We start from the raw sequence: 144,179 nt of genomic DNA on the forward strand, positions 1-144,179 counted from the left end.
GCCCTGGAATTTTATTTCATGTGACCAAAAGAACGCTGAGTCTGTCCTGAACAAACCTCCCTAAGAATGGCAGGTATGAGGAGGAGAGGGGAAGAGAGCCAGAGGCAAACTGAGTTGAGGAGGATTTGGATGAATAGGGGAGGGGAGAAGGAGAGGGATGCTATGGGAACATGGGCATTGAAATCAAGTACCTTGGACAACTAAAGTGAGGGCCCTGGACCTCTGCAGGAAGAGGGCAAAGAGAAGAGAGTAGGCTAGGATATAGAAGCACTGCAGAAGTATGATCTTTTTGGGGGGGCAGGAGATGGTATAGTTTAGACATACAGTTATGTGGCTTATGAAGCTTAATTTCCCCAACTGTGAAATGATCATAATCACAGTACTTAACCCACAGGGTAAAAAGTAAATGCAGGGGCACCTGGGTGACTTTCGTTTAGGTCATGATCCCGCAGTTCATGGGTTCGAGCCCCACGTTGGGGTCTGTGCTGACTGCCAGCTCAGAGGCTGGAGCCTGTTTCAGTCTGTGACTCCCTCCCTCTCTGACCCTCCCCTGCTCACGCTGTCTCTCTCTCTCCTAGAAATAAATAAAACATTTAAAAAAAATTAAAAAAAATAAATAAATGCAACATGTAAAAGTGTATGTCAAGTATTTAGAGCAGTGCAAGACATATAGTTGGTGCTCCACGCATGTTAGCTATTATTATTGTTGTTATTATTGTTATAAGGCTTGCCCTGCCCCTTCCTCCCCTACATGAGATGGACCAAGTGCTCTAGATTCTCTTGCCCATGGCTGGTTGGGTAAGGTATAGAAGATGTCCAGCAGCCCGAGAACTACTGAAGAGATGAACTGGGCCAGTAGGAGTCTCTCTCTCTCTCAGTGTTTAAACTAGGTTTTTGAAAAGCATTCAGGAAATTGCAGGAGGACAGAAAGAAGCAGACACGTAGAGCATGCAGACTTACGTGGACAAGGGGCTCTACAGGAGAGATTCCTAGCTACGCTGTTTGGCTCTCAGATATTCTCAGAATCCAAAGCCACTCCCCACTCCAGCCCTATCATGGACCCATGCAGAGACAGTGTCCTGCTCTGAGATTCCCACAAGAATCCCTGTGAATCCACGTGGCTTTCCACCACCAAGCCTCTTGGCTTGAGACACTTCGAGACTCCTTTCCCTTGCAAACCAAAAACCCAAGTCGAAAAAGTGAATTGTCTCTGGTAGAGTCCATACATGGTTTCTGTTTTCTCTGTTTTTCTCTCTATTCTATATGTTCTCCAATGGGCCTAAACAATCAACTTACAGTATTTAAAATAAAAGAACTAGCCCACTTATGTGCAGTAAGTGGAAAGGGTGTATGAGGAAAACTAAGTCTAAGTCAGATCTATGTTCAGTGGTTTTCTTATTATCCAGTCACATCCCCTAAAATGAGAAAGTGGGCTAAGGAATCTCTAGGTTCCATTTTGACTCTAAACACTATTGTTAATCTACTTACTATCCAGCTTAGCAGAATCTGTAAGTCCAAACCCTGCATCTAGTCTACCAGCTCCCGAGTTATGAAAGTGGTGACCCTTCAGAATGAGGGTGGGCATGGTAGCACAGTGTTGCTGAAATGCCCTGTTCCTGTCTTCATTCATTCTCTTACTCGGATCAGCATTTATTAAGCACATGACCTATACTGGGCATTGTGTTAGATCCTGGCACTATAAAGACAAAACGGATTACAGACAGGTGAGCCAATAATTTCAACACTGCAATAAATGCCGTGTTGGGGGATGTCTGTCAGAGCCCTATAACAGCAGAGAGGAAGCACTTAACTCTGGCTGGACAGGTCAGGGTGGGGGTGGGGGTGCTTCCCAAAGAAGAAGCCATTGGAGAGATAAGTATTAGTTTTCCAGGAAGACCAGAAGGGCAATGCCTTCCCAGAAGAAACAGAGCCAGTAAAACTACAGAGGCAAGAAGGAACTTGAAGCTGGAGGTAGTCATGGAGTTGCAAGCAGTTGAGCAGGGAGATGAAAGATAATAAGGACCAAAAAAAAATGAGGGGGATCAGATCCTGAAGGAGCGTATATATCATACGAAGGAGATTTCATCCTTCAACAACGGAGAGCCAGTGTCAGCAGGACATTTTAGAAAGACCATTCTCTCTGCAGCAAGAGGAGAGGTGAGAAGGAGCAGAGCCTGTTTTCAGGAGTCTGAGAGAGAACTGCAGAGGGCTTGAACCACAGCAGCAGTAGTGGAATGGAGGTGATGGTGGATGCATGAAGTAACAGACTTCTGTGACTTTGAAGTGGGGCAGATGAAGTGGGGCTCCAGGGTTTGGATGAGATGAATGGGAGGAGGCTATTAGAAAACCGTGGAGAGAGAAAAAAGACACGCCACTTAAGACCATATTGAATCAAAACTCCTGTTGAGATAGCCAGGAACAGAGCTCTACCAGGCAATCAGAAGTAGAGGTCTGGGGTGCAGGAGACAGGTCTGGGAGACTGCCCCACAGTGGTCGCTGTAGCATGAGGGGAGGCAGGGAAGGCTGTGTGGAGAGTGTCTTGTTCTCACTCAGAAATGGCAGTGCCACTGTTGATCATGTGCACAGGGAGCCGAGCACTTAATGGTGATGCTCAAGGTCGTCAGTTCAGAGGAGATAATGCACACAGGTTAATAAAAAAGGATCAGGTTTGGGGACAGATACTGGAAGACAGGACACCTGAAGACTTGAGAACAAGAAAAAGAAGAGCAGGAGGCAAACTCTGGAGCCAGGACATTGGTGCTTGCCTGTGCATGAGGTTGGGGAGATGGAGGTGGGGGTCCCCCTGTCCCCAAAATCTAGAGCAGCCTTGCCTGGCTGCAGGATCCCTCCTTTGGGCTGTCCTTACAGCTCCTGGATCCCAGCACGGGCACCAGTCTCGTTCCCCTGGGAGTGGCCACCCCCTTGACCCAGCTGCCCAGTCCCAGAGTCCGAGACCTTTTTAATTCTTCCTTCTCCTCACTTTCCTGGGAGTAGAACCCCAGTTTGTACAGCTGCCCAAACTCGGAAGGATAGTCATTGTGTGCCTTTTTCTCACCATCTGTCCTCTTGACTGACCCAGTCACCAAGTCATTCAATCCTGTTGTTCTCTGTTCTCATAACTGGGTCTCCCTGACTTTTGAAACTCCAATCTCTGATTATTAGCCCCAGATCCACTATCCCGCAGACCATTTCCTCGTACTGCCCTCTGCTCAAAGCTCCCCACTGCCCTACAGAATGGCACACCTGCCAGCTTCTGGTTTTCTGCCCATGGGCAACTTGTTTAACTTCTGTGACCTTAATTTTCTCGTCTGTGAAGTGAGGTGGTTGGATCAGCTGGTCTCCCAAGGACTTTTTGTGATTTCTCTGCTGTACTTTAAAGACTCTCCTCACCTCAGACCTGTTAGGATGTCTTATTATAAATAGACAAGAGATGACAAACACGAACGAGGATGTGAAGAAAAGGGAACCCTCGTTCCCTATTGGTGGGAATATAAACTGATGCAGCCACTATAGAAAACAGTATGGAAGTTCTTCAAGAAATTAAAAGTAAAAATACCATAGGATCCAGGAAGCCCACTTCTAGGTGTTTATCCAAAAGAAAAAAAAAAAAAGGAAATCTTGTCTTTTGCAATAACATGGGTGGACCTGGAGAGCATTATGCTAAGTGAAATCAAACAGAGAAAGACAAATACTTCACAGTATCAATTATATGTGAAATCTAAAAAAATAGTCAAACTCCTAGAAATAGAGAAGAGAGCAGTGGTTGTCAGGAGCTGGGGGTGGGGAAAATAGGGAAAACTTGGTAAAAGGATACAAACTTTCAGTTATAAGGTCTGAGGATCTAATGTACAACATGGTAATGACAGTGGACGATGCTGTCTTGTATAATTGAAATTTGATGAGTAGAACTTAAATGTTCTCACTTAAAGAAAGGTGGGGTGGGGGAAGACTCTCCTTATGGGTCTCCACCCCAATTCACATAAACCCTCCGGCTTACAGGTCTCCTTTCTAGCCTAGGAGTGCACAGAGCTAGTCTCATTGAAGACCTTCTGCTCATGTGGTTTTCACCTGAGGCACCTCCTCAGTGTGGCAGGTGTATGAACCGAGGTAGAACAAGTCCAGGCATGTTGCTGTTTGGTGGAAGGTGTAGGATACAGCCTAGGTCTCTCTGTCAGCTTGCTCTACTATGAACTTGACTAAGACGAGGGCCAGTGATGGGAGACAGGTCATGTTATTGTATCATAAAGCATCACCTAATTCTAAATGTTTTTATGACTTTTGTGAATACCAGAGTCTCTCTCACTGAGAACATCCCCTAATTTGGTTTGTGTCCCCATCCAACACACATCGTGAAGTCCTGATCCCTAGTGTGGTAGTACTTGGAGATCGGACCTTTGGAGGTAATAAGGTCATGAGGGTAAAACCTTGGTGAATGGAGTCATGCTCTTATAAAAAGAAACTCAAAGAGGGATGATTGGTATTTCCATGATGTGAGGACACAGGTAATTGGCTGTTTATAAACCAGGCAGAGAGCCCTCAGCAAGACTCCCACTGTCCCCGCTATGTCAGCACCCCTATGCTTGGGCTTCCAGCCTCCAGATGCACAAGAAATAAATGTCTGCCGTTTAAGCCTCAGGCCCGTGGTATCCTGTTGTGGCTGCCTGAGCTAAGATCCTCTGATGGTGAATTTCGGTTTGTATTGACAGTTAAAAAATTATTTTTAGAGAGAGAAAGAGAGACAGAGAGAGCATGAGTGGGGAAGAGGGACATAAGGAGAGAGAGAATCTTAAGCAGGCTCCATGCGTGACGCAGGGCTCGATCCCACGATCCTGGGATCATGACTTGAGCAGAAATCAAGAGTTGGGCTCTCAACAGACTGAGCCACCCATGCGCCCCTGTACTGACATATTTAAATGGAACCATTGTGGACCATTCCTGTGTGCCCTCTCTTCCCGAAGCTCTTTTAATGGGACCTGCCTGCCTCTCACCACATTCCCACTATTTGCCTGTGCTCAACCACCTGCTCCTTCCCCTTCGTGACTTGTTTCTTGCTCTTGCTTTCCCAACCAGCATAGGTCAGCTCCCAACATCTGATCAGGCCCTCTTTTGGGGAAGACACTTGGGGCTCACTTTTCCAGTTGACCAACCCACCTGCTCCTTCAACTCTGCCCTGAGTACTGTCCTTCACTATTCTGACCTTCGGCAGCCATAGCAGTTTCTCATCACCTGCTCTACTCTACACAGCTCCTTCCATGCTCCCCACCCCATCCCCCAGCCTGCTTAAACACAGACACAAGAGGGATACTGAAGAAGTCCTGTACAAAGAGGTGTTTAAAAAAGCTGAGCAGTTCAACAAGAACTAATCCAAACCATCATGGGGATGCATTTGTGCAGCAGCCAGATCAGAGCCAACACTAACATCCTTGGCTCCCACAGATTCTGTCTGCGGAATGTGCTTACCAGGCTGGAAGACATGGGCCCAGCTCAGATCACGAGCTGGCATGCCCTGGTTGCCCATAGCAACCCAGCTGCGCTGAAGCGTTAGCATTCGTCAATGTGTGTGGGCTCAAAATTATATTATTGATTCTGTCTGGAAGATGATAGTCTGATTTGTATATAGCTCTGAATAAATTACTCATTATCCTTTACAGCCATCAGAATGTGAGTCTCTTTCTCCTTTAAAAAAAAATTAGAGAGGCAGCAAATCATGTCAGCAGATGTGAAATGGAATGTTTCCCATAACAACCATACTAGAGGAACTCACATCCAGGGCACCAGCCTGGGAAGTTGTCTGGGCATTCCTGAATAGATACCTAATGGAATGGCTCTGGGAGGGATGGATACTACAGTAGATACCGTATTCTAAAGGGACTGTAAGGTGTAGTTTGAATTACAGTGACAAGCAGATAGGAACAGAGGAAATGCAGCCGTACCTTAGGCTTGATCAGTTCAAGCTGAACCTAAGATCTCTCTTCTGTTTTCTTTGATATGTAGTACACACTCGGGCGGATTGAAATATCACTCTGATTCACCACCCCTCCCCCATATCCATGCTACTTGCCCTGTAACTCAGTAGATCTTGCCACAAATGGCATCACATACTGCTCTTGGTCTTGTCACTTGCTTTGACTGGTTGGCCGAAGTGGCAGCTTTGAGTGGCAGTTCTGAGCTTACGATTTAAGAGGTTTCAAATGCTTCCGTTTGCCCTCTTGTGCCTTTATTGCCATCACCCTGAAAAGGACTTCCTTTGTGAAGCTGCTGCCCCTTCGGTTGGGACCCAGAATGAATACAAGTGGAACAAAGCCATCCCTGTCAAACCCAGCTAGATGGACAGCATCAAGAACCACTCCAGCAATGCCCAGCCTAGATGAGCCACTTCAGCCAAGCTGAAGATGCATAGTAACTAGATGCTCAAGATGTCATAGGTGCTTGTTATGTAGCAGTAGCTGACTGGTATAATTCTCCATCTTTCCAACATCATGGTTTATCAGCATCATTAATGATGGAAAAGACAAGAATAACATCCCTCAGTTTTCCATTTCATTAGTCACTGACCACAAGCCTTCTTGAGAGAAAATGCAGGTCATTCATAACAACTTCAATTCACATTGGGCCCTCATTGTGCACTGCACTATCAAACATGGCTTTGCTACCAGGAGCACTATGGAGGCCAAAGCTTCTGAGAGAAATCCAAGTAAATTATAAGATTCCATCTCCACCACTCCTTTAGTGCTCATGGAAGTCCTGTCAAAAACATCAGTGGAGGGCACCTGCCTGGCTCAGTCAGTCAAGTGCCCAACTCCTGATTTCAGCTCAGGTCGTGATCAGTTCATGAGTTTGAGCCCCACATCTCTGCTTGGGATTCTCTGTCACCCTCTCTCTCTCTCTGCACCTTCCCTGCTTGCTCTCTATCTCTCTCTCTCAAAATAAATAAATAAACATACAAAAAAGATTGGTGGGGTTATGTTGAATTGGGGAGGAAGATGGCATTATACCTCTCAGAAAGCACTGTGAATGTTTCTCTCAATTTATCCCAGAATGAACATCTTTTATCAGGATGCCACCCATTATTACCCTCACCCTTCACATTTCCATTCTCCAATCAAGGTATTTACCACATTAATACATTCAATCAATTTTCAACAAATATTTCTTGAGCGCCCACTCTGGACCCTTGGAGTGACACAAAAGAAAAGTCATCATGATGAGTAGTCAGGGAAAGTGAGGGTCAAGACTGACTCCCGGGCATCCATTCTGAAACACTGGGCAGATGGAGATGCTGTTTTCTAGGATGTGAAGTCCTGCAGAGGGGCTGGTTGGGGGAAAATTAAAAGTTCAGTTTTGGACGTGCATGTCTGAGATGCTTCTGAGACACAGAAGTAGAACTGTCGAGTGGGTAGTTGTATGCCAAATGTGGAGCTCAGAGGAGAGGTATGGGCTGAGGATAGCAATTTGGAGGGCTGCCAGCATGTAAACGGCAATTAAAACCACAGGACTGGATGAGATTGTCTAAGCAGAGAGTACACACAGAGAAGGGAGGAGGGCCCAGGCTGAGTCCTAAGGAATCCCGATATTTCAAGGACAGCCAGAGGAAGAGAAGTAAAAGGCCTACAAATAAGCAGCTAAAAAGATGGGAAGAGGGGCGCCTGGGTGGCTTAGTCGGTTAAGCGTCCGACTTTCGCTTAGGTCATGATCTCGCGGTTCGCGGGTTCGAGCCCCGCGTCGGGCTCTGTGCTGACTGCCAGCTCAGAGCCTGGAGCCTGTTTCAGAGTCTGTGACTCCCTCTCTCTGACCCTCCCCTGCTCACGCTGTCGCTGTCTCTCTCTCTCTCTCTCCTAGAAATAAATAAAACATTTAAAAAAAAATAAATAAAAAAAAATAAAAAGATGGGAAGAAACCCAGAGGGACCATGTATTTCCCAGCAGCCCTCTGTCCCCACCCTTTCTCTGACCACAGAACTCAGCCTTTTCGTAGATGGGGGAAGGGCAGGGGAGTGCAAGCATGCCCTTCATGAGAGGCGGGACTCCTCCTTGGTCCCAGGGGGCGAATCATGAGATCTAAGACAGCAAAGATAACCTGTTCTCCTGGACGGTTTGGGCTTAGTCAAATGTAGGTGACAAAACTTGTCCCATCAGATGTGAGTGGAAGAGCACTGGGTGGCTTTTGGGAAAGGTTTCATGCTTTTAGAAAGTGAAGAGTGGCTCAGTTGGTTAAGCATCCAACTCTTGATTTTGGCTTAGGTTATGATCTCACAGTTGGTGAGTTCGAGCCCCACATCAGGCTCTTTGCTTGGTGTGGAGCCTGCTTGAGATTCTTTCTCTCGCTCTCCCTCTTACCCTCCCCCACTTATGTGCATGGGCTCTCTCTCTCCTTAAAAATAAATTTAAAAATAGAAGAAGAAATTTAAAAAGTGAAGAAAAGGGGACACCAAGTTCTTCCTTTGCCTCAGATGTGTGGACTCTCATTAGAGATGCGGTAACCACATGCAACCCAGATGAATGTGAGGCCCAAAGCCTGAGCAAGGATAGAAAGGATATTTGTTTTAAATGACACTTTTGAGCTGTTGATTTAACCAACTTTGGAGCACTCCCTACCAGCAACTGTATGTTGTAAGTAATCAGTTTTCTAAATATCTAGGCAACGTGGGTCTCCTACGAGCTATAGTACTGAGCCTCCTAGGTGGTGCATGTGGCAACGATTTTTAAGTGTATTTTTTGTCAATATGGATTCTAACATAATAATACGTTTACAGTTTGTTTCTGTCACATTCTCTGCCAAGTTAAAGCACATTGTATCTTAGCCACCTCAGAAAAAATGGATCATTTTTTAAAATGTTTACTTTTTTTTATTTTGAGAGAGAGAGAAAGAGGCAGAGAGAGAAGGGGAGAGAAAATCCCAAGCAGGCTCCACAACTATCAGCACAGAGCTCAACGCAAGGCCTGATCTCACAAACTGCGAGATCATGACCTGAGCAGAAAGCAAGAGTCCGTTGCTTAACTGGCTGAGCCATCTAGGCACCCGGAAATGGATCACTTTTTAATTACGATTCTTCATCAACACTTGGCCAGTAAGAAGGATGGGTTGAAAGACTGAGTTGAAAATACTTTAAGGTTTCTTTTCCTGCTAACATGACTGGGAAGTGTGAGAAAAGAAAAGAAAAAAAAAAAAGAACACATACCTAATGGTCAGGACAACAAGAAAATTAGATAGAAACAAATATAAATAAAGTACCCCGAAGTCAAAATGTTTGATGACACTTAGTACTTTAATTAACCAGATTTTAAGATAATGACGGTAGAGTTTGTTATCTTCAAATGGTTTGGGATGTCCTTAGAGCTCTTTGAATAGTGTTCTTTTTACTCAATTAATGCTTCTGAAAGAGCTTTAATTTTGCATTAATCAAAAGCCCTCTCGTGATATTCTCAGGATTTACACAAATTCAAGGGTTTTTTTTTTTAAGTGCAATTAAATTATCAAAGCAGAGGCTCTGATTCCAGAGACAAAATTCCATAGCAACAGCCAGTTAAGGACACTGAGCCCAAAAGCCACTGTAGCCCGCAAATGTTCAGGACAGGCCAAGGGGGTGTGGTTGGCCTCCACACTGCATGTGACAAACTTCCCTTTACCTTCCTCCCGAGGAGCAAAACCTGCTTCCTTGACAACATAAACAGTTACCTCATAATACTCACTGTTACAGCAAACAACTGTCTGGACCCAGGCGGAATTCTAGAAAATTCCATGAGATTAAAAAAAAACAGCAAAGAATGAAGATAACTTTTCTTACCTGTTAACATGAGATGTTTCTAACCTTCCCAAAGCAGAGCTTGCTCTTCTCACTCTCCAGTTCACGGTATCAGCCAGCAAAACCCGCCAGGTACTCCTTTACTGATGAGCACGGTGTCCACTCTGTCCCCTAGAGCAATTACTAATGATCAGAGAGATGCTAGCTGAAGAAAATCTTGCTGCTTTCTCGCTGGGAACAGTCAGTGCTGATGAGCTCTGCTCACAGTGGTGGCTTGCCTCTTACTGCCAGGGTCTGTAACTGGAGTACCAGGGTAGGTACTTCCTCTCTCTGCTCCTCCCTCATTCATCTACATTAAGGTATGTTAATCCCATCATTGGAGAAGGTAACTGATGCTAACATGAAGTTGGTGGTGGAGTGAGGAGGAAATGCCAGGGAGGAAAATAACTCTGGTCTTAAAAGTACTGTCTTGGGGCATCTGGGTGGCTCAGTCAGTTGAGTGTCTGACTCGATTTCAGCTCAGACCAGGATACCAGGGTTATGGGATTGAGTCCTGCGTCAGGCTCCACACTGAGCATGGAGCCTGCTTTTAAGATTCTCTCTCTTTATCTCCCTCTGCCCCTCTCCTCCACTCACTCACTCTCTCTAAAAAAAATAAAAATAAAAATAAAAGTACGTTCTCATCACTTTGCCCTGACAGGGTGCAATTAATAATTATATTTGAATGCCACCCACTGTCCAAAACTGAACTCTTGATTACCCAACCCCACTCTCTCATCTTCCCTGACTCAGATAGCAGCTCCATTTTTCCAATTGCTTGTGGAAAAATCCTTGAAGCTATCTCCTTCTCTTTCCTTCGCAAACACACATTCCACCAACAAATTCTACAGGTTCTACCTTTGAAATCTCTTCAGAGTCCAACCATTCCTCACTTTCTCCACCAACAACACTAAGGCCAAGCTACCCGCATCACTTGCCTGGCCATTGCCACTAGCCTCAGGTCGGTCTCCCTGTTTTAACTTCTGCCTCCCTACTCCATATGCTGTGTAGAGTGCCATCATTTAAAAACAGAAGTTGGGTCATGTCAATCCTCTACTCAAATCCCTTCCATGGGTTCATCTCATTCAAGCAAAATGCAATGCAAAACCCGTACCATCAGAGGCTCCTGTGATCTTCCTGCCCTCCTACCTTCCTGACCTTATCTCCTACCGTTCTCTTCGGGGTTATCTAGGACCACACTGACCTTCTCTTAGTGCATGTAGGGCTTCTGCCACTGTCCCCTTACCTGGAAGGCCCTTCCTCTAAATATCCATAAGATTCTCCCCTCCTCCATGGCTTCCGTCAGGAATGAGCTCAACGCCACCTTATAGAAGCCTTCCTGACCACCCCCACCAAAAATAGCAACCCCTCATGTCTCTCTGTGGTTAGCCTGCTGTATTTTCCTTCAGACTCCCAAATTCAACACTGTAGAATATATTTACATGGTGTATCACATGTGAAATACATATTTATATTATATGTATGTTTTTCTTCACACTACTGGGACTGTCACTGTATTATGCATTTATTAGTTATCAGTTTTCTACTTTCAGACCATAAGCTCCATGGATATACATTGATCTCTTTTCCAGCAGAAATTCCAGAGATTAGAAATATGCCTAAAATAGGAGAAGCATGAATGAATGGCACTTCTCAGTTTGCCAGTCTATCCCAAAACTTCATGTACTTATTCTTTGGGTCAACTTCCTGAAGTGCTGTGATCCTCATTTACACATGAAGCAAGCAGCCCAGCTAGGATGGGACCCATCTGAGATTTCTGCTTTGAGATGTACCAGCTTGGCTCTTTGTCGTCAAGTGTGGGGTCCTCTGGACCTCACCAACAGCTGCCATCTGCCATCTGGTAAAACTCTGATATCCATTCCTCAAGATAAAGTATACTGTGGTGGACATCAGTGTATTGTTTTATATTAATGGGAAATTGTGCAATTTTATTTATTTTTTAATGTTTTACTTATTTCTGAGAGAGAGAGAGAGAGAGAGAGACAGAGTGAGCAGGGNATTTTATAGAAATGACATCACATCACTTTTTTTACTTAGCAAGACATCTAGACTGCGTTTCTGTCAATAAACAGAGACCTAGGGGTGCCTGGGTGGCTCAGTCAGTTAAGCATCTGACTTCTGCTCAGGTCTCAATCTCACAGTTCGTGGGTTCGAGCCCTGTGTCATGCTCTGTGCTGACAGCTCAGAGCCTGGAGCCTGCCTCAGATTTTGTGTCTCCCTCTCTCTCAACCCCTCCCCTCTTTGTGCTCTGTGTGTCTCTCTCTCAAAAATAAACATTAAAAAAATAGAGCCCTAACTGTGTGCATGGTGTTACATTCTGAATTTACTTAATGTTCCCCTGTTAATGGGCATAATAGTCATTGACATTTTTCTCCAGTTTTATAGATCTTTGATTTAAAAAATAAACTGGGCATGTAACTTCTCCCATTTGTGGTAAATTCGTGAAAGGGGGACGGAAACATGTTGTCAAACTGAGATTATACTGGATTAGGGCGGGCCCTTGTCTGCTATGATGAATGTCCTTATGAGAAGAGGGTAATGTGGACAGAGACACAGAGGTAAGATGGTCGTGTAGACATACAAAGACACAGAAAGAATGCCTGTTAGGAGCCATTCTGAGCCCACTAGTCGAGAAAACTCCTGGTGAGGTTAAAGCAAGTTTGCACGGTCTCTTGCCAAGCAGATGACGACTGATATCCACCCCCACTCAATTATTTCTCCTTGAGCACTGACCCTTAAGGTACCTTGTTTCTCAATATCGGGAGTGACTTGTCCCCTTATTCTGGCCCTGGTATGATGATTGCACCTTGTGAAGGAATTTATTGTGGGAACTTCTTCTTTTGATTATGGGAACAGGCATTGTGTCTCCAGAAGGTCCTGTTTCCCTCCATACTTTCCCTTGAGCTATAAACAGGCTAATGACCCTTACTCATAAAAGATTGACTTTTACATGTACAATTCTGTTTCTACCATTGCGTTAGTTCAGGATGTTCGTATAGCTCAACATGTAAATCAACTAACCAAAAATGTCTCTCATGCCCTAGCTATTCAAGAAATCATAAAAGTAGACACAAAGGTAAATGCACTCAAAGAGGCTATTCTATGTATGGGAAATGAGCTAAACTCTTTAAAGGTATGGTTGGCTCTCTGGTGCAATAAAGAATATAACAGGAAAATCAAGTCTCGCGCGGAGACAAAGAGCCTAACTTAGAAGGAACAGATAAGGGCAGAAGATAAGTTACTACATGCACCTTTGCTAACTGATGGTGTATAGCAGCCCCTTCCCTAAGGCCTACTTTCCACAAACACCTTCCCTTACCCTGGCAGCTGTGATGAGGATGGATAAGAGTATCTACAAACCTATGACTTAATCTTAGTGTTATTAAAATGTGAACACCTTGTCATTTTCTTAGTTACTCAACCTCACTATAATTGGGGCAGTTCTGCAAGAAGACTTCTGTAAAACCTGTTTCTGTACATTTTCCAAAAACATCTTATCACAAAGAGCTATCCATTGTAAAAATTCCATTTCCTGATGCCATGTTAACTTTTGACCTGTAAATAAAGACACCAAAACCGACAGGACGAACATGCCTGCCTGGTGATCAGAAAGAATCTCGGGGCTCTCTCACTCACTCTCTCGCCGACACCGTCCATCCTTCAGGGACCCCTGGACCTGCCGGTGCCGGCCTCCGACAAATGCCATGTGCCACTGGAGGCAGAGGTTGAATTGATGCTTCTACAAATCCAGAAACACTGAGGTTTACCAGAAGCTGAAAGAATCATAGAAGAATTCTTCCCTAGAGGTTGTGGAGGGAGCACAGCCCTGCCAACACCTTGATTTCCAATTTCTAGCTTCCCAAACTGTGAGACAATAATTTTTGTTGTTTCAGGCCACCCAGTTCCTGGTTGTTTGTTACAAACTCATACTCACTGCCACCACCCATGAGGGCAGCCTTTATCACCCTGTCAACAGTGTTCGGTTCATCTTAGCCAATATGGCAAGCCTTTGCCCATTTTTCCATTAAGGCATGTGTTAATTTCTGGTTTACTTATAAAAACTATTTGAATAGACTATTGCCGCTTTGTCATAGGCGATGCTAATCCTTTTCCAGTTGTCTCTCATTTTTATGCCAAGGTTATTTGGGAGGGGGAAGGGGCTTGTTTAGGTGCACAGATTTAATAGTCTCTTTATTTAAGAATCTGTGTTTTTTACCCTCGCTAGGAAAAAAAAATTTCTAGTTTCTTCATGTTTTTAAACATTTTACATTTATTTATTTAATCCATTCTGCAATTTACGGAGGGAATGATGTACAGGTACATCTTTTGTCCCCATGGTTGGGTTTCAATGACATTTATTTGGGAAACTATTTCCCCCCACAGNTCCAGTTGTCTCTCATTTTTATGCCAAGGTTGTTTGGGAGGGGGAAGGGGCTTGTTTAGGTGCACAGATTTAATAGTCTCTTTATTTAAGAATCTGTGTTTTTTACCCTCGCTAGGAAAAAAAAATTTCTAGTTTCTTCATGTTTTTAAACATTTTACATTTATTTATTTAATCCATTCTGCAATTTACGGAGGGAATGATGTACAGGTACATCTTTTGTCCCCATGGTTGGGTTTCAATGACATTTATTTGGGAAACTATTTCCCCCCACAGTTTTGTGCTGGCACATACCACATTCCCACATATATTGTAGTCTTTTCCTGGCCTATTTTCTGTCATTAATCTGTCCATTTTCCCTGCTCCTGCGACAGAGTGTAGTAGTATGCTAACTTTCTGACACATTTAAATATTTATGAGGGAAATTGTCTCCTAACTATTTTCTCCAATTATCTTCAGGATTAAACATTTCCTGGATGTTCTTGACATTTCTTCTTTCCAAATGAGCTTTGGAATTTTTTGCCAAGTTACATACACAGCTATATAGACTCATGAAGCTACTGTTAAAAATTATATTGGTATTACATTTAGAAGTCAATTTAGGAGAAAGTGACATTTGGCCAATATTGAATCTTCTGTATGAAACGGCACTGCCTCTTTATTTACTCAAGAACTTACTTCATGTTCCATAGAGAATTTTATGAGTTTTCTTCATATTGGTCCTGTTTCTAATTAAATGTTACCCAAAGTGTTTTATAGGTGTTTATAATTACTATAAAAATAAGAAAAATTAAACTAATGGAATAAAAGTTAAAAACTATTAAAATTTGTTAATAATGACTACAGACTAATTATATCCATCCATTAACAACACTATGATTTTTTAGTGAGATATCATTAACATGCCAAAAAAGTCACATTTTTTTAGTTCTATTGAGATACAATCGACATATAACACTGGATCAATTTAAGGGATACAATCTAATGACTTGATACATGTTGATATTGTGAAATGATCACCACAATAAGTTTAATTAATATCCATCACTTTATATAGCTACAAATTTTTTTCTTGTGGTGAGAACGTTTAAGATCTATTGTCTCAGCAGCTTTCAGATACACAATATAGCACTGCAAATTCCAATCATCATGCCATACTTGCGTTCTCAGGACTTATTTATAACTGGAAATTGGAAACTGTTAAAAGACAGAAAACGTCAACTAAAAACCCTATTTCTGACTTTCAGTTTCTGCTCGGGGCTCTGGAGAGGTGGAAAAGGTGTAATTCCCACCCTTATCAGGACAACAATGACAGAAACCTGGACAAACTGCATGTTTGCACCTTTTTGTGCCAATCACAGAACTGAGGTCACAGGTCAACCATCTAGCCCCAAATCGAAGGAGACCCAGGCACCTGTAGGGTGAGATGGGTACTAATATTTGCTTACCTAGGACAGAACAGCTGGACACCAGAAAAAGTTCTGCAAGAACAGTTAGTGATTTGATAGAGACTATGGGCTGGCAGTAGAGTGTGGAGCCCAGTGAGGCTGCAGAACTTAGGGGATGTCCCACCCCCTTCCAGCCTTCTCCATGGACTCCCCACCCCCACCCCAAGAGTTCATGGAAGAGACTGGTGACTCTCCAGGGAAAATATGGTGCAGGGCTTAGGGACAGTAGCTACCACAGGAGGAGTAGGAAACCCAGACTCCTTTCTCTATCTCCCCTATGGAATAAAAGCTTTAATCTATGGGGAAAAAAAATAATACTGCCCCTAGGATACAGGGGAAACCCCACTGCTGCTGAAGGAAGGGAAATGAAAATTTCCTCTATTCATTGGAAAGGGACAGACACAAGCACTGGGCTCAGAACTATAGGTAGGGCTGAGGCAGGAATCCTCAGAAGGCCACATCCCAAGACCTGGGAACCTAGTATCAGACTAAGAATAGGCTTAAGCAGTGCACCAGAGAACATCCCCACCATGATGCTAACAAACTGAGTAACAAGTAACAGTAGAATAGTGCCGGGAGCATTGCAAGTGTGGAGACATGCCCATACTGAGGTGCATTGTACAGGACAGATCTAAAGCTGGGGAAGGAGCAGGAATTGAAAACACCCTCTGGAAAACCAGCTGCTATGCTACAAAGTACTGTTACACGACAAGGTATTGTTAGAGGAATCTGAGGCCTGTGGTGCACCCAGGGTAACCATAGCAACAACAAACCTAACTGTATGAACACTAACTCCCACACAAAAGGCCTACTAGAAGAAAAAGCATGCCAGTTCCCTGTCATGAAAACTATTTACTCCAGCTTCTGTCGTGATACACAAGATGTTCAACTTCCAGCAAAAAGTTACAAGGCACATGTAAGGACAATTTTAAAAAATCAGTACACTGCCAAGAGACAAAGCAATCAACAGAAAAAGACTCAACTATAGTACAGATGTTGGAACTATATAATGGGAAATTTTAAACAACTATGATTAATATATCAAAGTCGTACATAACACCAAGTAGGTAATGGCAGCACAGAGATGGAAACCACAAGAAAGAATCAAATGGAAATGCTAGAAATGAAAAATGTAGAAATAGAGATGAAGAACCCCCTTTGATGGGTTGATCAGTAAACCTGACACAGTCCAGAAAAGAATCAGTGAACTTGATGGCTGGCCAATAGAAATTAGCCAAGCTGAAACACACAAAGAAAAAATAGAGCAGGAAAAAAAAAAAAGAACAGAACAGAATATTTCAGAGCTGTGTGACAATGCCAAATCATATATGTGTACTTAGCATCATAGAGGCAAAAAACAAGAGAATAGGGCAGAAGAAATATTTAACAGAATAATGGCTAAGAATTTCCCAAAATCAATGACAGACACCAGACCATAGATTTAAGAAGCTCAGAGAACAAAAGTACAAAAACTTAATATACTCAAACTCCTTGAAAAAAAAAGAAAGAAAAATTTTAAAGCAGTCACAGAAGAAAGACATATTACAGAGGAATAAAGATAAGAATTAGGGTGCCCCTTGTCAGAAATGAGGCAAGCAATAAGGCAAAGGAAGAACACCTTTAAAATGTTGAAAGAAAAAAATGTGTCAAGCAAAAATTCCAGAGCTCAAAAAATATCTTCCATAACTGAAAGAAACAGAGATATTCTCAAACAAAAACTGAGAACAATTTGAAGGTTTTGTTATACTGAGGGTAATCCTAGCAACAACTAACCTAAAACTCAGTCCAGCTAATGAAAAGATGGACCTTAACCCTCATGCGAAAATCTACCAGAAGGAAAAGCTTTAGAAATGTTAAAGAATATGGAATTAGACAGAAACTCAGACCTACACAAAGAAATGGAGAGTGCTGGAGATACAATAAATAAAGACAATATCAAATTCGATTTTTCTAAAAGAAAGCTATCTAAAAAAGAATAGTAATGTGTTATATATTTATAGCATAGGTAAAAATAAAATGTATAATAACAATAGCACAAAGGAAAGAAGGGGGTAATTAGGCATATAAAATTATAAGGTTTTTAAGCTAATAGGAGGTAGTAAAATATTTGATGGCAGATGTATATTACTTCAAGATGTATATTGGAGAAACTAAGGAAAGCACTAGAAAATATTTGGGAAAGCAGCATGAATAATAACAGTGGAGACAAAGATGGAATAATAAAAATATGCTGACTCAATCCAATTGATCCAAAAAATATGCTGATATCAATCCAAGAGGAATTAGAAAAAGAAGGAAAAAAGAAAATATGAAATCAAATGGAAAACAGATATCAAAATGAAAATTTTTAACCCAATCATATCAATAATCACATTAAATGTGAATGGCATGAGTGCATCAATTGAAAGAGATTATCAGATTGAATAAAAAAGTAAGTCTAATTATTTTCTATCTACAAGAAACCCACTTTATTTTTTTTAGTTTTTTTTTAAGTTTTTTTAAGATTTGTTTATTTATTTATTTTGAAAGAAAGGGAGAGCACATGCGAGGGAGTGAGGAAGGGGCAGAGAGAGAATTCCAAGCAGGCTTCACACTGTCAGCACAGAGCCCAATGCAGGGCTCGAATCCGCAAACCTTGATATCATGACCTGAGCCAAAATCAAGAGGCAGCTGCTCAACCCACCGAGCTACCCAGGCACCCCCATTATTTAGGTTTTTATTTAAATCCCAGTCAATTAACATACAGTGTACATATAGCAATTCAACACTTCCATACAACACCCTGTGCCCAACACAAGGGCACTCCTTAATCATCACCTATTTAACCCATCCTGCCACCCACAAATACTAATTCAAAGGGATACATGCACCCTGATATTTCAGCATTATCTACAATAGCCAAATTATGGAAACAGCCCAAGTGCACATTGACTGATGAATAGAAATAGAAGATGTGGTACATATACACACAAAGAAACCCACTTTAAATGAAGACAGGTGCACCTGGGTGGCTCAGTTGGTTGAGTGCCTGACTCTTAATTTCAGCTCAGGTCATGATTTCATGGTTCATGAGATCGAGCCCTGCATCAGGCTCTATGCTGAGCAAGGGGCCTGCTTAGGATTCTCTCTCTCTCTCTCTCTCTCTCTCTCTTTCTCTCTCTCCCTGCTTCCTCCTCCTCCTCTTCTCTCTTTCCCTCTCAAACAAAGAAAAATTAAATTAAAAATTGAGAAGACAGTTGTAAAAGGATGGAAAAATACATACCACAGAGAAATTAATCAAAACAAAGCTGAAAGAGCTACCTTAATAATAGACAAAATCAACTCAGAATGTGTAATATCATCAGGGTTAAAGAGGGCCTATATATAATGAAAAAAGGGTCAGTTCTTTAGGAAAACCCAGGTGTGTTTGCTCCTAACAATGCAGCTTCAAAACACATGAGGAGGAACATAAAGACCAATGAACTTGAAATGATAAATAGACAAATTCACAATTATAGTTGGAGATTTGAACACTTCTCAAAGAGGAAATCAGTAAAGACACAGAAGATTGGGACCACAGACGACATAACAGACATTGATAGAATACTCCACCCAGAGGCCCATACCTGTGGTTTTCAGTGTCTTTGATTTCTGTAGCTAGCAGGGGACGGTGTCTGGCACAAAAGACTTTAAAAACTTATTTTTTTAATAAATGTTGAATGATAAAGTTTAAACTGTTGTAATCACATACCTTAGGTCTTCTGAAACAATCCCAATTTCATTAAATGTGATTTTTTTTAATTTTTAGTATTTTGTTTTATTTTTTGAGAGAGACAGAGAGACAGAGCATGAGCAGGGGTGGAGCAGGGAGAGAGGGAGACACAGAATCTGAAGCAGCTCCAGGCTCTGAGCTGTCAGCACAGAGCCCGACGCAGGGCTCTAATTCATGAACTGTGAGATCATGACCTGAGCCGAAGTTGGACACGTAACTGACTGAGCCACCCAGGTGCCCCTGAGGTGTGATTATTTTTGAAGATGATTCCGCAAATGAATAATTTCACTTTGTCTTGTACAGCATTTTATAAAATTACATTTAGAAATCATATTCAGTACTGGGCCCCACACACTGCTTTTGGCTTTGGTTCAGAAAGGCGAGATGGCTATGTTGGTTATACTCAGTTTGACCCCAAAATCCCTTCTCTAATGTCCTTCTCTAGCCCACTCTGTGCCACTGGAGGTTGACCCTTTGGACTGTATCTTCCTCAATAGCTTTCTGGTGGGAGTCCACTAGGCTTGGTCAATGGGAGCCATNACTTCTCAAAGAGGAAATCAGTAAAGACACAGAAGATTGGGACCACAGACGACATAACAGACATTGATAGAATACTCCACCCAGAGGCCCATACCTGTGGTTTTCAGTGTCTTTGATTTCTGTAGCTAGCAGGGGACAGTGTCTGGCACAAAAGACTTTAAAAACTTTTTTTTTTTAATAAATGTTGAATGATAAAGTTTAAACTGTTGTAATCACATACCTTAGGTCTTCTGAAACAATCCCAATTTCATTAAATGTGATTTTTTTTAATTTTTAGTATTTTGTTTTATTTTTTGAGAGAGACAGAGAGACAGAGCATGAGCAGGGGTGGAGCAGGGAGAGAGGGAGACACAGAATCTGAAGCAGCTCCAGGCTCTGAGCTGTCAGCACAGAGCCCGACGCAGGGCTCTAATTCATGAACTGTGAGATCATGACCTGAGCCGAAGTTGGACAGGTAACTGACTGAGCCACCCAGGTGCCCCTGAGGTGTGATTATTTTTGAAGATGATTCCGCAAATGAATAATTTCACTTTGTCTTGTACAGCATTTTATAAAATTACATTTAGAAATCATATTCAGTACTGGGCCCCACACACTGCTTTTGGCTTTGGTTCAGAAAGGCGAGATGGCTATGTTGGTTATACTCAGTTTGACCCCAAAATCCCTTCTCTAATGTCCTTCTCTAGCCCACTCTGTGCCACTGGAGGTTGACCCTTTGGACTGTATCTTCCTCAATAGCTTTCTGGTGGGAGTCCACTAGGCTTGGTCAATGGGAGCCATGGACAGGGGGTCAGATTCCATCAAGGGGAAGGAGAAAGTGAGAGTGGAGTATTTCTTCCCCCATCCCTCCAGGATGCACGTCTCTGGCAGTGACTCTATCCCTCCGTAACTACAACTCCCATGAGACAGGGGCTTGCTTCTCCATGCATCTAGGTCTCACTGGGCTCCAATGATATTGTCCACCAAGCCTAGAGATGGTAACGGCTTCCTTCCATTGCTAACTTCTGCAAGCCTCACCCTCAGAAGTACTCCATTTAAGCCTCATCCTGTGAAACAAAGGGGGTGGATTCTCTTTACTGCCAGACCTTAACTAAACTAGCAACTTGCCCTTAACAGGTGTACCTTGCCAGCTAGGTCACTTCTTCAGGGCAATGGCTCTCTTCATCTTTGCTGAACAGTAGAATCACCTGGGGAAATTTAGAATTGACCACTGCTGACTTCCATCCCCAGAATTTCTGGTGTCATTGTCCCGGGAATGGTCGGGGCATCAGGATTTTTAAAATCTCTCTAGGCCATTCTGCTGTGCAGCCAAGGTTGACAAGCACTACTCTGACTCACATACTTGCTGTGCAGAAAGACTCTTAGCACATAATGAAAATTCAATATGCCCCACTGTGATGTTTCTGTTTCTTCTATTTTTTTAAAATAAATTACTGCACTCTTTAATTTCAAGTGATGTTACTTTTCTACTCTTCCGTTCGTGAAAGTGTTTTTTTAAACAGAATAGAATAAATTTAAACATATTTATATCACAGTTTCCTCAAGAGGTTAAAAACAAAGAACAGATGTTTCTGGAAAGCATAAAAATCTGTTATGTGTATTTTTTTTTATTGGGTGTGCATGTGGGGGTGAGTTTTGCAAGAGAGTGGAAAGTGAATTAAAAAAAAAAAAATCAGGGGATTGCAGAAGAGAAAGAATTTCAGAATCATTATCTGTGTTGAAATGCTACTCTCTTTTAAAGAGAATAATAGAGATACTAGTATTACATAATTAATTCACATCGGATGCATTGACTGATCTGGTCTTGACAATCTGCTCTGAAAAGGAAACATAGTAAAGCAATCCTTCACATCCTTTGGCACGTTAAAATAACTAGTGGCTACTGGCCTCCAGAGAACCTTTGAAGTTTTCAATGTTTAAAATGCCTTCACCATTTGGCAGCCTTTAAAATACAAAGGAACCACAGCCACCCTCTCCTGTGTTAAAAGACAACCACTTTTTAAACACTACCCAGAGTTTTTAGTGGTGTTCAGACTTAATAGTTTTAAGGAGAACTGATTGTACCATGCCCTTCATTTCATTCTGAGGTTTCTCCGAAATGCCTCATCTAAATAAATATTGTGCATGAATCACTTAGCTACGGTTACATTAATCTCAGTGGCATGCAACAAAAAGCATTTGTTTTCACTCACAATTTGTGGGTCAGTAAGGCAGGTCAGTTGGGGTAGGTGTATGAGTCTATTTGGGCTACTATAACAAAATATCATACACTAAGTAGATGTTCAATAAATATTGACTGAAGTGGCTACTCATTGCTTAGTATTTGGCCCAAGATCCCAATGGAGTGTGGAACATGCCTTGGAGTGAGTATTGTGACGATAGTCATGAAGTCCCACCTACACACACTAAACCAAAAGTGAATCCATGTGAAATTACTGGCTGGCCACAGCTAAATCCCTGGAACTTCAAGGAAGACATCAACAGCATCTTGATGTTCAAGTGCTGGCCCAAGTGGGGCAAACACCAGTCTAGAGGTAGAAAATTACCCATCTTAAAGAGACACCATTGGGATATTACTGCTTTCATACAAAATGGAAGTGGAAAGTAGGACAGGGCAAACATGAGATTCATAAAAAACTGAGTGGTCAGGCTGCATCCCCATGCAAATCTTACCGGTAATTGTTATTCAGGGCAGGGAGCAGGGGAGAGATGTCCCCACAGAACTTCTGGGGAAGTGGAGAAAGTGAGGCTGAGAAGCCTTATCTTTAAAGAGTTTCACATGCACTCTGAATGCCTCACCACCACCAAACTGCACATTACTGAGCGGGGCCTGGGCCAGGTATGAAGTCACAAATTCTTCAGACATGGGGAGGAGGTACAAATCTTTATTCTACTTGAACTTTTGTGCCGGTAGAGCAGTAGGTGCCGAACCATGGGAGAAGGCTCTGTGCTGGAGCCCAGAGCACGGGTCTCAGATTCAAGGTTCTCTGATAGGCTCCAATGGGCAGATATGGAATATGCCTTCCAGAAGTGCTACACCTGGTCCCTTGTTGCTTGTGGTTCCCAGACAACCTATCCAAGCCTGATGGCCATAAAACTCGGAAAAGTTTTCAGTAGGGGGATAAACTTGTCCCAGTCTGTGCAGCTGGGCACAAGTTGTTCTTCCCCTTCTTGGAGGAGTCCAGAAAGAGCATGGGACTGTCCTCTGCCCTTCAGCAGCAAGTGGACCCTTTCTCCATTAGCCACGCCCCTTCACTGCTCATCCAAAACCAAATACTGACCCACTTCCCCTAAGGCTCATTTTTCTTGGCTCAGAGACTCCAGTGGACTGGCCTACCCTGAGGGCTGACAACCCGTGATATCCTTTATGAATACTCTGTATGTTGAGGGAAAAGACCACACTCAATAATTAGAAAAGGTGGCTCCAAAGGTGGCAGAGTCAATGAAGCAGGTAAGGACAAGTTTAACAAAAGAGAAGTAAACCCTCAAGGAGACTCAATCATAGAAGGGAAAAAAAAGACTTTCTAAAACTAAAGGTAGAATAAAATTTGATGCCTGGATTTTAAAGTGTGGTAAACAGAACAGTCATTGCTAAGAACCAAAATGATGCTTTGAGTGAGCAAAAGAAAGAAATATACAACAGAAGTTAAAAGCATTTTTTAAAATGACAAGCATAAACAAAAAGGCAAAAGGCAAAAAGGACAGACCCAGGAGGCGTCTGCTGCAAATAATATTACATTCAGAAGGAGGAAAGGTATCATAGTTACATAGAGCATAGAGAAAGGCCATAATAACAAAAGGTGAAATAAAAGAAATTACCTAAAGTTAAAGAAAAATTCCAAATGACACAGAACATAGCCTCAAAAAGTTACTGAACTACTCTAAAGAGACAATCTTATAAACTTCCAGGAAGTGCACGCGCACAAACACACACCCAGATCACATATAGTAGTCACTGAACCAGACCAGCATCTGACTTATAAATTGTACTCTCAACCAAGACAATGGAGTAACTGTGGGCAACTGAGAAAATCAGTTAGTTCCAAGAATTCTACACCCAGACAAGATACCATTTAATTACGACAAACGGTCAAAAGAATGACAAGATTCAGTGTGTTACCATCCTGGTAACCCATCTGTGAAAACACATACATATTCTGGCCAAATAAAAGAAAGTCAGAGCAGGGAACTCATCTTTAGGAAAAAGAAAGAATGCATGAATGGGTGATAGTTAAATATAAATGGATGGTACTGATGATGGGGCTGAAACTTAGATTTCTTAAGGTTTTTTTTAATTTTTTTTATTTATTTGAGAGAGAGAGAGCGTGAGAGAATGAGTAGGGGCGGGTCAGAGAGACAGGGAGACACAGAATCTGAAGCAGGCTCCAGGCTCTGAGCTGTCAGCACAGAGCCCGATGCGGGGCTCGAACCCACAAACCATGAGATCATGACCTGAGCCGAAGTCGGACGCTTAACCGGCTGAGCCACCCAGGAGCCCCTTAAGTTTTCTTTAAATAGGGAAGGATATTGTGAGGAAGAAAAGCTTGAAGCCAAAATTCCAAACTCCATCAGCAGTGAAGTGTATGTGAGCATGTGTGTGCATGTGCATGTGGGGATGGAGTAAGAAGTGCGGTACGAGATGGGCTCAAACCCACGAAAAAATTTTTAGGGGCTCCTGGGTGGCTCAGTCAGTTAAGCGTCTGACTTCAGCTCGGGTCATGATCTCACAGTTCATGGGTTTGAGCCCCGTGTTGGGCTCTGTGCTGACAGCTCAGAGCCTGGAGCCTGTTTCAGATTTGTGTCTCCCTTTCTCTCTCTGACCCTCCCCTGCTCACACTGTCTCTCTCTCTCTCTCTCTCAGAAATAAATAAAAAAACATTAAAATAATAATAATAATAATTAATAGCTTAAGAAAAGAATAAAGAAAATGTTTAAAAGGAAACCTAAAAAGAAGAGTAAAGAATAACAAAAACTAACATGTAAATCATAAAAGCAAGTATGTCAAGCATCGTAATTACTGACTAAATTCTTCTAGCAAAAGACAAAGACTTGTATTAGTTATAATATAAATCCCAGACATAAGGTATTTCTAGAAGCATACTGAAACAAAGTTACAAAGAAAGATTGGAAATTAAGGGAAGGAAAAAATATACCAAGAAAAGGTTAAGAAAAACAAGCCCAATATGAATGGCAACACTAATATCAGCTAAAATGTAATTCATGGCCAAAATTATTAATGAGGTCAAAGAGGAATAGTATGTAATGGGTAAAAAACTAATTACTGAAAAACTCTATTATATAGAGTCATGAATATTGATAATCAACATAGCAGCTATATATACAAAACCCTAGAAATATAAGAAGACATTAATGAACATATTTTTAGTGTGGGATGTCTTTTTGTTTTTAATTTTTTTAATGTTTATTTTTGAGAGAGAGACAGAGTGCGAGAGGGGAAGGGGCAGAGAGAGAGAGATGGAGACCCAGAATCCAAAGCAGGCTCCCGGCTCTGAGCTGTCAGCACAGTGCCCAATGCAGGGCTCGAACCCACGAACCACGAGATCATGACCTGAGCTGAAATCAGGCACTCAACCAACTAAGCCACCCAGGTGCCCTTAGTGTAGGATGTTTTTAAATGTGTTTTTTTTTTTTTTTAATTTCTAGGAGAGAGAGAGACAGCGTGAGCAGGGGAGGGTCAGAGAGGGAGGGAGTCACAGACTCCGAAACAGGCTCCAGGCTCCGAGCTGGCAGTCAGCACAGAGCCCGACGCGGGGCTCGAACCCACGAACCGCGAGATCATGACCTAAGCGAAAGTCGGATGCTTAACCGACTAAGCCACCCAGACGCCCCAGTGTGGGATGTTTTTAATATTCTTTCAGAATTTGACAGTTCAAGTATACAATTAAAGCAAAGATAGATAGGATGTGAGAAATACAATAAACTATACTTTTTTTTCCTCTTCTTTTATTCATGTAATTTACAAATTAATCATATGCATAATGTAAGAAAACTTTGCTATATTTCCCAAAGCAAAGATTTTTTTTTACTTTCAAACAGGCAATCAACAATAAAAAGGTTTTCTAAATCCTCTAATTATTGGAAAATTAAGAAACCTGTTTGGCATAATTTCTGGGTCAAAGAGAATATCAAAACTGAAACCACAAATTAAGTATCCAAAAGATAATAGCAAAATCTATTGGATACACTTAAAGCTATGCTGGTGGGAAAGGATTTATAGCCTTCAATCATTTTATTGTTTAAAAAACAAAATAAAACAAAATTACACAGAGCCATGAAAATTATTTAGAACAATTTGGATCTTTTTTTTTTCATTATTGAAAACAATGACTCAGTAGGTAGGCCCTTTGACCCAGTGCTTTCATTGATTTTCAATTTTCTTCATTTGAACTGTTTCCTTTATTTTTCTGTCCCATTGTCATCACCATAGTAAGAGTGAATAAAGCGATCAAGAATTTGTCTGTCTGAAAATTATGAAGAAAAACAGGATGAAATCTTCCATTTAATTATTTAAGCACTAAATAGAGAAATTCTAGAAAGGGGAGAAAATACCTGATAATAGTGCTCTAGGTACAAATTTGATGGAACCAAAATATCAAAGGGCATATGCCTAATACCTAGCAAGGTACAATTGTATAATTATTGATTAAAAAGAGTAAAACATCATATTCGAATGATCACCAAGTCTTCCTGGAAAGAACATGGAGCCTGGAATGAAACTAAGCTTAGGTTTCTGTTTTGCACTCACAATTTCTGGCAAGTCACATGTCCTCTCCATTCCTTCATTTCCTGGTCTTTGAATATATATAATAGTACTTACCTTGCTCCGTTGCTGGACTGGATTAGGAATGCTATGTAAAGCGCCTGGTCCATAAAAGACAATAAATAGGAGAGCCTTACCCTTTACTACTGAGGATACAGTAATAAATAGTGATGACCAAAAAACTATATAGGCTATTGTTCCAAAAGCTCGTTAAAGCTGGGGCTATTTTTCTGCCAACAAACCTTGGTATGCTTTGCTATCTTTGAGTAACAACTGACCATGAGAGGGCCCTTCAACCTCCTGGCCTCCATTTCCTCATCTGGAAAGTAAAGGAGCCTTGTCTGGTTCTGAACATTCATGGTTCCCTAATCCTCATTACATAGATATAGATATAGATATAGATATAGATATAGATATAGATATAGATATAGATATAGATATATTCTTTTAATATTACAGAGCAGAGCTATAAAATTTTTCTTACTCCTAGCAATTGTCATCTACATAGCAAAAACCAAAAGAAAGGAAGAATGCAAAGGGTACCATGTTATCAAGTTCAATGCCCATGTTACCATGCGCTGAAGTCTAAAGATCAGGAGTGTGTGTGTGTGTGTGTGTGTGTTTCAGGTTTAGTCTCCAATTCTTTGTGGTTCTTTGTTTTTATGACCTAATATTTAATTGTAAACCATCCCCACCCCACTCCATATCTTTTCTGATCTCAGCATTTTTAAATTTTGGTATACTTTTCATGAAGTTAAACACACTGATCTTTCATGTGCAGTTTGATGGGTTGACACTTGCATGTATTAACCCCTATATGCATATAATAGAGATCATTGCCACCACTCCACTCCAGAAAGACTTGTCATGCTCCTTCCCAGTCAACACCTTCTCCCTCAAGACACTCACTGTTCTGATTTCCTTCATCACAGATAAGTGCTGCCTGTTGTAGCCCTTTGAATAAATGCAAACATACAAAATGTGTGATTTTGTGTCTGGCTTCTTTCACTCAGCATAATGTTGTTGAATACATCAGTAACTGGTGTTTCTTAATATCTAGTAGTATTTCATTTTGTGAATATACCCAGTTTGTTTACATTCTGCTATTGGTGGTGATTTGGGTTGTATCCAGTCTGGGACTATTGAGAATAAAATGGATATGAACATTTTTGTACATGTCCTTCTATGACATGTGTTTTCTTTTCGCTTCGGTGAATACTCAGAAGTAGATCTTCTGGGTCATGGAGTAGATGTAGGTTTAACTTTGCGGGAAACTGGCAAATCTGTAACAAGTGTTACAGTGATCCTACTATTTGACATACCTACCAGCAACTTTTTGCTCCATAATTCTCAACATTTGCTAGTTTTAGTAGTCATTTTGAGTCCCAAATGTCTCCATTTTAAATCTTACAGCTAAGAGTTAATTTTAAGTAAGCAAGCAAATGAACAAAAAATCATTCTCCTACCAAAGATAAGCATCGAAGGTGAATCAAGTTTGGCATGAATGAATAAAAAAGATGAGATTGTAGCAAATTTAATAGCAATTTAAATAACTTAATGTCAAAAAGGTTACCAGTTGTCATTCTAATGCTACCTGTATTTATTATGTACGGATGCAGATTCGTGTCCCCATGAATTCATTTATGCTCCTCCTTCTGCTCCTCTGAAAGGCCCTGCTTCTTATCAGGGTGATTCATCCTTAACCTTTAAAGAAAGCCCCCCAGAAGCAGCCTTCCTTAACACCCTGTCAGTCCACAGGGTTGTAATATACCCAAAGATTACTTTGATTACAGAGCTTATAACATTATAACTGTGTGCCTGTCTCCCACACCTGAAAATGAGTTCCTTGAAAAAGAAGGATTTGTTTTCTATTTATCTTGGTATCAAGTAAGCATGATAGATACTCAATCAGTGAGGTTTCTTGAGTCAGTGAATATATTCTTAACAGTATTGAATCACACCCTAGGAAGGGCTATTCGTGGGAGTTTTCATTGGAAGAGATGGAGAGGGAGTAATGGCTGAAAGATTCTGAAGCCAGATTTCAGATAATTTTGTCTTTCAAGAGGGGAATACGTAGGGAGATGACAGTCTTTACCAATAGATAACAGTGGCCTCAAGAATAAACCATGGGGTGATCTGAATCACTCAGAGATTAACACAATTTTGAAAACAGAATGGCTATTAAAGACATCTAGTTCAAATCCTTCAAGTTCTAATAGAGAAACTCAATACCAAATAGTGATCTTCAGCATTGTTGGAAATAAAAGATTTGCCTTCAGCTGCTCCTCCTTTCTTCTTCTTCAGCTTCATTTTGTGTCTTCCCAGAGTCTTCTCTATCCTACCTCACCCCGCCACCTCTGTAGCCCCTGCTTTAGGCCATGACGTTCATCCCTCCCCTTCCCCTCTCTCTTTCAAAATGTACCTGCTCTGGGCTCCGATAGTGTCTAAGAGGGATAATTCAGTAAAATACTTTAAGCTGAGATGGTAATCATTCATTCAGTCTAATATATCTGTCAATATTTTTGTTCTTTGCATACTGGCTCAGCCCTACCACAAACGAGCTCTGCTGAGACACTCACCATCCAAAAAGCAAAAGCGTCATCCAAGGCACTAGAAAATGACATGAGTTTTTGGGCACAAAAATTCAAAGGGAACCTCCTACTTGCTTGTCAGCCTCTAGCTAGCTGGCTGATGGTGGGTCATTCTAAAGCAAAACTAGGAAAGAGAAACCAACACCAGCAAGCAGATCCTACAAGCCACCAAGTCACTGCAAAATGGCAAGGCTCTGGGACATGAGTATCTGTGTGCCTGCCCCCAGCACCCTCCTGAGGGCACCAGGAAAGGAGGAGATCTGAAAAGCTACCACAGCCTAGATTGGCCCCAATGCTACTTTGTTAATAGACCGTGTCTCACTTGTCTGGAGAGAAAAGCCCAACTGGGAAAGTCCAACAGAATCAGCTGAGGCTAGGAATCTTGGAGAAGGTAGATCTGAGTGAGGCAGAGGCTGTCTAAGCATCTAAAGAGTCCTTAGTTCACCCTTGGGCGGAGGGGGGTACCACTAAGGCCCAATTACAAATCACACACACAGACAACCAAGGACAGAAGTGCCAGCAGCCACCGTGGGTTTTCCTTGCAGACAGAGACGTGACAGCTCCATCTATATTTCAAGTCCCTGGGCATGTGGGAACATCTGCTTTGGGAGCACTCTTTAGGGTCAAACAGATGTGGCACCAAGGTGAAAAGAGCACCCCACAGAATGCTGACTATGAACTTGAGCAGGGCACAGAAACAGAAGGCAGGCCAGCAGACCTGAAAGAGCCTCTTGGTTTCCTTCTGACACATCAAACCAGCCCAGAGGCATCTGTTGAAAGGAATGAGGCTCCCAGTGGAAAATGCAGAATTCTGGTTCTGCCTTCGAGTGAGGCAAAACACCTATGTCTTGTACTTCTTGAAACCCAACATTCAAGCTCTTTTCAGGAACTTTGGCCCATCAGCCCTCAGTCTGCAATCATGGGAAGTATCCTCTTTTCCCTCTGTCTTGCCTACAGTAGGGTTTCCGTTTTCTGGGGCATAGGTGATCTCAGTATAAAAGGGTTTCAGTGAGGATTTCAGGGGATCAAGCTCTTCTGATCATAGGTAGGGACAGGCAAAGGACAGAGACTGGGGACCCAAGCCAGGTGGGCAACAGGGAGTAGTTGGAGGATTACTGAGTAGCCAGTGGAATCCCAAGCTTAAGCTTGACCTCAGGGCACAAAACAAGGCAGTGACCCACACAGAGTCTGAACCGTGCAGAGGACGGTCCATTGAGGGTAGGAAGAACTATCAGGACCTTTATTTATATTCTATATATTTGTATTCTATGACATTATATTGTATCACTTTTCACTTCTTCCTTTAGCATTTAGCGTGTTTTATAACTTACCTAACACATTCATTTAGCAGTATATGAATATGCTTTATAAAAATAAATGTGTCTGAACTGAGGCACGTGCACAAAAATGAGGAGTGATAGGGCATATGGTCGCTCGCAGCGGATGCTGAGCACAGCTGTTAGAAGAGTCTAGTTTCCTCCTCTACAGCTTCTCTGCGTTGATGTTCTACACATGCACAGAATGACCAGTTGCCCCTAAGAGGCTCCCAAGCAGATACCAGTCCCAAGGTCCTGAGCTGGGACAGGTCTTTGTTAAGCAGAATGAACTAATGCTGTCCTGAGCATGCCTTCACTCTTTTTGAGGACATTATACACAGAGATTCTCATGTACCCTAAAAAACCTGTCATACAAAGTACCACCGAACAGGAAATAAAGATTACAGAAGATAAGACAAAATTGTGAGACAGTATAACACCCACAGAAGAAATTACTTAACTGTAATAAAAACAGAAGTCATCTGGGAGTAATTCAACCGCGGGTTAAATGAGTGAAATGAGTGAGATCAGAAATGAGTGAAAAGCTAGATGTTTCTTTTATAATATGTGGGGCTACAGTCACTGGGACCTCTTTTAAGAAAACTTTAGTTTCAGGGCATCTGGGTGGCTCAGTTGGTTAAGCATCCGACTTCGGCTCAGGTCATGATCTCACATTTCATGAGTTGGAACCCCATATTGGGCTCTGTGCTGACAGCTCAGAGCCTGGAACTGCTTCAGATTCTCTGTCTCCCTCTCTCTCTGCCCCTCTCTTGCTCACACTCTATCTTTCTCAAAAATAAAAATAAACATTAAAAATATTAAAAAAGAAATAAAACTTTTTTCCAGTGGGTTCAGGTCTACACAAAACTATGGGATTTCTATGAGGCAATATCTATCTTTTTGTGAACATTTAACTCCAGTGGCTAAAAGTTGGAACAATTTCTATTTGCATAAAGCAATGTATTATGATCTGTAAATCCATTAAATAGTAACTCAAGACCTCCTCTTACCTTTGCAGGAAACACTCTGAAGGTACTCTGTAATTTGAGACGGAGTAAATGAGTTTAAAATCATTAAGTAATCCAGGGAGGTTTTCCCATAATCGCTTTGGTACACAGTCTGGTTCTTTATAAGCTCTTGACTCCTCAGGGGGCTGTACAGCACGGAAGGGACTAAGGGGACACACAGGAGGAAAAGACATGGAGGCCATCACTGAACAAAGAATTCCTGTCCTTCTGTGTCTAGTAAGCTCCCAACAGCCCTGCACCCAACTTGGAGCTTACTCAGCACCCTTAAAGTCCTGGAAAGCGAGGTGCTGTATATGAGTGGCTCCTCCCAGGACTCGGGCTGAGCAGAGCTGCTTGGACTCAGGACTGTTGCTATTGGCAGTGGGGGTGATTGGGGCTGGTGGTCAAGTTTGACCACAATTTTTAGAAAAATTCTCCCTGAAATCGACTCTTCCTGTCACTCAGCGTGTTGGGATGGTAGCGTTCACTGCCTCCTTAGTAAACCAATGCCTTCACAGAAGCTTCTTTCCCTTTTGTACCATCTCCTGTGCAGACGTGGGCTGACATACTAAGAGGAGTCCCTCAGAGACCCAGGTATGTTCAGGTGAGCAGTGATGACATCTCCAGCTGGCACTTATTACATATTTTAAACTAATAAAGGCATCAGGTGCAAGCCAAGCCAAAATCACTTACATGTGATTCTGAATATTGCTCATTTAATGTGGGTTCTGAAAGTCATGGAATTATCATGAAAAAAAAAAGCATGATGTGAGAATCGAATTTCTACAGCATGCCCAATCTTTGAACCTTAAGGACACCTTAAATACTGCTTTCAGTTCCCTGTAAAGGGACCACCGGCCAGAGGGAGGAAGCAGGCTGGTGAGGGCACTTTTATGCTACATCGTAAGAAAAGCATTTGTAGGATCTGGAAATGCTTTAAGTAGAGAGTGTGGAGGGTATAAAAGGTGGTTTTCATAGAATAATTTATACTAGTTAACCTCTGTGGGAAGAAGTAGAACCAAAACCAAAGTTTAGCAAGGGAGTTTCCAGCTATTGAGAACTTCCCAATAGTTGGACTACCTAAGAATGAAAGAGTTGTGTGGGGGGTGGGGTATCCTCCAAAGAGTTACAACATCGCCCCTTGGCAAGGATGGGATACAGGGGATTTCCACATGGTGTGAGGATCTAGACAAGGTAACTTTTATGCTGTCTTCTAACCCGGAGATACTAAGCTTCTATCCTGTGATTTTTGTCTATAGTGCTACCCGATATCAACTCCACCTGAGGAATATATCACTATCTCAGACTGACACCAAATTATTCTCTTCACCAGTGGCTTGGTCATGGAACTTTTAAAGCTTTTTTGTTGAAAACAATAGGAATCAGGATCATAAAAGAACACTTGAATGGAATGGTTGCCAAATCTGAAGATACTTGATGGACTTACCATATGGTTAGGCTTCCAGTGGATAATTGACAAATCTAATTTGAGTCCCATCCAGTCTCTTTTTTAGTCATTTTATAGTAACTACATTCTTCCTTTTGTTTTATAAGGAGGAAGCGTCCCCCAATCTCAACCACTGCCCCCAGGCGGAGGATGCACTCATTTCATAGCATAAGGACTCAGTTATTTTCTGGGGCTTACTCACTCCCTGGGTTTGAAGCTAGGCATAGTTTTGACTCCATGTAGGGATGCAGGGGTCACTGGCATTCTTTATGACAGTTACCAAGATTACCTGCCCATGTGCTGAAGAATCTTGGAACAAGGACAGAGTCTATAAAGTTGCTTTAAAAGCTATGGTGTACTTACCTTGACCCTGAGAAGCAACTGGTAGGCTTGAGTAGCACCCACATTTGAAATTAAAGTCCTGCAATTCAGGAATTTTAGCTGGAACTTGGTAATTCTGTCGAAATTCAGTGTCTGCAGGTCGAGGAAGTAACTTTTTCCAGTCCTGAGACGTCTGAGAACTTTCCTTAATCTCTGGAACTGGGGTGGAGGTACAAATGCAAGGCAATAACTGCTTGAAAACTATTCAAAATAGCATTGTATTTTCATTCCATTTTTGCTTCCGGCAGTAGCTTCCAATTTATCACACTAAACCCACTCTTCTTTTATTTAGAAGTACAATCAATGTAGTTTTTATAGATATTTCAACCAAGAAATAATTTTCTGCTTATCAGGCATGGGAAGTATATGCTCCAATGATTAGAAGTAGCTTTTAATGAATATATTGTATGTCAGTTAGGAGTGCTCTTCTGTTCTGCTCAATGGACACAGAAGACATCCCTCATTCCAGTAGGCCTGCCTCGTCCCTGGGGCAGGGTGGGTTGCGGAGAGAGAGATCTCAGGTAAGGCTACTGCTGACATGTAAAACATAGGATTCCAGTTAACTTTGAATTTCGGATAAATGACGAATAATTTTTATAAAATACTCATTTATCTAGTATACATTGTTATTCTAATTTAACAGGGCATCCTGTATTTTTTATTTGTTAAATCTGACAACCCTAGACAGGGCAGTGCATTGTCAGCCTCATTATCTTGAAAAGAACCACTTGAAGCTCATCCCTTACTGATGGAAGGTTAGGTAGCATTGTCACTGGTGGACAATAGCACTATTAATTCATTGCAATAACTCTGCTAATGAATGTTCATTAAACACCAATGATATGATTATAAATAATCATTAAATATCTAAGAAGCACTGATGAAATGCCAGCTTCTACAAGCACTACCAAATTACAGAGGAGGCACAAACTATCTCACTTAGAGGGTGTTCGTCCCTAATTATTGCTACCAAGTGTTGGTTCAGAGGCACACGATACGATACCAATTGTATTCAGGACAAGAATGTTAACATGGATATCATGAAGAATATCCAAACTTGGCATCCAAAGTGCCAAGCACTATTGAAACTAAACTCGAATCTTGTTCTGAATTCATTTTTCAGTAGGTCTTTTCAAAATAAATTCAAACGTACATCAAACAATGTGTGATGTCACCTACTGGCACCAAGAGCGTTTTAATGATTTTTTTAAGAAATGATTTCTGTCTAGACCAGCACAGTGAGAGAAAGTGTCACTATATGCTGCCTTTTCATTTAGATGACTCAGGAAAAGAGCACATGGATACTCAATGGCCCTCATTATGATCTCATAATACTGTCCAAGGAGAAGACAAGGTTGTAGAGAAGAGGCAACTCTAGGGCTTAAAAATCAGGATATCCCTTAAGATATTTTGGAAAATATAGGTATGGTTCCTAGTAAACACCATCTATAACTTGGTTTTTGTATATTACTAATAGCTTTGTATGAGAAAAACAAATTTTTGTTGAAGTACTTGAAGTGCTCTGTGCCAAACTTAAAAACAATTTACTCATTGTTCTACCTTCAGAAAACCTCCACCTAGTGTGATTAGAAGATATACGCACGACAAACAGATATGGGATGTGATATCTTGTAACCATAATCCTTGGAACTGTGGTTCTCACAGGCAGATAATACATCAGACTTACCTGGGAAGGTTTTTCCAAAGCATATTTGCAGAACCTCATCCCAGACTTTGAGAATCTCTAGGAGTGGGGCCCCAGGCACTTATATTGTGAACAAGCTTCCCCTATACTCAAGAATCACTAACTCAGAGCCTTCAACAGGGGCTATAGAAGCCCAGAGGGAGTGAGTATAATGAACTCTGTTAGGGGAAGGGAAGAAAGACAAGAGTTAAATGGCAGATAGAGCAAAGGATGTGCTTTGATGATGGGTCAACACTTCAGCAAAAGTTGTGCACTATGTTCGTGAAGTATGACCTGGCCTGCAGGAGTGTGAGGTATGCAGGGCAGAGTAGTAGCTGAGGGTGAAGCAGGAAGGGTAAGTTAGAAACTGGGTTGTGAAGGGTCTTGAGGGTCTGGTCCATGTAGACCAGGAGCAACCAGCATACTGAAACAACTGGGCACAAAGACCCAGAAAAGACAAAAATTAGAGCCTAGATTTACACTGAGTTCCTTTGAAGATAAAGATTAAGTCTTACTCTTCATTGATCCTTAGCAGTTATCACAGTAATCGACCTCCTTAAATGTTAATGACTGAATAAAAGAAAAAAATCAGAAACAATTAATTTGAACCACACCTTAGTGACTATGTGTTAGATGCTTACGGTAGCCTTTAGTTCTTCTTAACTACTGCTTTTATTGTCTTCACAAAATTTCACGTTAATAAGTTCCTTCAGTACTTATTAAGAAGAGAAGTTCTTGATACAAAGGGACCCAACTGATACCTGAAGTCCCCATAGTGGAACTGAAGTTTGCCATGACTCAGAGCTAACCTGACCCAATGCTAACCACACTTCCAAGGCCTGGACTCCTCTCCGGGAGCCCTCTCTGCTTCTCAGGAGCTCAGCTCCTAAGTGTTTCTTTTCTCTTGAGAACAGTGATACCGCACTAGCCTAGCTAAAGCCCAAAGAGAGAAACTGGCCCATTTACGATTAGCATGGTGCTTGCAGAAAGGCCCAAGTCAAAAGTACATCTACAGCAAGGACTATTCAAAACCACTGGGACCATGCACATAATCTATAGCCCAGCAAGAACTAGTTCTACTGTCTCTGTCTGCTGTTCTAGTTCATCAAAGCCAAGTTCTCCAAGCCTCAATGGGAAAACAAGCACTGTTACTGCTTCTCAGTCATTTGCCTTAATACAATGAAGATACGAAGATAATATATGGTCCCTGTGCTTTAGAAGCTTAAAGTATTAGAGAAACAGACACAAAAATGGAGAATTACATATTAGGTGATAAATGATGTGAAAGAGATAAAAATAAGATCTATAAAAACATATGCAAGAGTCACCAATCCAAACGTGGGGGATCAGAGAAGACTCCCGGGAGAGAAATGAAGCCTGTATTTAGACTTAAGTTATGAATAGACATAGGCTAAAAGAAGGGAGGGGCAGGTGGCCCACGGAAGGAAATGGTGTGCACAGGGCACAAGGCTGCCAGAGGCATGGTGGTGGGTCTGGAGCAAGGAAGGCAGTCAGTCTCATGGAGAGTGCGGGGCTGCTGAGGGAGGTTGCTGGTGCGGCAGGCAGGCAGGGACCAAATTGTACAGACTCACATTAAGGCATTTAGCTTTTAGGGACACCTGGCTGGCTCAGTCAGTAGAGCATGTGACTCTTGATCTCGGGGTCATGAGTTCAAACCCCATGCTGGGTGGAGAGATTACTTAAAATAAATTAAGGCATTTAGCTTTTATCCTGAGGACAATGGGGAGTTACCAAAGGGTTTTCAGCTGGAAGGTGACATCAATTTGCACATCTGGAAACTATGGTTTATAGTACGGGTGGTGGATTGTAAGCGGCAAAACTGGAAAAGAGAGCTGGATTAGAGATCATCCAAGGGGGAGACACGGGGAGCTTTGGGGAGGGAGAGGAGCAGATGGAGCTAAGAGATTTAGGAGAGACTCTTGGAAGGTCCTGGGTATTTATCTACACACAGGGAAATGGTAATTTGTACATGCTGAAAGGGCTCTGATTAGAAGCTTGAAGATATCTTTTAAGAACGCTGACATTTCAAATCTTTTCCCGTCACCCTTAATATTTACCTTAAGTATGGAGGCCTTTTGATTCTGTACTCATCTAACTTCAAAAATGTACTTCCCATATATTTTTTCCATCATTCCGCAAATATCTACAGAGCACCTCCTATACACCCAGAGTAGACCGTATAGACTGTGCTAGATTCTGAGTGAATTAGAGAGGCCTTTGGGGCACCTGCTGAATAGTGGAAGAAATAATAAAATAAAAACAACAAAAAGCAAGAATCAGTAAACAAATGACTGCAAAATGCCAGGTGCTAGAAAGTAACAAATGAGGTGGTGGCACACTTCTTTGGATACAACAGTAAGGAAAGGTCTCACAGGCAAGGTGACACTCTGGAGTCTACAGAATGACAGTAAAATCACAGAAAGAGCTGGGAGAAGAACAATGCAGGCATAAAGGATAGCCTGCACACTGGTCGAAGGTGGGGTTATGGGGGGAATGGTATCTTACAGGAATTTTAAAAACGCCCATGTGGCTGGAGCCTGATGAATGAGGGGACGGAGGGAGAAGGAACAACTAAGGAGGTAAGCAAGGGCCAGGCCAGCCTCGCTTGACCTTATGAACAAAGAGAAGGAACTAAAACTTGGATTTCATTCAAAGTGCAATGCAGAAAGTCTGGGTGGCTCAGTCAGTTAAGCATCTGATTTCGGCTCAGGTCATGATCTCACAGTTCATGAGTTCAAGTCCCACATCAGGTGAGCTCATGCCCCACTTCTGGTGAGCTCCAGGCCCACTTCAGGTGAACACGAGCCCCATTTTTTATGAACATGAGCCCCACTTCAGGAACCCCACTTCTCTCTTTCTCTTCCCTCACCCACCCCTGCCCCTCGCTCACTGGTACCCTCTTCTCTCTCTCTCTCAAAAACAAAATCAAAACAAAGTGCAATGCAAAGCCAGTGAAACAAAGCAGTAGAATAACATGATCCAACTTAGATTCATAAAAGATCATCATATATCATATTTGACTCCTCCCTCCCCAAACTTCACCAAAATGATAGTAAATTAGAGGTTAACACATTTTTAGAAGATGGAAAACCAAATACAGATGTGCCAACTGAATTAGCAAAGTAGAGGAAGCTAAAACTAAGTGACCCCTGAAAGGGAAAACAAAACAGTGAGCTAATCCACACTATAGACCCCCAAGAGGCTTCTGTGACAGGAACAGGGTAAGGCCAGCATGAAGCTCAGGCTAAAAACAAGAGGCTTGAGTGAAAGCTTGTATACAGAGTGGTTAGAGTTCCTGCACCATCTTCTTAACTGCATGCAGTCATTTGACTATCCTTTCCTCAGATATTTATTAGGTGCAAAACTGAAAGGAGGAAACCCTGGAGATTCCAGAACACCAGGCACAGTGCAAGGTGAGGTAGTGAGATGAACGAGAAAAAGAAGGGTTCAGTGAACGTCTGCACAGCAAGCAGGAAGATCCCAGTTTCCTCCCCAGTCCTGTTCTCAGAAGGCCAACATCCAAGGGTTCCTCTCTCTGGAGAAACTGGCCTATAAATACAGGGCAGGTTCCCAACAGAAAGAGAGCTTGTCACCTAACCACCTAAATCAAGCACCAGCTAACAAGCTCCATCTCTGTATGTAGTCTCCAATCAGATTTGAGTATCTCCCCTGTAGGTCTTGTGAACCTTAGAGATTAATATTTTGCATATTCACTTAAAAAAAAAAGAGTCCAAGGAATTAAAACAAGTTTTATTAGCATCATAGTAAATTTGCCTCTGCCCTCTTGTAAATATGAACAGAAAACCAAATTTTCATTAGACCATTAAAACACTCAGAAAATAGAGACAATGCAAAGAATAGATGAAAACGTTGAAAATTAAGTGTATCATAAGCAACCTAAAATTTATAAGAGAATTACTACATATATAAAACAAGAACAATGCTGTTTTTTAAAAAATAATCATAATAATAATCAGACCATAATAGACCATAATAATCAGAGGTCTATATATTGTAGTAAATAAAACTTATTAATTTTACTATTCAAACAAAAAGTCAGGGAAAGGAAGAAAGCTTGTAAATTAAAAACCAATAGAAGAGCTAGATTAAAAAATAGATCAATTTTCAAGTTAGCAGAGCAAAAATACAAAGAGAAAGATACTAGGAGAGAAAAGATAAGAAAGTTGGAGGATCAGTCCAACAAATAGGAATCCCAGAAGAGAAGAGAGGAAAGATATGGGAGAAATGTAGACATGCAGGAAACAATGTCCAGAATTGAAGGACATGACTCTGGCTTCTAGAGCCCCTGATTGTCCAGTATAGTCAATGACAAAAGATTCTCACTAATGCATACAGTTGTGAAATTCAGAATGTCAAAAATAAGGGAAAAAAATAAGAGTTTCTAGGGAAAAAAAATATACATAAGAGGGTCAGGAATCAAAATGGCACCAGTCTTCTACAAAGAAATTCTGGATGCTAGAAGATATTTGAAGGAATGCATTCTGAGAGAAAGTGATTATCATCCCAGAATTTTATATCCAGCCAAACTATCACACAAGGTTAAGGAAGAAGAAAGGACATTTCCAAATAGAGCAGAACACACTCAAAAAACTTCCTCCCATGCATTCTTTCTTAGGAACCTACTGAAAGATGTGCTTCAGCAAAACTAGAGAAAAGGGATAAGAAAGAGGAAGAGGAAACAAGACTCAATGCAGGCAGAAGCCAAAGCCATTCCTAGAATGATGAGAAAGGAAGTCCCAGTGCACAGTGGGGCATCAAAACTACAGAACAACCCAGTCTGGATTAGAGAGAAATAATAAAGGGTGTCAAGCAGAAGATCTTTGGGAAAAATACTAGAAGGGGTAGAATATTTGAAACTGTGTTTGGAAAAAACATCTTGATAAGTGTGTGACAAAGAATTTGGCAAAAATCAGTGACAGGCCCATAGAAAACTAAGCATATGGAAAAAAAGTCAATTATTAACTCTGGGGAAAAAAAAGGAAAAAGAAACTATTCTAAAATACCACCTTGCTCAGCAATGAATGTTTACATAACCATAATATATCATATCAGGATCACAATATAAACATTAGCAGTTGAATCAAACAAGTATTTGTAATACAATTATAGAGAGAATGGATGGAAGAGGCATGAGAAAGAGCTACCGGACAGCCAAATCCTCAACCACCATAACAGGAAATTAATAACAATGTCTAAAATTGAACCAAAAAAAGCAGTGTATACATATTATTTTAAAATATGGAGTATTACATAAAAACCACTGGAGAGATTGAATTGATTACCAATTGGGAGTGGAGTCAAAGAGCTACTATTATTTTGTAATAAGCCATTAGGTTACTATTTGATTTAGGTGTATGCATGCATTAGTTTCATAAAAGTTTCAATTTTTCAAAAACACAATAATTGGAAATGGCATGTTCAACGTGACCTCTTCATCTTTGCTGGGCTCTTTTATCCTTGTTTTTCAGGTCCAGGAAGCCTTTCCTGGGGCCCCCTCCCCAACTTTGGGCTAAATGTCCCACTGTGTGCACCCATGGCACCCTGCCTTTCCCATATGCTACACCTTTTCATATGTGACTTTTTGTTTGCTAAATTGCCTTTTTCTGTGTCTGTACTGTGAGTTCCTTGAGGAAAGAAACTGCATCTGTGCTGTTCACCACTGCCAACTCCGGGGCACAACATATGACCAGGGAAAGGAGAAAAATGAACAAGTTTACCTTTTGATCTGTCCACAAAGTCTCTTCTAGTAGTGGAAATAAACTGATTTGATACTGCCTTCCTAAAGGCTTCCTCTGAAGCAGCGATTTTCCAACGGAGGTGGCTCCTTATTGATGCCATTGATTGTCCCTGAGGTAATGTCCAGAGGAAGAAACCCTATAAATGCAAACACAATGTTCAAGAAAATCCATATAGGTTCACCTAATAGAATGAAGATTACGTGTGCTTGTGTGTACATATTCTTCTGGGTCCTCCACACCCAGCTACCCCACTGCAATGTATGCAGAAGCCTGTCACCAGGAGCCATCAGTTCACCCAGATGTAACACAGGTACTTGGTCATTTCTTTGACTTTTCCTATTGATGACAGGAAAATATGATTGCAAGGCCCAAAGACTGTGCCTCCAACCAGAAATCTCCAGCTGAGACCAAAGGAGAAGACCCACATGAATGCTCAATCTGGCTTTAAATGCCCAAGGAGCAGACAGCCTAGGCTTCGAGAGACACCCTGCCTCCGATGCCTCACCTCCTCCTCAGCAGCAGCCTATAAGAGGGGGAGGGCAAGCGCTCTCTCCTCTTGGCCTCCAAAGAGATTTTATGATTATGAAACTTGACACCTCCAGCACCTCTTTCCATCTATCCATTCTCTCATGACCTTGCTTCCTATTTTCCTGAACAAACTGAAGCCATCTGATGAGAACCTTGACACACAGCCCAGCACAACCACCGACCAGACACATCTGCACTCACTCTGTGATGAGAGAGCAGGGGCAGGGGCACCAGCAGAGCCCCCTGCACGAGTGCACAGCAGCCCATTGTGTTTGTCCTACTCTGGCACAGGACCCCCCAAATTCCTGCTTGTCTCTTGCAACTTCCATTTCTTACTCTCTTTGGGGACATGGCTGTCAATAGCCAAGCCTGCCTTCATTTCTCTTATCTTAAAAAGAAAACACCCTTTTCGCTCTACTTTCCCCTTCTAGTTACTTAGATTTTTCTCAGTTTCCCTTCACATGAAACTCCCCCACATAGTTACATATATTCACTGTCCCCAGAATTTGTCTTTTACTTGTCTTAATCTTCAGGGTCCTTCTCCATTCCCTTCTTTCCCTTATAATCTATTGAAGAAACCAAGACATTTGATGTGGAGAGGTTCCCACACTCTGGATTTTGTCAAATGCATACTCATTGTGTAAGTTAACAAGTTCCTCTGTTCCCTGTATTTCCTACAATTGGCAGAGGCTGGCTTACACTCAAGATAGGTCCCTCTGACAAGACTGTAAGTGGTATTTGGTGAGGAGGATTAGAACATACAGTTGTTTCTCTTTATGTGAGGTTAACAGTTATTGATGCTTAATGCCTGGATTAATGGATGAAAAGGGGTAATAGTCTATCATTTCTTTTTCATTTATTAGCTAGAATATGTTTATAAAGAGACATTTTCCCTCATCTACATTTAGTTTACCAGTGGCATAGTTCATATAGGTAAGGTAGGGGGAAAACAAGTGTGATCTTTTCCTTTCGTTGGTTTCTAAGATAACGAATTGGTTTCTTATCATCCTCTAGAAGTGTCCCCATTTTTATTTTAACAGAACTGACAGATTTAAGCATATTTGATGTGTTTCAAACTATTGTATATGTTATCCTTATTGAAGCTCAAATTATCTTTGGCCTGTGGGCACCTCTTTAACTTTAATATAACTCTAGCCATTTTGGGGTGGGGTTGTGTTTTTGGTTTTTTGGTTTTTTAATTTTGTTTTGTTTTGTTTTTTGCTATGTAGCATAACAAGACGTTCCAGACTCATCTTGCACATTTCCTGCTCCAGATCTGGACTCGGCCAGCTCTCCCAGAAGCCCTCCATCTCACACTAATTAAGAATTCTTCTACCACAACTGCGCCTGTCAAGGCAACCCATGAACTCCATTCTGTGAAAGCCAACAGCCAAGTCTATCCTCATCTTCCTTGACATGCCAGCAGCATTTCACACAGCGATCCTTTTTCCTTTATTTTCCTCACTTGGCTTTCAGCACAACAACCCTCTGTTGGGCTTTCTCCTTCACGGCTGTCTGCCCCTTCTCAGTCCATTTTGCTGCCTCTTCCACTGACCTCTTATTATTGAAATGCCCCAAGGCTCAGTCCTTGAACCTCTTGTCTTTTCTAGCTTGATAATCTCATCCAGTCTCATTTTATTCCAAATACAAGGGATGACTCCAATTTATCTCTGGCTTCAGCCTCTCCCTCAACTCAGATCCCTATAGCTCAACATCCTTCTGTAGATTTCCAGTGGAAGCTTACTAAAACACTTCTAATTTCACATTCTCACAACTGAACCCCTGAGTGTCCCCCGAAGTCTTGAATAGTCTACCTTTCAGTTAGTGGCCATTCTATCCTTGCCACTGTTCAGATCTAAATCCCTGGAATCATTTTTGGCCCATCTCTGTGCTTCACATCCCACATTCTTTACATCAGGAAATCTTATTTATCTATGAAATATATTTAGAATCTGACCATTTCTTCCAACACACTTAACACCCTAGTCTGAGACATCATCGTTTTTCTCCTGGATTATTGCCAATAGCCTCTTAACCAGTATCTTGGCTTCTACCTTTACTCTCTTATAGTCTACTCTTGGCCAGGTGACCCATTAGAGCATAATCATATAACCGTCTCTTCTCAAAACCCTGCAGTGGCTCCTTATTTCAGATTAATAGTCATAGTCTGCAATGGCCTATAATGCTCTACACAATTTAATCCCCAGACCTCGGCACACATCTACCCCTCACCCCCTCCCAATGCTCCTCCCCTTTGTTTTCCGTCCTTACTTCCTCCTTCTTCTCTCCAGCCTCCTGAATTGCCTTTCAATTCCATAAACCTCAGACACGCCCCTCCCTCAAGGCTCTGCCTTTGAAAGCATGAGAAGTTCTCATCCCAGATATCAGAGGTGACTTTTTCTCTCACCTCACTCAAATCTTAATTTGAATGTCACCATCTAAATGACACCTCCCCTAAATTATCACACGTAAAATTGCAAACCTTTTCCCACCCACTCCACTCTGGACCCCCCCTTACCCTGATCAGTTTTTTTTTTTCCATAGAACTATCACTTTCTAAACTTTTATGGTGCATTACAGCTTGCCTGAGTGTTATATTTGTCATCAGTTATCCGTCTCCCCCTACTAAAGTTTAAGTTCCACAAAGATAGGGTTTTTTTCTTGTTTCGGTCAGTTACATCCCCAGGCCCAGAAGAGTGCCTGACACATACTAGGCCCTCCAGAAATACTGGTTGCTTAAATGAATGAATAAAAGATAGCCCGCATGACCATCCACTGCCTGAGGGCTTTGCCCTGAGGTCATTGCTAAACCCAGGTAAATGGTTTTTTTCCAATACCCTGAATGGGAACTGCAGTCACAAGTGACCTCTGGTGGGACACTCCATAGATAGCAGAGATCATTTACAGGGTGATGGCTCTCTCTTGTATCTCTTTGCCAGGCATTTAAGATATCACATCTTTCAGGCTTTCCTCTGGGGCTGCTCCTTTGTCTCCATTTATGGCTTCTTTCTTTGACCTGCACCTCAAACCTGAGGATTCCCCAGGGCTTCATCAGTGTACATATCTTTAGGCTCCACTTGTTCATCGGGTAATGCTGGTCCATCACTGTGCCCCTCTACCCACGCAAGCCCTGCCAACAAGAGGGGCCAGCCAACAGGATCAGCTGCAGGGTCCTGTGGTTACTAGACAAACCCTGACCCACCTCCAGCCCATTTTCTGCCTCATTGCCCACACCTGGATGTATCATAATTGCTGCCAATATATCGTCAGGCCCTTGTTTCCCACCACCCTTTCCTTGAAGGAGCTCCAATCCACCCATCTGCATTCTAACTCCCAGAGTAATTGCTTTTGGCGGCAGATCCTCTCTGTGAGCAGAGAGGGATCACCTTGCTAGTCTCATCCTAGTTTAGGTCCTGAGCCACAGTCACAACTGTTCAACAGAAACAAATAAGTAGCAGACTGATCGGATCGAGAGGTCTCAGCATAGTAAATAATGCAGCACACCCTCAATCAGGTCAATTGTAAGAGGACTGACAGCTGGGGGTGGGAGATTACACTGGGTGTGAAACGCTCACTGGTTGAAAGCACACAGGGCAGTCTGCCCCATTACTGCTTATTGGTTAAGAGTGCCCAGGACAACCTACCACTCTAACTCTCATTGGCTGGGAACCATCAATAACACCTAAAAAAAATAAATGCTTTGTGTGTATATGTATACATACACAGTATAATATTGTAACTGCCTGCTTTATATTAATTTTAAAATCTTAAGGCAAATATTTGAGAGGTTAATTCATTACAATGAATGGGTTCCAGGAGGAAATGGGGTGTGTGTTAAATGGGGTATGTGTGTATGTTCTAATGACTCCCAAATCTACCTCTTTAGCTCACCTCTTCCACAAGAACTCCAGACCTAAATATTCAACTGCCTGTTGGACATAGTTTCAACCAACATGTATTCAACTGAATTCACATTTCCTCTATGCCCTTTTCCACCAAACCTGATCCTCACCCGTGCCAGCTCCGTAAACAGCAGAAGTGTCCACCCAGCCTTCCAACTCAAAACCAGAAACATCATTCTTTCCTCTTCCTTGTCATTTATATTCTTCAGTCATCAAAATCCTGCCCATTCCGCCACCTTATAACCTATTGAATGCACCCTGGTGGGCCCCATTCCAGGGGGCAGCCAAATAAATGAAACCCTTTACTACAATTGAGCATTGCCTTTTATGGTGACAGAAGAGAAGACAGTGCCAAGAAGACAGAGGGAGGGCCAGTCATTTCCATCTATAGGAGAAGGGAATGAGAGATAGCTCTCTCTAAGCTGAGTCTTAGTGAATGAATGTCCTTGGTGGACAGAAGAAGGGATTCTAGATGGAGTAAACAAAATGACAAAAGATCTGTTAGTTTGGGGACACATAATACTTAACACAAATATTTATGAGTGTAAACAACCCAAATGTCCACCAATGGCTAAATGAATGAACAAACTGTGATACACTCATACAATATAATACTATTCAACCATAAAAGGGAACCATTAAAAGGAATGAAGTATTGATAGATGCTACAGTGTGGATGAACATTGAAAGGCTTCACACTAAGTGAAGAAGGCAGACACAAAACATCACACACTGTATGATTCTCAATAAAAAGTATCCAGAATATGCCATCCACAGAGATAGAAAGTAGATTGTTAATTACCAGAGGATAGGGAAGAGGGAAACAGGAAGTAATTTTGTTTATTTTAAATGTTTATGTATTTTAACCAACTTGACAATAAACTATTTAAAAAAATAAATAAATGTTTATGTATTTTAAGAGAGAGAGAGAGAAAGAACACAAGCAGGGGAGGGGCAGGGGTCGGGGGAGAGAATCTCAAGCAGGCTCCAGTCTGTCAGCGCAGAGCCTGACAGGGGCTTAATCTCAGGAACCATAAGATCATGACCTGAGCCAAAATCAAGAATCAGATGCTTAACTGATCTAGCCACCCAAGCGCCCCAGGAATTAATTTCTTAATGGGTAGGGGGTTTCCTTTTGAGATGATGAAAATGTTTTGGAATGAGATAAAGGTGGTAGTTGCAAAACATTATGAATGTATTGACGATGAATTGTTCATTTTTAAATGGTTAATGTTATACCCTGTGAATTCATTTCCATTTTTTTAAGAAAACCTTTTAATTAAAAAACAATTTTTTCAACATTTATTCATTTTTGAGAGACAGAGAGAGACAGAGTGCAAGTGGGAGAGGGGAAGAGAGAGAGGGAGACACAGAACCCAAAGCAGGCTCCAGGCTCTGAGCTGTCAGCACAGAGCCCGACATGGGGCTTGAATTCACAAACCATGAGATCATGGCCTGAGCTGAAGCCAGATGCTCAACCAACTAAGCCATCCAGGTGCCGCTAAATTAAAAAAAAAAATATTTGCTGGGAGCCGCACTGGCCTCACTGGATGACAGTCACAAGAAGGAAATGGCAGTGTTTGCACAGCTCCTGCCATGAGAAATGAAAACTGATATCTCTTTCTGCTACCACTGGCTCATGTTGGAAATAAGCCTGCTGGTATTGACCAGGCCTCACAATATGCCATATCAGACCAGTATTCTGAACACAGATACCTCATAAGGAAAAGCATATTCCTGCTTTTAGATGAAAGCACTGTGGATGATGGTCAAAAGGCTCTTCCTATGGTCCTTGCAGATCCAAGACTTAGATAATAAAGGGGGTTAAGAACACAAGAGTTACCATTGAGCCTGGCCCTGAGACAAAGAGCCTAATTTAGAGTTAAGGAACAGGTAAGGGCAGAACTTAAGTTAATACTTACACCTTTTCTAACTGGTGATGTATGACAGTCCCTTCCCCAAGGCCTACTTTCTGCAAACATCCTCCCTTGCACTGGCGGCTGGGATGAGGATAGATAAGAGGAGCTAAAACATAACCCAAAGACAAAGGCTGACACTTTAGGGCCTTCATCGTATTCACACATTCAGCATCAAGTCAAAAAGGTTTCCAGAAACAACTTATTAACCAGTTCAAAAGCATTCATCCTCTTGAGAGCCAGACAGAATGACTCCTAGCCTATCTATATACAATTTAACCTATATCCTAATCCTAGCGTTATTAACTTAGAACAAATATGTATGTCATCCTGTTTTTCACTAAGAACATCCTGTTATTTCCTTAGTTGTAAGATTTACTCAACCTCACTATGATTGGGGTAATTCTGCAAGAATATTTCTGAAAAACTTGTTCTTGTACACTTTTCAAAGTATCTTATCACAAAGAGCTTCCCATTGTAAAAATTCTCTTTTCTGATCTCATGTTGTTGTTGAACCTTTAAATAAAGACACCAAAACCGACAGGACAGAGATGCCTGCCTGGTGATCAGAAAGAATCTCAGGGCTCTCTCACTCTCCCTCTTGCCGATACCGTCCATCCTTCAGGTACCCCTGGACCTGCTGGAGCCGGCCTCCAGCAAAAATTTTTTTAAACTTGGAGGGATAAGGGAGAAGTAGTTATAAATGTAAGAAGGTAGGGGGGAAATAGTATAAAAAAGACCATAACTGTAGATGAAGGACCTTTGGAAATATTCAAACTCTTGTCCTTATGGATTACTGATACAGCATGAAATTCAACAGATATGTAGATATTATCTTACTTGACTGGGGTGATAGTTTTGGCTCCTGATTCCTCTTGCAGTCCTAGTTTTGATCCAATCTTCTTTAGAACATGATTTCCAAACATACTCATCATTGTACTGTGTCTGATTAAGCAGAGGGTCACTAAGTGAATAGGTATATCCCAGTCTTCTGATACTCTTTTGACTACAAGAAAAGACAGTGGAAATCAGAATAAGGGATTAAATGCCAACTTTCACAGCAATGCACAGGTCAAATAATTTTCCTTATTACATGTTTTTTTTTTTTTTTTAAAGATTGGCTGGCTCAAGCAAGACGATGCCAGAAATAATTTTATTTCCAGATTCCCCTGAAAAGAAACAATCCCATATCTTAGGATGGCTCTTCACAATAGTACTGGAGGCTTAAAATGGGATTTAGAAGAGCAACAATCTGAAATTGATAAATTTTTTTAATTAAAAATTTTTTAAAGAGCTGGGGACTCTCCTATATGAACAGTACTTCAGTGTAATCAAATACTTGCTAAAGAAATGTTTCTCTCTATGGAAGTACTCCTTCTGGTTAATAAAAGGAAGATATGTAAGAACTGAGAATTCCCTGGTTTGCAAGGCTGTAATGAAACCATGCATCCAGGCAATGGTCAGCAGTTTGTCCTCATAGTTCAAGAAGAGGGTTCACCAGCTATCATGTTTCCTAGATGGATATACACGACACCTACTCAATATTTTTGTCAAAATACCCAGCTTGAATGAGATGAAGTCTTTGGTATATTAGATTATAGGAAATGCATAAAAAGAGGAGTATTTTAAATAACACAGTGGAGATGAAATCAGGAAAATCCAGAGCCGTTTCTTCAACAATGAAATTCTCAGGGAAAAAAAGGAACCTATATAGATTAAACGAGGTTGAAAAACATAATAACCAAGTGCAATGGCTTATAAATAAATAACTTAATTTCTAACCAACTTGTTATTTTTTTAATTATGAGACATTAGGGGGAAATTTGATTGCTGATTGGCCATTTGATATTAAGGAATTACTTTTTAGCTGAGACAATGGTATTGTAGCGTATTTTTAAAGAGTCCTTATCTTTTAGATACATAAAAATAATACTCAGAAGTAAAATAATAGAATGCTGGGATTTGTTTCAACATCATCCAGTGGGAAGGCTGGGTGGAAGGTACACATAATAAGTGTCCATTTGTCTGGGGCACCTGGGTAGTTCAATTAGTTAAGTGTCCATCTTCGGCTCAGGTGATGATCTCACAATTCGTGGGTTCGAGCCCTGCATCAGGCTCTGTGCTGACAGCTCAGAGCCTGGAGCCTGCTTCTGATTCTGTGTCTCCCTCTCTCTCTGCCCCTCCCCCGCTCATGTGTCTTCTCTCTCTCTCTCAAAAATAAACAAACATTTAATGGGGCGCCTGGGTGGCTTAGTCGGTTAAGCGTCCGACTTTCGCTTAGGTCATGATCTCACGGTTCGTGAGTTCGGGCCCCGCGTCGGGCTCTGTGCTGACTGCCAGCTCAGAGCCTGGAGCCTGTTTCAGTCTGTGACTCCCTCTCTCTCTGACCCTCCCCTGCTCACGCTGTCTCTCTCTCTCTTCTAGAAATAAATAAGAACCTTAAAAAAAAAATAAAAAAAAATAAACAAACATTTAAAAAAAGTTTTTAAAGAAGTGTCCGTGTGTTGATTCTTATAGCTAGATAATGGCTGGGGATTCATTGTTTGTTCTTTTGGGTATGTCTAAAATGTTTCATATTGGCCTTTTAAAAAAAGAAGATTGGGATCAATTCAAGTATTATCAATAAGAAACCACCAACATCTAGAAAGTGGGACACATCTGGATGATAAACTAGTTTACTTGTTATTCAGATGTTCAGACTCATGGAGGACTTAAATCATGGAGGGCCTAAATCAAACTGAAGGAACCAAAGATACATGAAGATTTTCCAAAGGCAACACGGCACAAATGGCTTTAAAGGAGGTGATTTTCAGATCTCCATCTCCCAGTATACTCTTCCTTAACAAGTCTCTGCCTGAAAGCAAACCTGCATATCTACCCAAGTGCTCCTGTCCCACACCTTTCTAGCTTCCCGGTGTCATGGCAGGATTTTAGGAAGGTGCAATACGCCTCTGGGTATAAGCCTCCAGCAGTGAGAGCGGTGTGTCATCAAGAGAAACTTAGTTTACACTGGTTCCAAGGAAGCCACCTTGTACTCCAAATTCCACGCCCTTACTTTGGGCTCACGAGTATTTCTGAAAGGGTGGGGGGGTGCTCTAACCAAGGCAAATGTCCTGTGTGTAGGTCTTCTGGATTTAGGTACATGGCACACGGCTCTGACTGAGAGCCGTGTCTAGTTTCTCATTTCCTAATAGTTACAAAACCTTTGTCCTTTAGGGAGAAGCCTCTGAGGAGAGAGCAGAGACTATAGAGTGCTTTGAATGGTTCTTTTCCCCCACATATTTAAACATTTTTTCAGGTTTTAAAAAAAATCCCAAAGACATGTCATTAGCTAGAAAGAAAAGCATCTCGGAGCAGGTGAAGCAGTACAGGAGGGGCCAATTGTGATTCATTTAAACACAACTGGAATCTTTTCTGAGACGAACAAATTCTTAAGGATTCACTGGATAATGCTGGTACATAAGAATTTTGTTATCTTTTCCTTCAGATTTCCATCATTCAACAGGTACTTAAGTCTTATGTTTTTTTAATCCAAACATATAATGAAATATTTAATCCGAAACAGCCAGCCTTCATTTTATTCTACATTGTAAAATATTTAACAATACATGGAAATATAGGCTGCCTGGCCAGACCAGTTAATTTTCAGCATATAGAAGTTTCTCTTTCATTAAATGCATAGTAAATGTTTGATTTGTGTCTATAAGAGAAGATGGATGTTAACTGAATCTGTTGTGGTAATCATTTCACAATGTATGGAAGCCAAACCATCACCCCATGGCACGCCGTGCGGCTTAAAGTTATACAGTGATGCATGTTAATTACTCCTCAATAAAACTGGGGGAAAAATAGCCATTTGTTAAGACGTAGCTTTTCAGGATACTTCTCAAAACATGAGATAGGGAAAAACTCAGTAACTGAATGAAATATCATCTAATTATATGCTCTCAATAAAAAAAATTCAAGGACTTCCCAACCATGTCGTCAGCTGCTCAGTCATTAAAATATCACCTTGTAAGTTTCGGCATGTAACTGAGAAAGAGCTCAAAGTCTCAAATGTCAATGCTACACTCAACTCCTTTCATTCACAGCTACATACTCATGTGAACAAGACTGCCATTAGCATATCTAAATAGAGAAATAAACACCAGAAGCAGAAAAAAAAATTGGTGCTGAACACAGTCTACTCCAAAAATAGTAACACTTCAAACAGGATACATAAACTAATTGCAAACAGAACAGTCACTTTCATCTCATTAAGATACAATTCCAAAAAAGTTGCTTTCTGTGTTTAGTGACTATTAACATTGGTAATGTATTCATTGCTTTGAGCAATTGTTTACTAAAAATAATAGCTATAACTCAATACCTAGGGTCATATAATATGTTTAAAAATTAATTTCAATTAATATACTAAAATAGTTTCAAAGAAGTATAATGGAGTGATCAATAAATTGTTTTCAAACATAAAACATAGCAGGGTAAAATTCTATGGAGGAAGTGGAGAGGGATAAAAGTTCAAGAAACAAAAGGAATGAAATAAATTGTCTACTGTCTTGTGGATTTTTAAAAATTTTTTTTAATGTTTTATTTATTTCTAGGAGAGAGAGAGAGAGACAGTGCGAGCAGGGGAGGGTCAGAGAGAGAGGGAGTTACAGACTGAAACAGGCTCCAGGCTCCGAGCTGGCAGTCAGCACAGAGCCCGACGAGGGGCTCGAACCCACGAACCGCGAGATCATGACCTAAGCGAAAGTCGGATGCTTAACCGACTAAGCCACCCAGGTGCCCCTTTAAAAAGATCATAGCAAATATCAATTTGCTAAGGTGTTTAGATTACTCATTGGCTATATTTTTTAATGACTTAATAGTTTCAGTATAAAATGTCAATGTCTAGGATGGGCTATACATTTTATCTTTTGCAATTATTTTAATTTATGATGAAAACTTTTCTGTGAACTTTAAAAATATGCGAATTTGAAGACCACTGACCTAGACTCCATTAGTACCCATTTGTTTTTGGCTCTTATCCCGAATGTTTCTTCTTCAGACAACTGTTACTGTCGGGGAAGCTAGCAAGATAATTACCATCAGATGATAAATCTCCCAGTTAGGGGACATAATGGAACTCAGTGGGATAGCCAGTAACTCATATTATCAGGAGTTTTGCAACCCTATAGTTTGTGAAAGTCTATCAGATATTATGCTGGGGTGGCAGGGGGGGGGGGGGGGAAATTAAAGAAAAATTTNAAAAATTTTGAGTAGCTTCTCCATGCTGGTCACTGTACTAGTGCTTCATTCTGTCATCAGAAAAACCACCTGAGGCAGGGATCACCATTCCCACTTCGCCAACCATAAAGCTGAGTCACAAACAGCTTGTTACCTGGCAAAGAGAGGAGAGATAGAAAGGGGTAGAGCAGGGAGGGGAGGTGGGAGCCCATATCTGCCTGACTTTAGCCCACAGTCCGCTTGACTCTAGCCCATAGTCCATTTGACTTCTCAGCAACTTGAACTTTTAAGGTGAAAGGATCCTCTTTATTGGAAACAATTCATAGTCAACACAGGGAAGTGAAGTTTCTCCATGCTGGTTGCCCCCCCACCCCTGAGGCAATGAATGATAACAAGGCTTTCCTTGTTGGAGACCGGCTCCGGCTGGGTCCAGGGGTCCCTGAAGGATGGACGGTGTCCGCAAGGGAGGGATAAGAGAGCCCTGAGATTCTTTCTGGTCACCAAGCAGGCATCTCCGCTCTGACTGGGGCTCAACTTTATTTTATAATTGTTTAGGAGATGGCACAGAAGTGGCATTTGCCTTAGACAATGATTTCTGATGACAAACTTCTTTGATAAGTAAGAATTTCCCAGAACATAGATTTGTAGAAGATTCCTGCATAACCTTTATCAATAGTGATTGAGGTAGGTGATTTAGATGCTTATCCTATGGGGAAGGAAGGTATCGTTAGCACATCAGACAACGTTTTTAACATAAAAAGGGTGAAGTTACTTCTTTGTGGGCAGGGGTCAATAGCTTGTTTGTTTAAGGTGGAAGTATCAAGAAAAACAGGTCTTTCAGGAAACACCTTTGCTCCCATAATCACAAAAGAAGAAGTTCCTCAATAGGTTCCTTCACAGGGAGCAATCAGCATATTCAAGGCCAGAAAATGCTCCAAGCAGAAACAAGTGGCTGGGGGTGGATATCTGTCCTTAACTCTAAATTAGGCTCTTTGTCTCAGGGCCAGACTCAATTGTAACTCGTATTCTTAGCCCCCTTTATTATGTAAGTCTTGGATCTGCAAGGCCCATAGGAAGAGTCTTTCAACAATCATCCACAATATTTTCATCTGAAATCTCTTTGGAAAAGGCAGGAATACGCTTTTCCTTATGAACAATTTGTGTGGGGAATATCAGTCTGATCTGGAATATTGTGAGGCCTGGTCAATACCAGCAGCCTCATTTCCAGCATGAGCCAGCATAGCAGAAGGAGATAACAGTTTTCGTTTCTCACGGCAGGAGCTGTGCAAACGCTACCATTTCCTCGCTGTGACTGTCATCCAGCGAGGGCAGTGCGGCTCCCAGCATTTCCTGATCCCGCTCTCACCCACCCACCAATGAGTTTAAAGAGGCTGCTGATAGACAGAAATCCCCACCACCCTCAATTCAGGTGGAAATGGAGATGCTGAAAGCCAATTTATGAAGCAGTAAGTGGAGGAGCAAAGGTAAGGGTAAGTGGGTTATGGCCTTCCAGCTTCCAAGACTAGTGTTGGTGATAGAAGTGCTAACAATTCCTCATTCATCCAGTTATTGAATTGTCATGGTCTGCCTACTCTATACCAGGTAATGAATTCAATGCATGCTCCATGTCTAAGTAGCACAGTTCTGTTAACCTATATACTGGCTCTATTGTGAAGCATGACCCACAGTGAGTTAATGAAGGATCCATGTGTTCCTTTCCTTAGTCTTCCTGAAGGAGGTTTGGATAGGTCTGAAGGGGGTTGGTCTGTCTGGTGCCTGGAGGAGCACTGGGCATGCAAATGGTTCTACCTGAGTGCACTTCTCTAAGCCTTCTCTGATTACTCTTTCTATTGGTCTTGGACTCAGAAGAATAGGATGTAGGTGAACAGATGAAGGTGTGTACATCACATCAGCCTGACACTAATCGGGACCTACCGAATTAAAACCGGCACCGATCCCTTCTTGGGCATGAATGCAGTCCTCATGGTGGTGGCATAGGGATCCCAGGTGACCTCGCCTGGCAAAAGGATGACAAAACAGTTAGAATATTCCCATCATATGTTGTATTAATGATTAAAATAATTTTTCAGGAGAAAAATTGGGGATAGTAATTTAAAGTCTAAAGGAATAAAGGCCAACTTGTAGCCTCTTTTAGGAAAGAAGGGAAGCTCAGTTGAATTATTTGAGTTCTTCCCTAAATAAAAGTAGGTCCATTGTTTTTCTTGAGGATTCGTACATGCTATTTTAAAGAGGTCGAGCAATGCATAAAAATATAAAACAGAAAGTTCGACTGAGGTTCTATCACCTCAAGATGCTCCCTTTGACTGTAGTGACCAACTTCTCACGCATCCTATTGGAGAAACCTATGTGCACATGAAATGATTTTGCACAAAGGGGCTCATAGTTTAACATGTCTGGTTTTATCCTGAGCACCTTCTCCTTCCTCCCTCCTCTCTCTACTCGTTGTCACCCTTCTCAGCCCTCCTCCCAGCCGATGTTAACAATTACGCTGGTTCCTTTCCATGCTTTTACATCTGCTGGTACAATGATACAGAGATTTATATATACATATATAAGGACGCTGACATACTGGGTTTTAGTTTCCACCATCTTGTTTTACAAAAATGGACTCATAATTCACAAAGTGACCTTTTCTTCTGTCTGTCACTGAACAGGGTCATCTGGGGCAGCTCTGATGCATTCTCTGCCACAACTGTGGAGGATTCTGCCCCATAGATGTTATTTAAATCTGCAAGAGCAGGTGGAATCAAAGAAAGAGGGAGTATTGATGGAGGAGACCAGCTCAAAGGCTGAAGCCTGGGACACCCCAACATCAAAAGGTTGGGGGAGAGACGAGAAGAGCAGTTAGTGAGGACGGAGGAAGGGGCCACAGGAAGGAGGAAAGCCCTCCTGCCAGAAAGCAGGCTGGAAAAAACTGCTATATTTTTCTCAAATATGTCTTAAGTTTCCAAATAGCCTTCCCATCTATATGCACTGCCCAGCCTATACGGCCCCGAGGGAACTTTTAATTTCTGCTGCCTCTGTACTTCTCCCCCTTCATCTCCCATCTCCCAAGCAGGTCTTGTTTCTAATTTAACAGGCCCTTTGGGGGCAGCCAGGCAGCTGAACCTACTCCTCCGTGACTGTTTCTCCACTTCCCTGCCACGGCTTGAGACCCCCCTGTACTTAACAAAAGCCTGAGCCCCTCCCACCCCCACCGGCTGCACTTCATGCCTCTGTTTACACAGGTTCTGAGAAATGACATCATTCTCTGATACCGCCGCTTTAGTGGGAGTCACTTCGTGCTTCAAAGCATTTTGTTCCAACTGCAGAATTAAATGTTCTTTGTTCAGGGAGTTCCAAGTATGGACAAGTAAGTGGGAAGAAATTGGTAGGCAGTGCTGCTCTTAAAAGAAACTCCGTGTAACCTGATTTGAACCTCGGAGTGTGACTCTTGCGGCGCTCAGGAAGGACCCTCTGCACAGAGACCACACACCATTTCCCCCTTTTGCCTAAAGCAACAACACTGACCCAGGCCAGACCAATTTCCTGTTAAACCCAAATATGCCTCAACAACCCTGGCCACACTGCGCCAGGGTAACCTCTCCCAATCGGTTACATGGGCAAATCAGGAACGTCTCTGGGTGTCGCTGTCTGTGGCCTTTTCTCCTTCTGGGGACAGTGGGTACTGGCAGCTTCTGTCGCTAAGATCCTATTCCAGAAAGCATTGGGCGCAGGAGAGGCCATGCCTGGCTGCCTCTAGGACCTGAAACAGAGCGGACCCCCCTCTCCCTAATTCTAACCCGCCTGGATGACCAGAATGATGAGATGTGCATTCAATTTCCAGGACATCTTTCTTCAATTCTTTGTGTTTAACAATTTTTCTTACTAAAAGTCTTTATCTCAGGTCTGTGTCTATGCTTTTTATTTCCACTGACAAAGCTCCTGGAAGTAAAATGTTACTAGAATTAATCCTCTTCATTAACAGCAGCAGTAACTTAAAAATCTATCAGCCAGATATTCTAAAAACCAGTTTCCAAGCGCAGGTTTGGAAGCCATTGCTTTCTTTTATGCTTGTTCTTGGTAAGTATCTCAGTGTCTTTCCCTCTAACTCCGTGTCTACCTCTCCCAGGATTCTGTCTTCCTGTTTCTACCATCTCTCATTTTCTGTTCATTCTACGGTCAAGTCTTGAATTCCTTCCATGGACCATGGAGACCATAGGCCCTAGGCCTTAGAGACCCTGTCCTGGGCTTGGGGACCTCACAGGTGAATAGAGGAGAGAACAAAATCCAACGAGCACTTGTAAGTGCAGTGCCGTGTTGCGTGTCAGGAGAGCCCCGGGGAAGGTGCAAGTCTTTCTGGTTGGATGACAGAAGGGGCATCAAGGGTGGATCCCGGAGGGACTTCCTAGAATAGGTGGCATCTGAGCCGGGACTTAAAGTAGGAGTTTGACAGGGATTATAGGAGGACACGGAGTGAAGCGTTCTTCAGGGGAAGCAGCATGAGGTGTGAAAAGGCTGAGACACGGCAAGTGGCCCGATGTGAGTATAGCAGGGGAAGAAGTGGCCAATGACAGGCCAGTGAAGCCTTGTTTGCCTTGCTGTCCCCTTGAACCAACTGCTCCCGGAAGAATTCACAATTAGGAAAATTGATTATGAGGTTTTGAAAATATTATAAAATAGTAACGAACATGTGCATATTATATTACACTTCACAAACTATGCAATCTTGTTTTATCCTCACAATAACCTACTAGATGGGCAAGTATGGATGGTACCTGGTAATTCAAAGTGTGTCCTGTTGTCAGGAGGATGAAAGGCACCAGTGAATTCTAGCATTTAAAATAGGCTGAACTGGGACCCAAAAGATTTGTCCACATCAGACAATCCCCAGAACCCATGAATGGTAAACACATAAGGATAAAGGGCCTGTGCAGATGCAGTTAAGGATCCTGAGATGAGGAGATTGTGCTGGATTATCAGTGGGCCCTAAATGCAATTTCATCATCCTTATGGGAGGGAAACTCAACACAGAAGAGGAGGCGATGTGACCGTGGAGGCACACACTGCAATGAGGAGGCCACCAGTCAAGAATGCCAACAAGAAGAGGCCCCAGAAAATATAAGAGGCAAGGAAGGATTCTGCCCCAGAGGTACCAGGGCAGTTTGATTTGGGGCTTCAGGCCTCCAGAACGTGACAGAACAAATCTCCTTGGTTTCAAGCCACTGGTTCGTGGTTATTTATGGCCGTCCTTCAAACTGATAACTGCCCTTACAAGACCATATATAGTAATAGTTCAATAGCAAGTAGCCTGTGGTAGTCATTGTCAACCTCTCATCTTATTTTTGGACCAAATCTAGGCAGTGTGACACATCAGTCCCCCACCTTTTGGAGCGTGACACTTCCAGCAGTGGAAGATAGAGTGACAGAGTGCCTATTAGAGCCCAAAACTGGGAGTGAAGAATCAAACTCCCCCATGGGAAGGGGAACTTGGGGGGCAGAATCGATGAGTCCTAGTGATCAAATTGAGGTGTCAGCAAAGCTGCCCTCCCTTGTACCCTGAGCAGCCGGCACCCTCGTAACTGAGCTCGCAAAGGCTACTGGACAAAGAGTGTCATTTTCTACATGTTAGATAGAGGCCCTTCTGTGACACCCAAAATGGAACTATCTGGTAGACAATTGCATACTTTGGTTTGAAAATTAGGAGAAGCATTCGAGTGAGAAGTAAGATTAGAGTGCCATTGGCACATTTCTGTAGACTTGAAGCTCTTGGCAGGACATAGCCAGCTCACAGGATGTGAGGCAAGGAGGATAGAATCTTGGAGGACTCCCGCATTCCCCAGACTAGAAGGGGGAGAGGAGACAGTGAAAGAAACCAAAACAAGTGGCCAGAAAGAGAGGAGATTCAAAAGGAGTGCGGTGGGGTAATCCTGGGGGAGAAGATTCTCCCTCCTGTCTCTCTTTTTTTTTCCCTTGTCATCCTATAGAAACAGAATATTTTCAATTTTTTTACAGATTAGGTATTTTCATTTCCTATCCTTAATTTACAAAGGGATGAGTGGAATGGAATGAAGATACGGGTTTCATTCATTCTAGTGGGTCTACAATCCTAGGGAATGTGCTGTTCAACAGTTCCCACTGCTCTCAAGCCACCACGGATCCACAATTACCCAGCTAGGTGGCTGCGGCAGGTTATTATGGCCACAAGGAAGGCCAGGAAGGAGCACAGTCACGGTCATCATACCACCAGCATGCAGCTAGAGTGGCTCTCCCTCCACTGACACAGAAAACTGACTTTGTAAACCTGCTGTATTTGCATGCACAATTAGCATTAAAAGCTCTACCTCGGTTCAATGCTGAAACACTTTGAAAGAAAAATCAGCAAAGGTTACCTACAAACGGTAGGTAAATGCCTAGCTGCCAGCCTCACGTACAATCACGTAGGGGTTATGCCGCCTCTACTATGCACATCTACTTGCAGGTCGCTTCCCTGCGTTGGGCACCGTCCCGCTTTCTGTGCTGTTCCCCAGACCTGCACGGGGGTCAGGTCTCCGCTAGATCTGCTGTCTTCAGAGGGTCTGACATCCGTACCTTGTCTTTGACTTTGGTATCCTGGAAAGGCGCCATTCCCTCCTTTTTCCTGTCCCCTCCTAGGCACTTCGTGGGGGTGTTTGAAAGCACCTGAGAGGTTTAGGGAGAGGTTGGGCAAAACTGTGACCGAGGGCAAGGTCATGAACATCTCATTCTGACTCCCAGACTCTCCATGAATTGAGTCCCATCCATAAGGGGGGCAAACAGCCCTGCAGACCAAAGCAGCCTCTGGCGTACCCCATCCCCAGGAAAAAGCCTCGCCCCCCAGCCTGCCGGCAGAGTCTGCAGCCTTACTTGGCTGAATCCTGTGGCCTCCTTGAAAGGGGCACGCAGCCTCCCGCCCAGGCTGTGCCATTCCTCCTCAGAAGAGGCCACCGCGGTGCCCTCTGAGCCAGCTGGACTGGGTGCAGTGGGCGGAGCGCGGCTGCTTTGTGACGCGTCGCCATGGAGACGTGGGTCACTTCCTGCAGCTCAGCTGGAGGCCAACAGGTGCTGGAGGGAGGCGGAGGGCTCTTAATCTGGCGGACTCGGTGGAACACAGGGCGCGGAAAGCAAAGAGATGTGTTTCCAGCAATATGAATACTTTGTATGTTTGTATAGTTTTTGCAATGAGCTTTCCTGAGCATTGTCATGCATATTTGGGGAGAGGAGCAAAAAAGAGGAGTAGGTTGAAGAGAAAGTAATAGTCTCAGATTTTCAGTTGCAAATTTTTTTAAAGTTTTTAATGTTTTTAAAGTTTTATTTTTGAGAGAGAGTGGGAGAGACAGAGACCGAGTACTAGCAGGGGAGGGGCAAAGAGACGGGGAGACACAGAGCCCGAAGCAGGCTCCAGGCTCTGGGTTGTCAGCACAGAGCCCCATGAAGGGCTGGAACCCACGAACTGGGAGATCATGACCTGAGTCAAAGTTCGAGGCTCAACCAACTGAGCCAGCCAGGTGCCCCAATTGCAAAATTTTTATCTGCATAACTTTCAACTAAGCGACTGTGCAAAGTTGTCATAGATCTTTGCATTAAGTAGGAAACGAGTGGGCAGGGATGTGAGCAACATCTTTCTCCAGGTCTCTTTGTGCCAGGGTTCCTGGCACAAACCTTTGTGTTGTGTGGTTGTCAATTTAATTATTCTGCTATCCCCACAAGAAAACTGTGTCTCTCACCCCCCAGTTTTCCCAGAATGTGGAGGATCTTTTATCTTCCTATTCTTGGCAACTACTTTGGTAGTTTGACACATAGTAGGAGCTTAGTAAAATTGAATCTTCCAGGCTAGGACACAGCTATTAGCCACCTGGGTGCAAACAAAGGACAGGAAGTACACACTGCAGACATCTGGCAACATATTTAGAAGGCAATTTACAACAATTTCTTCTCTGCAAAGGGGTTATTCAAAAGTCATTCAAAAGTTATTCAAAAGTTTGACCTTGATATCTACAAAAGGGGAGATTATCAAAGGACACAGAAAATAAGCATCAAAGTAAGCATCCCAAGTGTTTATGTAAGATATTGCTTAAAAATCAAGAACTCAAGTAGAATTTTTTGAAAGGATTCCGATCCATATAATGCATTTTACACTTTCAAATTTAACAGCAATGAATGGTGGTGGAATGCATACAAGGTAGAGAGTTCTGTCAATGTTATTAAAAGGAATGAGTCTAAATTAGGATTTGGTAGTGGCATCTAAATTAAGAAAATAACAGCCAATAACATTACAGTCTGAAAATGGCAGAGTTAATTAGCATAGCATAATTTAAGAAAAATATTTTTTTAAACAGAGTAGTGAGTCTATAGAATTTTGAAAGCGAATTCGTTTAATATCTTACATTTGTCTCGTCTCAGGCAAGCTGTGAAATTGTGGCCCACGCACCGAATCAGGAGCTAGAAGAAATCTGTACTTTCTACCTGGGGGCCTGTGGGATCAAACAGATACTTCTCTGAGCCCCAGTTGATCTGTAAAATGAGAATACCAATACCTACGTCACCGGCTTGTAAAAATGAATAACTCCAACAATAATTTCTAAATTATAAAGCTGCATAAAGTATTGTTCTTTTGTCTTTATGCTATTCTGAGCTGCATTCTTTTTATGGTCTTGTATTTCTGCTTCAGAATGGATTTTTGGTACAAGTCCATTTTATCGCGAGTCGTATAGCACTATTCCTGGCCTCTGAATTCGGGTTGCTTGAGGTAGCCCCTTTCAATGATTACGTTGATTTTTTTTTTTCCCTTGTACTCTTTCGATCCACAAACACGGACTGGGCACTGAAGATGAGCTGGGTGAGGACATTAAGGGGCAATGCCCTGGATATCCTGGGATCTTGGGAGCTGGTCCTAGAGCAGGGAATGCCTGAGCTGGGCTCTCAGCTCAGCGGGAGACGGAGAGCTGCCACAAGGGAGAGAAAGGGCCCTGGAGGCAAGGGACAGTGTGGGATTGTCAACACTGAAAGAGTGAAGGGAGAGCTAAGAGACACTGGAGCACAGGCCCTGCAGGCCTTTTACAGTTTTCTGTCATTAGCTTATTATTCTTCTTAGCTTGTCTTCTCTTATAAAACTGGGTGCTCCTCGAAAGCAAGGGCTGGGACGCCTGGGTGGCTCAGTCAGTTAAACATCTGACTTCGGCTCAGGTCATGATCTCTCTGTGAGTTCAAGCCCTGCATTGATGGGTCTCAGTGCTGACAGCTGGGAACCTGGAAACTGCTTGGGATTCTGTGTGTGTCTCTCTCTCTGCCCCTCCGCTGCTTTTGCTCTGTTTCTGTCTCTCAAAATTTAAACTTTTAAAAAAGAAAAAGAAAGAAAGCAAAAGCTGTGCATAGGCTTCCCCCGAGCATAAGAAGAATTCACTGGAGTTAAGCTAAAGCAACCGGGTGAAGAGATCAGGTCAGAAGTTTACATAAATCCTGACCTCTTTTTCCAGGGGAAAAAGAAGCAAGATTATCCGTATTACCTAACAGAATAAGTTAATCTTTCAGAAATTAAGGTATCCAGGTTACTAATATGCCTTTTACAGAGTTTTGAATTGATCTAAAACAATAGAGAGTAGTTATATTGAATGGGGTAAATGTTAAATGGTTGTTTCCAATATAAATTATTTTAATGAATTTCTTTCTGTGCACACACACACACACACACGCACAGGGAACATGATGTAAAGTGGCAGAGAGATGGGTGAGTGGTAGAGGGAGGAGACAGCAAGTATAGAACACCCAGCTTTGGGCTGGGAAGAAGGTCTCCAGCTGGAGGAGAAGGAGTGTGTCAGGTAGAGAGTTAATACTCCCAACAAGAGAAGAGTGACCAAGTTCACGGACGGTGGGTAAGAAGTAGGGAGCGATGGAGCCTGCCGCTGTGGAGAGAGCAGACAGGGCTCAGACCTGGAGAAGATGGATGTGCTCCTTCTTAGACTGAATCAGCCCACCAACAGCTGGGCAGGGAGAGAGAACACGGATTCTGAGTAAGTAAGTCTGAGATTCTGCTTTTCTAACAAGATCCCAGGTGATTCATAAAGTCCGAGATGGGCAGATCTTGAGCTGAGTCCTAAATCCAGTGGACTCAGCATCATCCAGGAGCTTGTTAGAAATGCAGACCTGAAAGCCCGGGGGGCTCAGTCGGTTAAGCTTCCAGCTCTTGATTTCAGCTCAGGTCATGATTTCACAGGCTTGTGAGATGGAGCCTTGAGTTGGGCTCCATGATAATAGCGTGGAGCCTGCTTGGGATTCTCTCCCTCTCTCTCTACCCTTCTCCTCCTCCCCACAAGTATCAGCGTGCGCCCGTGCACATGCCCCCCAAAATAAAAAATAAACTTAAAAAAAAAAAGAAATTAAAAAATTCAGACCTACTGAATCAGTCTGCAGCTCAACAAGGCCCTCAAGAGATTCCTAGGCACATTCAAGTCAGAGAAGCTCTGCTCCAGGAAATATGACAAAACAAGAGGGATGATGGGAAATAGTTGATGGGAGAATTCAAAGAGCAAGACCACAAAGGATGTGTAAAAGATTTGACGGGGCTGCTTCCAAAAGCCCGGAAGAGGTCACAGATGATCTCCAGTGTACTGGAGATCCAAGTACTTTGGATATGGATATACTGCATGAAGTTCCCCCTCTGGCTTGATATATTTGGGCAAAAGTCTTTCTATTATGTAGTATGCAATGCTTTTAATCAAGTGTCTTCACGTGAAAGAAAAGGAGAGGAAGGGAGGGAGGGAGAGAGAGAGGGAGGGAAGGAGGGAGGAAGGAAGGAAGGAAGGGAGGAAAGAAGGAGGAAGGAAGGAAGAAACTCGAGTGCCTAGGTGGCTCAGTGGGTTAAATGTTTGACTCTTGATTTCAGCTCAGGTCATGATCTCACGGTTCATGAGTTTGAGCCCCAGGTTGGGCTCTGCACTGACAGCCTACTTGGGATTCTCTCTCTCCCTCTCTCTCTGCCCCTCCTTCACTAGTGCTTTCTCTCTCTCTCTCTCTTCTCTCTCAATAAGTAAACTTAAAGAAAAAGAATTTGCTTTTTCTCCTTTGTTTTAGCTGATCCATTAATTCATAAAACATTTTCTCAATGTCTGTGATTGAGTCTATGTTATTCGGGGATCTCAAAAGAAAAAATCCAATAGAATGTGTGTGCGTGTGTATAGAGAAAGAGATTTATTTTAAGGAATTAGCTCCCAGAGTTGTGCAGCCTAACAAGTTCAAAATCTGCAAAGGAATCTGGCAAGTTGGAGGCCCAGGGCAGAGCCAAAGTTGCCATTCAAGTTTGAAGGCCACCTGTGTAGACCCCTCTCTTGCTCAAGGGAGGTCAGTCTTTTGTTCCATTCATGCCTTCAACTGATGGGAGAGGCCCACTGACATTGTAGAGGGTATTCTGTTCTACTTAAAGTCCACCGATTTAAATGTTAGTCTCATCAAAACTACTTTCATAGAAATATCCAGAATAATGTTGAGACCAAATATCTGGATGCCATGGCCCAGCCAAACTGACACATAAAATTAGCCCTCAAGGACCTCAATCTTTCTGAAGTCTACCTAATTAATATCTGTCACTCAGAGGGGTTCTTGTTAAGCAGTCAAGAATGATTGTTATCATTTTATTGAAAGATCCAGAAAAGAAAATTCTAGAATATTCTCGATGTTATGAGGGCAGTCCAACCTGATGCAGCAGATTCTAAGTTCTGCTTCTAATGTGCCACTCAGCAAACTTACTGACATTTTATTCACATAGAGCCATAGCAGAGAGTTTAGACTGTTGATTCCATCAAAATCTTGTCAATCCAATATGGATGTCACCTCCCTCCTGAGCCAGCTATGCCCTCCCTGATTCTTGTGTTTTCCTCTTCTCTGAACTCTTAAGAGGTTAAGTGGGCCAGGCTAGCCATTGGGTAATTACTAATGCTTCACACTGTCAGTTCTTTCAAGTGTATTCAAGTAGTGAATATCAAGTGTGAACACTCCTTTTAAATCTGTTATACCAGCATTTACCCATCCAAATGAATGTTCTCTTCTTCAAAGTAATAATTTATTCTAATGACACTGCCATTGCTTAAAGCATTTTTGAAATTCTCTAGAAACTCCCTTCAGAACTAGATGCAATATTCTTTTGAATTTCTTAAATAGGGGCATGACTTGGCTCCTTGAAGATAGATTGGGGATTTGAAACAGTAAAAAGACATTCACATTTGAGCTGATAATTAAGGTAGGCAGTTAAGTTAGGCAATGTTATCCCTTAGCCAAAAATCAAACTATAACCATGAGGTAATAAGAAAAAAAACCTCCCTCCTTCTGCAGATAATGTCTGGATTTGCATTCTTGTTGGAATAAATTAATAGCCTCCAAGGTGACTCTTGTACTGAGAGCTTCAATAAATCAATCACTTGGATAAATCAATCCTCATATTTATTTTAAACCTAGATTTTACAGTTTTATGTCATTAATTTTACCTCGGAAACTGGATCCTAAGTGTTTTAGATATTCCCTTTTTTGAACTTCTCTCATAGCACTCATTTTATTGTTCTTAGCTTGCATACCTGTCTTATCTTTAAAATTTTTTGTTTTTTAATTTTATTTTTGAGAGAGTGTTGAGTGGGGGAGGGGCAGAGAGAGGGAGACACAGAATCCAAAGCAGCCTCCAGGTTCTAAGCTGTCTGCCAGAGCCCGACATGGGGCTCAAACTCACTGACCACTAGATCATCTCCCGAGCTGAAGTTGGATGCTTAACCGACTGAGCCACCCAGGCACCCCACACACCTGTCTCCTTTATAAGACTGGATGCTCCTTGAAAGCAGGGGCTGTCGTTTATATCCCAGCACCCACCTCAGTGCACTGCACAGAGCAGGCACTCAATTATATGTGTCGCACTCATGGATTGAAGGAATGGGTGAGCTGAATGAATGGATGAACTACATGAATGGATGAATTGCTTAGATCATTGTTGTCCTATAGATTAGGATTGATTTTAAACTTAAAATATCTGAATTAGGCTGCATTTATACCTGGATTGAAGCCTCTTTTGCCCAGAAAGATCTGTTCCAATACACTTTTCGCCAATTTAAAGATTGCCCAACATTACTTCATTGTAACCCTTGCTAATAAATACATTAGCACAGTGCACATTCCTTCAGAAGCAGTTCATAAAACTTTGCCAAGTGAATACTGAATGAGTGAATGTATCCAATAAAAACTGCTTTTAATTCAATGAAAACACAGTCTTTAATTATAAAAGAAACTTTCCAGATTTTTAGTCCATTCTTGGAGTGATTATTGATGGTTCTTCTCAATTCAGCTACTTAAAAAAAAATCTTTGTCAATTTTTGTCAATAGAGTTTCTATTTCTTTTGGAAACATTTACTATTTGATATCTGCCTAAAGGTTTGTTTGCACTGACACTTATTTTACTGTGAACACTCTTCATCTTGTACTGAGTTAAATAACAAATGTTGAGCCTCTTCTGTTATTAAGGAAGAATTATTTTTCTTTTCTGGATGATCACTTATCAAATTCTGTTTCTTTTCTCCAAATACATCATAGATCTGTTCCTCAAAGAGCTCTTCTTGAGAAAGTAGCTGTGAAAACCACAATTCTTATCATAATTTGCTAAGTTACAATGCAAATCTACCACCTGCAAAGCAGGATGGAAAGATCACACATACACACTTGATCACAAATTTAATCGATCCCATGTTGAATGCTAAGAAAAGTTTTAATTGCACAGAGTACCCAACATATCAAATATAAATGAAGGGCGATCAATGGTGTTATCAAAACGTATAGTACAGGAAGTTGTTTAAAAAGAATAGAAAAAAATTATACTAAGGGCCCATAAATCTTCCTTATTATAAGTATATGTAGCAATTCATTTAGGCAGGTTTTATATGTAAATAGGATTTTTTTCTCTTTTTGAAGAACTCCATTGTAGCTATGAGATGAATAATGTACTAATGGAACAATGTATTATGGTAATGTTACAGCTTCCTTCTTTTTTGCTTTTAGTGTGAAGATTGCTAAAGGCTTATTTAAAATACCCAATTGACATAATGTGCTTTCAGTAGAGGACACTGCCTAGTATGTTATCTTTCCCCCATCACTACTGGGTATCACATTACCTGGCCTCTGTCTACACAGGCCACTTTGATGAGCTCAAATTTCAGGCAGTGGGTGGCAGGTTACTGTCCCCTCAACCTGGCCCGGCCTCCAGTGACCCTTCTCCTAAGGATGGCAAACATCCTTGTCTTCCAGTGAAAGGTGTCCTAGGCTTTTCGTCCAGCCACATCTGCAAGAAAATGGCACGGCTCACCACCCACTTGCTGGGTTTGGGTTCAGACGAGGAGGAGGTCCCGAGCAGAGGACAGCTGATTTACACAGTATAGACAGTCAACACCCAAGTCAGACTGGCCCCTCAAAGGCTTCCAGGGGGCAGCCAAGGGGCCCCCAAGGAGACTGGGGTTCTAGGCAAAGCACTCAGGGTGGCAGGATTCTGCTGCCCCCGCTGCCTCTCTAGAGAAGTGTTCAAAGGAGAGGACACTCCCCAGGCCACCGGGCCAAGGCCCTCCCTTCCTGGAGTCAGCTGCCGTGGGCCTGCCTGGGCACCCCCAGAGGAGTGGAAGACAGGAACTGTCCATGGGAGCACTGGGATCGGGATCGAAAAGCAGGTGGGAGTGCCTGTCTCCCCAACACCGCTTGCCCCCCCAGCCTTTTGTCTTGGCAACAGCCTGGCAGGTAGCAGTGACCGCAAAGTGTTCAGTCCAATCAGACAAATTGGTTGGGGGTCTCTTCAGATTCCAGAACACTTGGAAATTGCAATTCTGCCAAAAGAGCCTCCGTCAGAGATGATCTGGGTGACAGACTGCAGTTGAAAACGTCGTCTATCGAACCTGAGAAAAGTAACAAGGCACATGATCATCATCACGGTGTTTGTTATCATTAACAAACACAAAAACCCAACAGTTCCTTAAAACTCATACAACATACAATGTAACCATTTCAATAAGTAGCAGAGAACCTGGACTTCCTCAGAAAAACTCATAACCCTAAGCGGCTTTTCATGGCTGTTTTTCTCCCAGTAGGATGTGGACCATACACTTTTCCATGGGCTGGAGTAGATGTGTATGGAATTTTCTCACTTTTGACAAAAGGCCCAAGACAAAGGTCAGTTTTCACAAAGGGGAGAAGGGGACGGACAGACGGAGCCTAAGCTGATTCACCAGGGCAGGGCCAGTAGAGGCCAGGCCTGGCCTGCTTGCTGGGGGAGGGGGGCGCTGACACATCTCCCTTTTGCCTGCAGTGCATAATGATGGCTCAGGTGTCAGGCCCGGCTCAAAGAGTCCCTCCCCACTGCTCTGGCCTGGAAGTGGCCCAAGGCCTGACTCCTAGTCAACTTGCAAGGACACACTGTCCAACTTCACACACCCCTTGGTGTCCCCTGGATGGCAAGGGACATCCCAGGCAGCCTCACACAGAGGGCAAGGGATGTGAAACAGCAAGGCCAGTGGAGGGGCTGGAGGGACGTCACAGGAGGGATCAGGCAGCTGGGCCTACAGCCACCGGCCAAGTTAATCCTTCCCCAAAAGAATCAGTGTATAATCCCCCCCCCGCACCCCCCCAAGACTGCAGTGGAGCAAAGCACAAAGTGATTTTGTAAGGAACACCCAGACAGAGAAAGCTAAAGCAATGTGGAGGAGGGAGGGAGTTAGGGGGAGAAAGAGAGGGAAAGAGAGAGGTGGGGAAGGAGAAAGGGAGGAGGAAGAGGGAGAGAGAGACAGCAGGGCAGGAGGAAGCAAGAAAAGAGCAAGGAGGAGGAGAGTGAGAGCGTGCGAGCGCGCGCGCGCGCACACACACACACACACACACACGCGCACACAGGAGGGGAGGTGCTATCTCCAGGATAAGAAATACTTAGGAGTAAGCATTTTTGCTATAAACATTGGAAGAAAGCAAGCTTCATTAAATATAATTAGTGAAGACTCTTGTTTTTTACACCTGAATATTCTTTTAAACTGCAGGTTGGTAGAGATTGGTGATTTTTGTTTGTTTGCGTTTGTGTCCTTTCTTGCAATTAGCAGCAGGAGTCCTGGTTTGGTTCAAGGAAGTTGCTTGCCGGGGGCCAGACTCGTGGGACAGGAGAATGGGCTCAGCGGAAGACAAAGCCAGACAACACCTGACTGATGTCATCTGCCTTGGTCACAGCCAGACTGAAGTCTCACCAACTTCTGAGCCAGAAGCACTGGATATTAGGATCTAGAGTAAAGTGTATTAGGTGAAGCCTTCTCCAGAGTTATTCTTTTGTGGTCTTACAAACCCTTTCAAGGTTTTTTAAAGATACATATGGCAGCCTTATACAATCTTCCCGCAGGGGCCCCTGGTTGTTAACATTCTGTGGCCTTGAATATGCACATCAGGAAAGCATCATTCCTTCATGACATTCAAATTATTGTTAATGCTTAAATGACTAGTGATACATTTTTACATGAACAATGTATTTAAACATTATATTCTACATAATTATATTCTACTATAACTGCTATGTCAGAAAACTTTTAGGAGCCTAAGAAGAAAAGTCACTACATTTCTCACTTTTTATGTTCTGAATTCCATGATATTAGTTTTCCCTTTTATCAAGAGGCCTTTCTTCTTCTTTCTTTCTTTTTTAATGTTTATTTTTTGAGAGAGACAGAGATAGAGACAGAGCATGAGCAGGAAAAGGACAGAGAAAGATGGAGACAGAATTCAAAGCAGGCTCCAGATTCTGAGCTATCAGCACAGAGTCTGATGTGGGGTTCACACCTATGAACCAGAAGATCATGACCGGGGCCAAAGCTCAATGATTAACCAAGTGAGCCACCCAGGCACCCCGAGGCCTTTCTTTTTCAATGAATCGTCCACTCCCATGGTATTTTCCTAACCTTTTATTCAACTACCTTCCTCAGGTATTTGAGAATTTTTAACATACCTCTGGAAGTTACACTGAATTTTCGGTCAGAGAAACTGCTCCTTCGGATGAAAGATTCACTCATTTTTTCCAGAAATAATTTAATTGTCTCCTTCTTTTCTGGACTTGTACTTGACAAATTCAGAACTTTTCCTTCCACCTTTACAGTAGAATTGCTGAGCCCAAACCAATAGAAGAAATCAAATAATGCATCAGCTTTGAATTCGTATGCAAAGCTCAAATTTTCTCCATTAACCACCTCATTTCCTGGAGGGAAAAAATGTTTTACTGCTTCTTGAAAATCAAACTGAAAGAGAGAGAAGCATTTAATTAATGTCATGGCTATAATGTTATATTACAGAATTCTATATTATTATAGAATTATATTATTGAACTAACAACTGCCCAAATATCCAAAAAATCACATATCTTCTTACTTTTTCATTCTGACATGTTTTTAAACAGTGACTTTTGTTTTTTAAAAACGGAATCTTTGTATTTACATCCTACCCATCTGAAGCTCTTGAACTGCTTGGTCAAATTGACATTTTTACCCCATTTCTAATCAGTTGCTAGAAACCAAGTTCATTTTATTCATATTGATAATGAAACAATAGAAAATGTATGTGTCTGGTTATAATTAAGCTCTAGGGACTCAGCCTTGCGTGAAATGCACAGAGCCCTTTCTATGTGGTTAGCAGCCCTGGAATCAGATGGACGAAAGCTTACCTGAAGCCGGTAGCTTTCTCCAATCACTGAGGAAATGACCATGTCCATCCCTTGCTCTATCTGTCTTCTTATCTTGGGGTGCCTTGTGTTCACAAGAAACGCGTATGTTCTTTCTAGGAATTAGGAGGCAGAATTTAAATAGAAGTGTGCATGTGCGACATAAACATACTTCTTAGCATTTGATGAAGCAGTTACTGCCATCCTATTTGGAGATTTTGTTCATTTATAGCCTCCTTTGTGGCTTCCTCAGACCCTCACTGCAAGGCCTACCCAGATTTCTAGAAATGTTATTCCTGAGAACCTTGTAGCTGAAGGAAGCTTTGGGCAACTGTAGAAGCCTATTAGAATATCAGCTCCCCTAAGTGCACGTTGTCACTCTTTCCTCAAGCAAAACAAAACAAAACAAAACAAAACAAAACAAAACAAAACAAAACAAAACAAAACAGGGGCGCCTGGTTGGCCCAGTCAGTTAAGTGTCCGACTTCGGCTCAGGTCATGATCTCATGGTTTGTGGGTTTGAGCCCCGCATCGGGCTCTGTGCTGACAGCTAGCTTAGAGCCTGAGCTTGTTTCGGATTCTGTATCTCCCTCTCTCTCTGACACTCCCCTGTTCATGCTGTCTCTCTCTCTCTCTCTCTCTCTCTCTCTCAAAAATAAAACATTTTAAAAAAAACAACAACAACAAAGAACAAAAAACAAAAAAAGTCCCATTCCCTAATTATCACCAATGAAAACTGGGTCCTACCGTGTGCATCCAGCATGGGGAGCTCAAGTCCAAACTCAAGACAGCTGGTTTGCATGTCACAGCCTTGCTGGATATTTAAAGAGCGACTTGACTCTCACCAACATTTCCTCATTTGCAAGGCAGAGAATCAACCAAGTCCAGGGAAGGAAGCTGCCCTATGCCTTCCCACCCTACCCCCACACCCCTGTCAACCATCTCTCCCCTGTCCCCATCCTTCCCCAAAGACCTGGCATGCCTTCTGCTTGAGAGCTACTCCAAGGTTTTAAGGATCAAGGCAATTTGAGACTAAGTGTCCTCCACGACCCACCCCCAACTTTTCTCCACTGGGAAGAAAAGTCCCTCCCACTGTTTAAATAATAGCACGTCTCTGCCCCCCAGCAGACAGTTGTTTTGTAGGTGGTCATGGTGGTGGTTTGGTTTGGGGTTTTTTCTTTCTTTTGTTTTTAATTCCTTATGTCCAATTCTATACAATCTAAGCAAAGAGAAAGTTGTTCAGTAGGAAATTGAAATACTTTAAACCAACAGTCTCTTAACTTTTCTAGTCCCCAGAATCAAGTTCCACAGCCTTAACTGTCAAGGTTTTTTTTCTAGACAGATGCATAACATAGATTGCCACTCTCTGTTAAAGGCCATGGACTAGTCACTATGTGATTTTGAGACCTGAACATTTTGCATTTGCTTTGGGACTCAAACCTATGGTCCATCAATAATGAGTCTTACATCCCTCAGGAATATAATTTGAGCTAACTTTTGCACTAACTTTATTCATTTTATTTTTTTTTTTTACCCTTGTTTCATTTCTCCCAAATTGCCATTTTTGGAGGGCACTTTAAATCTAAATTACCTTATATCCTCTTTGAGATAGGAGATAAAAAAGCAAGCTATTTGAATTAACTTTCACACAAACCAAACCAACATCTTTAGGTTCATCAGATACTAAGGGCTACCACACTCCATGGTTGTGCTGGCTGGGCAAGTCGTACATCGCACAACTCTAGAGAGTACCGTTCACATTCATAGACATTGTCTATTTGTTTAGTTATTATGACAAACTTCTGGAAAGGATTAGTAAATTGTGTTGGGTTACAGGTGGCTCTTTCTAATTTTCCCAAAAGTGCAGTTTGGCACCAAGGTTAGACGTGTTACCTTACTTATAACTTTTATTATTTAAACTTGACCATCTTAAGCTTCTGTATCATAGAAGCTCCTTTTTTTTTCCATGGCTTTCCTCACAATTCCACAACACTGCGTTTCTGTACCTCCTTCCAGGATAGTTGTCACACAACTGTGTACCTTTTATAGGCTACCCGCAAATCCACAAATCTCCTGCACCACCTCCTGCACTTTCATTAAAATGCAAAACTGGAGAGGTCTCTTATTCTTTCTTAAGACTTCTCCCGAGAAAGATCGATGCAGGAGGTGTACTTGATACATCTGTGAATTACATTCCCAGAGAACTCTCCAGCTTTCTGGTCATCATCAAGCCAAATAACATCAGGGGCTCAGATGCTCTAACAAGCCCACTTGCTACCTCCTGTTCTGTTCCCAGCCTTTCCTGCCAAGAGAGCATTGTGACTGAATTACCGAGTGAGAGGAGAATCTAAATGATTCTGAATGAAATGAACAGAGAATCAGCTCCACGAATCTGAATGAGAACGATTGTTTGAGAAAGTCTATTTTGAATTTGTAGATCATTTCTTATTACCTTGGGCTCATTTTAGGAATGCTATTGGGACGCAGAATTAAGAAATTCTGCCTCTATCACAGAGCATTATGCCCATGACTTTCCTCACATAACACTGTGCAGGAAGCAGGGAAGATGGAGATATTCTCCTACCGGAACTGGAGGTAATAGAGGTCTTATCAGTAAATCTGATTTCTTGGAAGAAACAATGAAGAGATATCTCTCCAGTTGAAATCTGAAGGCCACAGCATGAAACAAAAAAGCCTCTGCAACAGTTATTTCTTTATCTTAGTTTTCTTGTCTATTAAATGGCTATACGCACATCATAAGTAGGATGACTATGCAACGTAGTCCCCCTGGGTTAGCGCTAGTTTATACCTTAGTCCCAGCATAATTAACAGTACCTACTTTCATGCTCAAAAATGTTCCCATTTGGATGAAAGGGGTATGGGGCTGTTGCGTCAATCAGTGACATGAGTGTGTATGCCTCACACATGTGAGTGTCTGGAATGTGGCACACAGTATTATATATCATCATCAGCATTCCAGTCATTTTTGCAATCCCTGTAGACTCCTAGCCCGATAGCACTTCCTACCTAGACAGGAAGTACAAGACAAAAACCCAGAGACAGATGGCTTCTGCCCTAGGATCATTTAGAGGTTCTGCAGGCTTGTGCTGTGCTTCAGATGCACCAGGATCCTCACCTCCAGTCTTGCAACAAGCTGACATCTACCCTGCCTACTCCATGAACAACTTCTACCTCATTGGCATGCCATGGTCCACAGCCCCAGGAGGCAGCATCAAACCCCAAATATTTATAGACTTACCTTTTGAGGTGTCTTTTTTGGTCTGTACATTAACAAAGAACAGCATTGGTTTGCTCAGTATAGTTTCCCTGTAGTCTTTATAATCGCAGTAGTTGGTCAGTTGCACATACCTAGGAAAAAAAGAGAGATAATTGCCAATGTAATATACCCTTGCATCCAGGGCAGGAAGGGGATGTTCTGGACGGGCGCCTGCCACATCCACAGAGCTTGTGAGAGCAATGGCATAACATGTGTCCTCTGGAGGCGGTCAGCTTTTGTAGGATATAAATAAATCCCCTCCCTAGTCAGCTAAGACATCAGGACATGGCCTGAAGGTGGCCATGGTCTTTGGGGTGGCCTGACACCAATCCTGGGCTCTCAGGGGCAGCCTTCGCTCCGTGATGGCCAATACCATCTATCTTTTGGGCTATAAGAGTTCGTTTGAAGCTGCAAGCACTTTGTCTCTCTGGATGGTGAATGAATTACGCTCAACTAGTGGGATTAGCTGGGTTCTCTACAGTCACCCTACCAAATTGGTGGGTCTGAAATTTTCCTTTTCTTCTCTTCCCCTCTTGCTTTTTCTAATTCCTAGAGCCCAGCCCCTCTATAGATGACACAATCAACCAAGAGTCATATGAACTAATTCATATCTCCCTGATCCTGAGCTTTGTGCAATGAAAAAAAAAGACTACTAATGTTAGAATTTTGCCCATGACCCTATTCAAATTAGCCTCCTTGGTTTTCATGCAGTACTCCAGCCTGGGAAGTTCTTTTTCCCGTTTTGACTGTCTTCCAGCATGTCAGCTTTCTCTCCCTATTCTACAAATTTTCCAGGTAGTTTCTAGGTTTCTACCTGCATCATTTATCAAAAGACAGATCAAGGTGCAAATGGCTTTCCTCAAGAAGACGGCTATTGTTCCATCCACACCTAAGCTCAGATGTCATATGGACTCAGGCAGACTGAATGGCATCCAACAAGCTGGAGGATGTGTCCACCACAGTCCCTCTTCAACACCGAACTGGGATCCCATTGATGAGCCCAGCGGTGTGCATCTGCAAGGAATGAATGGCCGGCCTGGTTGATGGCACAGGCTGCTTTTGCTGTGCTGTGATGTGTTTACTTCCTACATCTAGTCACAGACAGAGACAGCTCGAGTTCTTTCTGGCTTGTTGTCCTTCCAGTGCCTGACATGGAAATCACAGCCTTGGAGAAAGCTCCATTGCAGAGAGCTGTGACCACACAGCCCTCTTAGCCTCCCGCCCCACCCCACTTCCCATAACCTGTTTAGGGGGGCCAGCACACGAGATCCGGACCTGGGAATGGCTTGGGAGCACGTGGGAGAATATCTACCTCCAAGGCAGAAAAACACAGCTTCAGCTTGTCTGTCTCCCAGCTTGGTTTCTTAGAAATCTGTATCATTATCTCTTTTCTGGGGATTGTCAGACCTGATTTTGATAGCTTTTAAGACCTGACCTCTGATAGAGTCTCTAAAATGCTTCCTGCCTTGTATTTCATCAGGCTTTTAATGTAGTCTCTGCTTCCCACTCCAGGGACACTGGGGGTGATCAGGGGGCTTGTCCAGGAGTGGGGAGGGGGAAACAGGGCTGGTGTATTCCAGGGAAGGGAAGCAGGTACAGGTGTTGACATTCTGGGGTGGGGTGAGGAGGGCAGGAGTTGGGGGGGACCAGTAAGAATAACAAGGGAACAGACTGTAGAAGAAAATGCAGACCAGGGTTCTTCTGTCACCATTCTCCTGCCCTTATCCTCACCTGGGCAGCACAGTGCCCAGTGAGAATGGAGGGGGAGCATCTGACAGGGAGTGGCCCCTGTGTTCCATATCAGCAGGGAGAGAATGTTCCTATTCCTTTTTGTTCCAATTGGCCAACTGACAAAAGGAAGCAAAAGAGGAGGGAGAAAGGGAACGACCATTTGCTGAGTTCATTTGCTCTCATTCATTCATTCAACAGCATTCACTGAGCACCTATCTGGTGCTGGGCACCAGGTAGGCATCACACATGCTTGATCACACCTGAGGGGCTCAGGGCCTGTGAGGTAGGGCTGGGATAGAGGATGGCAGCATGGGAGTCCCCTGTACCCTCCCGACCCCTCTGCTGTTATCTTTTAACTATCCAGGACATGGGATGACTAGACAAGAGTGGCCTGGGAGAGGCCGCATAAGATCTGTGGTTGTGGGGGCATGGGGAGGGCACAGAGGAAGAAGAAAGGAAGAAAACTTTTGTCTGTTGTTATGGAAGGAAAAGGACGAATCCAACTGGAGAAAACATTAGCAAGGCAGACTCGTGTTGCTGGGGTAGTCTGATGCCGCCTGCGACCCATCCAGGGCAGATTTTCATATTCTTCTGCCTTGTTTGCCATGGAGCTAATTTACAGTCACTTAAGCATTTCATATCTTTCTCAAGGTGACTCCTCTGCTCTCTCAATATCCATGGTCTGAGTGTCATTCTCTAGGGCGCGCTCATGGCATTTGTGTACGGTGCGTTTAGAAAAACTGCCATCCCAATTACTATTCTGATGTCGCACATAACAGTGCAGTACTTGCCTCTCTGCCTACGAGACCCATTGAGGTCCAATTGGAGGGATCCTCGATTTTATTCTGATGACTCCACAGCTTATGGGAAAAAGATGAAAGGCTCAACTTAGAAATGATCACTGGTTGGGACAATCATCGGTTTTCCCCAGAATTCTCTGGAATGTTTTTTGGAATGCTAGGGGGCTCAAAGAGCTGTTGTTTCTCATGATCAGAGAAGGGGGAATGGGCTGGGAGTGGCAAGGGCTTCCAGATACTCACACACTCGCTGAGTTTAATGCATAACCTATACACGCGTCATCCTTTCTGGAGTCTGAATTTAATAAGATGCTCTGAATAATAAAACTATGCTCAACATAATTTAATTTTCCTTTGATGATTTAGAGGCACTTTTCGGATCTTAACGGGGCTGAAACATCACCACGGAGCATGTCAGTTATCACTATGCCACACATGTGTGAAAATGCGATTTATATGAGAGCTCTGTAACAGAATTTACAGACAGGCGATTGTAGCAAGATCCCTACTTAATGAACTCTATTTAAACCAGGACACAAATAAGAAATACCTTCTTATTTCATCATTCCCAGCCTTCCAGCCATGGTACAATGGTTAAATACCTTGAAATTCCAGAGAAATTAATAAATGTGAGTACTCCTTTGGAATTCACTGTTACAAAATTTAGATATGTAAGCCACTAAAATACGAAGAGATTGTGGACCTGGCTGTGAAGTCTCACAGGTATCTGAGTATCTAGCATTCAATCACTGGCTTTATTTTAAGATGAGCCTTACCAGACTACATTAGGGAATAGTGATTTCATCTTTAATTGTACATATTTCTGAATTACTAATGCAAATGCTGCTTCTTATGTACTGGATGCTTACTGTATTTGCTGAAATTATTAAGGATGAAAAGCAAATAGTTTAAGATAGCTCCCTCTAAACTCTCATTTCTTCATTGCTTTTATCCTGTCCCCAAAATGCTTCTAGGCTGAAACTTTCTATACCTGGCTTTAATCCAAAGATTGAAAGGCAGACCAATGTGACTATCTTTCAAATGCATAGTGATTTTATTTTTTTTCTTTTTTTATTTATTTTTTTTTGTATTTCTATTTTACTTTTTTTTTTTTTTTACAAATAGTTTGTTGTCAAATTGGTTTCCATATAACACCCAGTGCTCATCCCCACAGGTGCCCTCCTCCATGCCCATCTCCCCCCTCCCCCCCACATCCATCAGTCCTCAGTTTGTTTCTCAGTATTCAAGAGTCTCTCATGGTTTGCCTCTCTCCCTTTCCTCCACCATTTTCCCCCTTCTTCTCCCCCATGGTCCTCAGTTAAGTTCCTCCTAATCCTCCTATATGTGCAAACATATGATATTTGTCCTTCTCTGCCTGACTTATTTTGCTAAGCATAACACCCTCAAGGTCCATCCATGTTGCTACACATGGCCAGATTTCATGGTTTCTCATTGCCATGTAGTATTCCATGGTATAGATAAACCACATCTTCTTGATCCATTCGTCCGTTGATGGACACTTAGGCTCTTTCCATGTTTTAGCTATTGTTGAGAGTGCATAGTGATTTTAAATGAGATCTAAGTCATGCCCTAATTGACTGGCTGTGTGAACTCGGCTACAGAGCCACATCTCACTGTGACCTTGAGTGAGTTACTTAACCTATTGGAACCTGTGTCCTCATTGATAAAACGGATGTAACAGTATTTCTTTCTGTGTGAGGATTCAATGCAGTGCCAGTAATACAGATATATGTACTTGGCCCATAACAGATGCTCAACAAGCACTGTCAGTATCTTTAATCTGGGCAACTCTGCTGACCAAAGGGTGCAGTTCTATAAACTTGTGCCACACAACCAGGGCTGTGTTCATTTAAGTGACCAAGAAAAAGGACAACATTGTGTCTGAAAACTAAGTAAGAGGTTCTCCTTCCTTGCCCCAATTTCTTTCCTTTATGTTTCAGTGTGGAAGGCTAAAGCTAAAGCTTAATGAAGGCAATGCCTGAAAGATGAGATGAAGAAAGAACACTGTATTTTTGCCTCTAGCGGATCAGGAGTGGCAGAAAGCTCATTCCCCTCTGAGATGCCTACCTTTCTCTGGAGATTGCTTCAGGATTTACATCACTTCTAGATCAGTCTGAAACGCTGCCCCAAATTTCCCTTGGCTCTAGCAATTTAGTGCTCAAAGGCGCATAAGAACTCAAACCTACAGCTTCCATCTGAGGAGGGGGGCTGTGCATGTGGGTCTCTGCGTGTGTGCATTTAAAAAAAATATGGAGAGTGGAGCACAGAAAACGAGGAATGCATATTGAGACGGGCCTTGTGGACAAGTCCCAGAAATCGCTTATCGCTTTCATAATCCTTTGCTATGACACTAAGCTACAGCGTTCTGCCCTTGGGAGCAAGCAGGATGGCCCTGCTTTGTTTCCAGTGTTAACGTGACAGCTTTATGTGAAGCCTCAGCCTAAGCTGTCAGACAGATCGTTTTCTTTCACTTCCTCCCCTCCTTCTGCCCCAACTCTAGGGAAATGAAGCAATAGTTTCAGATTTATCACTCTCCTGTCTGCTGATTCACATACAGGATGCACATGTTCATCTAGTCATTCATTCATTCATTCATTCATTCCTGATGCTCAGTACATGGGAAGCGTTGTCTTGGACAGAGAATAATGCATCTGTACATCCATTTATTCATGCAATAAATCCTTACGAAGCACATGCACTGCACACTGGGGACACAGAGAGGCAAAAGGAAACAGTCTGGCTTTCAAGAAGCATATAGTCTGTTAGGAAGACCTAAGAAAACGCACCATTTCAATACCAAACCATAGAGAGGTAAAACGGTGTTGTTTAAAGCCTGACCATCAGCACTGGCATCACCTAGGAGCTGGTGAAACTGCAGAGTCCTGGGTTCCTCCCCACTTTTATTCAACCTAAAAACTGTGTTTTAATAAGATCTCCAGGAGACCTGCATGCTTATTAAAGTTTGAGAAGCACTGGGGTGCCTGGGTGGCTCAGTCGGTTAATACTTTGGCTCAGGTCATGATCTCACAGTTCGTGGGTTCAAGCCCCACATCGGGCTCTAGCTTAGAGCCTGGAGCCTGTTTCAGATTCTGTGTCTCCCTCTCTCTCTGACCCTCCCCTGCTCATGCGCTCTCTCTCTCTCTCAGAAAAAACAAAAAACAAAAACAAAAAAACATTAAAGTTTGAGAAGCACTGATCTAAGACATGGTCCCTGCCATTAGAGGCTCACAAACTAATGTAATGATTCAAACCTACAAATGCAGGAGAAATGCACAGCTCTCTGCATTCATGTGTTCAAGCCCCACAGGCTTATGCTCCAGTTATGTAAATAAGAAAGAGCAAAGCGGGAGGGGTCTGGAGCTGGAACCATTTACTGAGATGAGACAGACAGGAGGGACTGTTCTGCCAGACGAAATGTGCCACCGTTGGGTGGGCCAGAGCAGGAAGGAGGGGTCCCTAGCAGAGGCATGGGAGGTCCACTCCTTGGGGACCATGGGTCAGCTGTGCTCAGGTTTGCAGGCAGACATCTGCCAGGGACCAGCTGAGCTGAGAGGAGGAAGCAGACCAGAGTGTGGCTGGGAGGCGGCGGCAAGGCTCCTGAGGAAAGAACGCAGCAATAGCACAAAGCTTTGGAATCATCAGATCAGGGGTTGATTTCTGTCTCTGTGACCTCAGCTTTGTGTTTTTAGCTTTGTTGAGATTAATTTCTTCACCTGTAAACCCTGGCTAACAAAAAGTACCCCCATGAGGTGGCTAACAGATTAAATAACGCACGTGAAGCGCTTGACCTAGGCTGCGGACATGTGTCAAGTGATCGATATGTGCCAATAACTGTTTTAAGGACCTTATAAATGTAAACTCTGAACAACTACCCTGTAAGGTTGCCGGTATTATAATTTCCATTATACACTGAATCACAGAGATTACAACATCTCCCAAGGTCCCTCAGCTGGTAAGCAGCAGAACTAGGATTCCAACCACAGCGATCTGGCCCCGGCCACCATGCCCGCCCACACTCATTCTAGACTGCATCACCATCATTACCAGTCCTCTTGGGCAGCTGTTATCCCAGGCAGGTCACCAAATCCGAGACTCAGACACAGGGACCAAGGCCGAGGACCCATGCTGACTGACGGCACTGCACATGGCAAACGTGGCTGCAATGCTGCAGTTGTGTCTATGTCTCTGCCTCCCGTTGAGGGTCTTCCGGAGAGGTGGGCCTGGGCCAGCAGACAGAGCCCAATGGTTCACACAGCAGGTGGAGGCAAGACGTACCCCTGAAAAATCTACCGAGGCTCCAGCCCTGATTCCACCCTCACCTCACCCACATGTCTCCCTGCTGCCCCCTACACCCTCTGCCCCAGGTGGGTGTGACTGCCACCATCTAAGAGCTGGCCTCATATGGGCAGAAGCAGCTCACATCTCTGATTTTAGCAGCTTCCTCACAACCACTGGATTTCCCTTCTCTTCCAGACTGATTATCTACAATGTGTCCTGTCTGATGTAAGTTCAGTTCTTTGCTTGTAGACTCGGGAGACTTTTGTCTACAACAAGCCAGAATTCCCTCCGGCTTCCAGGTGGCTGTCTAAAAGGGGAGGCTTCTTGTTAGGCAATGCTATGTACAAGCCCTCCTGCTATGACTCCCCAGCACCTTACTTAGGTAAGTTATTTAATCTCTCTGTATCCTAATTTCCTCATCTGTAAAAAAAGGGAAACACCAATAATGCCCACTTTGAAGGCTTTCAAGAGATTAATAGCTGTAAAATACTTTGTACCATTCCTGGTACTCAAGTAAACATTAACAGCCTCCCATTATTATTGTTATACTTATTTTTATTACCCAAATAGCCTCTTTGATGCTAGGGAACCTTTGAAAAGGAGGATGGAGCTCCTATTTGCCAAAGTGTGCCACTATCACTAAGAGGCTGCGTCCAATTACAGGAAAAACATATATGGGCGCGCGTGTGTGTGTATGGGCACGTGTGCAGGTGAGAGTTAATGGTTACTTTTAACTGGAATCCTGAGCAGGGTTTGTGTGTATTACAGCTGGAAATTCTGAGCTTGAAAGAAAAAATAATAATAATAAAGAGCTTGCCATGAATCTCCCAAAGTTAGGACAAGTTTTTAAAGAAGGCTCTCAGGAGCTCTGCGGCCCTGGTGGCCATCCCTGTATCTCCCCTCCACCCCAGGTTCCCTTCGGTTTATTTAGTAGGCACCAATTTGGAAAAACATTCAAAAAACGTTTCTGAATGTCAGAAAACACATCCCACTAAGTTGGGCCACCAAATCTCCTCTTGTCTGAATGAGTGAATCCTATAAAGGTCAGGGTCAATAGCCCTAAGTGTTTTCTTTAAAGACACAGCAGCACACATTTCTGAGGCCTCAAAAAGGAAATCCTGCTTACACTGTAAGCTGACCCACACCAAAAATAGTTGTTGAATGACAACAATAACTGAATTAATTAATAGACCAAGGTTCCTTAGCTTGGATCCAAGTATCTCATAAATTACCTGGATGGTCAGCAATATTGGTGTATATATACAGCTCAGGAGAGATGGTCTACATAAATTCTTGAAAGCTCTATAATCTAAAATGATTAATAATCATTGCTTGGTTTTTTCATTCCCTGGCCATTCTGGGGACTGTGCTTGGTTGGGGGACCATCCTTCACCTAAGGTAGGAATATGGTGGCCACAGGAAGGATGAAAAAGGTGTTGGATTCCATCAACTCTAGGTCCCAACTCGTCATGAAAGGTGGGAAGTAAGTGCTGGGGTACAGCTGACTGTGAAGATGATTGACAATGCAAAGTCAAACTGGTCATCCTTGCCAACAAGGATGCCAACAAGGATCTGCCCAACCTAGAGGAAGTCTGAAGTAGGGCACTGTGCCAAGTTGGCCAAAACTGCTGTCCAGCATGGCAGTGGCAATAATGTTGAATTGGGCACACCATGCAGATAACAATTAATGCACACTAGCTATCACTGATCTAGGTGATGCTGATCTTTAGAATTGTGCCACAACAGGCTGTTTAAAAGTAAATCATGCTGTTTTTCTTTAGCTAAATGGGCCAAAGCTTAAGGAAGGAAGGAAGAGAAGGGAGGGAGTGATGGAGGAAATGAATCACTGCTTTGGAGTAATATTCTGAGAGAGGAAGCTGTATCCTTTCCCCTAAACCAAACTGGATAAATTTGGCAGATCTGAGTAGACAACTTCGGATGTCTACATACCGACTATCCACCCACTTTCTAGTCCATGAAGACAAAACTTCTCACGGCCCTCCACAGCTCAGTCTTCCCTCCCTTTCTAGAAGGCTCTCTCCATCCAGACCAGGTTCATCCTTCAGGACTGCACACCCACCTATAAAAGCCTACCTCCCCTGCCATAGCACATCCCCTGATAGGAAGACAGATCATTCCTTCTATCACCCAAATTATTCTCAGATGCTCCCTGCTCTTTCCCAGGGTTCAAAGGCCCCTACTCAAAAGCTTTGACAATGAGAACCCTGTAGCTGAATCCTGACTGCACTCTGGTTTGTATCACCTGGGCATTGTTTACTTTGGACTCTAAACTGCCAGGGGGCCACTGCTGTTTAAGAGTCTTTTGTGTAGGAGGTGTTCAAAGCAAGAGTTCAATAACCACACTTCTCCATCGTTTTAAATTCTGCCCCACTGTTTGCTAAGCCTAAGGAAGCTGGCTCTGTCAAAACACTAACCTAGAGCTTCAATTAATTCTGGACGTCTTAAGTTTTCATACTCTATTCTCAGATGCAATGGTTACCTTTAAAAAAAAAACTCTTTATAAATATAACTTCTAACTCAGTTCGTCCCATAGTCCCCTGTGTATGGGTTGGAATTTTCAATTCACTCAGAAAGGGAGACATTCTTTTTTTTTTTTTTTTGGTGCAAAAAGAAAGGGTGAAACTCTTGCTGCAGAATGGTTTTTCAGGCATTCAAACCCCTTGCTCTCTTTGTAGGGCAAAGCAACATTTTCCCTAGCAGCTTTGAAGACGGCATGTTAAATATCTCATTTTGTTGGCTTGCCCTTCTTGGTTCCAACCACCACTTACGAGGTATTAGGGTGCTGCTGTCTTTCCCAGTAGCAAAGACTTTGTAGCCTAATAGCCAGGCAGCTTACTCATCTCTGATTCATACTCTAGACTGCACTGTCCACTTCCCGGCACTCAGTTCCACAGCCCAAATATAAAACACACACCCCTACAGACAAGCACAGGGTAACCTCTGGATGGCATGAGGCCTGTAGAATCCAGCATGAAGCTCCCTCCTTCTTTACCCCATGATGATCAAAGCCTGCTTAGAATGGACCACAGCCTTGCAGGCTGCAGATTTCCTAAGAAGTGCATCAGACACTTAAGCATCCTGGGCCCCCTCCATCACATTAGGTTTGGGCCCCTCTCTGCCCCAGGATCCCAGAAGCTCCAGGCATTGGGAGGATTTTCCCAGAACTTACCTGCCCATACATACTGCCCGCAGGGCCCTGGGCTGGACCTGACTGGGCTATGTTCCTTTCTCGGCCATGGTTTATTTATGTTTTGAAAACCAAGGCTGGCCAAAGATGGGAGACTTTGAACTTCTGCACGCTTTTCCACTGGGGTCTCCTCACTGGATAAAGCCAGTAAATAACACAGAATCGAGCATCCTCTCCCCTCTCCACAAATCCAAAGCCAGGGCGTGAGTCTCTCCTCAGCAAACATCCCCTGAAGGGTGTGCCTCCATTTGAGCTCATCTGACCCAGTTAAGGAGCCAGAAAGGGAAAGATCACCCGCCAGTTACGTGCTCCCCACCCAGCCCTACGCCACGCGCCTGTCCTGATGCCCTCCTGGGCGGCTGCAAGTGGCAGCTGAAAAACGTCAGTACTAAGGCCAGGACGGGCTGGGGCCGCTGTGCACCTCCAGGTAACCTTAGGAGTGAGGCGACCCTAGAAGTGGCAAGAAAGAGGGGGAGTTCGGGTGGGGACGGGGTTGGCGGGAAGCCAGCTGGGCCAGCCAGGCCACGACAGCAGGGTGGAGGCCTCTGCGGGGACCCGGCGAGGCCACCCACCTCTTGATGTAGCTGCTGAGGCGGTAGAGCTGCCCGTCGAGGCGCACGCAGCCGTCGCAGAAGACGNGCGGCCGCCCGCCCCTCCGGGGCCCCGGGCACGACCCCAGGCCGAGCGCGCGTCGTGTTGGAATTTGGCAAGCTCTCGGCCGGCCGCGCCTGCTCGCCGCCAAGGGTTACTCATCCCCCTCGGGTCCGCAGCTCCACACCCGGGGCTGGGCCCGCCCCCGCCTGGCCGACGCGGCCGGGGGGTGGGGTGGCAACAGTCGGCGGCAGAGCGGAGCATCCCTCCACTCTCTACACCCCGCACCTCCGCGGGCCGGTGGAAGAGGGCGTGGCCTTCTCCCGGCTCTCCCCGCGTCTCCCTGCGTGGGGTCTGGGGATCCGCGGAGGTGCGGGGCCTCAGCCTTCCGCCCTCCTCCCCCAGGCGGGTCCCGAGTTGGAGTCAGTTACCAAGCACTGCCTCCCAGCCTGTTTTCTGCCCTTTCCCCCCAGCACGTCACACCCTGCATCTTTGTTCCTCTCCCTGATCCCTCCGCCTGGACCTCTACCATGCGGAAATTCCACTGATCATGTCACTTTTCCATAAAGCCTTCTCGAGTCCGCCGTGGATTTCATTGCTTCGCCTCCGCTTGCGTCTCCGGCACATGGCCCACAGGCCTCAGTGCGCGGAGCAGTTGGGCCTGCCTCCTCCCCAGCCTCCTAGCAGGCTAAGCTCTCCGAGTCCCGGAATCTATTTATATGTTGAGTCAGTCTATAGATACTGGAGCGCCAGCCATGTGCTCATTCTGTAGACATAATGAATATGCTTGGTCTCCTGAAGTATGAGAGGACCATCTCATTCAATTTAATTAAAGAACTTGTTTCCGAAATACCCACTAGGAGCCCGACAATACGCAAATTCTGAGCGGTTGAGGACGAATACACGCGAGCCCTGCTCTTACCGAGCTGACAGTGTGGTCACAGGGGGTAGGCAAGCATTTCAGCAGTTGCCATGTACGAAATAAAACGTTCTGCAGAGGATAAACCTGGATTTCTGGGGGGACAACTCAGCCCAGTTTTGAGGAGCTGGGGAGGCTTCCTGAAGTAGGTAAGTTAGAACACTAAACTGGATCTTTTAAAAAGTTCACTAGAATTTAGAGAATATTTTTAGTTTGTCTGTGTGTGTGCCCAGCATGGACCCCTGCATAGGTTTAATCAGGTCGAATGAAGGGCCTCTCGGTCATATCTCATTGCAGTCCCAGAATATAAATGAATGCCATTCACTCCTTTCTCCAGACATGGGTCTCTTTGCCCCAGGATCAGTCCCCGTTGCTGAGTCTCTCTGAACAAATCGAATTCACCCAAGATGCATTGGCTACTACTGAATCAAGCATTTGTGGGGAGGAAGGGGAAATCTGTCTTTGAAACAAGCAGCCAGGGGGATCCTTTGACAAAGTGAAGCCTGAGGAGCACTGCACAGAGAACAGGTGTGGTCAGGGGTTGAGGCTGTAGGCAACATCCAGAAGCTGGGGTTGTGTTCACAGGGAGGGATGTAGCACCAGGTATATATACCCATCACACCCTACGGGGCATTCATTCTTGCCTCTAAAGACATCAAGATAAGTGCTATAATAGATGTATTGTATAATAGATGTATGAGAGCAGGGTCAAAGGGGTGGTTGGTTCTACCTGGGAAGCCCCAGGAAGAATTCTCAGAAGAGGTGACGAGTGGGCTGGGCTCTGAATACAAGAGAGGAGCTTCCAGGCGCGGGAGCACTATGAATGAGAACTTGGGAAAGAAGCCTGGACTAACCCATGCAAAGAGAAAGTATGGTTTCTTGAGGGTAGCTGGGAATTCTGTACGGCTAAAACAGATAAGGCCTGTTTAGGGTGAAAGGGGTGAGTCTTTAAGAGATGAGGCCAGAAAGGGAAGTTGGAGCCAGATTAGGATAGGCTCTCTAAATTGTCTAAGAGTTTAGATTCTTGAGGCAATAGGGCAACTTTGAATGTTTTGCAGGAAGGAAGTGATATAATTATGTCCGAGCTCAGATAGACACGTTTGGTTATGGTCATGTAGAAGATGTTTTAGAACAAGGAGATTGAAGGCAAAGAGACTAGAAAGGAGACCAATGTAACAATCCACCTAAGATCTAATGAGAGTCTGACTAGTTTACACAGCAGCTCTGGGAATGAAGATGACAGGGTGAATTAGGGGCATTTTTGAATCAAGATCCAGCAGGATTTTATGAGCAGATAAGTGGAAGAGGGAAGAGAAAAACAAAGGAGTAGAGAGAGATATTTGGTCCCTCATTGGGATACCTACACAGATGGTGTAGATTTTGAGCCACTTAGGGAACAGCCATGTGGAAAAGTATAGGAGGCAGCTAATTAGGTGGGTCTGGAGTTTTGGAGAAAAGGCAGGATTAATAATTGAAATTTGAAAGTGATTAGCTCAAAGACGGGGTGGGGGGGTGTGTAAAAACCAAAGAAATGGATGGGAGCAACTGGCTGATAAGAGGTAGGGTACAAATTTGAGCCCAAGCCTGTAGTTGACTTCCACAATGTTTATTGAGCACTGCTATATATTCTAGAACCAGGGGTTTGCTGAAGAGTATGAGGTGAATAGATTGTGAAAAGGAGTAAAGGAAAACCTCATTCAAAATGGAGTCAGAAAGACTGGAAGTGGGGTGCTGTCATACAGGTACCACTCATCCCATTCATTACCTTATATTCCCCATCAGGAAGACACTTACTTTCCAAACCCTGGCAAGAGGAAGATTTTCTCCTTGTCCAACAACAAACCCAGCCAATGAGAAGCTTCCAAACCCAGTCAATGAGAAACTGCCACAACTCAACCAATGAGAAACCACCACAACCCCAAGCTCTTTACTCTCTTCCAATGAACTTTCATTCAAAAATACCTCTCCCAACTTCCTCCTTTCCTCTATAAAAGCAAGTCTCTCTCCTTGGCTCTCTGTAGTGATCCATGGTTTGCTGTAGTTTGCATTTCCCAAATTGCAATTCTTCTGCTATTCCAGAATAAATTCATTTGCTGCTTAATAACCTCGGAGGTTTAATTTTTAAGTTTACAAGAGGCAGGTCCTGTCCTCAAGTAACAGGGAAGAATGCAGGCATCAGCACAGCTAGTCTCCTGGCATGGCGTCCAGACTTATTGATGAATTCTAGCTGTATTTTGCTTATTGCATGTCTCTGATCTCCTCAACAACAGCAACAGCTACAAATATTGCTTTCCCAGTCAGTAAGGTCAACAGGGGCTGGTCTGCTACAGAGGCCCACCCAGCCCCAGGTAGATTGAGCTCAACATTGTTGATCACCCTTAAACCTACACTGTCTATGGATGATTTGGCTTTGTTGAGGGATACAATGTAGCATAAAAGATTTATGTCAAGTTATATGCAATTGGTTAAGATGAATATAACAATCTCCCCCACCAAAATCTGTTTCCTTTACAGTAAAATATCAACATTTATTATCTGAATAGAAGGATTAAAGGAAATTTTTCTTTGTTTCTCCATAGTTCTCTCATTTACAATTTTTCTACATTTTCCAAATGAGTGTATATTGTTTTGTACAGAAAAAAAATGGTGTTAAGCACAATAAAAACATGCTAAAAAGATGCTTTCCGAGTTGTGTTATCTTGAGGTTTCATTTGATGCATTTTCAGTAAAACACCTGCATTTCTTTATGGATAATTTATGCACCACCAAAATGCCAGAGAATGGTATGAAAAAGTGAACCGGAAAAAAAATTGCATTCATTGTAATGTCAGCCATTGCTACATTACAGTGGAGAACTATAGAGATCTTTTCCTATTTAGTATCTTTTTCATTTCCAAAGAACCAACCAAGCAAACATAATCACCTCAAGAGAAGATATTTTTGGTCTTTTTTATACTGTTCGCTTCTTTACACCATTGCGTTTATATTGTAGAATTATTATTCTGCTTTTCTCACTTAACATCGTATGTATATCTAGTACCAAAAATTATCTGTGTAAGTAGTATTTGAAGCCACTATGTTATTTTCCATGAAGAAGATTCTGCATTGTTTGTGTTGACATGCTTTTACTCATGACTACTCAATTTGTTTCCAGTTTTTCTTTACTGTAAACAATGCTACAATGAACATCTTTGCACTTCGGCTTCTTTCTGAATCCAAATCTCAGAAATGGAATTATTGAGACAAGTGATATGACAATGAGTAAGCTTGTTGAAACACGCACCATTGTTTTCTAAAAGAACTGCACTAGACTGTCCTTCTGCCAGAGGGATTCCTCATGGCTTTGAATTTTTGGTACCGGGTATACGGTACCTACCTCATGGCTATTTACAGTTGTATGTCTTAGATTACTCGTGAAACTAACAGTTTGGCTGTGATGTTGCTCTTTAGCTTCAGACACTGTTGACAGCGGAACAATCACTCATGAGTCGATGGCTATATCTGCAGTTAAAACTAGGCAAAATAAAGATGGGGGCCATCCCTGTGTGCCCCCGTTGGGGTGATTCTTCTTTGGCAACATCACCAGCTTATAGGCTCAGTTCCTCAGTAGAAGTTCAAAGTTAGAGACCCTGATTGAAATGAACCAAATTCACAGCAAACTGAAAATCAAAGTACCACCACCCCTTTCCTGTTCTTGGATTTCCTGTCAGCATACAAACAGCTGTAGGTTTCTCCCTTTGAATAAAAATAAAAACTATTTTTAAACCTTTTTACATCACATTTTTCTTTTTAGCTACCTTTCCATCTCCCTTCTTATCTCTATAGAACCATCTAAATCCCTTGCCTGTCTTTCCGTCTTTGAAACTTGACAAACCTGACTTCGGCCCCATCACACCACTGACACTGACCTAAGTCCCCATTGCCTCCATGTGGCCAAATGTAAGACACTTGCTGTTCCAATCTCACTAGATAACACTTGTTCCTGCAATTCTCTCTTCCTTTAGTCTGTGAAGAAGGTGCCCAGTATAGCAGAAAGTTTCAAAGCTTTAGTTTAAAACCTGACTCAGGCACTTATTGGCCGTGTCATTTGAGCAAATTTCTGAAACTCTCTGATCCTAAATTTTCTCATCTCTAAAATCCATTCAGGACAGAGTGAGGCAGAATAGCTCCAAGTTCTGGCACTCAGACTTGGGTGCTTTATCACCTGGGTCCAAGAGCTAGTCTGCTCTGTGATCTTGAGCACATCTCTCCTACATGCTTCAGTCTTCTTATGTATAAAGAGCAAGGCTTTGTGAGGATGTAATGAGCTACTGCAAAGTACTCCAAGCAGTGCCTGGCACATAGCACTATTTTGGTTTCTGCTTTATGCCTACATCAGGGGACTCCTGCCAGAGTAGAATGACCCCTGGCACTTGGGCCCTTATTAAATCAGTGCCAGCTCCCTGTCTCCTCCTGGTCTTTCCCCCACAACTCAGGCCACATCTTTTTCTGAGTCCCAGAGCTCTGTCCTTAACTACTTTCCCTTTCCTTGAGTGGCTTTAAGTCCTTAGCTCCAGTGACCTCAGATCTCTAGATCCAAACCAGCCCTCTGTTCAGATTCTCACATCAGTGTGCCCGACTGGCTGCTAACCCCTTCCTGTGATTTTCCACTGGCACCTTTAAGTCACCATCTTTCTCTGGCCTCCAGATGCGCTCCCCCTTCCCATGTTCTTCATTCCAGGGAGGCATCGCTGTCCTTCTGTTCAGAGTTGCGACGTCATCCTAATCACCCTCCCACTTCCTGCCTCCACCCATGCCCTCCTCCACTGCCCTCTACCCCAGCCAGCTGGCACGTCTGGGCACAGGAGAGCCTCCCTCAGGAATCTGTCATTCTCTTCCCGTCCTCACGGGTGTTGTCCACTTCGCCCCCCATTGTTTTTCCCTTGGACTATTTCAGCAACCACCATCCCAGCCTCAGCCACCCTCAGTCCCTCCTCCTCATAGCCTATGGATGAATTCTGCCTCCCCTGTCCCCCCTGGTACCACAGAATGGGGCTGTATTTGGAGACAGGACCTTCAAAGAGGTGAGCAAGTAAAAATGAGGCCATCAGAGTAAGCCCTGATCCAATGTGACTGGTGTCCCTATAAGTAGAGGAAGAGACACCAGACATGTTTGCACAAAAGTACGACCTTGCGGGGACATGGCTAGAAGACAGCACTATCTATAAGCCTCAGGAGAAACTTAAACTGCTGACCCCTTGATCTGGGCTTCCAGCCCCCAGAGCCATGAGGAAATACATTTCTATTCAAGCCTCCAGTCTTGTTAGGGTAGCCTGAGCAGACCGAGACCCTTCAGATACCCCTCATCCTCAGATACTTTGCTCGAAGCTTGTGGAGTGTGGCTCATGGCTCCCTAAAGATGCAGGCTGACCTCCCTCAAGGCTGTGCACACGCAGACTGTTTCAGCTCCACTGCCCCCTCCTCGCTTCGCAGACCCTCATTCGCTTTTGAAGACACAGTTAGACATCAACTACTCAGGGCTAAGCGACACGCCCTTCCTCCCAGTCCCCAGGACAAATGATATATGCTGTGCATGCCCTTATTACAAGTATTGTGCTATTGATTTACTTGTTTGTCTCTCCCACTAAAACCAAGAGGGGGAAAAAACAGTATCTTGTGTCTTTTTATTCCTAGTGCAGTGTGGTACCGCAGAATATATCCAATTTATTTTTATTGAAGAATGAATAAATGAATGAAAGGCAGCACTGTGTTGTGGTTATATATAAAGTTCTTAGAATGGTACCTGACACATAATACGTCCTATTGAGTGTTTGTTAAATAAATGAACAAAAATATACTTCAGATCATTTTTTCTGTGATGATATCTGTTGAAGTCTTATGAAAGCTAAAGTAGGAACATATGGGAAAATAAAAGCCCAGATTTGCAGAGAGATTTATCCATGCAAATCAGTTCAAATTCGTCGTTATTGTACTGATTCCTGACAACTTTAGTCATGGCTGAACTAGAATGGAAAATTTTACATCTTTCCCTCTGTGCTTACCTCATTGGGCCCTGGCCGTGTTATTCTCTGAGCTCACTGCTTCCTGTCTGCCCAAATAAACACTCCCTTTTGGTAGCAGAGTTCACAGGGAAGCCTATCCAGGCCAGTTCCCTTCCATTCTTTGGCACTTTGGTTTAACCTCTTTGCTGGCGGGGCAAGGAGGGGAATGTGGGTTAGGATGTTATAGTGGCTAAAAGCATCTAGCACATGGAGAGTTTAGTGCAAATGACTGGAGAAGAACAAGTCTATTGAGAACCACGTATGAGAAAAAAGGGGCAATGCCATTCTCCGTCGGCTGGTTGGATGCTTGCATGGCCTGGGTGCCTGGGGTGTGAAGATGCTGAAAACCTGTTCCTCGTCTCCACGGACCTCAAATCAAGCCAGCTACAAGTGTTCAATAACTGTTGGGGGAAGGAAGAAGACAGAGGGAAGGAAGAAGGGGGACATGAGGGCAGGCAGATAAGGGAGACAATGTCACAATGGAGAGTCTTGAGCCCAGGAACAGAAAGTTCCTAGTCACAGGAGGCAATGAAGGGCATCTCCAGAGCCTTGAAAGGGAATTCCATGCAGTTTAAACCTCATTTGAGGGGGCTGCCTCTGTAATGGTGGTGGAGACCAGATTCCCACCTTGGATGGGCGGTTGCACTAGAAAGCCTGAGAGAGCCCACCCAACTCTAAACACTTCTACTCTGAGGTGAGCATACTGGGAGGGCCAGGAGATGGATGCAGGGAACTCCACAAAACCTTCCAAACCACTGCTGCTGCCTGGAAGAAGCAAACGTGCTGGGCCAGTGTTGGGATTTGCATCGTCCTGCACCTGTAACAGCGTCAGCCATGACGTTAAACATCATGATGATGGCTGATAGTCAGTGAGGACTTCTCTGCTCTGAGTGCCTTCAAAGGATTAACTCATTTAATCCTCCAGGCTAGGGAACATTCATATTCCCTGTTCATATTCCATATTCATATTTTATAGGAGAAACAGAGGCACATAAAGAACTCCAGTAATTTGCCCAAAGTTATACAGGTGGCACAACAGAGAAGCACTTTTCATAAACTCTGTTCTACCCCAGGTGGCTGAGTTCACATCCTGGATAGAAAGTGTCACTCTTCCCATTGGCCTTGACTTGAGAGCAAGATGGGCAAACTTCAGTCTGCAGGCCAAGTCATGCCTGCCACCTGTTTCTGCACACTTGTGATTAAGAATACTTTCTAATAGTTTGCAAAAATCATAAAAGTAATATTTCATGACATGTACAATTATATGAAGTTCAAAGTTCAGTGTCTGTAAATAAAGTTTTATTGAGCACAGCCACACCCATTTGTTGACATATCACTTCATGTGTGCTACAGTAACAGGATTGAACGGTTGCAGTTGAGACCATCTGGCCCTCAAACCTGAAATATTTACTATCTGGCCCTTTACAGAGAGAAAGTGCTTGTCCCTGCTCTGTGGTCCAGTCTCGCATCTAGAAGCAGGTGATCTTCTCCAGTGTGGCACCCACTTCTCCAGGCAATGTTGGGCCCCTCACCCTCTCCAGAGCTTAGAGTACCCTATGCTTCCATGTAAGAGTCTCCAGACCACAAGAGAAGAAAAGCTAACCCCAAACCCAGAACCTCAATCCTCTTAGTCCCTCTCAAAAAAAAAAAAAGGTACTCTACTTAAGGGCCATTGTTCACGTTCTTTGGCAAGATGGTGGTGGCTCTCTTCATGCATTCATTCTCCTAGTCATTCATTCATCCCACAAACGTTGGCTGAGCCCTGTGGCCTTGGTGCTTTCTAGGGTGGGTGAAAGAATAGGAGGGGGCGCCTGGGTGGCTCAGTCAGTTAAGCATCTGACTTCCGCTCAGGTCATGATCTCATGGTTCGTGGGTTCAAGCCCCACATCAAGCTCTGTGCTGACAGCCAGCTCAGAGCCTGGAGCCTGTTTCAGATTCTGTGCCTCCCTCTCTCTCTGACCCTTCACTGCTCACGTTGTCTCTCCTTCTCTCTCTCTCTCTCAGAACTAAAAATAAAACATTAAAAAAAAAAAAGAATGGGAAGTGGACCCACAATCTCACATAGTCAAAAGTTAGCTCTAGTCTTAGACCCTGATCTTGATGGTCAGGCATCCATTTGAACTTGGACAGACCAGCGTTAAGATCCTGGTTCTCCCACTTCTGAGCTCTGACCAACACAAAGGACTAAGTCCCTGAAACTCTGCAAGAGATGGGGATACTCTAATCTCCCTCCCATTTCTGTTAGGAGTGGTCAGTAGAATTGTGTGGCCACTTGTGGGGATGAGCACTGAGTGTTATGTGGAAACTAATTTGACAATAAACTATTTGTAAAAAAAAAAAAAAAAATTGTGTGGCCAAAGAACTTTGCCCAGGGCGGGCGAACCAACTCCAGAGAACTGTATCCACCCTCAGAGTCACCATCAACATCACCAGCGTTACTAAAGAATCTCACTAGGCCTACTCCTGAGTTGATAAGGCTGACACAGATTTAGAAAAAGCCGCCTCTCATGTGTTCTCTCTTGTGTTTACAGATTTAATACCGGGAACCGCTGCATTATCTCTAGGCCCCTTGATATTTGATACCATTTCCAGAGCCAAAATGATTTGAATCAGAAAAAAAAAAAAAGAGACTTTTCCTTTCACCAAGATCCTCTGGGATTGTGAGAAAACACAGAGCAGAAAGAACAAGGTTCTTGGCAAGGCTGGGCTGACAGCTGTGGGAAGAAGGCCCGAACTCTTGGTCTGAACGTCAGGACTTTGGAATGCTGGGCCCAGCTCAGTAATTCTTTTAAAAGAAAAAATGACAGGCACAGAATGTTCAGAAAGAAGTAAAATTTAAAAAAATAATAAAAGACATACAAAAACACATTTTGCGCCTTTGTGAGGCTTTACAATCAAGGGTTTAGCAGAGATGGGGGTGAGTCCCTCTTAATCATGTTTTAGCCTGTAAATTTCCAAAGCAGTGGAACAGGGGAGAGAATGAGTACTTCCTCACCATTTTTGACCATTTTGCAACTTTGAAAACCTTGCAATTCATTACCACCCAGTGATCAATGTTAAGTGTAGAAAAATCAGAATATATTGGATTTAATATATTTCGTTTATAAACAGAAGCTTTTCCCCATAATCCTCTCACCCAGAGGTAAGGACGGAGGGCTGGTCAGTGTGCACCCACCAAGTCTTTCCCTCACTGTGTAAAGTGAACACACGAAGCACACTTTTTCACCTAGGTAGCAGGGTTAGTAGTTAAGACTCCACGATCTAGAGCCGCAGGACCCGGCTTTGAATCCCGGCTCTGCCTTGCCAGCTGTGTGACTTTGGGCAAGCACTTCCCTCTTTCTGCCTCAGTTTCTTCATTTGTGCAATGGAGTTCTTTATAGCACCCACTCCACAGGTCGTAATGAGGATTAAATGAATTATATGTAAAGTGCTAAGAACAGTGGCAGCACTGTTCTGTGTGTGTGTGTGTGTGTGCTGTGCATCTACTTATTAATATATGTATTTTTAAAAATAAAATTACATCAAACTATTCATGGTATTTGGTGACCTTTCCTTTAATGGATTAATTATAATATATATGACTCCACATTGTAAGTATTTTAAGGTGTTTCTTATTGTTCACTATTATAGAGGAAAACACTTCCATTTGCATTTTTGTACTTGGATTTTCGCCAAGTTGTCTAATTACTTGCTTAGAATTCATCCCTAAGAGCTGGGTCAGATGTTATATATATATTTTTTATGTTTTATTTATTTCTGAGAGAGAGAGAGAAAGAGAGAGGTAGACAGTGTGAGCAGGGGAGGGTCAGAGAGAGAGGGAGATACAGAATCTGAAGCAGGCTCCAGGCTCTGAGCTGTCAGCACAGAGCCTGACGCGGGGCTTGATCCCACTAACTGCGAGATTGTGACCTGAGCTGAAGTCGGACTCTAACCTACTGAGCCACCCAGGCGCCCCACAATGTTATGTATTTTTTGAAGAATTTTTATAGACAATGACAAATTGCTCTCCAAAAGGTTGTACCATCTCATTTTAAATTATTTTTTAAAATATTTATTTATTTTGGGGAGAGCACAAGCAGGGAAGGGGCAGAGAGGGGGGAACAGAGGATCTGATAGGCTGACAGCAGTGAGCCAGATGTAGGGCTCAAACTTATGAACTGCACGATCATGACCTGATCCGAAGTTGGATGCTCAACCAACGAGGCCACCCAGGTGCCCCAAGGTTTTACCACTTTAAATTCCCAACAGCATGGCATGAAGGTACCTGTTCTCCAAATCCCTGCCAACAATGGATATTCTTTATTTTATTCCTCTTTTTCCCCCGTCATTAGAAAGTTTTATTGTTTTTGTTTTTATTTGTTATGAAGAAAGTTAACAATTTTTGTTTATTGGCCATTCAAAATTTTTTCCACTGGAAACTTGCTGTTTAAGTCCCATTATTAGCATATGGATTCATGTTTTCTTTATTGGTTTGTAAGAGCTCTATATATATTAAAGATGTTCTTCACTTTTTCTATTTTATTATTTTCCTTAAGCTTTGTTAAATTACAATGCATGTCAGAGTATATTTTTCACCATTCAGAAGTTTCTCACATGTATGTTTTTAACCTAGCAACACCTTTCCATTATAACTTTTGTCCTAGGGGTTATGAAGTCCTTCTCTACCATGACCCCTCAAATAATAACAATATTCTTTTCCATTTTCTTCAAAAATATTTACAATTTCATTGTTTACATTTAAAAATGGGATTTATATAAAACTTATTTTTCAACTTGTATCTAATATGTGTGGTTTCACCTCTAGACTCAATGGTTCTATAAGCCGATCATCATCCAAATTGGTTAACTTCTTTGAATATCAATATTTTCCTCCAAAAAGTGAAAATTAAGAAAACTCTTCTACTTGTTGTGTTGTAAACAAACACGTGCTTGCAAAGTATTAAATGATATGGCAATGTACATAATTATTGCCAAATTCAACTTTAGGGTGTGAAAGGAGTGAGACATAGATGTGCAAGATTTGGGGATTTCTTCTAAGATGTTGAAGAGAAGTGAGAATTTCAACTACCAGTTTCCCCAGTTCTGAATGACCGATTAGCTCACTCAGGTTTCCTGGGCTGGATCCAGAGAGGCATCTGGGATAGTCTCAACATGTCAGTGACACTTTATGCCTTGAGAATATCATAGCATTGACTTCATATACTATCAAAAGTAAAGCACAAAATTCTATAACTTAAAAAATTAGAAGTGGACAATTATCACATGTTTCAGCTGGAAAGGACTTCTATTCCTAAATTGCTTTGATCCTCCATAAACCTGGCACCGAATGTATTGGTATCAGGCAAGATTGCCACTTCTATTGTGGGATATTAGCCAACTTTCACCTCATTATTTTCTCCAACCAAAATAGTGCAGCTGAGAGTAGGTCAGCCAAGCTGTTCCACTGCACTTGAGGCTCTGCTCAGAGCTGCCTCCACCCACACCTTAGCCTTGTGCACCTTCACTGTGCTCAGAATCCATCACCCCAGGGGGCAAATGGCGAGAGCCAATAACCATCCAGCGTTTTGCCTCCTCTTTTGGTCCTTTACCAGGGATAAATCGTACCAGTGACAGCTGTCATAGACTCAGTTTCAAAGATGAGACATTCTTTAAGGGGAAACAGCACCAAGTTTATGAGGGAACAGCGAAGGAACCGCTTTTAAAATCTCTGAAAGGATGCCGGGAAGCTACTGAATAACTCTCAGTCATCCATCTCTTTTATTGTTAGTTTGCTCAAGGTCCTGCAGGACATTATCAGAAACATGAGACATTTCAAATGGTATTCAAGGATGTGAACTAAAGCCTCCCTCATTCTTTCAGATGAATGTTAGTAAATTTAGCAATAAGAGATACAGGAGAGCAGTGTTCCACCCTCATTATGCAGCCGAGATTGAATTTTGAGGAAGGAATGTTGATTCTCCGGAAAGTACCATGTGTTCTTTCATTTTGTGCTTTTTCCTTTCTGTGCTATTGGACACTTCTGAAGATACGTCTTTTTTTCCCCTTTTAAGAAAAGCAAGAAATAAGTGTGACAACACTTTTTTAACAGTCCAAGTTTGTCCTACTTATACAAAAGTACAAAATAACAGCCGTCATTTCCTATGCTCCTGGGCTATGCCAGGCACTTGATACATGTATCTAATTGCTGTAACACTCCATTAAGGTCCATATTATCACTGTTTTCCAGGTGAGGAAAGGAATCTCAGAAGAGCTAAGTAACTTGCCTAAATGGTCAGAGATGAGATTTGAATCCGCTCAGTTTCAGTCCAGAGCTTTTTTTCTTTCTACTACCCAGGGTGGGTTTCTCCCAAACTTGACCTTCAAAATGCAGCCAACAAAGCTTTCTCTCTTTTTCTCTCCTCTTACGCAGGACAACAAAGAAAGGAAACAAACCCTTGCTGAGTTTTTAAATCGCAGAAACATTTTCAGCCATTGATTCTATGTATTTAATTCTTCGAAGTTTCTAGGAGATATAAGGAGTTGCAATGCTTGGTCGTGACTTCGTTCCAGGCTGCATTCCATCCCTGGGGAATTACAGTTCAGGCTATGTTCCTAACTACTTGGGTAGTCCCTCATTTCCCACAGGGTGATCTTCCTTCTACTTTCTTGTCACTCTAAAATGACAGAGTATCAAATCTACATATTGCCTGTGCCTGTGAAGTATGGATTTTTGATCTACTATGATACAAGCTAAAATAGTAAAATTCATTCTTAATGGTCTCCCAGAGATTTGAATGAGTGGGCACCTTCACATACTGTCAGAGAGAAACTAAACACTAAGAAGACTATAATTCAGTATTTGTGAGATCTTCAGACTGCATTGAGCACTTAAAATTGTTGACAAGGCTTTTTACCTGAGAAGTCCACTCTCAAGGTAAGCCAGGCAGAAATCATGCATACGTGCAACAGAAAAGAGGTGTTATTTATTTTTCTAATGTTTTTTATTTTATTTTTGAGAGAGAGAGATAGATCACACACACGTAAGCAGGGGAGGAGTGGGGGGGAACAGGGGACCCCAAGGAGGCTCTGCACTGATAGCAGAGAGCCTGACATGGGACTCGAACTCACAAAGGTGAAATCATGACCTGAGCTGGAGTCCACTGCTCAGCTAACAGAGCCGCCCAAGCAACCCCAGAAAAGAGGTTTTAGAACACAAGGATCTTCCCCTAGCAACTTTTAAAAGAGCATAATATTAAAAACAGCAACAATTTTTCTTTTATTTTTTTCTTTTGCAGGTGCTGGCACAAATACAAATACAGTGTATTTATTTAATTATTTATTTATTTTTAAAGTTTATTTTGAGAGAGAGCACAAGCTGGAGTGGGGGAGGGGCAGAGAGAGAAGGAGAGAAACTCAAGCAGGCTCTGAGCTGTCAGCACAGAGCCTGGCATGGGGCTTGAACCCACAAACCATGAGATTGTGACCTGAGCTGAAATCAAAAGTTGGACACTTAATCAACAAAGCCACACGGGTGCCCATAAGTACAAAAAATATTTAATATGGACACTAAGTTTCATGTCTATGTAGTAAGCATTTGGTAGATATTTGCTGGAAAAAAATGAATAATTAAATCCATAATTAAGATAACTAAAACAAAGCCTATTACTATTTTACCATTCAGCTCTGTTCTTCAATTTATTATTTATTCAACAAACATTATATTCACTTGACAAGTAACCCAAGGACACTGAGAATACGACTTTAAAATATGTAATTCCTATCCTTATGTAACTTTTCTCCTTAACCATCTCTGTAACCTAGGGTGATGCCTTCACAGTCCCTTTCTTCATGTAAAATGAGAGGTAACAGCCTTTCTGAATATCCCTGTGGGGATGTTGTGAAAATGCAGTAACATAATATGATTTGTAAACTATTAAGTTGTGTTCTAATACATCATTTATAAACTACATCAGTTAGAATGTAACTAACAGAAAGCCTCACTCAACATGGTTTAAACCACTAAGCGAATTTGTTAGCTCAAGTGACCAAATATGGCTTCAGGTAAGGCTTGATGCAGTAGTGCAACAAGGTCATCAAGAATCTTTCCAGCTCTTCACTTTGCCCTTTTTGGTGTCAAATTCTCAGACTTATTCCCTTAAGGTTCCCTTTGGCATCCAACAGCTCTCAGAGCTGGTATTTCCTCATTCTAGTCTAGAAGGGAAGAGAGCACTCCTGCCCAGGCCTTCCAAGGAAAACCTGAAGATTCATTCTAATTGGGCCCCCTTAGGTCACATGCCCACTCTGCAACCAATGTCTGCACCCAGAAAAATGGAAGGCACTTATTGGCTTAGCTTGCATCACATGCCCCACCCCTGGAGATAGGGGTGCAATCAGGTTCCTTGGAACCTTGTGGACCCCCCAGAGGAAGCTGGTTGGCTGCTGGTAAGAGAATGAGGATGGAGGAGAATGGATTATAAATATGTGACCAACAAACAGACCATTTAACTAAATTCCAAAAAAGAGTCAACCAGTAATACTGCTGAGAATCCAATTTATGGTCCCAGGTAAACTGAAAAAACTCCATCTTTGGAAAAATTGAAGACATGAATAGACATACTATGATGGACATAAATGTTATTTATATATATATATATATATGCTCTGAAAAGTAAGATAATAAACAGAATCATTTGCATACTCATTTTACTCTAAATAGTGGCTATACAGTGTATTTTTGACATTTATTACAGTTATTAGAAAAAAAATAAGGGTCTGTATGTCTGGTAATAGATAACTGTCAAGGATTTTTTTAAAAGATTTTCCTGTTTAAATCTCTTATTCAAATCACTAGTTAGTGAGATATTTCTCCTCGTCATCACTGTGAACAGAGTAGAGTGGATTCCACCTCTTCCTGTCAGCAGTCGGGGCTTGGGTACATCCTGTTGATAAATAAAACCCAGCGGATGAGCCAAATAGTCAAATGGATGCTGGTGGATGAGGGAGGAAAGTCCTCCGGAAAGCAACACACAGGGATAAAGAAATGTAACATAAGAAAGTGCCGGAGGCCGCGCCGGCTCCGACAGGTCCAGGGGTCCCTGAAGGATGGACGGTGTCGGCGAAAGAGAGTGAGAGAGCCCCGAGATTCTTTCTGATCACCAGGCAGGCATCTCTGTCCTGTCGGTTTTGGTGTCTTTATTTAAAGGTTCAACAACCATATGAGGTCAGAGAAAAGAAATTTCTTACAATGAGAGGTCTTTTGTGATATCAATTACAGAATTATCCCAGTCATGGTGAATTTACAACCAAGAAAATAACAGGATGCTCTTAGTGAAAGGCAGGATGACATATAGGTTAGGTTGTATATAGATAAGCTAGGAGTCATTCTGTCTGACTCTCAAGAGGATNAGAGAGGCCGGTGCGGCTCCCGGCAAGAAAGTAAAAGATACACATTGTAAACTCAAGGCATCTGAAAGTCATCTTTAAGAGTCCCAGAAGGAAAACACTGAGAGAAGGGAGCAGAAGTGACATCCGAAGAAATGAGGAAGGGNAGAAATGTTGTCCTATGACTGTACTCAAAAAATGTAAATTGTTTAAGCATGATTGTTTGAATTTGCTATATAAAAACCCTAAGCTGAAAAATAAATTTGAGCAGTCCACCTGAAGACGCTGACTCTGTGTCTTCTTTCGCTGACACCAACCACCACTCTCCGGGCCAACCCTGGCTTGCAGAGGCTGGTCCCCTGCACTCAGGGTTCCTAAGTTCGAACCCTGTGACAGGTTCTGTGCTGACAGCTAAGAGCCTCAAGCCTGCTTCCGACTCTATGTCTCCCTCTCTCTCTCTGCCCTTACCTGCTTGCTCTCTGTCTCTCTCTGAAAAATAAATAGACATTAAAAAAAATTTTTTTAGTAGTTCAATTAAAGAAATGGGAGAGAAAAATTTCCTAAAACTTAAGTCCTCAAAATGAATGTATCTGGAAGGACATAACAAGGTTTATCTATCATCTATCTATCTATCTATCTATCTATCTATCTATCTATCTATTTATTTATAGAGCATGAGTGAGGAAATGGGCAGAAGGGGAGAGAGAATCTAAAGCAGCCTCCACACTCAGTGCAGAGCCAGATTTGGGGTTTGATCCCATGACCTTGGGATAATGACCTGAGCTGAAATCAAGAGTCAGATGCTCAACTGACTGAGCCACCCAGGTACCCCAAAACAGGATATATTTAAAAACAAAATAAAACAAATCCACCCATATTGACATTGGAGTAAAATGTCAGAATATTAAGGATAAAGAAAAACTCCTAGAATCTTCCAGAGATAAAGCAGGTCATCTGCTGCAGGTTGTGAAACAGTCTGATGTCACAGTTCATCAGCAGCACCCAGAATCAGAGCAAGAGTACAATGGGGTAGTAACTTCATGGAATGCTGAGGAAAAGTGACTTTGTTCTAGAATTCTCTATACAACCAAGCTATCAAACCATCTTTCCAGTGTGAGGGCAAAACTAAGATATTTTTGGACATATGAGGGCTGAGAAAGTGTCCTACCCACAGACTCACCTGAAAGAATTGCCAGAAGATATAGTCCAATCAGAAGAAAAATCAAGCAGAAGGGAGTTTTTAAAAAGAAAAAGGGATGGGTGCAAACTTCTGCTCTATGTTACCCATGGCTGGTGTCCCTGCTGCCAACTCTCTGTCCACAGCGTGTGTCTCCACTTATCCTCTGATGGGTAAAGTCAGTCCTGGGAGTGGCCCTGGCCATCCCGGGATAGGCATTGCCTGTCCTCTCTGCCATCCATGGTGGGGCAGAAGAGATCGTCCTTCAGAGAGAAGGTCAAGGTCAAGGGGCCAGACACCTGCTCTTTTGAGGTCTTCAGAACAAGCATCTGCTGGGAAGGGATCCTTAAGTGGTCCTCGCACACTGCAGAGGTGAACTCTTCTTGATGAAGAGCACCTCTTTGCCTCTCTCTCTCCCCACCAGCTGTTAACTCAACATTTACTTGGAAATCCTTTCTCTCTCTCTCTGTTAACTTTTTAACAACTTTTACGAAACTGCAGTGAAATATACAGAACATAAAATTTCCATTTTAACCATTAACATTTTTTGAGAACTTTTAATCTGGGGAAAATACCTATAATATAAAATTGACCATGTAACCATTTTTAAGTATACAGTTCAGTGGCTTTCAGTACATTCATGCTGGTGTGTAAGCATCACCTCCATCCATCTCCAGAACTCTTCCACCATCCCAAACTGAAACTCTGTCCCCGTTAAACACAACTCCCCCCCACCACCACTCCAAGTCCCTGGCAATCACCATGCTACTTTCTGTCTCTATTAATTTGACTCCTTTAGATACCTCATATGAGTGAAACCACACAGGATTTGACTTGTTGCGTCTGGCTTATTTCACTTAGCATATGTTTATAAGGTTGATCTATGTTGTGGCGTAGGTCAAAATTTTCTTCCTTTTTAAGGCTGGATGATATTCCATTGTATGGATATACCACAGTTTATTTACCCATTCATCATCAATGGATATCTGGGTTGTCTCCACCTTTAAGCTACTGTGAATCATGCTACTGAAAACATTGGTATCCAAATATTTGTTCGAGTTCCTTGCTTTCAATCCTTTTGTGTATATACTCAGAAATAGAGTTGCTGGATCATGTGGTAACTGTTTAATTTTTGGAGGGGCCACCATCTTGTTTTCCATAGCAGCTGGACCATTTTACAGTCCTACCAGCACTGCACTCCAGTTTCTCCTTTTCCTCCCCAACACTTGTTAAGTTCTGGTTTGTTAGAAGAGGTGGGGTGTTTTCTATAATAGCCACATGAATGGGTGTGAAGTGGGATCTCACTGTGGTTTTGATTTGCATTTCCCTGATTAGTGAGGTTGAGTCCCTTTTCACATGCATGTTGGCGGAACATAGATGTCTTTTGGAGAAATGTCTGTTCAAGTCCTTTGCCCATTTTTTTTCTTTTTTTTTTTTNTCCACACTGTTTTCCAGAGGCTTTGCCCATTTTTTATGAAGGTTTTTTTCTGTTGCTGTTGACTTGTTAAAGTTCTTTATATATCTTGGTTATAAATCCCTTAGTAGACTTATTCTTTGCAAATACTTTCTCTGAGTCCATGAGTTGCTTTGTTACTCTTTTGACTGTGTCTTGTGATGCACAGGAAACCCTCTCTGGTCGCCCTCACTACCTGCACCCAACCCTTGCTCTCAGGGTGACCTGTACCTGCCACCAGGTTAGCTGATGTTGGGGCTTCATGGGCTCCATCCCGGTGGTGGGTGAAAGAATGCTGGGTGCTTCAGTTCTATTGGTTGTGATTTTAGCTCCCCAGGCCAGCTTCTGACACACTTAAAGGTCAAGATAATAGCCTATCATCAGGAATTGCTAACAGCTTTTTAAAAATATGGAAATGGGTTGTGAGCTTATTTTAGGGACAGTTGTTTGTTGTTTTTTTTCTTTTTTTTAAAGTGAAAGCTACTTGTATTTTTGAAACACTAGGGAATGTAACAACTCCTCTGTCCTAGCTGAGGGAAGCTGGTCTGCTGAAGAGTGAGGCAGGGCTGAAGAAGATAAAAAGGCAAGTATGTGCCTGAAGCCTGTGAGGGAGACAGTGGGGACAGTGCGAGGTAACCCACCTGGGAAACACACTTGGGGACTCCACTTTAGGCTCCATCCCCTTCTGGGAAGCCTCTGGTTTTGGTCCAAGGCAGTCCTTGGCCTTCTCTAGGTAAGGCCACCTGATACAAAAGAGAGAGCACAGGAGAATAAGGAGACAAACAGTCGTCTGGGCCCAGCTTAAGTGTCATGATTCAGGGCTACAACTCTCCCTCCCTGATCCTCAGTTTCTTGCATGGAAGATCAAATCAGTAATTGTTATAAATCTTGCTCATTTGTTATATGATACAATTTACACAGGGCTTTGTCTGCATTACCCCATTTAAGAAAATGCTACAGAGCAAAGCACTTAGAAAATAATAAAATGCTTAACATATGTAAGAAATTCTTTCCTTTCTTTGAAAACTGCTCTGGGTGGTTCCACTATTGTTTAGTTAAGAGAATTACAGAATTTCGAAAGGAGGTTCCTTATCTTATGTAGGCTGAAAGGCAATTAAACAATTATTCATGTCAGAATGTGAGGTAAGGAGAGGGCTGCTTCAAAGGGTCCACTTGACAAAGTGGAAAGCAGTTGACTAGAAACAGAGAGCAGTATATAGTTTCCTTCTGGAATATCCACTCCATATGGCCCAGAGCAAGAATTTCAAACTCATCTGTGGGGAGAAAGAGACAGAAATAAAAACATCAGCTTTTTTTGCTCTGATTTCTTTCTCTCAGCCATTTTCTGAATAGCCTATGGAAGCCATCCATTACCTTAAACAGAAATCCACTAAGAGACTCCAAGGATGTTTTTTTTCCTTTGTGCGTAGGGACTGTTCGGTCATGAATCAGTATCTTTCCCCAAAAGGAAGGTGCCAGCAACAAAAGTTGATTGTAAAAAGGACACAAAACCTTAGCTTTCCCTTCATTGTCCTCTACCACCTCCAAATGCCAGCAGCAGAAACAACCAGAGGGCACGGTGCACTGAAGGGACCCACCCCACAGCCCACTGGCCAGGTGACTAGCCCCCAGCTGCCCTTGCAGAAGAATATGAAGTTTATGGCAAACATATCTGCACATAAACCAATGCCACCCCCTCACTAACACTATCGCTTTTCACCCCAAACCCCATGTCTCCCTCAGCCTTTGGCTTTTCTATCACGGGTGTCCTTGTACCCTAGTGCCCAGGAAATAGAAAATCTCTGCCAGGCTTGCCCTACTTGTAGTCATCTGCTCCCATGGCGTTCTTCACCCAGCCTGGACCCGCGTGGAGCGGCCGAACAGTGTCCCGCAAACAGGGAGAATTTCAAAATAACCCCAATCTTTTACTCATTTTCCTAAAAACCAAAGGGGACCTACAGACACCATGCACAGCAGACCTTAGGGAAATATCCTTATATATTTCCAGCGCAGCCCACAGCTTCTCACTCCACGACTGTACCTGAAGCTCGTCCAAACGCCCAGCCCCCTCGCCTCTTTCCTCTCCTCTCCCTGCCCCTGGTCCCCTCCAGTTTTTATTCCTGTAGCTTGACCAAGTGTCTGCCCCACGAGGTTTCTTACTCTTTGGAGGAGGGCATGGACAGTGACTGGGCTTGGCTCTGACAGGTGTCTGGTGGGCTGAGTGGGTGGGTGGGGGCCGGGAACACTGGGTACACTATTGTGCCAGCCTTCAGAGCTTTAGTTCCCTGGCCTCCTCCAAGCCACCCACCTGGGAGTGGTAACAACTTCAAAGCCAGAGCTCCTGCCAGGATGTCAGGAGGAAATGACAGCACCAAGTAAACCTTGGTTTGAAAGATCTTGATAATGCTAAAGAAATTCTCCTTACCCCCTCCTCACCGGCACTGCAGCCCCTCCCTATGCTGCCTTTCAGAATCTACTTTTCCCAGCCTGAAAGATGGTGATGTGGGCAGCTTCTGCCAAAGAGGAGTTGTAAGCCCACCCCAAGGGCATGCCTCCCACAGAGCACCCCTGGTAGATCTGCACATGAGGGAGACTGATGGCTGTGTTCACTTCTGAAATCTTTCTCATTACATCCTCAGTGAGGTAGAGGGGACAGAATGGAAGAGAGGTGGGGGCCAAGTGAAGCTTCTTTTTTTTTTTTTTAACTAAATGTAACCTTCACTGCAAGGACAGCTGTTACCATTTGAAAGGATGTCTCAAATGAGCATTTGGTGTTCCTAGTAAACTCTGCTGTAATACATGGCTTTTAGCGTTAGTCATCTCCCTGATGGGAAAGAAGTTGGAAATTCAGAAATAAGGATATTGCAGAATGAGACTGTGTGGTTCGCGAAACCACAGGGGAAAGGGTGGAGAAGCAGCCGGTGTCCTGCTTAAAGTCACAAACCATTATGTCTGCTTAAAACCCAGAGTTCAGGTGAAGTAAACCGAGAAGGTACGTGAAAATTAACTGAGGGTGGGTGTGCCATTCGGGCTCTGAGAACGTGTGTGTTGTACCAGAATGCAAACCACCTTCACTCTCTTTCCATGAGCAACACCGAAGAAAGAATAGGCATTAATAAGCATAAATCTAAAGGAAAAATGCTGTCGCAGCTGGGTGGCTTCCCACTCCTGATTTCTGTCCAGGTCATGATCTTAATGTTTCATGGGATGGAGCCCCATGTTGGGCTCTGTGCCAACAGGGCAGAGCCTGATAGGGATTCTCTCTCTCCCTCTCTCTTTCCTCCCCTCCCCGAGAAAACAATGCTAATTATTGGTACAAAATGGCAAGAAAATTTTTTGGGATTCCTTTTCTTACGGACTCTTGTAATGGATCAGATGTGTGAGCTAGGTGCAAATGCCACTGAAAATGAACAGACTTCTTTCCCCGGGACTGTGAAGCCTGCAGTGTGTAAGCCTTAGTTCTCATGGCCACCCTGGCCAGGGTGAGTCATCCTAGAATGCAGGATGCAATAATCATGCTCATGGGCTCATGCAAACCCACTAGTTCTGAGCCCCCACCCGGAAAGACCGTGGGTGCTCTGACCTCCTTTCTCCTGGCAGAGTCTCTGGGAAGTCATGTCCTCTTCTTGGTGATGAATAGAGGTTTCTTGTCTCTTTCCAGCTTGTGACTTAATGGCCTTAATTTGCCAACATTTCTGTTGCTGATGGTCACTCTGGGGTCTGGATCAGTCTCATCGTTCTTCCAGCCATTGATGTTGGCTTTCCTGAGCTGGACAATCACAGGGGGGAGTAAGGGGGCTCTTCTCACCGGGGTTTCTAATAAAAAGAGGGGCCTCTGCACTCTCAGTTTATTGTTGAATTTCCGCTGGTGGAGCTACTCGCAAGATTTCCTGCAGTTGAAGGAAACACGAGGGCACCATCCCCGGGACACCCAACGCACCTCCCTCAGCAACACTCAACTCCTGCTCCAGGACAGATGCTGTGAACAAGAAATCTATACCAAGGACTTGACTAAATGTTCTACATGTATTAAGTCATTTGATCTTTGCTTCAGCCCCACGAGGTGGGTGCCATTAGGATTCCTGTTTCACAGATGAGGACGCAGATGTGCAGGGACCCTGATTTCATGTTGAGAGGGCAGGGGCAGCCCATCAGCTCCTCATGTTCAAGAGGAATGTTCACTGTGTTGCAGTAAGTAATGCTCATTTTCACCATTCTGTCTGTCAAGTGTCCCTTGGGGTCATCAAGGCAGTGGACTTCCAGGAGAGATCGCTGGCATGCCTGATGTGTAGGTGGACATTAGGACTCACTATGTTACATGCACTGATAGCTCTTAGTTTTCTTTTGGTTACAGTGCAATTCAAAAATGCAAATAAAAGTTCAATAAATAGGAAAGGCAGCCCAAAGGATAACAAAGGCTAAGATATTGAGTATATAGTATTACTGTGCTCTGTTCAGTGAGAACCCGATCCTCATAACAACCCTAGGAAATAGGGACTATTATTACCCCCATTCTATAGGAACAGAGAAGTTAAGTGACTTGCACCAGATTGTACAGCTCTTAAGTAGAGAGACCAGCATTCAAATCTAGCAATAGTGTGAGCCTGTTCCCTGCAAATGCCAAATGCAGCAAGGCTTTCAATCTTCATTTCTTAGCACACTTTAAAAAAAAACACGCAGAAAAAAAAAAAAAAAAAAACCCACCAGAATTAAAATAAGACGTGAGAAGTAACTATAAGGGCTCAAGTCCATGAAGCGCTGTGGAGTCCAGGCTTTGGACCTAGTTCTTCCTCTCAGTTCAGCAATGAACATGACACTACATATAAAAGTGTCACAAAATACAAAGAAGCAAGTGCCCTAAGAAGGACACAAATACAGGCCTGTGCGAGCTTAGGTGACAAAAAGGCTCCCCACTCACTCCTTCTTCACAGAAGAGGAGCCATTGAGTTGGGTCTAGAATAAGCACTGGGATCTCCCTGGAGGACACAGGGAAGACAGACAGGAGCATTGTAAGCAGAAAAAGAGCCTTGTGACAGAAGTGTTCTGGGGTCCAGAAATAGTTACTGGGATTGGCGAGCCAAGGACAGAGAAGAGGTGATTCCAAGAAGAAAAGATACCAGGATTTATGAGAACCATCAGCAGGTGAATTGAGCAACATTTCCAGCATACATGAGGTCACCAAAATACCCTTGGTGATTGGCCCAGAGGGCAGAAGAGCGCCATCTGTCTGGGGGAACCTAGCTCCTATTGGGTGGGATGTCCTGGTTTACACTCGCTGTCCTAGCATCCCATCCAATTAGTACCTCTGTCCAGCCTCAAGAGAGTCCCTGCATGGACAGTAAATTATTGGCTATCCCATTCCTGGCAAATTGAAAGCACCAATAGGTAGGACCCAACATTTCGGTGTAGTGAAGGTGCTTGAGAAGTTACGCCTTTAGAAGCCTGTATCACCATGCTATATGCAGAAGGTGGGATCATCGACATTTGTACTTGAAAACAATTTGCAACTATGTTAGTTTTGAAAGTCAGAGTCAGTTGTTCTACACACAACACCCCCACCCCCACCCCTCTTACTTGGTCCGGGCTCATTTTTTCACAAAATAACCCCAGCTGGTATCTATCACAAAAATACGCAGGAAAAGCCAGCCCTTTGATAAAAACCCCTCTATCCACCGCCAGTTACAGCAAGGAGAAAGCTTACCACAGGCTGAAAACACACTCTGACACGAACTGATCGTGCTAATTTCTATCCAGGCACACTTTTGAGTTTAACTGAATTCAAAGAAGTTAATTAAAACCAGAAAGAGTTGTCACGGAGTTTGAAAATCAAACACATAGGACTTTGAAACAATGAGTCTTACAAGCTCTGTGGTAGACAAGCTAGCTCGTTCTTGCAAAGGAAGCAGCCTATTTGTGTATATCAGCTAAAATACTTTTAGGAAAGAGAAAATTGCAAAGTGTTTGCAGAGCAGAGAGCTCTAAGCCTATGGAGAAGGGGAGGGGAGGGGCGGGGGAGGCAGACGTTCTAACCCTCCTTTCAACTTGGAAGCGGAATCTGTCTGCAGGGCACCCCTAGGGGCGAGTGCAGACTCTTTTAGTGAAGTCTTATTTAGTTGATTGATGCTATGTTGTTGCTGGCTTTTATTACTCTGTGAAGTTGAAAGGCCTGATGTTAACGCATCTTCAACTTCAAGTCTGGCTCTGCGCACTCCCATTTAAACTTGCCTGTGTTTGGTCAGCTATTGTGGCTACATGTTCAGCTTGGGTGTTCCTGCCACCCCCCAATGTGCCTGGTATGCACTGAGCATGGATAGGGGCAGCCTGTTTTTTTCTCCAGCTCTCTTGTGATTCTCCGGTTGTTTTTGTTCATTAGAAAATGGGCAAATAATGATAAATATTATTAATAAAGTGTCCTCCCCTCCCCTGCCAAAGCCTTATATTTAAAAGAATATGGCAATATGGGGCACCTGGGTAGCTTAGTTGGTTAAGCGTCTGACTTCGGCTCAAGTCGTGATCTTGTGGTTCATGAGTTTGAGCCTGGCGTCTGGCTCTGTGCTGACAGCTTGGAGCCTGGAGACTGCTTCAAATACCGTGTCTCCCTCTCTCTCTGCCCCTCTCCCGCTCACACTCAGTCTTTCTCTCAAAAAATGAATAAACATTAAAAATTTTTTTTAAAAGAATATGGAAAGAAAACAATGAAAATAAAGCAACTTGAACTAATTTATACTATGAATAGGGTATAAGGAATTTGGACCTTCCCTAATTTTGGATTCTAGATTCCAAACATTTCATAAATCAAATATGACTAGCTGCATGAAATTGCAAGGTATGTACCATGTAAATTATATACAGGGAGAGGTTGTTTTAAAAAGTTCCTGCTGGCAAAGCCAGACTTCTCATTGCCACTTTTAACCTTGTCAGATAAAATCATTCCAGATAAGGAGGTTGGAGAGACTTCATGGTACCTTCTAATATGAAAGCTTAAAATTTGCACACCAGAGTAGGGGAAAATCTGATTATATTCATTTACTTTCCATTAGGGGCATCACACCCAGCTGTATTATTAAAGAAAGAAAAAGCATGGCATTTCCTTTGTACACATAGAGTATAAGTGAACATTTAGAAGTTGGTATCAGGTGTCGGTGAAATGCCATACGACAGACATAAGATCACCTATATAAAAATATATGGTTATACTCATAAATGGACATGTTTTTATCCTGATAAATATTATGAAACATAGACCTAAAAAGTTGTCTCATAAATAAAATCCAAGTTATTCTCAGATGCTGACAGTCTGAAAAGACCTCACTGTGGGGTTGAAAAAAAAAAAAGCCTTTTTGCATACTTAAAATGGGATAAGTTGAAGAATGGCAGAAAAATACTGTAACAAATCCCTGAGGTAAATCAAGAAACTATTTGCTCCACTTAGTGGGGTAGCTACTTTCATAGTCAAGGAACCACGCTGAAGGCTTTGAGTTTACTGCAAACACATACCACCTTTGTTCAGAATCTAGGGGACAGAGCGCCTAGATGCAAGTCTCAGTTCCAAACCCTCAAACAAAAATACGTGACTGTATACTGAACTCTGACAGTGTGCCAGGTACTATTAGCTCCTGAGACACACATGAGGAATACTCTAGTGAGGGGCTGAGTGGTAGCCCCACAAAGATACATCCACAGCCTAATCCCTGGAAACTGCCAGTGTGATTTTAGTTGGAAAAAGGGTCTTGGCAGATGTAATAAAATGAAGGAATTTTTTAGATGAGCTTATCCTGGACTAGCTGTGTGGTCTTTAAATTCAATGACAAGTGTCTTTATAAGAGACGTACAGGAGAAGAGAAAGATAGAAAAGGTAGATGCAGAGATGAGAGTGGTCTAGCCACAGGTCGAGAAATAGTGAAACGACCAGAAGCTGGAAGAAGCAAGGAGGCTTCTCCCCAAAGCCTTCAGAGGGGGTCTTGACCCTGCCAGCCCCTTTCTGTTGGACCTCTGGCCACCACAACTGTGAGAGAATAAATTTCTGTTGTTTTAAGTGAGCGAGTTTGTGTTAACCTGTTACAGCAGCCACAGGAAACTAACACAGACACCATGTGTATTAGGAAGAGGAGGGATATGCTGGGCACGGGCTGTACCCCCTGCTGGGCTTTAGCCATTGCTGGGTAGGTCTGACACACTGGCCAGTTGGACCAGACCAAAGTGTTGAGAAAGCAGTACTAAGAAGATTCTCGCAAGAAAATTCATTTCTAGCCGGCTTCTTACTCAGAGGCCCAGGCATTGGATTCCAAGGTCCCTCAACTTCCGAGTTTGTCTCTGAAATGCTGACGTGTATGCATGTACTTTTCTGTGAGAGGCTTCAGGGCTTTCATTGCCTTTTCCAAAGGCTCTGTGACTGCCTCCTCCCCTCCTGCAGAAGTTGGGACTTGTGTCCTAAGAACCCAAAGGAAGACTCGGTGAGCATGGCCTACTAGAAAAGCCTCCATTGTCAAACGAGAATAACCTTTCCAGGTACAAAGATGTGGCTTTTACCCGGGGAAGGGGTGGTGGTGGTCATGGCTAGGTCTGAGGAAGTGAGAGAAGATGTAAGCAGCAGTGGAAAGGCTGGTAGGCAGGGGTTCATTACAACCTTGCATTGGGGGTCCCGTGAGGGACCAACACAGCAGAGAAAGCCATTCTCCATCCCTCCGCCCAGCACCCCGCAAAGGGTTGGCCCACTGAGCCTTCAGTAGCCACCAATGGAGAATGGCTGCCCCCTGCAGAGCAGAGCACTCATGAGATTCCCCTGGAGACACCCGGAAATCTGCAGGTAAGGGTTCAGGAGGCTAAACACCTTGCTGCAGCCTGAGGGGATCATGGAGTCCAGCATAATTCAGGTTGTGATGTTTTATAAAACTCATTTTCTCCCACAGACATGGGAACAGCTGGGTGACACATCACTATGACCCAGGATCGGTACCCCCAAAAGATTATACACAACTGTATGTATGTGCATCAATGCTCATCACGTTGGTGACAAGTTTTAAGATTGAGTCCCATTTGAAAAAAAAAAAAATCCCCTAGATTCCTGCTCAGATTCTTGTGACCAAAACAGACGTGGTAATGCTCGTCCCCGGATGTGTCCAGAGGACTGTAATGTTCCCTGAACATTACACAGTGAAGAAACTCTCTGTGCACGGGGAGAGTGCTGGGGGTTGTAAGAACACTCACGTCTCCTAGGATCGTGATTGCACAATCTTTTCAGACTCCTGGTAGACGTCTGCTGCGTGTGATGGTAGGCTAGTGAGGCCTTCCAGCCTTCTGGGCTGATGCCACCAGCCTCTCTGTTCCAGATGACACCCCAGAGCCTTTTCATTGAGGTAAATAAGAAAATAGGATCTCGTCTCCAAACACTTACAAAAAAAACCCAAAAAACAAAAACAAAAACAAAACCCTCAAATGCGTAGCTTTCGTCTTGCTTTGTTTTCAGGGTCTCAACAGAGCCAGGTAAAGGCTAGAAAATATGTTTATACAGAATGTTGTTTTGATAAAATAGAAAAGGAGCTTAGGGAGTTTCCATTTTGTGATTTGCTTAAAACACACAAAAAAAGCTAAAGCCTCAGCCCTAGCCTCTATTGAAAAGGAAAAAAAAATCAGAAAAGAGGAACTTGTTGCAAACTGGAGTGAATGCTGGCTTCCCTCAGACCCACTTGAGCCGTCACCATGGAGACTCCTGAAGGTTCCAGGAATGACTCACACAATTTGCTGGCGAAGCCTTTGAAATGGAAGCAGCACCGTGGCACAAAGAAGTTAGGCTGCAGCCCTTGAAGAATGAGCCTTTAACTCCTGACTGAGGACTCAGGCTGTGGAAGTGCCACCAGAATGGCCTTTCCTCCTCCCAGACCCTCATTATTAGGGGCGCTTAACTTGCGAGAGCAAAGGTCAGAAAACACTTTGGTCTTGGATGGGCTCTCCCACCATGACTGGAGAAATACTGACGTCAAACCCACTTGGGAGTGTGAAGGCTGGAAGGGAGAGGTTGTCCAGGTTCTCCGGGAGGCTGGTAGTGGGGAGGGCTGGGTCTCAGAATTCTGCAGACAGAGGCTTCCAGAAGCACAGGGCTGGGAAACGTGTGCAGGTGCTCTGGGCCAGGTGTTTTCTTGGGCACCTGGAACTTTCACACCCCCACACACCACCACCACGACGGCCTTCTGGCTGCGTGAGCTCTCACACTGGGCTCCTTAGAACTCACAATGCAGGCTCCAGGGAAGTCGGCCTCGGGCTCCATCACCAGCACCTTAGCAAGGGTGCCAAGGCCACAGGAAGAACTCAAAGCAGGGACTTGTTCTCTGTCCAGAGTTTTAACTGCTGAATACCTCTGAGAGCAGCCGGGGGAATCAGGGGTCTCGGGAAAGTGCCCTGTCCGGGACTGGGACGTGTGCCTGCCCCTGGGAATCCAGGCAGGGGAAATGTGGCCATGACCTGCATCTTCCTGAGGAAACCCCCTTGCCACAGATACAGGGTTAATCTTTCTTTCTTTTATCTTTTAATTTTTTTAATGTTTATTTATTTTTGAGAGAGAGAGAGCAGGAAAGGGAAGGGCAGAGAGAGAGGGAGACCCAGAATCTGAAGCAGGCTCCAGGCTCTGAGCTGTCAGTCCAAAGTCCTACGTGGGGCTCGAATCCACGAACCGAGAGATCATGACCTGAGCAGAAGTCAGATGCTTAACTGACCGAGCCACCCAGAGGATCCTGGGGCTCATCTTTAAGGGCCTCACTGATGTCCCAGAGTCCTCTTGCCCCAGGGCACCGTGTCAGGGCCCCGACTTGGGACGTCATCGCTGCCACTCGCTGCTGCTTGTCCTGGGCACACAGGGCCCTCCCTTGTCACGGGGCCTGCCTGAGGCATCACGGCTCCGGGGTCAGGGTCAGGGTCAGGGTCAGGCTGGGCCATCCACTGGCTGGATGGACACAGCCATGCTCTCCAGCCACAGTGGAAAAGCCTAGGGATGCAGAGAAGCTTCTGGGGCCAAGCCTTGTCTCAGACCTACCAGAAGCACCGAGCCTGAGACTCGGAGGGACCATGCCAGGTCTGCCTCCATGACACTTTCCTAAGCCCCGAATTCGAGTCCCAAGGACAGGGGAAAGACCCCCTTCCTTCCCTGGAAGGGGAGAATCAAGGGGAAGATGTGTCTTCCTTCCTCCTCAACCCTAAATCTGCATGCTGGGGACTGCAGACCTGCTTCCGCAGGAAAACAAATAAGAAATAAAGGTCTGAGCAGAAGCCACAGACGTCCCCTCTCAACTATTTATTCTGATTTCTCGACAAGTGAGTTAATTGGATGGGCCCCCGTGACAGACATTCCATACTAAAATTCATAGCTTTCTGCCAAAACAACATATTGTGTGCTGCTATATTTTCCACGTTGGAGCTTGGAACTGACGTGGGTCCTGAGCAGTTTTATGTGGGAACAGAGAGACTAAAGGCGAAAAACACAGGCGGCAGCTCCCGAGTTTCCAGGGCGGCATGGGGAGAAGGACCACAGGCCTGTCCCCTGCCCCTGGTAGCAGCACCTGCTTGCGCCTTGCAGGGCTGCAGTTCAAAGGGGGCCACAGGGAGTGAGGAACAGATGCATTCTCACCTGGGGCCTCCCTGAAACCTGGGAAGGACCGGGTTGGTTGGCAGAGGCCTCTGGGGGCCTGGCTGTCCCAGGCGTGGTCAGGTCCCGGCCATGTGGCCCTGTCCCATGTCCTCCTCCCTGTGCTCAGGGGCCACAGACAGGCACCAGGATTTGCGGGACAGCTGAGAGCCTGCTGACTGCTTCCCCAGGGAGGAAGGGCATGTACCAGAGCAGACTCAGGGCCCCCGGCACACTCTTGCCAGCCTTCAGGGACCCATCTGCACCCCCAGCACCAGCTGGTGGTGCCCTGCCCTTTCAGGCCTCCAGAACACAGTGATGTTTCCCCTCTGAAACATCTCTCTCTTCATTTCCCGGGATTTCCTGTCTCAACATCTCTCCACCCCTCTGCCAGGGTCCCTTAGCAGCCACCACCATCCTTCTGTCTCCTGGGGCCCTTTCTCTGGTCCCCTCACATTCAAGGAGCACCATGGAGTGATGTCAAGACAGCGGCTCTCTTCGCGGTACTGGGTGCTTCCCCCACACCCTCTTCTCCTCTCTCTGTAGCACGTACTGTTAGCACAAAACAGGCAGAGAAAGGCCATTGTCAGCCCCCCCACCTCCCAGGAGACAGCAGCCTGGGGCTTTCCTTGCCGTCAAAGGCCCCAGAGCGTTCAGCAGTGAATAAGCATATGGCAGCCTGGAGTGCACTAGCCAGAGACCAAGGGCAAGCCCCTAACTCTGCGAAGCCCCACCAGCTTACTGGGCATGCGTCCTGTGGATTTGCCGCCATACCTCTACTGTCACTGTTCCCTGATCCCAGAGGGTGTCACTGATGTGACCTCATATGGTGTCCTTCTCCACAACCCCAAGCAGCACCTAATGGCATCCTCCCCATTCCTCGGCTTCCTCGCTCCAGCTCGCCTCACAAGCCATCTCACTTTTGTCCCTGGTCCAGCTCACCAACCAAACCTCCGGCTTCAGGTCTCAGGCCTCCAGTGGCGCCTTCTCCCCTGAGGCTGCCCTCTCTCCAGGCAGCCTCCGCCACGTTCAGTGACCACTGACTCTCCGGCCAAGAGTCCAAACACACACAGCAACTTCCGGCCAGATCCCTCCGCCTCAGAGTTTTAAGGCGACTGAAATTCAGTATGCAGTGAATTAAACAGAGCACCTGTCTTTCAGAGCACCTGTTCCTTCACTGGGATCACCTGTCCTGAGCTGTCCCTCTATGCACGCAGTCACCCAGACATCTGGAGTCACCCTAGACCCTCCTTCCCATCATCACTGTGCCCAGCCCGTCACTGAATTGTACCTTCCAAACTACTATATGCCTGGGACTGAGCTGGCACTGAGAGCATTCCACTTTCTCCCCACCACACTCTAGAGGAAACACTCCTTTAATCCCTGTCTTAAAGATGAGAACATCAAGGGGCACCTGGGTGGCTCAGTCAGTTGGGCATCTAACGTTGTGCTGACAGCTCAGAGCCTGGAGCCTGCTTCAGATTCTGTGTCTCCCTCTCTCTCTGCTCCTCCTCCACTTGTGCCCTGTCTCTCTCTCTCAAAAATAAATAAACACTGGGTGCCTGGGTGGCTCAGTCGGTTAAGCCTCTGACTTTAGCTCAGGTCATAATCTCGTAGTCCATAGGTTCGAGTCCCTGCATCGGGCTTTGTGCTGACAGTTCAGAGCTTGGAGCCTGCTTCAGATTCTGCCTCTGTCTCTGTCTCTCTCTCTGCCCCTTCCCCACTCGTGTTCTGTCTCTCTCTTTCTCAACTATAAATAAAAATTTTTAAAAATTGTTTAAAAATAAGTAAACATTTTAAATTGTTTTAAAAAAAGAGATGAGAATGTCGAGATTCAGAAAGATTACCAAATGAGCCCCAAATCCCACAAGTGGTAAGTGGTGGTCTTGAGAACCACTCTCACATCTCCCCGACCTAGCCCCAGCCTGCTGCGTACAGTCAAGGACCGCTTGTAGAGGGAAGCCACTTCATAAGGGAGAAAACTGAGGTTCACAGCCATTCAACACCTGTCCCAGGCCCACCAGAGTGACACTCCTCAAACCTTTGAGGGAATGGGATTCCAGAACATTTAACAATGCTTTCTTCCACTAAATGCCAACCGAGTTTATAATTCTTGTGGGAGGATTATTCCAGTGATGACAAACAGTCCGTCTAAATTCCCACTGATTGAGAATAAAAAGAAGTGGTATAAGTTGCAACATCAAAGATAGATCTGGAGAGCCGGTAGACACTGCACTCCCATGCCAAGGGTGTCTATGCAACCTCTCCCTCACTGTGTCAGAAAATCCTTTCCTGTGGCTCAGAGACCAGATATAGGTGGAATAAGTTTGGAAGAATTCAAAATGAAGGTAGTTCTGCCACCGTATACTGGAGGTTGCTTTTGGCCCATCCACATATTTGATTTGGCACACGTAGTGTTTCATGAAACTACCAATTTCTGGCTTCTCCAGAAAGATCAGTTGGTGTGACAGCCCTGGGCTCTCTGTCCCAGTTGGCAGTGGCCCCTAGTGGAGCAAGGCCAACCAGCCTCTTTGGGCAGGGCCTGTACCAGCCAGCTTAGCAAGTGAGGTTACCTTCCCGGCCTCGTTAGCACGCCGAAGTGGCGACCTCAGATGACACTAGTAAGGTCAGCCTCTCACATGCGCACTTTGCACTTGGCCAACATCTGAGCTGAGCCAAACTTTGTTAGACAGCATTAGCGCATGCGCACCGTGAGCCTGAGTGCTTCGGCGTTGGAGGGCCAGATGCCCACCGTCTCGTTTCGTTTCTCCACGAGAACAGGGCCAGACCAAGGAATCTTCCGGCTTACTTTCCGAAGAAATCAGAAGTCCTTACCAGGTGTTGAAACACAAACTTGTTTCTCAGAATCGCCAACTTCGCAGGATCGAGTCACATGTTGATTTCCGCCTCATGAAAAATCCAGAGGGGGCTGGAGTCTGACAGATAGAGCCCAATCGGCTGTTTACTCTGGTGCTAATCACAATCATGTTTACAGGAAAATGCCTTCATCTGCTTCCAGCGGCTCCAGCCACTCAGCCATGTGAGAGCTGTCTTCAAAGTCAATTGCCTGTCATTTTGCTGATTTATGTTGAGCAACTGCAAGGAGCCCTCGAGGTATTTGTAGCTGGCTTGATGATTCCCGGCTTATAAAGTGGCAGTGGGCAGAGTGTTTCAGTTCAAATTCCCATCAAGACAGAATTTAAATCCCCAGCTCTGCTGCTCATATTTGCAATGTGAGCACTTTAGATAAGCAGAAGCCATCACACCCTAAATGCTGGGGGACGTACAACCTGGGTTTCTTCAAATGGAGCCTGGCCCCAAATCTTTTAGACCTTGGCTAGGAAAGGGATTCTAGCAGTCTTTAAAATCGTGATCACATATGCTGTTTCCCAAGAAATACTGATGATGGAGGCAGGATGGGAACTGTCGGGTAAGCCTGGAGGGGTGCTCCCCCAAGGAGCACTCCCCAACCGCCTGCCTGCATTCTTACGTTTCAGCCAGCAGAATCTAATTTTTTTTGGAATAACTTGCCTCTTTTTAAAATGCAAAATATTACCGGAAAGGGTGACCTATTCAATTCCTAACCCGTTAGCTTCTGGTTTAACTTCAGTTTTAATGGGGCACCACCTCCCTCTGAACCCCCACCACCCCACCCCACCCCACCCATTTGGGAAAGTTCTAGAAGGTTCCAGATTTCAAGGAGCTGGCCCTTCTCTGCTGATGCTGGAAGGTGAGACTGCAGGTTCTTTCTGAGAATCACGCACGTCCTGCGGGGATACTGTTCCAACACCCAACCTCCAGGAGATGAAAATGGGTGCGTCTTTTATGCCCTCCCTTACAGCATTCAGAAGTCAAACACAGATGATTTAAGGATTGCCCACAGCTTACATTGCTGCCTTTCTGCATCGCTTGCTCATTCAGCATTTCAGGTAATAAAGCCACATGATGTTAGGGCTGAAAGGAGATCCAGAGGTCTAGTGCAGCCCCTTCAGGTTCAGTGACATCCCCCAAATCAGTAGAGCCCCAGGATCCTTAAAAACCCAGACATGTGAAACTGAGTCATCCAAATTGAGGCAACTCCAAAAAGAGTGCCATTGACTCATCTTCCCATCATCTCTCTCCTGCTCTCTCTTACAGAAAGTGTATATTTCTTCCATTTAGAAAAGACTGCTCAGACATACTATGCCATTACCTTCTTTATCCTTCTCTTTATAATCCAACTGCCTTTCTCCGGATTTCCGTCACCTGCCCTATTTAGCCAGTTCCAAACAAGCTACCTGTCTTCCTGCCATGCAGGGTGCTTCTCTGCAGCTGGCCTCACGTGTCTGTGGCCAGCTTTCATACCACCCATCTCCCTGTACTCTTCCGCCTATAAAACTGGGTTCCTGGCTCCCTTGCTGGTGTGCTGTAATGCCTAGGACATGACACTGGGTGGCAGTGTTTCAGAGCATTCCGAGACTTGCGACGTGGCCTTGAGCTGGGTTGCGCTGGTGGTTTGTATTTTCCAGCACAAATAGGGCTGTGGGAACAGGCAGAGCAAAGGGACACATGTGTGGTGCTGGGGAAATTGAGTATTAGATATTATGGTAGCAAGGGACAGAGGTCTGCGTACTGTGTACACTCAGAGCTTGCTCTAGTCACAAAGCTGACATCTGCCATTGTTCTAACAAAGGAATCTCAAATCCTAAGGCTGTTTGGGAGGTATCCTTGGAGAGAATGGCCATAACCCTCTGCTCTCCTTGTTTTGATTTTTTAACCGACCATTGGGCCCCGATTCATCCATAAAAACAACCAAAGGGAAAAAAGACAATCCTCATGAGCATTATGTGTTTGCTGGACAAGATAGTAATGGCCTAATCCTTCTAATGGCTTTGGTCACTGCAGGATATTAGGTATTAGAGGGGTCTGTTTACAGGGGGGCTGTGGGGGAAGGTAGGGCCATCTGCTGATTACAGCATGCATGAGGAATGGAAAGAACATTTAAAGAGACACTGTCCATCTACACGGACACAAATAATTTGCCTGCCATTTAGGAAGTTTATTTAGAACTTGGGTTTTAGTATGTGAATTATTTGTGCAGCTCCAACTCTAAATGCAATGTTTCAGACTGGAGACGGTCCCAGGAACTATTTGTTTCCACCCTCAACCTTTCTGAAAAGAACTTCTCTGGAGACTAAAAGGAATGTGGCCTGAACGCTTCAACATTTACATCATGGGCTGGATTCTGTGGAAGTCAAACCAAATGTTTTTATTATAAACAAGTCAACCCAAGACCAAGACCAAACTGTGAAACACCAGTTTGCTTTCCAAGCCTCCCACCCTAGCGCCAGCCTCCACACAGGAAATAGTCTTCTGTGTCCCGCCAGGGACCAGCCCCCTCTCTCATTCCTCTCTCATTGCTTGCAAGTTGTAGCACACCTTCCCTTCCAGGCCTGGCAGGAGGACAAAGTGAGATCTTCCCCAGTATCAGGAAGGACAGGTGTCCCTCGCTTTTTGGAAGTTCGTGCTAAGCCACTTGGCTTTCTGGAAAGACTTATAGGAGTACTTGTTTTCGCTAACCATGAGAAGTCAGAGGAGAATTTGTGCTTTTATGAAAAAAGACAGAAGCAAAAACAGCACTCGGCATGTTTGCCATGAGCAGTAGGGACCCTAAGAGGTGAGGGCGGCACTGGCCCCCTAGCTCTATCCCCCGGACCTGCACTCAGCCTCTCGGCCTCAAGCCGCCATAGCTGGAGTTATGTTGTGCATCCACTGGCACATTGTGTCCTAAGATATCAGGAAAGCCTCAGAGGGGTTATTTTTTTGGGACTGAGAGTGCTCACATTTTTTTCCATATAAATTAATGGCGATTGCTTCTTTGCTTTATACCATTTCGGCGTACAGAAGATTTCATAGGAACCATCTCCTTGCAGTTAGCGAGGGAAGCCTGTATCAGGAAATGAATGTAGATGCCCATTCAGAAAAGCTGGAGGCAAGCAGACCTCACTTCCCAGGAGGAGTTAAGCCTAGACAGAGAGGTGAGCAGATCCCTGGCTTCCCCTCTTGGCCAGACCCTGTCTTGAGAAGGCAACATGAGATGTCACATCTGTGATTGTATGGCCCAGCTTCATGAAAAGGGAGATGCTGAGGATGTATATGGTATCAATTCATCCTATCATCACACGAAATCAAACATTTGGTCCCTGGACCAAGAGAATGTGAAGGCTCAGAGAGAGATAGCTCCCGAATATTGAGAGGTGAATACTGAATGATGTTAAGTGGCAGAGGCTGTCCCAGAAGCGTCCCCAGCAGGAGATGATGCAGGTATCCAGGGAAAGGCATGGTGGCCATGAACGCGAAGTCATGTAAGCCTTGAAGTAGAATAAGATCCTCATGGGAACTTGGGGAAAGCATAGATTAGCCAACAGAGCTTTGATAGAGGCAGGAGGGAGGGCATTCCTGCAAGTTGAGCTTGGATTAACAAGGCTCAGAAGATAGGAACATTTCTGAGTAAAAAGATATCATGTGTGGTTGAAGCTGAAGGGTCTGAGAAACACAACAGGGGAAGGAGGGAGAAGCAGGCACAGGTCACATCAGAATTCCCTATAGTTGGCTTTTTTTGGTGTGTGTGTGTGTGTGAGTGGCAGGATTGCGTTTTGTTTTCTTTAAATTTAAGTTAGTTAACATACAGTGTAGTCTTGGCTTCGGTAGTAGAGCCCAGTGATTCATGTCTTACATATGACACCCAGTGCTCATCCGGAAAAGGGCCCTCCTTGATGCCCATCACCCATTTAGCCCAGCCCCCAACCCCCCTGCCCTCCAGAAGCCCTGTCTGTTCTCTGTATTTAAGGGTCTCTTATGGTTTGCCACTCTCTCTATCTTTCCTCTCTTCTTCTATGTTCATCTGTTGAGTTTCTCAAATTCCACTGTAGTTGGGCTTTTTTGGTTGCAGGGAAGAGAGCCCCCCAAATTACCTCAAGTGAAGAGGGTTGAATCCAGGAGGTGAGGAGGTGCCCATGGCCCTGCTTCGAAGAAAATCAGGGCCAGCCACATGGCCAAGCACCTTAGACCCAGGAGTCTGGGTCGAGTGTTCGAAAATATAGCATATTAGAAGAAAACTTGAGGTTCGTAAGGCCAACAAGTCAGAGGAGGATTGTTACTGAAAAGACAGTTTGTTACCCAGAGTTCCCAAGAGAAGGGGGCACAGTACACCACACAGGGCCACGCAGGGGAGCATCGGGGCCAGCAGGGCGGGTAGGAGGAGGGGAGAACTGGAGGTAGAGCCTTTATTGTGGAGGAGCTGTATGGGAGAAGGAACGGCTGAGGCAGGGTAAGCAATTTCAGCAGGCTCTGGGGCACGTGGCTGCCCCTGGCCGTCTGCTCCCTGGCGCTGGGGTGATGAGTATAGTTGGATAGGGGCCTGGGTGCATAAGCAGAGAGGAGATAGTGTGGTGGTGGGGTCTGGACCCTCTGGTTCGTACTTGAAAAGCACACTCCTGGGTGAGTTGTTTCATAGCCCTGGGCCTCGGCTCACCCTGGTAGGGCAGTCCCTCCAAGGTTCTCAAGGCCCCGGATGACAAACCATCAGAATACGGAAAAGAAGAGACACAGTGAAAACACCAAGGGACCATTCAGGACACAGTGTGGCTCTAGCAATGCTCTCCTCTTGTCTCGATGGCTGTCACCCCAGTGCAGACGGGGTGACTCATCCCCACCCCTTGCTGACTCTCCTCTACTGCCTTGGCGGCAGCTGGGATCCCAGGAGAGCCCCAGATGGGTCCGGTGGCTTCCATCCTGCACCAGCTGTTGCAGTGGGGCAGATCTTTATGCCAGGCCACCCACACTGGCTGCCCGGAAATGAAGTGCCCACTCACGGGTGAACCAGTTTACTAGTGGATCTCATGGCTTGACAAGCTATGCCTGGAACCCCCAGGCTGGGGAGACCTGGAGGGGAAGGGGACCAACAGCCTGAGGATTCCCAGGAGGAGAAAATACAGCCAGCCATCCTCTCACTTGGCTTCTTGTGCATAAAGCTTCTGAAAGGCCAGAAATGGATCTGAGTTACAGCTGCATATGCACTCAAGAATTTCAAACAGGACAGGACAAGGAAAAGCAGTATTTTTATTAAGGAAAACATAGATGAAGCTAGCAAAACTATGATGAGAATGCATAGGAGAGGGAAAAGCCTGGAAACTGGAAGAATCGTGAGGATCCTACAATAAGTCCTCATGGCTTTGGGCACCTGGAGTGGGTGGTGACCATGGGGACAGGGGCAGTTCCCAGAGACCGGCTGAAGGAAACATAGATGGAACTGAGGAGTTGAGTGGTAGCCAAGGAAGGAAAGGGAGAAAGGCGACCCAAGGCCAACATGGAGGCTTTAAACTAGGGGTGTAGAGAAAATGCTTAACTAACAGAAAGCAAATAAAAAAGGAGTGGACGTGAGGGGCGATCGTGTAAATATAGAAACCTCTGTTAGGTGACGCATACCACCAGCCCCCCAGCTATTGCTGAGTAGGAGACAGGGTGGCCCCAGCAATGAGTCCCCTTGCTGAGCAGTTTAGTAACATACTTTTTTTTTTTAATGTTTATTGATTTATTTTAAGAGAGAGAGAAAGTGTAAGCGGGGGAGGGTCAGAGAGAGAAGGAGACAGAATCCCAAGTTGGCTCTGTGCTGTCAGCACAGAGCCCGACGCGGAGCTCTATCCCACGAACCATGAGATCATGACCTGAGCTGAAATCAAGAGTGAGACCTTTAACCAATGGAGCCACCCAGGCACCCCAATAATGTACTTTTTAACTCCCAAGTCCAGTAACTCCAAGAACACAACTACCACTTTCTCGATGCTTCCCAAGTTTTCTCAGAGTCCTCAAAGGCTGTGCCCTGGGGCCTCAGTAACTAAGTGCCAACTGTTCTTCTCTGATATCCTCCACCCACCCCTGTCCTGTCCGAGTGATTTCTTAAACGCTGTTTAAATAGTTAAAAGCATGACTCCTGTACAAATATATACTGAACACGTGCTAAAAGTTCTTTTACTCACTAATGAGGAAAACAGCAAGATGTGAAACTGATTCAAGGAGCATTCGTGGGACAGACATGTATATGCTTTCCCAGGAAAGGACTGTTAAAATAAGTTTGCTAAGTTAGATGCAAAGCAAGTTAATGGCCTACAGGGCCATACAGCTGTAACCTGTCAGGCTGTGTTTTCAAGTGGATGGAAATGTTTGCATCTTTACTAGACAAAAAGTCATGTGCAACTTAGCAATGATAACTTCTGACTTCATACAGCTTCGGCTTTGGTCAACAGTTAATAGTAGGTCAAACTTGGTATCTAGCTCAAGAGACCTAGATGTCTCTTGAATGGGCCTTTCCAGCAATGTTCCAGTTTGGCACTGAAAGGTCACGCTGTCACATCCTCCTGCTTTATTTCCAAGTTTTTGGGCGATTTTTAACGTTCAGCTTCCATCCTGCCTTCAGATGTAAGATCTAAGTATCATTTCCTCCAATAGGCCTTCTTTGACTTCCCTGATAAGGTCAGATTCCCCTATTCATTTGCTTCCACGGCACAAAGTATTTCACCATCACAGCAGCTGGGGTAAAGAAAAAATTATTCGGACACTTGTTACAATGGTAATGAAGGCTTACTCAGGACTATTGCAATAGATGTCAAGACTATCGCAGTAAGAAAGAATGATGGGGCTCAATGCCCAAGACCAAGATAGGTAGGAGTTTAGAGCCAATGAGCAGAGTGGGTGGGGCGGGGGGGGGGGTGGAAAGGGGATGGAAAATTACAAAGAAACACATCAAAAGCAGAGGATTCTTACCAAACTGATTTAACAGGATTTGAGCTGAAGGCAGGCCAGGGAGATCAGATCTCAAGAGTTGGGGAGGAGAGTCTCACTAAACTTACTTATCAGGATTCTTGCTGAGACTGGGCAATGCAAGGCCAGTAAGGACAGGTTGAAGGCCAAGATCAAAGCTTAGTTAAGTAGAGGGCTCAGAGAGCCTGGCTAAATTTAAGCCAAGGAGAGAATTGTTGTCAGTTACCAACCCTCTAATTTCTAACATATTGGTGTGGCCATGGCATTCATGTCTGCCTCTCCTGCTAGACTGTAAGCTCTCTGAAGACAAGACCAATGTCAGTATCTGTCTACTGTCCCATCTCAGTACCTACACTGGACCTGAAGCATAGAAGGTGCTCAATAACTATTTCCTGAATGAATGAATGAATGAATGCCCAGAATACTCAGCTGGAGGAATGCCCTAGAAGGCAGGAAACAGGCGTCCATACACTGTGGCTAATTCACTGCCTGGCTGTCATTATTTCCCTTCTTTGTTTCCATTTGCTTTAATTGCACCTTTTCTCATTTGACTGCCTGGCTGGGAATTCAGCTCTAGGGGTACTCGGGGCAAAGTCAAACTGTTTGCTCCTGCAGCTTGCTGGTGCTGACTCAACCAGCTCTGCCTGCTGAGGCCTAAACATACTGATCAAAGACTGGGAAGCAGCTAGCCTTGGTCTGTCATACAGATGGTTTATACAACCTGCCCTCTGCCTCTCGTTCCTTCCCCATTTTCTAGGGGCTTTGGGAAAGCCAAAGCCTTCCATTGAGGGGCAGAAGGGAGATGGACCTGTGAGAACATGGTGGTCATGTCATTGCTTCATTATTTAATTTGCTCAGGGTCAGGAGTTTGAAGGGAGGTTTGCCGAGCACTCAGGATTGGGAAAGGGATCCTCACTTCAGTAAACAACCTCTTGAAGAACTAAGCATCGGGAGTAGGATCTGGGTGTTATGTCTCATTCACCTTCCCCCTGACATCCTGAACAGTGTGTCAGTGTGGTTTTCCACTTCTTTGTGTACATTTCTTTTTTTTTTAATTTATTTCTGGAAGAGAGAGAGAGAGAGAGCATGAGCAGGGGAGGGTCAGAGAGAGAGGGAGACACAGACTCTGAAATAGGCTCCAGGCTCTGAGCTGGCAGTCAGCACAGAGCCCGACGCGGGGCTCGAACCCACGAACCGCGAGATCATGACCTAAGCGAAAGTCAGACGCTTAACCGACTAAGCCACCCAGGCGCCCTTCTTTGTGTACATTTCTAATCAATCCCATCCCGTGCCACCTATCTGACCACACTGGGTCTCTTTTCTTACTGTGCTGTTTGTTCCTTCCTAGATGGTGACTCCTAACGGCTGGAGAGAGCTCTTCCCCAGTCTGGACACTCCATTCTTGCGATCTCATCTCTAACCAGCCTGGAAGGTCACAGATAGCTGTGTGCCGCCCAGTCCTCTCCCCACAACACCGGGTTTGCATCTTGTGGAAGGCAGCCTCTAGGATGAGCCCAGTGGTCCCCACCACCTGGTGTTCATGACTCCTGTTGAGTGTAGGCTGGATCTAGTGACTTCTGACAAATTGGACACGGCCAAAATGATGGGATGTTGGTGATCTGAGATTAGACTTCCCATCCAGCTGACCCTCTCTTGCTCTCTCACCTGCTCACCATGACGGGAGCCAGCTGCCTGCTGTGAGCTATCCAATGGAGGCCCTCATGGCCAGGAACTGGGAGCTGCTTCTAGCCATCAATGAGTGAGGATCTGAAGCCCTGAGTTCAAGAACTGCAAAGAACTGAATCTGCCAATGGCCATGTGAGTGAGCTTGGAAATGGGTCCTCCCCAGTAAAACCTTCAGATGAAAACACATCTCCTTGATTACAGTCGTACGAGAGACCCCATACCTCAGAGCAGAGGACCCAGCTAAGTCACACCTAGACACCTGACCCACAGAAACCATGGAATACCGAATGTTTTTTTAAGCCAGTAAGTTTAAGCATAATTCATTACAGAGCAATAGATAATTAATATTGTATATAACTATCTACTCGGATGTCAAAAGGACCTCTCAAACTTAACACCTGAACTGAATCTTGATTTTCTATCCTCAGAGGAGAGAGAACAGGATATACGAACGCTAAAGCAACATAAATAGGTGGAACAGCCAGGCCGCGGATAGTGCTGAGGGTCAGGGAATGGACTTGTAGGAGAAATCTCCTGGTAGGAAGTAGCAAGCCTGTGAGATCAAGAAACAATTGGCTCATAGATGCAGTGCAGGCACCCCAACTCAGGGGAACATTTAGCCAAATCTTTCGCTGATTATCCTGCTAAGCTATGTGGATTGGCTGGAGTGGCTAACGTTGACGCTGCCTACACTGACATACGGACAGCCGGGCCTCTCAAGGACAGACTTCAGCACCGTGATAAAACCCACACTCAGTGCCAAGTGCATGTCACTTGGATTTTTCAAAAACTCCACCCAAACTCAGTCACGACATTTAGATGCTTTTTAAGATAAGAATCTAACTACAGAGAAGTGGAGACACATTGTCAAGTGCCTTCGTATGTGAGCAATTTTGAAATTTTATGCCAAGTCTCCCTTGATAAAAAGGGCAAAACTCGAGCTCATTTCCAGCACACCTGCATTCCAGGCAGAGATGGGGGGAGAACCCAAAATCTGAAAATTTTGAGATAAGCTTCCTCTGTACATTTTGTGTTTTTGTGACACCTTATATGGAGATTGCATGTGAAATAAAGTGTGTCTTTCACATATGCTTGCTTGTCTGAGCCTCATGCAAGCTGTGGGAGAAATGGAAATCATGACCTCATTGGCATTATAAGTGGAAACTGATGTTCAGAAGAGTTAGAGACTTGCCTGAAGGTCACACAGCTCGTCCATTCCGGAACTTGCTCTAGAATCAAGTTTCCTGACACCTGAGCCAAGAGGGCCACCCATTCCTTTGCAGTGGGAGCCCAGCATGACCTGTAGCTGCAACCACCCTGGGATTCACCCAACACGTTGAGAGGACAAGACCATAACCATGACCTTGTTCACCGAACCACCAAGGATCCACCTTGGATAAGAGGAAGGCAGACAGGCCTGCATGGCTCTGCAGCCAGAGGGCAAAACGGGAGGTGTGCTCCTGCATGTGGTGGCAATGGACACCAGATCTGTCTCTCAGGCCAGCATCCCAGGGGGCTGATTGTGTAGCCGAACTCTCTGGAAAATGTGATCACACAGGTGCCCCATGCAGGGTGCAAAATGAAAAGGGCAGTGAGGACCACAGGGCACCTGACAGCGTTGGTGCTCCAGATCCACAGGTGTGGTGGTGGCAGTGGGTGGAGGTGAAAATGACATTGCCATGAGGCTGCCGGGCTTACAGACCCCACCTCAGTAGTTCTGAGAGCAGGGCCCATAAGACAGGGACACAGCTGTGGACCCCACGTGCCCATCATCTCGTGGTCTGCAGATCTTTGCAAAAGTGGAAGGCACAGGGAAGCAACCAAAGACACTGAGCTCGGGGTCCGGGTTCAGTGAGAGGGAGGCGGCACTCTCAGGAAGGGAGAGAGGGAGCGAACCAGGAGCAGAGGTCTGGGGCCTTTTGGGGACTTTGGACATCCCAGCTGTCTAAGAGGTGGCTTGAGGCAATCTTATCGTAACGTTCAGGGAGCCCTGATAATGAAATGAAAGCCTGGAGGGTTTGAGGACTTGCCCAGATCATCAAACCCCCAAGCCAGTACTCTTTGCCATATCATGAATGTACATGACACCCCAGATCACTCCACTCTGTGAGACTTCCCCAGCAGCCTCTGGGTGACAGCCTGACAGTCACATGATAAACGCCCAGCCCTGTCTGGCCCAGCTCTCTCTATCTTGAGTACCAGTTTCTGCCTGTCCTCTCCCTGTTGCCTCAGTCTAAGGGAGAGCTCATTTTCTAAAGGTTCACTCTCATTATATAGTCAGTGATAGGACTTCGCAGATCCATCCCTGACTTATTGATTGTGACAGCATGTTCCAAGGAGCGCGCAGTGCGCGGGGATCTCCCCTGGGAGGATCACCCCAGAGCAGCCTCGGTGCTCTCTGGCAGTGCCTTCCTGCCCAGAGCAGGCAGGCACAGAGCAGAGACGCAGGTCATGAGGCCCTTCTTGGACCCTTTACAGGAGGCTGGAAACAAGTTTAAATCACCCTGCAAAGTGGAAACATTCACAGTAGCTCTTTGTGACTTCCTTCATCACATGCTTATCACACAGAAGTATGTGCCAAGCACTGAGTTACATGCCTAGAATTCAGTGGTGAGCAAGATTGACACACGGTCTTGTCTCCAGGCAGGAATGTGGGGAAGATAGACACGTAGCGGTTATAGCAAAGTGCAGAAGCTGTGTGGGGGAAGCACACAGCCCAGGTACTGACAGAGGGGCTGGGGACCAGGCTGGCAACAGTTAGCTGTGACAGGAAAAGTTGAAGGTGCCAACACAGGGGTCAGCAGTTGGTTTGTTGGCTATGTCAGGCTGTGAAGAAGCTGGTTCTCTGAGAATCAAGAGAGTCGGTCTTCAACCCTAACTCCGGGGAACCCTTCAGCAAATGGCTACAGAAATGACATATATTTGAGCATTCATCCCTCCAGAGATCCCTGGCTGGGTTTGTTTCACCTCATTGAGCCTGGTAAAACCATGCATCATAGTATTGAAACCACTGATCCGGGAAACAGACCCAGGTCGGCCTCTTGCTAGCTGGGTGATTGGGCAGGTTCCATAATCACATTGCCTCTGAGACTCAAATTCCTCAACCACAAAAATGGAGATAATGATAGGATTGCCAGTAGGATATGTCAGTCAGGGTTCTCCAGAAAAACAATCTATCTCTACCTCTTTCTATCTCCTTCATGTATATCAAGAGATTTATTTGAAGATGTTGGCCCATCCAATGTGGGGGTTGACAAATCAGAAACCCATGAGGTATGCTGGAAACTTAGGCAGGAGTTGATCCTACAGTCTTGAGGCAGAATTTCTTCTCCTCCAGGAAACCTCAGTTTTTGTCCATAAGGCCTTTCGACTGATTGGGTGAGACCCACCCATGTTATGGAGGGTAATCTCCCTTTACTTAAAATCAACTGACATTATGATGAGCACTGGGTATTGTAAGTAATGAACTCTTAAATTATACACCTGAAATTAATATTATACTGTATGTTAACCAACTGGAATTTAAATAAAAACTTGAGGAAAGAGGGGAAAAAATAAAATAAAATCAACCAATAGTAGATGTTAACCATATTTACCAAATACTGTCACAGCAACACCTACATTTGTCTTTGATTAAAGAGCTGGGTGCTATAGCCTGGTCAAGTCAAGACATAAAGCTAACCATCACAGAGCACTAAAATGAGGTAAGGTAAGTGTAACACTTATCCTGCCACCGAGAGTGTTCAATATGTTGAAGAGAGATTCTTATTTGAAGAGGGAGAGAGAGAATCTCAAACAATCTCTAAGCTGTCAATGCAAAGCCCTAGGTGGGGCTTGAACTCAGGAACCATGAGATCGTGACCTGAGCTGAAATGAAGAGGCAGACTCATCCAACTAAGCCACCCAGGTGCCCCAAGAGATTGTTAATTTTAATTTATTCAGAAATATTTGAGCATGTACTATGGTTGTTGAAAGTACATCTGATTTCTCACAGATTGTGAGAGAATAATAGTACACCCAAACACCACTTAGTTTGGTGTCCAGGTCTAGTACCCTGGTCTACTCTGAGCCAGCTCCTGACTGTCTGTGCCTCCGAAAACCTCTCTTTGTACTGGCCAAGGGGTATCTCTTCATCACAAACTTTGCTGCCACAGAAAACTATTAATAAAGGACTCTGTAAATGCTGCCAGAATTCTAATCTTCACTCAGACATTTAGGGAAGCTCAGCACTATGTATCTCAATATTAGAGCCAATATGAGTGCCTTTATTTTTAACCAAGACCTTTATTAGCATTTTTATGAGATGTAATTCTTCAATATCTTAAAGAAAAGCTGAATCTTATTTCTTCTTACTGGATGAAATTCCTTTTATCTTCTTTTTTTTTTTTTTAGTTTTATTTATTTATTTGAGACTGAGAGAGAATAAGAGCTGGGGAGGGGCAGAGAGAAGAAGAGAGAATTACCATGCTGTCAGCATGGAACCAGACATGGGGCTCCATCCTACAAACCATGAGATCATGACCTGAGCCAAAATCCAGAGACTCAAGGGAGTCTCTTCTGGCTCAGTGAGCAGAGATTGCAACTCTAAATCCTGAGGTTGTACGTTACAGCCCCATGCTGGGTGTGGGGATTACTTAAAAATCAAATCTTAAGGGGCACCTGGGTGGTGCAGTCCCAACTCGGCTCAGGTCATGACTTGAGTTGGTAAGCTCAAGCCCCGCATCAGGCTCTCTGCTCTCAGTGCAGAGCCTTCTCCGGATCCTCTGTCTTCCTCCCTCTCTGCCCTTCCCATTCCACTCTGTCTCCAAAATAAATGTTTTTTAAAAAAGTTTTTAAAAGTCTTTTTTAAAAAAAAAGAAGTGAAGCTTATTCACCAAAGCAAAACTCAAGAATGACGATGATCTGCTTGGCAATTGGGAAGCCACATTTGAAATTAGAAATATTTAGAACAGGCAGTTGGACATGCTTGAAATCAAAAGTTACCAGAAAAAGGAGAGGAGAATCTTAGGAAGGTGTTCGTTAGTGGATGTTGTGAACTGAGGAGAATGTCATCTCTCGAGAGGCCCGAGCTGCCCTGGGAACAATCTGGTCCAAACTCAGGACCAGGATGTGGAGAAACCGGCAGATTTAAGCTTCCTCGTGAGCAGGGAGGCTATGCGATCAGAAACTCAGTGGTGTCTAGAGAATGGACCCAAGGACGGAGTGAAATGAGAGACAATGTGCAGACATGTTCAGCACCAAGACTGAGGCAGCCCAGCCAAGCAATTGGCAGTGCCTGTGATTCGCCTTCCCAGCTGTAGTCTATGCGCCACGCTTCCTTCCATTCTGCTTTGAAACAGCTTTAAGAATCAAAACATATCTAGGACTCAAAACACACCAACAAAACATATCAGAGAGAAGAAGGTAAGAGAATGAAATTGCAGGGGCACCTAGGTGGCTCAATTGGTTAAGCATCGACTCTTGATCTCAGCTCAGGTCATGATCTCATTGTTCATGGGATGGAGCCCCACATCGGGCTCTGTGACAGCATGGAGCCTGCTTGGGATTCTCTCTCCCTCTCTCTCTGCCCCTCCCCTGCTAGTTCTCTCTCTCTCTCTCAAAATAGGTAAAATTTTTTTAAAAAAAGAATCAAATTGCAGACATTCTACTCACAGAGAAGCCAGTGATCCCTTTGTGAGGTGGCCAAAGATACTGAAGATAGTTGTGATTTGATTTCTTTTGTTTTGAGGGCTCTTGATCCAGTACTATCCAAAATGAAAGAAAGAGGTAATAAAACTACCAATTTCTATAACAAATGTTTACCGTCTGTAGTGTTCTAGGAGTTGAGGATACAGCCGTGAACAAAAAGACAAAACTGTGTGACCTCATGAAACTTACTTTCTGGCTGGGAAAGATTTACAAAAAGAATTAGCATGGTATCTATGCTGTTGGAAAGCCGTGCATCCTGTGTAGCAAATAGAGCAGAGGATGGAGGCTGAGTGCTGCTGGGGGAAGGTTTGAGATTTTAAGAAAAGAGGTCAGGGAACCCTTTGCCACAAGGGCGACCTTTGAGTAAAACCTTAGAGCAAACAAGGAGTGAGCCAATTATGCATCTGGAGAAATGAGGTCCCAGATACAGAGAAACAGGATGAGGAAAGGCTCTCAAGTAGAGCCCCCTTGGTGTGCTGAGGTGCAAGGAGGCGGTGGCGATGAAGGTTGGTAGGCTTACCAAGGAGAGACCAGAGGAGATGCAGGGTTGTGGGTGCAAATCGTGTGGGCACTAGTTGCCCCGTATAAGGATCTTACAATGACCCCCTGAGATCCCCTCTTGTGAGCCCCAGAGAGGCCAAGTCACAGCCAGCACGTGAAGGGGTCAAGACACACACACGCGTGAGTGTGCGGTTCCAATGTCAAGCTCTTCCTGCTGCTGCCGGCTCATGTCCCTCTGCCACACTTCACAGGGCACCACTCTACAGGGATGAGGCGTGTGAGCATGGGAGTCAGCCACAGCTCCACGTGCACCACTGTGTGGCCCTGGGCAACTTACTTCACCCCTATGAGTCTCAGTTTCTCATCTGTAGAATGAGTCTGCTAATACTTCATAGGCCCATTGCAGGGTCAGGTAAGCATGGAGAGGGCGAAGAGCCAAGGATGCTTGTGTGTTTCCGAGCTACTCTGGGGCTTTTTATCTAATCGCATGGAATAAAAAAAAAATTTTTTTTAACTTATGATTCACACATAGAAACAGGTACACAAAGAACTCAAACCAGACCATAAAAAGCAATAGAAAGAACAAAAGGACAGAAACAGGCACAGAAACGGGAGATGTGACTAACAAGGAAGCAGAGAAGGAGGCCCTGAGTAAGACAGCAGGCAGGAGTCCCAGAGTGGGGATGCAGACATTCAGGAAGGTGGGACAGGCATCAAACAGACAGGGACAGACGCCGCCAAGCGTGGGAACCCACCAGCAGAGCGTGCCTGGCATTTGCAGCCCACATGTGGCCTCTCCTATTGCATGCCACTTTCACCACATCTGAGGAGCCCCTCAAGCTCTGTCCTCACTTTATTCTGCAGCAATCAGAGGCCACCTTGCAGGCTGACAGGGTTCTGGGGGCTTTGGGGTTTGTTGTTCATTTGTTCCCAGGCAAAGATGTATAGAAGGACTACTTATTTAAACATCATAAAAGCCATCTGTGAGAAGCCCTCAGCTAACATCATCCTCAGTGGGGAAAACCTGAGAGCTTTCCCCCTGAGATCAGGAACACGACAGGGATGTCCACTCTCACCACTGCTGCTTAACATAGTGTTGGAAGTCCTAGCATCAGCCATCAGACAAGAGGAAATAAAAGGCATCCGAATTGGCAAAGAAGTCAAACTTTCACTTTTTGCAGACGACATGATACTCTACATAGAAAACCCGATAGACTCTACTAAAAGCCTACCAGAACTGATCCATGAATTCAGCCAAGTTGCAGGGTACAAAATCAACGTACAGAAATCAGTTACATTTTTATACACCAATAATGAAACAACAGAAAGAGAAATCAAGAAGCTGATCCCATTCACAATTGCACAAAAAAACCATAAAATACCTAGGAATAAATCTAACCAAAGATATAGGAGATCTGTATGATNGGGCAGAGAAGATACAGAAGAACTGATACCATATGTTTGCACATATAGGTGGATTAAGAGGAAGCTAATGGAGGATCATGCGGGAGAAGAGGGGAAAAATAGTTGGGGAGAGGGAGGGAGGCAAACCATGAGAGATTCTTGAATGCTGAGAACAAACTGAGGGCTGATGGGAGTGGGGGAGAGAGGAAGGGGGGTTGATGGGCATGGGGGAGGGCATTTGTGGGATGAGCACTGGGTGTTATATGTAAACCAACTTGACAATAAACTATTTAAGAAAAAAAGATTAAAAAATTAATAAATAAAACAAAGCATCATTAATTTGCCAGGAACATTGTAATTACAAGAAATGCTTAAGAAAAACAAACAAATCCAAGAGCATTCTGACTACATTTTGGTTCTTTCTTTCAATGTCATCTTATTTATGCCCAAAAGCATAAGATCCAAATTAAATCGAAGCTGGTGTTCTTTGTTAAATGAGCCATTAGTGTTCATCACCAGGTGTCCTTCTCACCAAAGCACAAGTTCTCTTCTTAGGGGACCGATGATTGCTTTGTAACACACGCAAGTGATACTTGAAAACAAGAGCTGCATTCTCATGTCAAGACCTGGGGAGGGGCTGAGATTTTTACCTCCGTGTGAGCAAAGACCTTTCACGGATGCTGACAGAACACATGGGTCTCCTGGGTCAGAGATGGAGAAACCCTGTTACTCCCAGCAGCCTCACCTCACAATGTCAGTATGTTTGCACCAGCTCTCTGCCCCAAGGCTACAGAGCAACACCACGGCCTGGATGGTGCTGGGCACCCACTGAGTGGCACCGCAGCAGGGGGGCCCAGGGCCAAGGGCTGGCACTTTTGAGTGAGCAGAAAACCTTGTAGCAAGCTGCTGACAAGCTTTTCTCCCTCCTCCTTGGGGAGTGAACGGTCGCAGTTGTGTGGTAGTCACGCCATAGGCACCTTGACCTACTTAGGTGTCTCTGATAAGCTCAGAAGCCCTGCGGCCTGGCACACACAGCGAGAACGTGCAGGGAGGCTCACACCAATGCATCTGCCTCCCCAACACCCTCATCTATTCAAGTGACCTCCTCTCCAGTCATCACATTATACAGGAACTTTAACTAATGTCCACGCCACTTGGTAGACAACAGAGATGCTGGCCTGAGAACCATATCTCCCAGGCAACCCATTTCTCTCTCTCTCTCTTGAGAATCTAACACTTCTCAGAAGAGCAAATTAGAATTAAGTATAAAACCAAGGCTTTTGAATCATATTCATTTGTTTGGCCTATGCTAGCTTCATGTACAGAGTCACCGAGGCCAGGAGATGTACTTGTTCTATGGCAGGGCAGTGGGAGGTGGGAGGGTGGGGGCAGCTATGTGCGCCTTGTGGTTATGTGTAGCTCTTAGAGCAGACGACTAACCAAAGTGTTGGCTGGTAAGTGTTCTGGGATCTCTATTAACAACATAGCGCACAAATGCTTTTTAAAATGTCGTTAAACATCTTTCCTCTAAGCGCGGTTGAACTTAGGTCCCCTTGATGTGCACAGTGTGGAAATGCGTTATGCAAGGTGGCAGTTCATTACCCAGGTCTATTATTTGCCTGCATTCTGATGCTTTGACGCGTGGGGACTTGCTGGCCCTAGAGGGTCTGACCCCATCTCGGCAGGTTTAATCAGCTCTTAATGTTAGTAAATAACCAGCCCAGGAAGATGCTTTTCGAAGGCCAGCTAATCCAGAGCCCACACACATTCCACCTCCTCTACTGGGCTCTTGCACCCTGGGCCCCCCTCCACCTGCACAAATCACCCCAGAGCCAAGGACCAGACAACTGGGGTCAGCCCTATGTCCCAGAGCCTGCTGAAATTACTCAAACTAGCCTCACCTCTTCCTTCCCATGGAAGCTACAGTGGAGACCCTTGCTCACAGTTCTCCCCTCCACCCTCTGTCTCCTGACTGATGCTGGTGCTTTCCTGTGTGGCCTAGCTTGGTGTGGCTGGCCTGTTCTTGGATACCGGTCTGATACTTTGCCTTTCAATGGCTGATATCTCCTGATCTGTTGGACTTACCGTGACCTAAATTTTCTATTAATACACTATATTTAAACTTTTTAATGTTTATTTATTTTTGAGAGACAGAGCAGGGGAGAAGCAGAGAGAGAGACAGACAGACAGAATCCAAAGCAGGTTCCAGGCTCCAAGCTATCAGCGCAGAGCCCAACGTGGAGCTCAAACCCAAGAACAGTGAGATCATGACCCAAGCCAAAGTCGGACACTTAACCGACTGAGCCACCCAGGTGCCCCAATATGCTATATTTTAAAACAGTCAGTAACATTTGTACTTGGCCTTTGAGTGAGAGAGGAGAATACAGTGTTGTGTTAGAGTCCCCTGCTTCTCTATAGGTGCAATAGGTAGATTTCGCTCAGCTGGTCTTAATATCCCAGAGATCCAGATGTTATACCCACCTGGCACTTCTGCTGGGTGTTCCACAGGTAGCTCTACCCGCACTGTATAAAACTAAACCCTGAAGCTCCCCCTAAGCATGTGTGTGCGCGCGCACACACACACACACACACACAGCCTCTTCCTCCCACAGCCTCCCTGTCTTCGTACATGGCAACTCCACTTGTTAAGCTGCTTAAGCCAGAAAATGTACTGTCATCCTTTGTCGGAGACTGGATCCGGCAGGTCCAGGGGTCCCTGAAGGATGGACGGTGTGGGCGAGAGAGAGAGTGAGAGAGCCCTGGAGATTCTTTCTGATCACCAGGCAGGCATCTCTGCTCTGACTGGGGCTCAACTTTATTTCATAAGTGTTTGGGGGATGGCACAGAAGTGGCATTTGCCGTAGACAACGATTTCTGATGACAAACGTCTTTGATATGTAAGAATTTCCTAGAAATCTAGAAGACTCCTGCATAACCTTTATCAATAGTGATTGAGATGCTTATCCTATGGGGAAGAAGGTATCTTTCGACAAAGTTTTTAGCATAAAAAGGGTGAAGTTACTTCTTTTAAGGTGGAAGTATCAAGAAAAACAGGTCTTCCAGGAAACACCTTTGCTCCCATAATGACAAAAGTAGTTCCTTAATAGGTTCCTTCACAGGGAGTAATCAGCATATACAAGGCCAGAAAATGCTCCAAGCAGAAACAAAGGGGTGAGGGTGGATATCTGCCCTTAACTCTAAATTAGGTTCTTTGTCTCAGGGCCAGACTCAAGTCCCTTTTATTATGTTAAGTCTTGGATCTGCGAGGCCCATAGGAAGAGCCTTTTATCCACAATGTTTTCATCTGAAATCTCTTTGGAAAAGGCAGGGACACGTCTTTCCTTATGAGCAATCTGTGTGGGGAATATCAGTCTGATCTGGAATATTGTGAGGCCTGGTCAATACCAGCAGCCTCATTTCCAACATGAGCCGGTAGTAGCAGAAGGAGATACCAGTTTTCATTTCTCATGGCAGGAGCTGTGCAAACGCTACCATATCCTTGCACGACTGCCATCCAGAGAGGCCGGTGCGGCTCCCGGCAATCCTTGACCTTTCTTCCTCCATTCCTATCTACCATCCAACTTCACCACTTCTACCACCTCTCCTGTGTACCACGTCTCTCCCTCTCTACTACTCTACTGTGAGCCACTATTGTTGCTAGCCTTGACTGTTTCAAATAGCTTCTTTCCCCACTTTTCCATAGAATAGCCCAAACCACTTTCTTAAACAATGAATCATACACCCAAATCCCTTGCTTTAAAATATTCATTTGTACTTCGAATAGAACATGTAATCCTCCCGTATACGAGCTGAGCCTGACCACCTCTTCAATCAGCTCTCACTGCCTCAACCTTCGCTCACTACACTCCATCCACTGCTGGAGGCTGGCTCCGGCATGTCCAGGGGTCCCTGAAGGATGGATGGTGTCGGCGAGAGAGAGTGAGAGAGCCCCAGAGATTCTTTCTGATCACCAGGCAGGCATCTCTGCCCTGACAGGGGCTCAACTTTATTTTATAAGTGTTTGGGGGATGGCACAGAAGTGGCATTTGCCTTAGACAATGGTTTCTGATAACAAACTTCTTCGATATGTAAGAAATTTCCCAGAACATAGATATGTAGAAGACTCATGCATAACGTTTACAATAGTGATTGAGGTAAGGGATTTAGATGCCTATCCTATGGGGAAGGAAGGTGTCTTTAGCATACCAGACAAAGTTTTCAGCATAAAAAGGGTGAAGTTACTTCTCTCTGGGCAGGGGTCAACAGCTTGTTTATTTAAGGTGGAAGTATCAAGAAAAACAGGTCTTTCAGGGAACACCTCTGTTCTCATAATCACAAAAGAAGAAGTTCCTCAACAGGTTCCTTCACAGGGAGCAATCAGCATATACAAGGCCAGAAAATGCTCTAAGCAGAAACAAATGGGTGTGGGTGGATATTTGCCCTTAACTCTAGTCTCAGGGCCAGACTCAATTGTCTTTGATATGCAAGGTCCATAGGAAGAGGCTTTTTACAATCATCCACAGAACTTTCATCTAAAATCTCTTTTGTAAAGGCAGGAATATGCTTTTCCTTATGAGGTATCAGTGTTTGGAATATTGGTCTGATATGGAATAATGTGAGGCCTGGTTAATACCAGCAGCCTCATTTCCAACAGGAGCCAGTAGTAGCAGAAAGAGATACCAGTTTTCGTTTCTCATGGCAGGAGCTGCAAACACTGCCATTTCCTTGCTGTGACTGCCATCCAGAGAGGCCAGTGCGGCTCCCGGCAATCCACCCCATGTTTCTTGAGCTCTTTGCCCTCCTGGAATACCCTTCTCCCCATTGCTGGCCTACGTGGTAGATAGACATTACTGGTACTCACCAAGATTTCTGGTTCTCTCTCCTTCCAGGCTCATGTCTCCTTGAAATTAGGTGTGGTCATGAGATTTGCTTTGGCAGTGAAATGTCAGTGGATGCATGGCACTTCAGCAGCAGTCAGAGATGGCGTGCATGTTTCCATGCTTTGTTCCCCCCGCAGTGGTCTTGGGAGACAAGTTAATGTGGAGTTGTCATAAAAATCAAAGCCTTGTAGACCCGCTGAGTCACACGTGGGGGGCAGCTGTCCTGAAGGGTTACCCGGATCCTCAGCCAATTTAATGTGACTAAAAGGTTAACTTTTAACGTTAAGCTATAGAGATCTGGGGTCGGTAGTTACTACCTATTTTGACTATCACAGCCTGGCTAGGAAATTTTTATCCTTCCATTGAGAAGCTTTCCCAGACTCTGCCTTCGAGCATCACACACACGTCTCAAAATCCTGTTACTCCCATAGCCTAAAGGATAGATAGCCTTTATCAAAATTTGAAATTATATTTTTAATTTGCATTTATTTGCTCATGATTTGCCTCACCTAATGGATTATGAACCTCACCTCGGTCAGAACCATGTCTGATCTGTTTATTGGGGAACATCCATGGAGTCTGTGCACAGAGCTTGCACATAGTAGGTACTCAACCAACACTTCCTGAATTAATGGAGGGTTGAATGAAAGAGTGAATGAGTGAACAAACACTCTTTGGAAAGAATTGCTTCCTATGGCAGCCACAGCAGCTGTTATCCATCCTCCCCAGTCCACCCTTCCCCTTTCGCTCTCCTGGTTCCAGCCTACCTCTGCCTGTACTGCCTGGGGCTCCTTTCTTTTCTCTTCTCTTTCTTGCCGTTTCTCCACTTTCATCCCTGCCTAGGATGGTGATAGAGACCGAGGGGCAGGATTGCTTCCTTGCCGTCTGAACTAACCCAGAGGTAGATTTTGCTCCCTAGATGAGTGAAAAGGGAAAGAGCTAGCAGCCTGTTCTCGCAATTGCCTCGGGGCTCTGAGGGAGAGTCTCCAGTCCCTGTTTCCTTTGCGTTCTGCCTGTGTGCCCATCTGCAACTGCCCCCCTCTACCTTCTCCATCTCAGAGAGTGACAGGACCAACTAGAAATCTGACAGTGAGTGTCTCAGGCTCTCCCCTCTACACCACACTGAATAGGTCACTCAGCCCTGCACACTCTAGTCCCGAAGCCCAAATCCTGTCCATCCCTTTCTCTGCACCCTGCTGCACCAGCTCATGCCCACTCTCTTACCCGAACTCATTGCATCCCCTCCCAACTGGCCCCCCATCCTCTAAACTAACCCCATCGTAGTCCCTGATCCAGCCTGACCGGGCACACCTCCGCTTAGATCCCCAGCTCCTCTGCCCCTAAGATAAGACCCGCATCCCACAGCCTGGCCCACAATGCCCTTCAGACTGAGCCCAGCTGACAGCTGACCTCGTCATCTTCGTCCCTTGCCTTTGCCCCTCACACCCAACATCCTGGCCATACTGGACCCAGGCTGCTGTCAAAACAGTGTGCCCATCCCACCAAGTTTTATCTTATCTTAAGACATTCCTCTTTAGGGAAGAACTGCCTTCACTTAGCAAACTGCCCAGTTACACTGCTATGGAATGGAAGATTAGGCTCTAAGATGTGGTTAGAGGAAGTAAACAAGAAATAGCTGATTTCTATATAAAAAATGAATGGGAATCTTTTTCCTCCCTTTTTTCCATGTAAGATGTATTGCACATATAAAAGAGTGAGCAAGTCATTTATGTTCCATTTCAAAAATAGTTACTTGGGGCACCTGGGTGGCTCAGGTGGTTGAGCATCGGATTCTTTTTTTTTTTTTTTTAATTTTTAATGGTTTTTATTTATTTTTGAGACAGAGAGAGACAGAGCATGAGCAGGGGAGGGGCAGAGAGAGAGGGAGACACAAAATCTGAAACAGGCTCCAGGCTCTGAGCTGAGCTGTCAGTACAGAACCCTACGTGGGGCTCAAACCCATGAACTGCAAGATCATGACCTGAGCCAAAGTCGGACACCTAACTGACTGAGCGACCTACAAGCTTTGGATTCTTGATTTCTGCTCAGGTCATGATCTCACAGTCTGTGGGATTGAGCCCTTTGTCTGGATCTGTACTGACAGTGCAGAGCCTGCTTGGGATTCTCTCTCCCTCCCCCGCAAAATAAATAAACATTTTAAAAATAATTATAAAGCAAACCCCTGTGTAACCATTACCAAAGTCAAGACAGAACATGAGCAGGATCTCAAGGGCTCTCCCCTCATGGGCCCCTCCTGATCACAACTTCCTGTGAGTGGGAGTCTGGGGCAAGAAGACACTGGAGGGGAGGATGCCCCAGCAGGGATATGACACCATGAGAGGCTAAAGTAGGTAGTGGTGGAAATGGCCAAAAGATCTTTTACGCACAGAAAGCTTAATATGTCTATTTCAAGATCTGATGTGTGTTGCTGCCATGTTCGGCTGTGTGGCCTCAATTTTCAAGAGAAATGTTTGGTGTATTCGATGATGGGGTGGGGTGAGGGGCAGATGCTGCAGGGAAATCAAGAGGGAGGCGCCTTCTTGGGGCGCCTGGGTGGCTCAGTCAGTTCAGCCTCCGACTTGAGCTCAGGTCATGATCTCACAGTTCCTGAGTTTGAGCGCCGTGCGGGGCTCTGTGCTGACAGCTCAGAGACTGGAGCCTGCTTCAGATTCTGTGTCTCCCTCTCTCTCTGCCTGTCCCCTACTGCCCCTCTTATTCAAAAAAAGAGAGGGAGGAGTCTGTCTTCTGTGTGGGCTGTTTTGGGGCAGAAGTTAAGGAACACCTGCAAGATTCCAGGAGGGAAAGGACAATTCTGAGGAACCTGGGAGCCGGAGTCAGAGGACATCTGGAACCTGAGTGTGGGCACCGTCGCCTTGGTGCTCTTCTTCCCACTCACACCCTCACCTCCACCCCGCCATGTTCTCTGTGCAGGGCTGTGTATCCTCATGTTCGCCTTGTGCATGGTGATGCACGGATACTGGCTGTTGGGGCCTAGCTGTTGGGATGTAGTCCCAGGGACCTAAGTGCCAAGAATGCTGGGAGACCATAGTAGATCCACCTGGGCCCATTTTTGGGGCCAGATGCAAGTGTCACACTTCAAGGGCTTACAAGAAGGAGATAAGAAACCCACATACATAAGTACCAAGAGCACCCTCATTCCACTTCTGTTGATTATGGCTCTCTGTGACTCTTTTGGGGTTATAGGTCATTATGGAGATGGGAGGAAACACAAGCGACAATGAATCTGGGGGAAATATGGCCATGTAGTCATGCATTGGTTGGATAATTCTGAGTTTGATTGCAAGTACCCTAACTAGCTGTACGAGTCAGTAGTCCAAGGTTTCACACCGTTCTGCAAATTGAGTTAGTTTTCTCCTTCCCCTACAATATCCCAGAAACTTGTCGGCAAACAAGGCTAGCAATGGAAAGGGCGAGGTGGGGCGGCGACCCGTCCAAGCTTCCGTGATGGAGGAGGAACAGAAACAGCATGGAAGAGGCATGCACCTCCTCACTTACCCTGAGAAGGAAGAGCGAAGTAAACGCTAAGCTTCATCTTGGCAGTGAGAGGTGAGAAGCATCTGCTCCTGGATGTTGACACTTCTCTGATGGCTAAAAGGCAGACTGCCGGGAGCCGCACCGGCCTCTCTGGATGGCAGTTGTGCACGGATATGGTAGCGTTTGCACAGCTCCTGCCATGAGAAATGAAAACTGGTATCTCCTTCTGCTACTACCGGCTCATGTTGGAAATGAGGCTGCTGGTATTGACCAGGCCTCACAATATTCCAGATCAGACTGATATTCCCCACACAGATTGCTCATAAGGAAAGACGTGTCCCTGCCTTTTCCAAAGAGATTTCAGGTGAAAACGTTGTGGATAAAAGGCTCTTCCTAAGGGCCTCGCAGATCCAAGACTTAACATAATAAAAGGGACTTGAGTCTGGCCCTGAGACAAAGAACCTAATTTAGAGTTAAGGGCAGATATCCACCCTCACCCCTTTGTTTCTGCTTGGAGCATTTTCTGGCCTTGTATATGCTGATTACTCCCTGTGAAGGAACCTATTAAGGAACTACTTTTGTCATTATGGGAGCAAAGGTGTTTCCTGGAAGACCTGTTTTTCTTGATACTTCCACCTTAAAAGAAGTAACTTCACCCTTTTTATGCTAAAAACTTTGTCGAAAGATACCTTCTTCCCCATAGGATAAGCATCTCAATCACTATTGATAAAGGTTATGCAGGAGTCTTCTAGATTTCTAGGAAATTCTTACATATCAAAGACGTTTGTCATCAGAAATCGTTGTCTACGGCAAATGCCACTTCTGTGCCATCCCCCAAACACTTATGAAATAAAGTTGAGCCCCAGTCAGAGCAGAGATGCCTGCCTGGTGATCAGAAAGAATCTCCAGGGCTCTCTCACTCTCTCTCTCGCCCACACCGTCCATCCTTCAGGGACCCCTGGACCTGCCGGATCCGGTCTCCGACAGCAGACACCGCCAGAATTCCTATCTGCAGAACCTCAAGGGCTCCCACATGGGGTTGCAAGTTTGAAAGGCTAAGTGTGCACCCCACCAGAGGCACAGCTGTTCAGGTGGAGGCTGCCATTGTGGTCATCTCAAGGGTCATTGCCACAGTCCTATACGACCTGCATCAGCACGGGGGCCCTGGGAGTCAGTCAGGAGCTGGAGGCTCCAGGAGGGCCCACAGCCTCTCACTTCCCCAAACAGAGTTCTTCCTCCACCCAGGGACACGGGGTTTGCAGGGCACCTCCCCAGAGCGGCAGAGGGGCCTGGAGCAAAGCATCAGTCTCTTGAGAGGGTTCTGCTGGAAAATGATGGGCGCGACCTGAAACAAGCTTAGGCCTTCGGTCCCAGGGCCTGGAACCATGGCCGTGGCAAGAGGTAAAATGCTAGATCCTGCTAACCTTTGAAGAAGGTAGGAGAATGGAACAGACCACAGATGTCTAATCCTTTGTACTTTTAATGTTTTTTTCTTGCAGACCTCTAGGAGCCTTTTGCCACATCCAAGCCAACTTTTCCCCCTGAATTAATCCCCGTGCTGTGTGAGGGGTTTGGGTTTGGTGCTGTGGGGGAGACAGCAGTGCCTCAGATATGGTTGTGCCCTACAGAAGCCCAAAGTCCAACGAGACAGATGAAACGGGGGCCGTGGTTGTGACAGTGTCTGAGAGAAAGTGATAAATAGAGCTAAAATGTTATGTCGTTGAGAGGAAAGAAAGGTTTATGGATAAGATTGTCAGATAAAATCAAGATACCCAGTTAAATTTGCATTTCATATAAACCATGCTTTTTTTTAGTATAAGTAAGACAAATATTTATGCCATATTGTACTAAAAAATTATGCATTCTTTAGCATTGTTTATCTGAAAATCAAATTTCACTGTGTGTCCTGGGTTTTTATGTGCCCAACCTGTCTCCCCTATTTATGGAAGACTCCATGGTATAAATATTTTATCTAGGTTTTCAAACACGGGCAGGACAGGGACATGTGGAGAACCATGGTCAGCCACACAATCGGATGCCCTCTGACTCACTGCACAGTTGCAAAGGGAAACTCT

At 44.1% G+C, this 144,179-nt stretch overlaps 2 protein-coding genes and 1 long non-coding RNA gene across 5 annotated transcripts; 1 reads left to right on the forward strand and 2 right to left on the reverse strand.

Moving 5' to 3' along the window:
- Positions 1–9,808: 9,808 nt before the first annotated feature.
- TEX26 (testis expressed 26) lies at positions 9,809–59,459 on the reverse strand. 3 transcript variants are annotated; one of them, XM_077745427.1, is made up of 8 exons: positions 59,367–59,459; positions 59,073–59,162; positions 54,417–54,498; positions 48,096–48,261; positions 40,889–41,045; positions 33,428–33,604; positions 31,621–31,782; positions 9,809–9,913 (listed from the first exon to the last, which is right to left on the reverse strand). In XM_077745427.1, the coding sequence occupies exons 1-8, from the start codon at positions 59,425–59,427 to the stop codon at positions 9,846–9,848; spliced, it is 963 nt and encodes a 320-aa protein (XP_077601553.1). In that variant the 5' UTR covers positions 59,428–59,459; the 3' UTR covers positions 9,809–9,845. The 3 variants fall into 3 exon arrangements, with proteins under 3 accessions (XP_077601553.1, XP_077601556.1, XP_077601555.1); XM_077745429.1 differs by lacking the exon at positions 9,809–9,913 and adding an exon at positions 26,222–26,404; XM_077745430.1 differs by lacking the exon at positions 59,073–59,162.
- A 91-nt stretch (positions 59,460–59,550) lies between these two features.
- On the forward strand, positions 59,551–61,127 carry LOC144216166 (uncharacterized). Its single transcript, XR_013330588.1, has 2 exons — positions 59,551–59,658; positions 60,903–61,127. It is a non-coding gene; the product is annotated as an uncharacterized LOC144216166 (long non-coding RNA).
- A 4,642-nt stretch (positions 61,128–65,769) lies between these two features.
- Positions 65,770–84,715, reverse strand: MEDAG (mesenteric estrogen dependent adipogenesis). The gene is made up of 6 exons (XM_077745411.1): positions 84,618–84,715; positions 84,070–84,225; positions 73,445–73,554; positions 70,189–70,301; positions 69,481–69,766; positions 65,770–67,405 (listed from the first exon to the last, which is right to left on the reverse strand). The coding sequence occupies exons 1-6, from the start codon at positions 84,713–84,715 to the stop codon at positions 67,281–67,283; spliced, it is 888 nt and encodes a 295-aa protein (XP_077601537.1). The 3' UTR covers positions 65,770–67,280.
- Between the last annotated feature and the right edge of the window lie 59,464 nt (positions 84,716–144,179).

Source organism: Crocuta crocuta, unplaced genomic scaffold, assembly GCF_008692635.1.
Source record: "Crocuta crocuta isolate KB4526 unplaced genomic scaffold, BGI_CrCroc_1.0 scaffold258, whole genome shotgun sequence".
Taxonomy (NCBI): domain Eukaryota; kingdom Metazoa; phylum Chordata; class Mammalia; order Carnivora; family Hyaenidae; genus Crocuta; species Crocuta crocuta.

Bases quoted from the DNA above. Each gene is read 5' to 3' on its own strand.
- TEX26 (XM_077745427.1), bottom strand. From the start codon at position 59,427: ATGGCACAGCCTGGGCGGGAGGCTGCGTGCCCCTTTCAAGGAGGCCAC. The intron at 59,163-59,366 runs GTAAGGCTGCAG...TAAACCTCTCAG, and splicing joins AGGCCACAGGATTCAGCCAA to GTGCTTTCAAACACCCCCAC. The intron at 54,499-59,072 runs GTACGGATGTCA...TCCTTTTGCCAG, and splicing joins ATACCAAAGTCAAAGACAAG to GCGAGGTCACCTGGGATCCC.